This window comes from Labeo rohita, chromosome 16 (genome assembly GCF_022985175.1).
Source record: "Labeo rohita strain BAU-BD-2019 chromosome 16, IGBB_LRoh.1.0, whole genome shotgun sequence".
NCBI classification, from domain to species: domain Eukaryota; kingdom Metazoa; phylum Chordata; class Actinopteri; order Cypriniformes; family Cyprinidae; genus Labeo; species Labeo rohita.
In genome coordinates, this window is record NC_066884.1 from 12,985,894 (window position 1) to 13,130,072 (window position 144,179).

Consider the following 144,179-nt stretch of genomic DNA (forward strand, 5'->3'; position numbering starts at 1 on the left):
GTATGAGAACAAGAATTCTTTTCATTGAGAAGGGGGGCACTGATGCAGGTTATCACTGGACTAGCTCAAGCAGTGTTACGTTGCACGGGATTAGGGTCGGTAATGAGTCACACTCAGTGTAGTTTTCGTGAGAACGTCCAAGTCATTAACAAGTCTCTTAAATTTGCCAAGCGCACAGTTTTCTGTATCTGCCTGAGGGCCAAAGGCTAAGAATGTTTTGCTTATCCTTGGGGGGGTTGAGACATTACACCAATAGTTGGTCGTCCAGTGACAGCTCCCAAATTAAAAAAGTAAATCAAATTTCAGAGCTAATTTTAACATTTACTCCTTAAAATTAACTAGTATATACTTTTATCTCAGCTTTTTAGCTCATGACAACTCTGTCTTTTCTAGTAAACCAATCACTAGTACTTTTTCATATCAAATATTCAAACTATTGCAAGAGTTACTCATATCTATTCCACTGCACATTTTTGCCACTGAATTCTGTAAGCATTTGTGATTCTGATATTAATTATTCACTTCTGACTAGTATGTGCATTTCATATTTTTCACTAGAAACACTTCATTTACTAGTATGCATGAGAAACTAGTATCAATTCCAGTTATTACTAGTTAGATCTAATTTTTTACTTCATAGTTCAGATTTAAGTGTTATAGTACACAGTAAACTGAAATGCACAACAGTGTTTGGTATTAATGTAGATTTATTTAGTACTGGGACATATGTAATAGATACTAGTTACTATTTTAATAGATACAAGGAAGTATGAAATAAATGCTATTAGCAACTGAACAGTTAGTAGTAAAATTAGACTAGGTACTGGTTACAACTGGAATACATAATCGTCTCAAGTGCTGATAGTGACTTGTCTTGGGACTCGTAGCAAGGGTCTGAATATTTCTGAAAAGATATTAGTCACTAATAGAATACTAAATACTAACTACTAACGAAAAATAACTAGTGAAGTGGAAGTGCAGATCACTTTTGGATTATTTACTAGTAATTACCTCAATAAGTAAAAGTAACATGAATGATGTTAGTTTTAAGGAATGCATTTTAAATAATCTAGCGACATGCAAAAAAAAACAAACAAAGATCAAATACTGTACATATAATAGTTGATAACTATCTGTTGTGATGCATAAAGCGTATTGAGAGATGTGCTTTGATAATAACCTGAACAATCTGTCGCGGCTGAACCGAAAGCGTCGGGAAGTTTCCACGTCCGTGAACTGGAACCGTCTCGCCAAGAATAGAGTCCAAACGTTGCACCTGCTCCCAAGATAACACGCAGAATCGCCGACACTGCTCTGACACATCACCGGAGGACATGGCGATGGAAAGAACAACCAGCTTAAAAAAGGCAAAAACTTCTGGTCTACTCCTGCAGAGAATGATCGCTGTCTTTCCAAGCCGATTAAGTTCCTACGCAAACTCGTTTGTGAAAAACTCAGTTATTTCACAACTGCACTTGTTATCGGCTATATATAAATGTACAGGGTTTGCGAGGTCATCCAGCTGCGCTTGTGATTCACTATTCCCAATCCACGCACGACCAAGACAAGCGACAAGTACTACAGTTTCGCTAGAAACGAAACATCCCAATGGTCTTTATACCCAAGAAATTTGCATACGCGCGTCTTATTGGTTGAATGTCGGCTCATTTCACAGCACTCTTTGATTGGATTGGCGGAGGCGTGCAGCTCTAACACACTCACCCGGCTTGAGACCTCGTTTATGAAGCAGCAAAGACATTGTAATTGTAAATGTCTCCCTTTTTAAGAGGAACCAGAAACAAAACATAAGAAAAATTTTACTGTAAAGTTGGAATTTATTTCTAAATAAATAAATTAAAAAAGTAGATTTTGGATACAAAAAAATATATTTTATGGTAAAAAGTATATATATATACTAAAAAAAAAAAAAAAAAAAAAAATATATATATATATATATATATATATATATATATATATATATATATATATATATTTTAGTATATATACTTTTTACCATAAAAATATTTTTTGTATCCAAAATCTACTTTTTTAATTTAATAATGTGTGTGTGTGTGTGTGTGTGTGTATATATATATATATATATATATATATATTTTTTTTTTTTTTTTTTTAGTATATATACTTTTTACCATAAAAATATTTTTTGTATCCAAAATCTACTTTTTTAATTTAATGTGTGTGTGTGTGTGTGTGTGTGTGTGTGTGTGTGTATATATATATATATATGTATACACACACACATACATACATGCATTTCGCACTTTTAGATTTGCAAATAAAATATTATTGTTAATATTATTAATTTGTAATGACATAATGTGCAGAAACTTATTTGTATAAGTTACCTGAATTTTTACCTGTAAAAAAAAAAAAATGTAGGCTACCTGTATCTTAATTAATAAATATCAATAAATAAATAATTATTTTATAATTATTCATTAAATATAAATGTTTTAAATGTTATTTTTCTTTCTTTTTTTCTTTTACATATAGACATTTATATTTTTTTATATTATTTTTATACTACATGAGCCCTGAACTGAATGGGCTTTTTGCAAATAAATGTGAGCTGTTACTGTGGCATCTGAAAAGGGAAAATAACTAGGCCCATTTAATTCTGTACAAAACACAACAGGCTTTTTCTTCACTAGTCCTAAATGAACAAAAATAAATAGAGAAAACCATAAACCTCATAAACTTGAACGTAGGGATGTTTATAGGAAACCAAATCAGAACCATCAACTCCTACAATGATATTAAAACTGAACTGAAATTACTTTGTGACTACCAGGAAATAGCTTATTACCACCGGGACTGCCCTAAATATGAAGTTACATCTCATATCTATTGGGAAATGAGGAATACATTATTAAACATGTCTTAATTCTCAGCTGTATAATGTTAACAGCATGTTTGTGTGGGTCGCCTAAGAAAACATCCAAACATCTGGTCTGACTGGATTTATTTTGGTTACACAGTGGATGAAAAGAATGGCTGCTACACACGATTTTCTGCAGCGTGGCATTTGTGGATGACTCACAGCTCGCAAGCTGTTGATCAGTCTTGGGGGCAACAGCAGCGGGGGGTTAGTCATAATAGATCAGCGTGTGTGTGATCAGAGAGCCGAACTACATACCCGTTTCAATAAGGGAGGTCCTGACGGTGTGTGATGTCAACCAATTTCAGTTCCCCTGGCAACAGCATCCCCCGTCGCCAGGCAGCACGGAAGAGGGAGCCCTCATCGGTGTTCTGAGCAGGTGGTGATATGAGACACCTGCGTCATAGGCCTAAAAATAGCTTGCCTTTGGGTAGGAGAGCATTGTTGGTGACAATCCAGGCCTGAAGTGATTTAGAAGGGTCGCGGAACATTCAAAAAGAGTGAAATACTTGATATTTACCTTGTCAGCACTAAAGGACCTGCTGGGTGGACATGCACACTGTAATAGCACCTCTCCTGGGTGTATCCATCCAACCTAATCTTTTTGCAAACAGTTAGAAAGGCTGTTACCATTTTCACACCCTAATAAGGTACATTTAAATCTCGAAACTGTTTATTAAAGGAGAAGTTCACTTTCAGAACAAAAACTTACGGATAATTTACTCACTCCCTTGTCATCCAAGATGTTTGTGTCTTTCTTTCCTCAATCGATAAGAAATATAATAGAATATAATAATATATTAAAATATAATAGAAATATAATGGACTTCAATGGTGCCCCCAAGGTTGATCTTCCAAAATGCAGTTAAAATGCAGCTTTAAAGGGCTCTAAACGATCCCAGCGGAGGAAGAAGGGTCTTATCTAGCAAAACAATCAGTCATTTTTCGAAACAAATTGACAATTTCTATACTTTCTTAACCTCAAACGCTCGTCTGCATGAATTGTTTTTTTTTTTTTTTTTTTGTTAGGTATGTCGAAAAACCCAACTTCAAAAACTTCAAAATCATCCTACATCGCTGCACAAGTTCCGACCCAGTGTTTACAAAGTGAACATGCAAAGAAGATTAAACGCCCTTTACAAAAAAAGGTAAAACAGCAGTGTAAGACAATTTTGACGTTGAAGAAGAAAACGAGACACAAGTTTTTCGACATACCCTAACTGTATTGACCCGGATTACACAGACTACGCATGCACATCGCAGAGACGAAACAAGACGAGCATTTGAGGTTAAAAAGTATATGTGATGCAATCTAGGAAACCCCAACACATGGTGAACCCAATACCATAAACTGGGTTCAAACCTTTTCCAAAACTGTTTTTATTTTGTCCACAGCCTAGCGTAACAAAAGATATAGCTATCTTAATTTGGCTTATAGCTATTCCAGGAATGGAATTTTGGAAAACGGGTTTAAAGTGAGACGGCTTTCACTTAAGGGTTTAACGAGAGCTGTCTGTCAAGTCATAAACCACGTAACATAGTTAGTAAGGGTGTATCAATGCACATTCTCTGCCAGTCCTCAGTAAACTACGGCACGCAAAGTTTTTATGTATTTATTTTTTAATATCATGAGATATTAAAAATCTATATTAAATCATTACACAAACAGACTAACGTTTGTTCTGCGTTGTTTATCATGGGCATAGTCTCCGAACTTTTGATCACCCCTTGTATGAGATAGCACAAATAATGCAGCCTACCTTGTAGTTCCATTTACAAAAGTCTGCACAGCGCAACTGTTCCCGCACGGTGCATAAAACAGACTGTCATAGGACTCCTCTTTAGTAACTTCATCATCCGATCCTTCATCTCTGGATGTGAAACCCTGGTGAAAAAAACAGCATATGCTGGTTAGGCAGGTTTTGATGCTGGTTTAAGCTGGTCCTTTGCTGGTTTATGCTGGTCCTTTGCTGGTTCATGCTGGTCCTTGACCAGCAACATGACCAGCAAAAACCAGGGAATAGTCCATTATAACATCGTTTAGGGCACTGACATCACCAAGATTGTTCAGATTGAGACGAGTAAGATCGTTTGAGTAGCTACAGTACTTCAGACTGCATTGTTGCGCTCTGCCATCTCACGATATTAAAAAATAAATAAATGAAAACGTTGCGTGCCGTAGTTTACTCAGGACTGGCGAAGAATGTGCATTGATACACCGTTACTTAATATGTTACGTGGTTTATTTTGATAGGTTAACTGTTTTTCTGGTGTTAAGGGAAAGCACCTCAGCAGCGCATTCGTCCTTGGTGAAAAAACCAGCATATGCTGGTAGCTATGTTTTGATGCTGGGATGCTGGTTAGGTATGTTTTGATGCTGGTTTAAGCTGGTCCTTTGCTGGTCTATGCTGGTCCTTAGCTGGTTTATGCTGGTCCTTGACCAGCAACATGACCAGCATAAACCAGCAAAGGACCAGCATAAACCAGCTAAGGACCAGCTTAAACCAGCATCAAAACATACCTAACCAGCATCCCAGCATCAAAACATACCTACCAGCATATGCTGTTTTTTTCACCAGGGGTAATATAAGAGAAAGACAGTCATTTCTGCTTGCTGCAATAAAGCACTATTTTTCTGCACTAAACAATTGTATTTTGCCAAGATATTTTAGAGATTATAGACAATATGTTACTGAATAATACTTTAATTAAAACCTAATTAAAACATTCGACATTCAAATTTCCTGAAAACGTCCCAACTAGACATCCGATGGTTTTCCCAGATCGCATCACATATAAATTGTCCATTTGTTTCGAAAATGACCGATAGTTTCGCTAAATAAGACCCTTCTTCCTCGGCTGGGATTGTTTAGAGCCACTTGAAGCTGCATTTAAACTGCATCTTGTAAGTTCAAACTTGGGGGAACCTTTGAAGTCCATTATATGGAGAACATTCCTAAAATGTTTTCCTTAAGAAACATAAATTCTTATCAACTGAAGAAAGAAAGACATGAACATCTTGGATGACAAGGGGGTGAGTAAGTTATCTGTAAATTTTTGTTCTGGAAATGAACTTCTCCTTTAACTATTATACAAAACTGTTTGTACTGCAATTAAGCTGCCCTTGAATCTTTAAACACTGAGACCATTGGATGTGGATTTATTTTTATTATTTGATTACACTGAATGCATAATCGCTGACTAAAGCTGTCACGGCCATAACCTTGGGTTTAGGACTGCATTAAAATGAGTTTAGAGCTCATCGACCATCAACAGATTCAGGTTGAATTTTACAACTCACATTCTAGTGTTATTGGGCTTTTCTTGGTAGGTTCTGACAATGACTTACTCAAATCATCAAAAGAATAAACACAAAGGGCGCCATAAAATGTCTTATACCATAACTAGATTGCAGTATGGAATGCAACAGCCCACATCAATGGATTTATTGTCAAAACAAGCTGTTTACAATTAAGAAAATCAAGGGAAATTTCAACCAAGTGCATTGAAGGCAGAACGCCTATAAAAGAACATAGTATGACACAAATCCTGGAGAATGTCACAAGACTGACATCTCAATGTGACTAAGCAGGGTTTGACAGGATGATCATGAGTACATATTATCCATACTTCATTAGCGCTCGGGTGAGGCTTTGTGAATAGAACAGAAACACAGACTGGTAAGTATTATGACGTATATTACATAACACAACAAGCTATAGTTGTCTGTTCATCAGTTCACTTCTGATAAAGAACAATTTCCTCATTCTTTTGTTGTGTCTGAGTTAACTGGAGGTCAAAACCATATTTAACGACTGCAAAGTTGAAAAACACGGCTTGTATGTTCTAATCCCCCACCCCACCTACTTGTCTTTAAATTTTCTATGATCTACAGAACATATTAATCACTAGACACACTAGACAAGATATTTTTGATGAAATCCGAGAGCTTTTTGACCCTGCTTAAACAGAAATGAAACTGATACACTGAAGGCTCAGAAAGGTAGTAAGGACATCATTAAAATAGTCCATGTGACATCAGTAGTTCAACTGTACTGTTATGAAGCTACGAGAATACTTATTGTGTGCAAAGAAAACAAAAATAATGACTTTATTCAATGTCTTAAACTCCAACTATTCAACTTCAACACGCGTTCATGATAATACCATGATGCACAATGCATTACTTGATGAATAGAAAGTTCAAAAGAACAGCATTTATTTAAAATTGTCTTGCTGAATAAAATTATTAATGATTACTTAAACAGTAGTGAACGGTGGTGTACTTTTTTGCAGATAATTATTGGTGCAGATAGTATTATCAGAGAGATTACCTATGACAACGGAGTTTGTCTTTTAGTTTTGATGTTACTAGGCCATTCAGCTGTTGTAGGCCTTGCTTCGGTTAATGTTTGATATTATCGACAGGTTCTTATCTTGAAGTCCGAGACAACTTCTAGAATCGTGTTATGTAAGCTTATCTGTGATGCGTAAAACGAACAGCTTCTCGCTGAGCGAGGGACTTTTACGGAACTTAACAATGTTTAGGTTTAATTAAACACAACATCATTTTTACACAGTAGCTGCAGTAGCTTAAAATGATCAGCTTGAATGTATATCTTGTCTCAGGTTTAGGTTTTGTTACATTACGGTCAGAAGTAGACAGCCTGTTGTTACATTAGTACGGTACACACAGGCCTCTTGTCTACCTGGTCACAGCGTACAAAGCGCTAATTCTCCATGAAACCACACAGACAATGGAAGAGCCAAACCCTTGATAATCTCTCTTCAGGCCCTGTAATGCTTAACCCTTAAAGCAGCCTCTCATTGTGATTAATAACTTATTTTTTTGTCATGTTTGCCTTACATTTGCGTCACAGACAACAAGGTGTGTCACATATTTTCTATTAACTAATCTTGCTTATTTATTTACATAACCAAGATTTGTTTCCTCTATTAACTGATTGCATAAAGAATCATATGGGAAAACAAGTTTAGCACTGGTTTTATGACAGATTATGGCTTGTAGTTCAGCCCTATATCATGTTCAGTGATGGTGGGGGTTGGATGCCTTGTAACAGTTGCTCTTTTTAGCACAAGGGTCAAATTTACTGCCAGGCCTCTTGTTGCGTAAGGACATCTGCATTTGTATGTCGCAGGAGAAATTAAAAGTGTGGGTGGATGTTCACAGATGAAAAAATGACTTGTGCAGACAATAGCCATTCTTGGAAGATTCATAAGCTTTTTTCTGTCTCACAGCAAACCATATGTACAAAGACTGTTTATTTAATACACTGTAGGAATGTGACTGGTTATATAGCATTCATAAACAGTGAGAATGCAAATCTCAAGTGTGACATGAATTGATTCTGCCCCCATATTGCTTCCTAAGAGAAACAGCAGAGTGAAGCTAAGAATATATTCAGGGCCTCCCCCGAATGGAACATCCCAGATCAGTGAGAGAACCCCAGCCTTAAAAGGAACCGTATCAGAAGTTGCGCAACAAGCGCCCATCTGTCTTCATTTATTTCAGCTGGTTCCCTGGAGCCAGGCCTGCCTCACCAGTCACACAGCAGCAGTGAAGCAGGAGAAGCAATGATGGATACTAAAGACCAGAGCTGCCCCCCTTCACCGCAGAGGAATCCTCTAGCAGGCAAAAACTCTGCCAACTGTCACTGCTAGTGCAGATGCCATGTAAGGTCCTATGTCAGCAAAATTATTATATAAAAAAAAAAAAAAGTGAATATTTGGTGCTTTTAGTTAGAGCGATAGACAGAGTGACAGACAGACCTACAGTTAGATAGATACACAGACAGACATATGTTAATTTTTAGCAATATATTATAACAATATTATAATATTAACAATATATTAAAATTTACATATACTGTAGATAGATGGACTGATAGTGTAACAATATATATTTTACAATAAATACAAATCGATAGACTGACAGATAGATGAAATGATACATTGATAGAACAACATATTGAATGACAGAACAACAATAGATAGAACAATAGAACAATAAACAGCCAGCCAGACAGATAGACAGATAGATAGATAGATACACAGACAGACAGACAGATAGATAGATAGATAGATAGATAGATAGATAGATAGATAGATAGATAGATAGATTGGTAGATAGATAAAAAAGACAGACAGACAGACAGACAGACAGATAGATAGATCAACAGAACAACAGACAGATAGAACAACAGAACGACTGACAGACAGACAGTTAGTTAGATAGATACACAGATAGATAAATAGATAGATAAACAGAACAACAGACAGAACAACGGAACGACAGACAGACAGATAGATAGATAGATAGATAAACAGACAGAGAGATAGATAGATAGATAGATAGATAGATAGATAGACAGACAGACAGACAGACAGACAGACAGACAGACAGACAGACAGACAGACAGACAGACAGACAGACAGACAGACAGACAGACAGACAGACAGACAGACAGACAGACAGATAGATAGATAGATAGATAGACAGACAGACAGACAGACAGACAGACAGATAGATAGATAGATAGATAGAACAACAGACAGACAGAACGACAGACAGATAGACATAGATAGATAGATAGATAAACAGACAGACAAATAGATAGATAGACAGACAGACAGATAGATAGAACAGACAGACAGATAGATAGAACAGACAGATAGATAGATAGACAGACAGACAGACAGACAGACAGACAGACAGACAGATAGATAGATAGGCAGGCAGACAGACAGACAGACGGATAGGCGGACAGATGGATAGACAGATAAACAGACAGACAGACAGACAGACAGATAGATAGATAGACAGACAGACAGATAGATAGATAGATAGATAGACAGACGGACAGATAGAACAACAGAACGACAGAGATGATAGATAGATAGATAGATAGATAGATAGATAGATAGATAGATAGATAGATAGATAGATAGATAGATGGGCATTAAGTTGTGCAGTAGAGCGTGCAGTCATAAAGTCATCACCACAGCCTATTGCTGCTTCCATTATATCCATGTAAATCCCATTACAGACATGAATTTGCATGAAGACATGCAAGAGTGATGCTGCACTGAATATTTAAAAGTTCTGTGAGTAGCATAAACTCAACGACCCCTGCAGTGGGAAGCTTCCCAAGAATCATCTGCCAGACTGGAAATCTGCCACACGAATGTGAAATAGCATTTCCTTTGACTGTCAGAAATACTATCCGTCTGGAAACAGTGTTAAAATAACAAATGAATTAATTAAAAAATAGTTTATCAGCTTCGGATAATTTAATAGTTTTAATAATATTTTGCAAAATAGCAGGAAAAGCACAGAGACAGTTTTTTTTAATTAATTCTGTCTGTTTCAAACCTTGGCAAATCCTGATGCTGAGTCTAAGCGTAGAGTAGAAAAAAGGAAATCAGTAGAAGAGAAAGAAGATGAGAACATGATGGCAGAGATATTTAAATACAATAATGTTCTACTTCCTTTTTTCTCAGATTGCTAATGATTTTCAGACTGTAGGGTTTCTCCTCAGATGCTAAATCAGAGGGCACATCCATTTTTGTACAGTTTCCACTTTCCACTACTGCCAAAGTCCATAATGACAATGCATTGTCATCCAATAAAAACAGGGAGACACTATGATTAGAGATCTGAGTTCCATCTTTAGTGCTCACAAGTAAAGAGCAGGGACAACAGATCCAAGAAAAACCACGATGATCTACAGCAGTTGCATGGCCAACTGAACGCTTAGTAAATCTTCAGAGGGCTTCCATTTGTGTAGCCCTGTGCTATCTATTCCTGTTCAATCATCATGAATTGAATAAATTAGATAATATATACCTTCATAACTTCTGCTGAACTCATGAGCATCTTTGGGAGTTCTAGAAACAAAGACAAAACTTGACAAAGGTTTAGGTTAAATGAACTTACAGTAATTTAGCACGAAGAATCTAATTTAATCATAAAGATATGATTAATACGTGAGTGAATCTGTTTGCTATGCTATGAGGTCACTTTATGAGTCCTGGTAGACATGTACACTATTTAGATTAATTTACCACCATCTTTGCTGCCATATTAACATCTGTTTTGAATGATACTGTGTGCACATACGCAGATGAGCTAAATACACTCACCCTTAGCTTGTTAGTGTGTAGTTGTTTGTTTGACGGGATGTTTGTTCACTTAGTGTACACATGGATTCAGCAACCACTTTACTGGAAGTTAGCTTTACTTAGCTTGTATTAGCTAGCTAAACACAATTAGGTTTACGAAAACACTTATCAGGCCTTTCTTTATTGCTGTTGCACCTGTTACGACTTGTTGAGCATTTAGAGAGTCTGTTACATAAGCTATAAAATAACGCACAAACAGATGTGCTGTTAGAAAGATTTTATCCAGATAACCAGATAAGCAGATAAATAAAAACGTCATAACACACGCTGGGGAATTTGCTCTCACGTACACAAGCGTTGTGGAAGCTGACCTTTTAACTGTGATTTTATGAGGATTTTGCAGGGTGTTATGATGGTAAGCAGATTGTTTTGGATATCAAATAGAGCTTGTTTAATGTGTCACTAAACACTCAGATTTATGGGCTGTCATCCTGGACTTTTCTGTGTTCTCCATGAATGCCTTGAGAGAAAAATTCAGGAGGAGTTTAATATCCTGCTCCTTGTCTGGCAACAAAAAATGAATATTCTATCATTCATAACTGACTCACATTCATAGACAGAGCATGTGTAAGGCTGCTTCCCCTGGACTTTTGGCAAAAATGCCACTGCACAATTAAATTAAATCTATTACGTCTGTTACTAAGTGAAAATAAAAAGTGTTGATTGCCAAGTACCATACTTCTTTTTGCGTTTTTACAGCGTTGCCCATTATAACCAATCATACACAATTCTGTTGAGCTTAGGAATGCAATGGCCAATCAGAGGCGTTCAGATGAGTCATCGCTGAGACGCCAGTTTTGTTCAGTGCACGCTTTCGTGAATTCCTTCAGCATAAACAAAGCGCAGATATACATTACGTACAATGTAAGTAAAATATTTATTTCACAGTGTAAACAGTTTAGGTGATTATAACGATAGTTTTTTTTTTTTTTTTTTTTTTTTTTAGAGTACTTATAAACTTGCGATAGATGTTGTAATGTGATCATGTTCTTCACTCCCTTTCTGTATATAATGTATTCGCTGTTTGAATAACCGTGGAAATGAAAACGTTATAATTATCAGCTTTTTAAAATTAAATTGGTATCATGTTAAATACAAATTAATTCATATTAAACATAGTTCATTAGCTTACACTACACCCATATCCTGTATCCCTGGTGAAAAAACCAGCATATGCTGGTAGGTATGTTTTGATGCTGGAATGCTGGTTAGGTAGGTTTTGATGCTGGTTTATGCTGGTCCTTTGCTGGTTTAAGCTGGTCCTTAGCTGGTTTATGCTGGTTCATGCTGGTCCTTGACCAGCAAAAACCAGCAAAGGACCAGCTTAAACCAGCATCAAAACCTACCTAACCAGCATTCCAGCATCAAAACATACCTACCAGAATATGCTGGTTTTTTCACCAGGGTTAGCCTTAACCTGGGCTTGGTTTACCCTCCGCCTATGCTCATATTGTTCCAAACCGGTATGACTTTCTTCTGTGAAACACAAAAATATACATTTTTAATAACGTGCCCGTTACCATTTTTCAAATAAAGAGGTCAAGCTCCAAACATGAAAGACAAAAAAGTCTCATAAAAGTATCATAAAAGTGGTCTGGACTCGTGCACTTATTAAGTCATATGATTAGATAGCTTTGTGTGAGGAAAAGCCTGTAAACGGTAATTCAAACAGGTTGGGAACAAAAAGTTGTTGAGTAAAGTATGACAGAATATTCAGTTTTTATGTTCAAAGACCCTAACACATTGGAACAGTTGTATTTACAGTTACCTGACTGAGAAATAAGTTCAAATGAATGTTTAGGTTTGCTATCCAGCACTGAGCCCATCAGAGATGGAGGGAAAGCATATCAGCATGTCATGTGGTTATAGGATCCTGATAAGATATGACCTGCTAACAAACCAAAGGTACATATTCATGATTCCTTAGAACTTTCCACTCCTCTCTAATGTACCACGACAACCCTTTGTTTGATGTTACTTTGCCAAAGTATTTATTTTATTCATTTCAATTAAATTTCATAATCCTTATGTAACACTATCTCACATAAGCCCTAGAGAAATTTCTGTTTCACAGAGGTACTTTGCAATTTTAATCCTGTGCGAATCTGCCAAGTCTGTGTTTTTCTCACACAGCCTCTGTAAAAATTCCAGAGTAAATCACCTATTGTTTTTCAACTAACTCAGTGATCCTATGAGAAAGTGCAATGTGGAAGCCGAACAGTAGCGCGCTCACTGCACGACAGATGGAGACGCCAGTGCAGTCACTTGTTCTTAAAATACTCCTTCATATACTCACAATACTCATTTACTCACAATAACAACAAACCATTGCGCTTTTGTAAAATAATGACAGCAAATAGGATGCACTTTCTGCCATCTTGGTCTTTGTGACCTTGAGCGTGAAAATCCGAAAGTCCGTGTATACTATCTATAGAATATGAAATGTCTACTTTTAATTGAACCAATTCAAATAGAAAACAAATATTCTCAGATTATGTAATCCATATGAAACATGCATACAGGCATATCACTACAGCGGTGATGACGAGTCAGTGTCGCTGACTTCATCTCTTAAACCGAAAACAAAGAAAGCACTAGTTAAAAAATAAATTAATTCATTATTTTAATAAATTAAAACGTTAACTGAGCCTCCTTACTGTTTTTCCTTGACACGTTTATAATTATTATATCTGCCGGTGCGCTGTGGCAAGCTTTTTTTGTGTGGCTATGTAGGCAATTAAAGGCTTATTATTATGATTTATATGATTTATTCATAAACAAACAACTAATAGTCGACTAATGCCTAAAATGAACGACTACTAGTCGACCAGAAAAATCTTTAGTCGAGGGCAGCCCTAAAAATGAATAAGGAGAGCCAAATCATGGACACTAAGACTGACCATTTTAAAATCAGCATCAGACAGTTACCAAGTCTGTGGTTTTCCCATGGAATTGGGCAGGTAGTTTTTGATGTACACAGGTTGAAGCCCCTAAAATGCAAATTTACCAGGGGAACCCCAACAAAAAATGTGCATTTAATCCCCCAGAATGCAATTTTTAATGGGGGACCCCCCTCATAACATGATTGGGCTAGTTTTGAGTAGCAATTCGCCGGGTTTTGGTGTGAAAACCTGGCAACCCTGGCATCAGGTAAGGTACTTGTCTGGATTTGCTCTGCTCACTTACATGGGTTTATTACAAGCAGCCACTTCTATAAACTCCTGTGAAGTTTCTTTAGATAATGTTTTCATAATAATTTGAAACAATATTAACATATTTTATTAGACATATACACAAAATGTGACACACATCCACCTGTGTAAACAAACAGATGTTACTCCTCTTTGAATTGGTAGATGAAAATGTTTAGAAAACTAGTCCTGTCAGAATAGGACTAATAAAAGGCAAATGTCATAGCTGTTTCATCTGTTATATATATATATATATATATATATATATATATATATATAATTGCTTCAGTTTTAGCTGCATTACAACAGCTTCATGTTCAAATCACGTGTGGACCACTGAGTCCAACCTGTAATTATTTGACTTAAAACAAGGCTGAAACCTTCACCCTTGAACAGTACATCACAGCAGCGTGGTGTGTGGGTGGTCTACAGCACTTCAAGGAGGAAAAGGTTCACATTATTTGGGAAATTTTGCAGTGATTTATCTGCTCACTTTTAGTAGTCACTGCAACACTGGAAGGCAAATGAGAACTAATTGTGAGTAAATGCAACTCACTGCCTATTAGCAGGCTTTTTCTAATCCTTTACCTGTCAGGCTACTGATCCAATTACAATTGAAGGGTGATTTGCAGAGGCTCTCAGACGAAGCCATTAACAAATCTGTTACATGTATTGCCCTAAACACCATGGCTTACCTTTGTCCCATATCTTGTCCCATTCATAAGCACAGCCACCTGATTGACTAGAGGCTAAATGACTTGCCACGGAGGGCACAGAAAATGAGAAGGAAATAAAAACTGCTAAAACGGTATTTGCTTTCACTGCGATTAGGACAATATAGCACTAGGATCTGTTTCGGTGAATGATTTAATAAGCGGTGCAGTGACTGTGACTGAGGAAATACCATAAACGTACATTCCCTTTTAATATTCTCCATGTGCTTGAAGTAGGTCCCCTCCAAGTGCTTTTGACACATGAACTCACAATGATGTGATATTCACCCATCTGTGATTTATTGTATTTCCCTTCAGGCTCTCTCACATGGAAACCAGAAAAAACATGCCTGAAAGCAACAAGTTATCAGTGTCTTGCTACAGTGAATGAGATGGTTGTAATAGTTTTTGAGGTTTTGGCAAGTCCAATGCTTTCATAAAGTGTTTTAGAGTTTATAAGGAAATCAGTTCTGATTGTTGTTAATGTGGTTGTATATTGTGAGAAATACAACTTATTTTCAAAGAGATGAGTTTTTCATTTAAAAAAAAATGCAACACGAACATTTTTCATTCTTCTTTTGTGTTCTACAAAAGTTATTCATATAGGTTTGAAATGATATTAGGGTGAGTAAATGACAGAATTTTAATTTTTGTTGCAATTTTGCAATGCTTTACACCCTGGCATTTATATAAGCTCATAATTTATGTAAGTGTCAACTTTGGCCGTCCTTTACGTCACAGTAACTGATTGCTGTTCGGAATTGTTTTTACCTCTTTTTTGCTGGCATATCTCAGGATTAGAAAGATTTCTGAAGGATTATGTAGCACTGAGAACCAAAGTAATGGTTACTGAAAATTGTGATTATTCAATCACAGGAATAAATTGTATTTTAAAATATATTAATGTAGAAAACTGTCCATTTTAAAATGTAAAAAAAATATTTCACAATATTAGAGTTTTAATATTTTTAAAATCAAATAACATGATTTGTTATTTGCCCTGGTGAGCACGGCAGACTTTTTTTGCAAAACCTAAAAAATCTTACTGACCACAAACTTTTGATTGGTAGTGTATACATAAAATTTTGTCATTATTTACTAGAGGTCGACTGATGTGTCGGTTTTGCCGATTATACATCGGTCGACTTCTAGTTGATTGGCGGAACTATCGGTTATCGGCAAAAATCCATGCCGATAGTTTTTCCCGGGTTGGGTCCCTTGCTGGAGCGGGTGAGAAGGTCTCATTTTACAGCAAAGTCCCTATAGTATTTATTATACATCACGAGAGCGGCCTTTAGTGGCGGAAATCACTGACAGCAGGTGCCGTTTGCTTAGACACGTGACACTGCGCGCTGCACAGAGCGGGACACTTCAAAGGCCGATTTAAAACATCGACAAAGAAACGGTGTGTACAGTATACTGTAGTGCATGTTTTCATGTCATTACTAAGGGATGAATTTGTTGACTAGATGCTGCATTAGTGGAGAAAGGACAGCAGTATACTCTTGCCCTTGAATTGAACGCGACGTGTCCAGTGTGTGTGATACCGGATAGCTGCGAGTTCTTCTAGACGAAGGCACTGCACTTTTGCCCGTTGTGTGACTAACATATTTTTTATATTTTGATTAGATAACCACAAATATTTTAGAATAGAAGCAATTAAATTGTGAAAGTACACAATATCCATATGTATGCAATTTCAATACTGTGGCCTTTGTGTAGATATTTAAAGATGGCCATCTTTAGCTTGATTGTTGATGCAGTGGTAACGAAAGTCAACGAAACGGTGAACAAAGTATGGTTCTTCTTTTTTAAATAGTAGAGCACTACTTATTTTCCGTTCAGCATCCATTTTAAAAGCTATCGGTCGATTAATCGGTATCGGCCAGTGTGGTCCAACCTAGTTATTGGTATCGGTATCCAATATCGGTTGACCTCTATTATTTAGTCACCTTCATGTTGTTTCAAACATTCTTCGATGGAAAAAAAAAAAAGAGGAACTTTGAAGAACGTTCACATTGCCTTTTTTAAAAGGCAAGGGAAGGAAGTATTAAGTATTAACTTTATGTTGTTTACAGTAAGTTTTTGAAATTGTCATGAAAAACTAAATTATGACTTGATTTGGCACAATAAAACTGCCTCTTTAAATCGCATAATTTAATAATACAATTTCAGCCTGGAATAGATGTGCTCCCACTACCTTAGTAGTTAAGCAAACGTGACCAGACTGTAAAAAAAGCTTGAATCTTCTTGAAGATCTTCAGACACATAAGCCATGCCTAAATCAATGCAGTCCTGCTATCTTGGCTCAAAACGAATCAGAGACAGAGGAGGGCATGAACTTAGATCTTTGAAGAGCCCCAACCCTCATATAGGACAAGATGTCCATCTGAAGAGCATTATGGATTTGCCTTATCAATCACTGCCCTTGACATCTGTAATAAAATACTGCTCTCTACATCTGACCTGTGCCAGCGAACCCTTTGCAGCACTCAAAAGACTATGGAACACCATCACAAGATAAAGCATAAAAGTACTGGCATATGATTTCTTGACTGTTGATTAACCGTAACTCACTATTACATAAAATCCAGTGTATAAAAACAAAAGAAGCATTTGATAAACTTTCATAAATGAACAACTCAGACATGACTGCAGACGTTTTTGAAAGAGGAACCCTAACCCTTCCTAGCACAATTAAGCAAAACTGTTTATTATGAAAAAAATATAAATTAGCCAGAAACAGGAATAACGTGAAAATAAACAGAAAAGATTAATGCAAAAAAAATAGCTCTTCGTCAAATCACTCTGACATGTGGTACTTTTAATATTGGACACAGATGCTGGGAAACCTTGGCTTCATCTTTGCTAGACTAATAAATCTAAGACTGTAAACCTGCTTTCAGAGCTAAGGTAAAATCATGGGGTAAGCTTTAAAGTCAGAGTACAAATCAAAATGCAAGAAATTATGTGACACAGATACAAAAACTTTTAATTTAAAAAAAGAGAGAGAGAGAGGGATATCGACATGCTAAAAAGATGAGTAATTAAAGGGACAGTTCATCAAAAAATTAAAAATCTGTCATTAATTACTCACCCTCATGTCATTCCAAACCCTTTGTTTATCTTTGGAACACAAATTAAGATATTTTTGATGAAATCCGACAGCAATGCAATTACCACCTTCAAGGCCTAGAAAGGTAGTAAGAACATTGTTAAAATAGTCCATGGGACATGAGTAGTTCAACCGTAATTTTATGAAGCATCGAGAATACTTTTTGTGCACAAAGAAAACAAAAATTATGACTTTATTAAACAATTTCTTCTCTTTCATGTCATGAGAGTACTATGACGCATGCGTGTGGTGTTGTTGAATGTCCATCTCTCTTCGTCTGCAAAAAAATTGCAAAACATCGACATTTTCAGACTTTATGAAGACTGTTTTCTGTACAGCATTTTATCATCTGTACAGTGATAAATGAAACAGCAGAAATGGTGCGTGCTGAAACTTATAATGGTTAGAGGTTTGTTCAAGTCCTAACACTGAGCATAAGCAATAGTAACAGCCTTAGCAAGCACCACTAATGTGTTATGAAGTTGTTTCTCTTTGTCTAGGCTCTACAATGAAGATAAACACCTGTAATTTTCATGATATTAAAGTGGCTGAGGAGGAATGTTTTGCATCTGAGATGCATAAGAAAGTACAAATTACTACATGCTGACAGTGTTCATTTTTGCTTAATTGAGATCGGCGTAGGTGGAAAAACAGCAACTTGTAATATCTTCTTGCCAGTGTGAAGCGGCCCAGACAAAAGTCTTTGTGGAGAGAGCGGTGAAGCTGTCGTCTACATCGTGATCCATAACCATTACAAGCTTTTGACTCTTCTGAATCTAGTAGTTGGATAAGAGGATGTGGTTTAAACCGAACAACCTTATTTCATGGCTTTGCAGTGACAGACACTTTTTCTTTGCTATAACCACATTTGAAGTTGTTTTCAAAATTGTCAGTCAAAACCGAAACAGCATTTAGAGTGGATGTTTCCTTAAATTTAAATGACTTGGATTGTTTAACTCAAGTTGCCAACATTCAGTTCTGCACTAAAAACTTTGCTAGTATATTTCACAAACAATTAGAAAGGAAAGGCAAAAAAATGTTAAAAATTGTCATCCAAAAAGTTCATGTCTTTCTTTATTTGTAAAGAATTTTTTTTTTTGAGGAAAACATTTCAGGAATGTTCTCTATATACTGGACTTCTATGGTGCCTGCGAGTTTGAACTTCCAAAATGCAGTTTAAAGGGATAGTTCACCCAAAAACGAAAATTTGATGTGTATCTGCTTACCCCCATCCAAGATGTAAGTGACTTTGTTTCTTCAGTAGAACACAAACGAAGATTTTTAACTCAAAGCGTTGCAGTCTGTCAGTCATAAATGGCAGTCAATGGCCTGACAGACTGCAACGCTTTGAGTTAAAAATCTTTGTTTGTGTTCTACTGAAGAAACAAAGTCACCTACATCTTGGATGCCCTGGGGGTAAACAGATAAGCATCAAATTTTAATTTTTGGATTAACTATCCCTTTAAGTGCAGCTTCAGAGGACTCTAAACAATCCCAACTGAGGAAGAAGGGTCTTATTTAGCAAAACAATCGGATATTTTCTAAAAAAAAACTAACAAAAAAAAACAAAAAAACAATATAAACACTACAATTTATATATTTTTTAACCTCAAATGTTCATCTTGTTCAGCTCTGTGTGAACTCTGCATTTCCAGTTCATGACAGTTAGGGTATGTCGAAAAACTCCCATCTCATTTTTTCCTCCAACTTTAAAATCGTCCTACATCGCTGTATTTACCTTTTTTTTTTGTAAAGGGTGTTTGACCCTTCTTGCGTGTTTACTTTGTAAACACTGGGTCTGTACTTCTGCAGCGATGTAGGACGATTTTGAAGTTAGAGGAGAAAATGAGATAGGAGTTTTTCAACATACCCTAACCGTATTGAACCGGAATGCACAAAGTTCATGCAGAGCTAGACAAGATAAGCATTTGAAGTCAAAAAGTATTTAAATTGTACTTTTTTTTTTTTTTTTTTTTTAAAAAAACAACCGATTGTTTCACTAGATTAGACACTTCTTCCTCAGCTGGGATCATTTAGAGCCCTTTGAAGCTGCATTTAAACTGCATTTTGGAACTTCAATCTCACGGGCACCATTGAAATCCACTATATGGAGAAAAATCCTGAAATGTTTGCCTCAAAAGACAAAATGTCTTTACGGCTGAAAAAAGAAAGACGTGAACATCTTGAATAACAAGGGGGTGAGTAAATTATCTGTAATTTTTATTCTGGAAGCAAACTTCTCCTGACTTAAATTGACTTAAAATAACTGTTACAGTGTATGTATTAGAAAAGCAAGTTTACTGAGTACATAGGAAGAGCTTACGCCACCCATAGTTGCTCTGAATGACATGCAACAACAAAGCAAACCTCAAATCTGCTTCTGTGGTAATTTCACCTATTCATCACAATTGCCAGTTCCTCAGAGCTGTGGTATTCTGTCAGCAAATCAATTCCTTTTTTTTCACCCAGATACAGGTTTTTCATCTCGAGTCCCCGGAGGTTGGTTGAATGATGGGTTGCAATACTTTTAATGACAGAATCTAAAAGGCAAGAGATGCATGGGGATAATTGAGGTTAGTTCTGGGCTAAATGAAAAACACTTTGAAATTTATGACTACGCCTTGGCGCTTTCTATTTAAAGAAATCTAGATGTCGAGTACCAACAGAAAGGTAAGAAGCTCCTTGTAATGGTTGCTGATTGTTCTTCTCTACTGTTCCCATATTTTTTGTGAGACTAGCTTACACTGAGAAAATACAGCAAACCTACAATTAAACATTTTAGCACTTCCCATATCCAATCATGTTCATCAAACCAGATAAATGTCAGCTTGATGGCATTGTGGCAAAGCCAAATATCACATTCAAAATAGCTCAAGTACTGTGAATGCAAATGCTTAAATCAATCAAGCAAACAAGCAATCAACGATGCCTCCAGGAAATACATTGTCCTCGTCTGACGCACACAAACAAGAAGTGGAAAACTGTGCCATCTACTGTTTAAATGAATGCGCCCAGTCTGGCATGCATCAGATCAAGATATTATGTGAGATTGGGTCCTTCAAAATTAAATGAAAACATTCAGGCAACTAAACCACAAGTGGAAAGAACATTTGTTTATTACTTTTTGTCTTTAAGTCTTCAGGTGAAAAAGAATAATAACACAAAACACAAGTCATTCATTCTTTGACTTTCCCTCCAACACTGCTGGCAGTGATCAACTTCTATAAATCTAAGTTTTTAGATGAGCAAAACATTTTGAAACATATACTGTCAACTTTATTACTGTGCCAGACTCCTATTTATTAAAAAAACTTAATGTAATCATCTTAATGATGATGTAAATAACAGTAATCCATCAATCTCAAGGCAAAAGGTTTCAGTTAGGTTCTTCTCTCATGCTTAGAAAAAAAACTTTAATAACAAATCAGAAAATAATCTTTGACCCACCAAACTCAGAAATACTACAAGGTTTTTCCTAGATTAAAAATGATTTTCGGTGGTAGCTTATATACACGTACACAAATTTGACACACTTACAATTTATATTAAAAACGATTCATTAATTACTTTAAGTAATCTTTGTTCATAATACATTGATGTTTGTTGATATGACTTGAAATGTTAAAAAGTATTACATGTAGAATTTAACATTGGATTAATCAATGCTGTAAAAATATTTTTATTGTTAGTTCATGACACCTGCATTAGTTAAAACTGAAATGTACAATAGCGTTACCAAAGTGCTAAGGGAAGTCTAACAAAAGTCTGAACGTCCACATTTGCATTCCCAAGATTACTGATTGTTGTTAAAAAGGTTTGACTTCCTCAGCAGTACTTTAAAGTAGAAAACCCCTTAATAGAATTTAAATGGGTCAAACAGGTTTTGTGGTCTGTGGTTCACACTGTGTTCTTTCACTTTCCATCTAAAAATGCAGAACTCAAGATGAAGACAAATGACCTTAGGGGGGAAAAAAAACATTGCATCAAAAACTATTACATTTACTTTAGGATGCCCAAATATCACTTGGGCTGCCACTGAAAATTTTTCAATGAAGGAAAAACCCTGTATCAAAAGGACACAAAACAAACATAAATATGAAAGCTGTTAATTCACCAGTAGCCGCAACATTATACAGGAGGAAATAACCCCTGGACCAACAGTAACAATGTATCACATATACAGATAACTCATTAACCCTTGAAGCTCTTTGATACCCATTCATAACTGCCGTTTATATACTTGGTTGTTGGTGTGAATACTTTTTAACCAATGACTTTATTGTAGGTCACACAAAATGAACAGAAGCGACTCCGAAGTAAGGCTTTTTTTTTAGACCCAAGTGACCTTTCAAAGCATATAATTATTGCAATAGGTCTAAGCAGATGGCAAAAGGCTGAAAACAATGGCTTGAGGTTCCGTAAAACACTGATCATCTGCTGATACGTTTGTGCAAAAGGACTAAAAACCAAAAGCATCTTATGAAGACGTTTTGCGTTTCTCTCCACTAAGTATGTTGATGGTAACGGAACAAAACAATTTTTAAATCTTGAAATCCCTCTGTTATTTAAAAAGTCAATGCAGGCTTATTCCCATTTGTTGAAAGATGGCATGTTTCCTGAGAAGATCCTGAGTATAGTACGTCACAGTTTGTTAAAAAGTGTGATGCTGTTCTCAAAGTGAATATTTGCACAAGGCTGCTGGTGGCAGAGTTACTGCGCTCAGTTCAGTGGGATAAAGCCCATGTCGGGAGCGTCACTAAGAATGAGCGGACTGTGGCCGACGGAGTAGGGAGGGCTGGGTACATGCAACATGGGTTTATGGTTGTGAAGAGCGGCCCGTTTGTTCTCCCTCTGGGAGCAGGGAACATCTATGGGGCGCCGGGCCTGGCGGCCTGAGCAGCCGGTAGAAGGAGGTCTGTTAGGGGGAGAGACAGTGCTAGAGATGGTACTTAGTAGGCTCTCTTGGGTGACCGGGGCGGTTTTGGGTGTGCCCGGAGCACAGGTGCTCTGGATCACTGTGGAGTGTGCCATTGATTCTAAGAGCTCCTTTGTGCTCTGCGTGCACTGTGGAAAAAAATGGTAACAAAAAAACAAGGTTAGGAGTAGGGCTGCACGATATTGGAAAAATAAGCCATATGGCTATATGGGATTTTCTACAGAATTGGTCCAAACTGCTGTCCCACAACCAAAAAACACATCAGGTGGCTGTCCCAGTTTCAACTAATGAAAATTATAGTGAAATAATTGTTGGATTTTTCCATTGTTGTTTTTAAAAGGATCATTTTGATTCTTTTAAAAACTGAAGTTAAAAAAATTATTTTATATTTTCTTCGTAAATTATGAAATGAGTGTACAACTGTGTGCAATGTGCATGTACAACTGTTCAGAACTGTGCCAGCTAATCATGTGCTGATTAGCATCTTTGAGATAGTTTCAAAAGTATAAAAAAAAAAATTGTCACTACCATAACAGTCACGACCGGAATGTGTCATTGTTTCGGTAGTGACAAAAGGGAACACATAATCCTTAAATTTGGGGGAAATAAACAAAATTTTATTACATTATGCACATTTTTTTGTATTTTTTTTAAATTATGTTGTAGTAGTGTTTTAGTATGCAAGTTAAAATTCTGTAATGTGATGCGGTTGCTACCAAAGTATTACTGTCACTACAGAAAATGTGCAGGATCAACCGAAACATGGGATGTTTTGTCAAAAATAAAGTATACCGATAAAAATAAATAAAAATAAAGTATATCAACTAAGATGATGTATACTGAACCAAATATATATTTAATCTAATGCATTCTTAAGTTTGAAATCAATATGATCAACTTTTTGCCTTTTACAAAAGCCCTATTCGGACCGGACTAGTTTTCTAAGCTACGTCTGAGTTTTTATTCTTATCATGAATCAATTCTGACAGGACTAACATCTCCATGTTTATTACAGAGGTGGGAGGGTCCTTTTCGTACATCTGGGCATTGCAGAGATCACGCACTCATGCGTCAGATTGATTACCATAGTATAAATACAGTTTTACTACAAATACCACGGTGAAGCTGTATGGCTAGTATAGCAAAACAATGGTTAATGTGTGGTTACTTTAGTTTAACTATTTTATTTATTTCTTGTAAAACAATGTTTAATTTATAATATTCATTAATGTACGTAAATATGAAATTAAACATTACGTAACATTAATGAGTGCAGAAATGAACGTGAGTAATCTGACCTGACCCTCATATTACAGCAGTTAACGTGATCTGGCTCTTGATTTTATTATTGTTATTTTTTATTTCTTTGCCGGGAGGAAAACATTAAAAATGCACACAGTACAGAATCATCTACGGTGATTCGGGTTGGCCAAAACACACAAGGAAACGCGTTGTGAAAAACATACCGTCAACAATCACAGACATTCGCATTTGGACGGGATTATTTTTCTCAGAGGATCACTGAGTTTGCTGAAAAACAGTAGGTAATTTCCTCTGGAATTACTACAGAGGTAAGTCTGTGAAACACAAACTTCTCTAGCGACCCCCTGTAAAACTAGTCCTGTCCGAATAGGGCTGAAGAAAAATGGGATACAAAATACAACAAATCTCATAAATTACATGAAATATTGTTAAAAATGTAATTGTTGTTATTTACCTCTGGAAAGATTTTAATAAAATATGCTATTTTATTAAAATCTTTCCAGAGGTAATATACATACATATACAATGCAATTTACAATGCAGATGTAAGCAAAATCCTAATAGGTCAATATAGTCCTTCTAATTAAAGTTTTGGAATATTTGTCCTCTCCCCAAATTTGCACAGTAATATATGTGACCCTGAACCACAAAACCAGTCGTAAGGGTGAATAAATAAGCTTTCCATTGACAATGGGAAAAAAAAAAAAAAAAAAAAATCTAAATATTGAGAAAATCACCTTGAAAGTTGTCCAAATGAAGTTCTTAGCAATGCATATGACTAATCAATTTCCTAATTATGCCTGGCATAAAAAAAAATAATTAAGATAATAATAATAATAATAATAATTTTGACCCATACAATGTATTTTTGGATATTGCTACAAATATACCCGTGCTACTTAAGTCTGGTTTTGTGGTCCAGGGTCACATATATTACTGTGTTTCAGTAGTGGCAAATTTGGGGAGAGGACAAAAATTCCAACACTTTCTGAAAATACAATCTGAACTGCACATTTATCAGAAATGTGTGCCTTGGATATTATACAATTTGCAAGTTTTTGGAAACAGAGATTTTTTTCCCCAAGACGTTTCCAACTGTGGAAACTCTGGACCAATTCCGTTGAATAGAGATATAAAATATAGATTTTATTTCAATATATTGTGCAGCCCTATTTAAGAGGCAAAAAACAAAGATCACAAGCATATTTTTGGGGGGGGGGGTAAGAAAGTGTCAACTGATGTTAGACAGCAGAGCAAGTATGAGTAAGAGAAATTGGTCAGATTAGAATAAACATGAAAGCAGGTTAGTATTGCCAAGGAACTACAGTAATAAGATGAAAATGTAGCTGCAAATGGAAACAAAGCATTTTGCTTCAAAGTTTCCGATGAGCTCAAGCAGTGCAGCTGATGTTACAAGGGGATCTCCAGAGGTCACGAGGATTTAAACACCTCCTTAACATCAGAATGAACATCCATCATGAGAGAAGCTGGAAAAGAACATGTGTGCATGATAACTAGCGCCGAGCATTACCATGACCTCAGTCAAGAGAATCCCCAGAGTAGATGAGAATGAGATAAGCACAGATGAATCGTGAAGATGATGATACATTAATTAGGAAACAATGACATCATGGAGGAAAAACAAAACAACTGCAGACCTCTGGCCAATGCTAATATGAACGCGGCCATTATAAAATGGAGTAAAAACAGATGTCAGCTAAAACACTCTTCCAGGAGCAAAGGAGGAACAGTGAATAGTCAACAAAGCCCAATGATTTCCTCTCACATGATGGACATGTCTCATGATAGTGGTTTTAAAGCAAAGAAATGGCAGCCAAGCAGACAGTTCAAATAAAAGGCAAAGTAAAGGCCAAAGAGTCATGAGAAGGCGGCCACGGAATGGCATGCAAGCAGACCCGTAACACATACCCTTACCATCGAATGTCACAGAGCTGCAGGAGCCTTCAGGCAGTGCAGGAGTTAGCAAACTCCTGACAGTTCTCCTCCTGTGTGAAGTTCAAACTTCATACATCAGGGCTTGATGCAGGTCAATATCAAATTAATGCATTTGTAGACTTCAACATTTACAATGAAAACATCTATTTTTACAAATCTATCCTTCTTGGCATTATTTCACTCCAATCAGAATTTGTCAACTGAAACATGACTCCATAGTCATCTGTAAGATTGATTGAAGATTGCCATTTCGTTCGTCATCAGTCTAAATGTTTCCATGTGCATATCGTCACACATCAAACAGAACAGGTGCAGCCTCATTAACTGTAAATATGAGCTCTTTCCCAGGAAGCCAGTGTTTACAATAAACATGATTAAACCAGGACAACCTCATTTATTTTCACATGCTTTTCTGTAACAAAGTTTATGGTATCAGATCTGTTAAAGTCATGGTTTCTGTTCATATTTACACTACCGCTCAAAGCATGGATTTATTTGATCAAAAATACAGTAATACTGTGAAATATCATTGCAATTTACAACCCCAATTCCAATAAAGTTGGGGCGTTTTGTGAAATGCCATAAAATCAAGAATATGTTATTTGTTCATTCTCTTTAACCTTTATTTAATTGACTAAAGTACCAGGAAAAATTTCCAATGTTTTCCATGGCCAGCTTTTTATTTTATTTTGCAAGTATAACCAAATTTTGATTTTCATGGCTGCAGCACACTCCAAACAAGTTGGGACAAATGCAAAATAAAAGTGAAAAGGTTATAGAATATCCAAATTAAACTGTTTTGAAACAGTAAGCAGGTGAAATGGAAATCATGTTTGGGTATGATGAAAGGAGCCTTTCAGCCGTTGCAAGCAAAGTTGGATCATGTTTTATCACTTTGAGCCAAACTTCATGGGGAAAAAAAAATAAAAAATAAAAAAATTCACATTTCTTAATAGAAAATCACAAAGAATTTAGATCTTTCACTAACTACCACACATAATATTGTGAAAAGATTCAGTTGGCCACGGAAAACACAAAAAAAATTCTCTTTGTACCTCAGTAAATTAAATCAAGGTTAAAAAGAATGAACAGATAACATATTTGTAATTTTATTGCATTTCACGAAACATGCCAACTTTTCTGAAATTGGGGTTGTAAAATTAGAGTTTTCTCTTTTAATATAAAATGTAGTTTATTCCTATGATGCCAAAGCTGATTTTTCAGCATCATTACTCCAGTGTCACGTGATTTTTCAGAAATCATTCTAATATGCTGATTTGCTGCTTAAGAAACATTTATAAACATATTTATTATGAATGTTACATTATTTTCAGAAGGCTTTGATGAATAGAAAGTTAAACAGAACAGCATTTATTCGAAAAAATTGGCAAACAATGCAAGTCTTTACTTTCACTTTTAATCAACTTAATGCATTCATGCTGAATAAAATAATTAATTTCTTACAAATAGATCTTACTCATCCTCATGTCGTTCCAAACCCATAAGACCTTCATTCATCTTCAAAACACAAATTAAGATATTTTTGATGAAATCAGAGTTTTCTGATCCTGCACAGACAACAACGCAAGGTTGCTACATTCAAGGTTTGATTAATTTGTGTTCCGAAGATGAATGTAGGTCTTACGAGTTTGAAACGACACGAGGATCAGTAATTAATGACATTTTCTTGAGAATTTTCTTTTTTGGGTGAACTATCCTTTAACATGATTTTGGAACTTTGAAGTTATCACATGATGAGGCACTCTTACCATATTTGTGTCATTCTTAGCCATGAAAGGAGGGAGCTCAGTGTCAGAGGTCACTGTTTGAGGTGCGTCATCTGGAGGTAAAAAGCCTCTTCTGTCAATCAAGCTGCAAAAGATGAAAAGATGAGTATGTGAGCTATTGTGACTTGACTTTCAAAACACAGCACAGACTTAACGGCATGACTGGCCTTTTATGTAAAAGAACTGTACAATTAACATGTCAGATCTAATAAAATGTGTTCTTGTTTGTAACATTATGTACTGAGGACAGGATGTACATCAGCCTGAAGCTAAATGACATCCTTCATTTCTCACAAACAAACACTGCTATTTGCAACTTTCGCAAAATCTTAGGAGGTAAATGAATACTAAAATAAGCATCTTTTTCTGCTATGATGTTGGCATGAGCATGCGGTACATACCTGGGTGGCATCGGCGCACAAAGCACCACACAGCAGTTTGAGAAGATGTTGTTATAGGTGTATGGATTTCCTGATTCTTCTCCTCTTTTACTGGACCAAGAGCCTTTGATCTGCAATCATTAAACACAAAGAAGCCATTCTTCAATCTGACTGTAAATTAAATTATTTGTATTAATTATATTCTAATATAACGAATGATAGTTTTTGAGTGATATTTACATCTTCGTTGGTTGTGAGGTTGGAGGCCACAAGATAAGTATGGAAACCTGACAGACCAAGAATGGACCAGATGGAGAAGAAGCAAATGACCAGCTCGACAACAGTACAGAAAGATTAAAAGTTAAGGATGCAAATCTTCTGTAAATGTGTGCTAATGTTTAAGAACAATTATGCAACATCAATCCCATGTACTTGAACATTCTGCCCAAATACATCAACCATAAGGTCAGCCAGCTAGGTTGATTAACTGACAGGTTGTGGTGGAAAACTGTGACCTCAAACCACAAACTTAAAAAGTGGGCTGGACACAAGCAGAATCTGTATCTAGGGGCAACTGCTGCCATCCTGACAGGAAAGCAGGGCGTGGTGGAATCCTTGAGCCGATTAGGGTTGAATGGGATTAGGAAAAAAGGCGGAACCAACAGCAGTGGGCTTGTAAACAAATAGTGAACTCAGTCAGCCTTGCTATTGTTGTTTCTGGGAAAAGGGGTGGTGCAGACACCAAGCATGCCGGTGATGGAGACAACACCTTAAAAAGGATATCTGGCTGGGCTCTGCTGTATTGCCTGGATGATACCGCTCCCAGTTTGTGATCCTGTTGATGAGAGTAACTGATATTAAAACAAACTGGTTTCAAACCTGACTTACAAAAAGTCAGTCAAAACACACACACAAAAAAAAACTGCTTCATCATATGCATCTACAGTACCGTTCAAAGGTTTGGGCTACATTTATTTGTTAAAAAACACATTAAAAACAACATTGTGAAATGTTACCACAATTTATAATAAATGGCATAATAAATTTTAAACTGTAATTTAATCCAGTGATGACAAAGCTGAATTTTCAGCAGTCATTACTGTAAATTGTGATCAATTTAAAGCATCCTTGCAGAATGAAAGTATTAATTTCTTTAAAAATAATAACAGTAAAATCTTATGACCTCAAACATTTGAACATGTCTATATTGAAAGTGTTTAAAGGTTTCTTGGTTTTGAATAATCACCATTTCAACATGGACGCATGTATTTACAGCTCTCCCACTGACAAATATCATAGACAATTATTACTATTTTTTTGTGATGTAGAAAGAGACCGTGGTGCAGAAAAAGTTGTGAAACTTACTTAAAGTGAGGTGAGTGATCACGCAGCCAAAGATAAAGGAGGTCAGAAAGGATAGTGACACTATGAATGCGTAAAAAAAACGATAGTTTCGCTTCCCAACACAGTTTCCCACCCAAGGACAATGGTGGTCGAACCGCTCTACAAAGGGAACAGAGAGAAGACGTTCTCAGACACGACGACACTTACAAATAACCTCTGTGCATTCGCATGCAATGATTTTAAGGAAGTGATTTGTGTTAAACTATTACACGTCCATTATCAAAGCAACGCATTTTGTAGCTTTAAAAAAAAACACTTCTGTCATTGCTTACTCAACCTGGTTTTAAACAAAAATGACTTCCTTCCACTGAATTACACTAAATAGATACATGAGCATTTACGGTGAAAAATAAAAAGCAAAAGCATAAAAATGGACCATATAACTTGTGCGCTGCATTCCAAGGCATCTGAAGCCAATCAATGGCTGTGAATGATAAACAGATACAATTTTAAGATGAAATTAAGTTTAATTTACAGAGTTTGACTGAAAATCTTAACATCTGCCCTAATCCCATGATGTTAGATTACAGAAGTTACATTGAAAGATTTGTGAAAGATCCATTCTTTCTAAATTAATTGATCGATCCGGGTCTGAACGTTTTGTTAATGAATCAGATTGCTCCAATTTGTGAGTTCAACTCCTTTATTCTGGTTCTAGAGATAAACAGCTCACTAAAGGAAAAGATAACCAGTGAATAATGACTGAAATTTCAATCTGTACACAAAGTGTATGGCTTCAGAAGACTAGAATACAGTACTAAAGTTGCATGGACTGCTTTTACAGTTCTTGTTGTAGCTGTCAAGAGATAGTTTACCCCACAATACAGCTTCTGTTATCATTTAGGCCTACTCGCCCTCATGTCATTCTAAACCTGTATGTTTTTCTTTCGTCTGCAAAACACACCCACAAAAAAAATCTTAAGAATACTGGCAACCAATCTATTATGGTAACCAATCTATTATGGTAACCATTGACTCGTTTTGTATGGACAAAAAAGGTATATTTGTAGCAAAAGTCAACAATGTATGGGTCAAAATTAGGATATTAAGCAAAGATCATGTTCCATAAAGATATTTTGTAAATTTCCTACTGTAAATATATAAAAACTTCATTTTTGATTAGTAATATGCATTGCTAAGAACTTCATTTGGACAATTTCAAAGGCAATTGATTGACTGAGATATGACTTGGTATTCTCAGCCAAATACTGTCCTATCCTATTTATTCAGCTTTCAGATGATGAATAAATATCAATTTCAAAAAACTGACCCTTATGACTGGTTTTGTGGTCCAGGGTCAAATTTCTTAAAATATCTTTATTTATGTTTCACAGAAGAATAAAAGTGATACAGGTTTTGAATGACACAAGAGCAAGTAAATGTTAAAAAATTTCATTTTTGAGTCAACTATCCCTTTAAAGCTTTACATATAAAGCAACCAAAGCAATTCAAAATTTCACCTTATAGTTTGAGATTTAAACTGACATAAAGGATAGTGATATAATATTTACATTTTTAGATTAACTATTTTTAAATGCTAGAAATTTGTATGCTGAAAAACAGACATCCAGCCTTACCGACACAGTTGTCGCACAGGCTGCAATGGGACGTCCGGGGCGGACGGAACATCTTGCAGGTGAAACAGTATTTAAGCTTGACCACCTGGTCATTTATAAGGATCTCTTTAGTGCGAGGAGGTGGACGGTATGTTGAGGATCCAGAATTATCTATAAAGAAACCCACAACTTCAATATCAACCTACGCAACACAAATACTAATATGCAAAATAATGAAAAATAAACACCACAACTGATGTCTCACCAATCTGTCTCTCAATGTCCGCAGCCTCATCCGGCAAAGCCCTGGGTAATATCCCCGGGTCTGTAAAACTGGTTTGAAGGAGGGTGAAGATGACAAATACAAATAACACCCCACCAATTACTGGAATGAAGACAGTGAGGTGATGCACCAGAAAGGGGCAACTGTTATAAATCAAACACAAAAGCAAGAGTAAAGTTAGCACAATATTGTAAGAGTGCTTTTTTTCTGATAATAACCATATGAAAGCAGCTGTTTCAGAATGGTATGATGTCAAGAAGGACTACATCAGCTGGTGGAGATGTCTCTATTGTCAAAAGTACTAGTAATAGTAGTATTGTCTATCAGTGTGGACACTGGTGTCTCTGTGTGTGAAACATACTACTTACTCAAATGTGAAAAATAAGCCACTGGTGATGAAAATAAGGCCGATGGTCAGCGGGAGCACGCCGCATTGCCTGGCCAACATAATACGCCCATCACAGTAGAAGCGATTGTTTCCAGGGAAAACTTCCCATTTCCTCCGTAGTCGCTGGGAGTTTTTCCTTCCACAGGGTAAGGTTGTGGAGGTCCGGGTGTTTGATGTTACGAGCGCTCGTGGGTCTATTTGTTGATACTCACAATTTTTCATTTTCAAAAAATGAATATAGAGGTAGGAGAGTGTAACTGTAACCTCAAGAAGACGTCAAGCCCTAACAAAGAGGAAGCTAGAGCGACACTAATTTAAATATTTCAGCTGTGAAGCCCTGTCACATATTATTTAAAGTACTATCACAGATGTACTGACAAATCACTTGTTTACTAAAAATGATTTCAGCTATCGAACTAAGCTAGCTAAACTCGAAAGTCCACAAAACACATAATATGTTGGTCAACGCATACGTTTGCAACTAAGCATCCCCTAAAGGGAATTATATTGCCTAATAATTGCTATATTATCATGCCATGTTGTTGCTTTCGATAAATTAGGGGTGTGTTAGCTAAGCTAATTACGTTAGCTTGTTGACTAGCTGTCAACAAGCTAACATTTCTCAGCGGACGACATTACTCCTCACTCGCTGCTCAACCGTCATTTGAACGACACTCGGCTCCTCGCGTTACCCAGCCGTCTGATCGCTGTCGATATTAAGTTCTCCAACCCTAATGAATCTGTTAGGAATTGAAAATTAGATCATACTATGTTGTGTACAATTAACAAAGCGTTAATAAACCGCAGCTTTTAGCCACGGATGAGATACAACAATATTTACCTTAGTGCGATCACTTCCCTAGCCGAGGATTACCTGAAGAAAGGAACCAATGACTCGCAAGGGGTACGTCATCTCAGGCTGACCAATCACAGATCACTTCCGAGACTCTAAGCTCTGCCTTCTGTGTAGGTTTTTTTTTTTTTTTTTTTTTTTTAAAGAAGTCCTTTCTGCTCAACAAGCCTGCATTTATTTGATCCAAAGTACAGCAAAAACAGTACAAATTTTAAATATTTTCACTAATTAAAACAAGTGTTTTCTATTTGAACATATTTAAAAATGTAATGTATTCCTGTGATTTCAAAGCTGAATTTTTAGCATAATTATTCCGGTCACATGATCCTTCAGAAGTCATTCTGATATTCTGATATGCTTCTCAAAAACGTCTATTATTATTATTACTATATTGTTGAAAACAGCTGAGTAGTGTTTTTTCAGGTTTATTTGATGAATATAAAGTTCAGAAGCGTAAAAAGCATTTATCTGAAATAGAAATGTTGTGCAACATTATACATATCTTTATCATCCCTTTTGATCAATTTAAGCATTAAGAATTATTTCTGAAGGATCATGTGACAGAATGAAGACTGGAGTAATGATGTCGAAAATGCAGCTTTGATCATAGGAACAAATTACATTGTAAAATGTGTTAGAATAAAAAGCAGGTATTTAAAATAGTAAAAATATTTCACAATATTGCTGCTTTTGCTGTATTTTGGATCAAATAAATGCAGGCTTGGTGAGCAGAAGAGAATTCTTTAAAAAAAACATTAAAAAGCTTACTGTTCAAAAACTGTTGACTGGTAGTATATATAACTGGACATCTATTTCTAAAGGAGCTGAATATTTACCTTAGCAACTGACGTTTATGCTAAAGTAACAGTTCCTAAAATAATAATATTCTAAAATAATTTATAATATTATAAAATCTGTTTACACTTTTTAAATCCAGTATTCATTTATTGTAGCTTTACAGTAACAACAATGTATTTTTGAACTGTTTTTTTTATTTTTTTATTTTTTTTCATGTTTGTTTGTTTTAACTATAACGAAAAATGTTTTTGGTAATTGAAATAAAGCTGAAAGTAAATAAAATAAATATTTGATGAAAAGCTTAAACTTACAAAAAATGTGAAATCCTGGCAACTAACTTAAGTAAGTTTAAGCACTAAAATTCTAAAGCTAATGAAAATAAAGCTAAATGGACTTTAAAAAAAAAAAAAAGAAAAAAGATGATAATAAAAATGACAAAAGCATATAATAGTTACTAAAACGTAACATGAAATTTTAAAAAAGCTAATTCAATATGTTAATAGGTATTATAATACCATACAAATACTACTAAAATAACACTGAACCTATCACAGGCCCAATCATGATGTCAACAGACCGTTTATGACACCTTGGACCCACTAGATGGTGATATAACACAATATAACAAGAGTTCTGGGACAAGACCATGTGCAACCAAAATTATGCTAATTTATATATGTATATGTAAATATATACAAATTTTTTTATGATTTGTTGATAGATCAAAAGATCACAATAACAGAATTTATTTGAAATAATCTTTTGAAACATTACAATATCTTTTTGATTAACTGAACATCCTTTCCGAATAAATGTAATTTATTTCTATTATTTTTATTATTATTAGGAATATTTTTGTTATTTCTAGTATTATTATTATTGTTTTTAAAAAAAGGAACTCCAAATGTTTGAATGGTAGTGTGCTTGCCGGTTTCTTTTGATAAGAGATCAAAAATACAGATATAATTTAAAAATGTTTCAATATTTATTCAATACAAAAAAATACCAAAAATCATCTTATAATGAAATAAAAAAAAAATTACAACAATATTTGTCAAACAGCACAATATTATGCAACAGGAATGTTATGAAGACTCAAGTTATTCCCACAAATCTATTAAGTCCAAGGAAGGAAATTACAGTGCAGAGCCAGACCTAAAAACCAATATGATATGAAATACCCTAGTATGCATTGTGTATAAATGGTGCAAGTCTTCCAGTGTATTAAAAGGTAAACAACTTGATTATTTCTCCACATCCCTGCTAAACTTAAGCCACGTTTGTGATCCTTTTGCCATTTTATTTGGTCTGGTCTAAACCGCTTTTCATCTTGCATCAAAGGTTCATACTGAGAAAGCAGGTGGGCACTGATCCAGAAGAGAACAGGCGATGAGGAAGCAAGAAAGCGTGTCAACACCTGAGAGAACATAACATAAAAGTGTCATATTAAGCAAGTATACTACATACGTCACATGATAATGTTTCATTTTAAGAGTCTTACCTGCACATGCATGCAGAATATTCCAAAGAGAAGCAGGACAGAGCTGTGTACGATGTAAACAAAGACTCTAGGGTTACAAAAACCATGCGTTTTTCTGTCTTTTCCTCCGCCTCCTAATCCCAAATACATACTAAACACTGGGTTAGCCTTTACAAATGTAAACAAGGCTACGAATCCTAGAGTTGCAACAGGCAGCGCCAAGAGAAAGTTAGGTATCTGTTTCCATTGAAAGTATCGAAGAAAGCCCACATCCCAATAAACATCCTGTATGTATGAATACAAAACTGGAATCTGCCATTGGCACCAACTTGGTGTTGGAGACGCTGCATCAGCCACACGGTATCCTTTGTCCCGGGCCAATTTCAGCAGCACAGGAGGAATTTGAGTAGCAGTTGGATGACAAAATGTTTGGTAGCCATAAAACTGAAACAAACAAAAAGGCAACGCAACGAAAGCTGCATAAAACACTCCTGTGAGAACAAAACGAATAAGTTCCCAGACATAGTGATGATACCGAATGCCCCCTGCTCCTTTGCCAAGAGCCTGTGCACGGGCAAGACCCCGTTGCAAACTGACATACAGCAAAAATCCAACATTCACAACTCCATTGGCACGAGCGCCAGTAGCAAACCCAAACAGAAGACAAGCTCCAAGTGTGAATCTTGTCTCTAGTAGCCAAAGGCCTGCAAAGGTAAGTGCTGCAAAGAGAGTCTCTGAATAGCCTGCTACCATAAAAACATTAGCTGGTGTCAGACAGTACATTGAGACCGACACAAAGGCGAGTTTTCTGTCTTGCAGCACCAAACGACTCAGTTTGTATAGTGCCACTGCACTTAGAACAAAAAGAATGCTATTCCCCACAGCCACAGCTAAAAGTAAACGGCCACGCATTGTGAGAAATCCACACAAGGGCCACAAAACTGTGGCTGCAAGGAATCGCAGGATGAGAGGAAAGAGAGGAAAGAACGCAAAGTTGTGTTCATACAAATAGCCACGCTCTGCAATGAAGAGGAAATGCTCTGCATCCCAGTGACAAAGGCCAGCAAATAGTGCTTCGATGATGGGGTCGAGCAGGAGAGGGGTCTCTGATCGTGGAGGGCTGAAGGCATCTGCAACATGGTCAGGAATCACTGCATTCAGCACAGCCTTAAGAAGTGAACAAAAAGTGACTTGTCACATGCTTTGTTTTCAATTTGTGCGGTAGGTGTCACTCTAAGCTCAACTGCACAAATACGGTCAGTACTGATTTTATGGAGTTTCTACATGTCTGTGGTAAGTATTTTAGGCAGATGTCTAAATACAAAATACAAAGTGCAAATGCATAATTTTAGGCTATTTTAGTCGTTTGTGTATGCCAGTTGCTTACCTGTAATAAAAGGGAAAGCAGTCGCGTAAATGTCGCAAACCGTACAACTGTCCACACGTCTTCATTTATACAAGTGTTTGAAGACGACATTTTTGACTGAAACTTTAATTAACGAAAATAATAGTAGAACATTTCCTTTGGAAACAATAATTAAAAAAAACAAACAAACAGTTATCTTATTAGTCGTAGTACTTTAGCAGACATGATTGGGGAGGCATCATTAAAACAAAAACAAGTCAAAAGGCAATATGCTTTCTTGGAGTTTGTAACAACTGCAGAAACCCACGTACACATGCGAATAATAAATAAAGTAAATCATATTCACGTTTATCTAATTCATCGCATAAAACCACTGAAAGGAACGACCGCGCTAACAATATGCACTTACTTCCGGCATGCAGTCTCACAAATGTCAAAATAAAAGTCCCGAAGTCTCAACTGGCATTACGAAGCTCCTTTATCTAACCCCACTTGTGTTATATTATGACCTGGACAGAGAACACCACTCAAAACAATTATGTAATCAATTATTTCAAATTTATAAAATGCTTAAAATATTTCAAACAAATTGGTTTTCACTGTCTTTTAGACAGATTTTTTAAATATAGATCTTTTTAGCGGACAAATATCTTTGAGCACTAAGTATAAAAGTGATATTAAATCTTACAAATTGAGATAATTTGTAACACGCAGACATCATTTAAAAATGTAAACATTTTGATTTAACCTTCTATTCATAATTACAGAATTCTAAAAAGAGGCCTATCATTTTTTTTTTTTTTTTTTTTAAAATAATCTAAATGAAAATAATCACAAACATCTTACCAAGATTTAATGTACATTTATTCTTACCACGTGGAACATATAGTATAAAGATTTCATAGTGAATAAATGATATTCATTGAGCCAAAAAGGAAAAAAAAAAAAAACAAGGAATTTACATTAAGCTACATAGTCTGAAATACAAATATGCAGAATTCATATCACTGGAGAAAAAAATATCTCGACTGTGTTTCTTCATCTAGAGTTATTTTGTTGTACCAGGAGATGAAATTAAAATATTTCAGTTGTTTGCTGCACTATGGAGGAACCGTGGAGGCCAAAAGATGGTTCAGTTTATATACCTAGGTCTTTTAAGATGCAATTAACCCAACTTGAGTGTCCGCTCTCATTCTCGATAGATAAAAAGGGATAAGAAGCAAGAGAGTGTGTGAAAGAGAGGGAGAGATAGAGAGAGAAAAGGAGGTGAAAATGTACAACATCTTATATACAGTACAGCCTCGGCTGCATCGTAAGTTGAAAACCAGTCCTAGGAGGTGATTTCTTTATAGGGGTCAATTCATACAATCAAGGGTTAAAGAGAAGAGGTCAGGGTGTTGTACGTCCTTGATATTTTGGGGGGGAAGGGGGGGTTCTCTTCACCAGCAAACCTATGTTTAAAAACGGTTTAAAAACGAAGCCGACTGAGCCAACATTTTCCCCATGTGGAACAGTGCAGTACGTTTGCAGTATGTTTACAGTTGTGGAGTACTGTACAGAAAATGACAACTCATTTCTGCTGTACACGCATCCAGAAAGGTTGACCGTGTAGCATCAAAATACAACCACCAAACAACGAAGAGTCCACCTGTTAATGTGAACAAGAGCTGTGAATTATTTGCACCCTCTTGGGGAAGGACAAAGGAACAATTAACCCCAAAACTCACTGTAAACAAGACAGCAACTTTGGTAAATAGTTTGTTTTTTCAAGCTATTTATTTTATTCATTTATTTATTTTATTATAAAAAGTACTTTCCCCTCAGACAAGGACACAAAAGTTGGGGGGGTCCCTGTCCATGTCATCTAGTTGGCATCAGTGTTACAGTTTGTGTCAGTGTGTTGAGGCTCTGGTTCATGATCCACAGCAAATTCGTGACAACCTTCCCAAAGTGAGACGCAGAGAAAACGGGGGGGACCAGTGGGTGTAATATGAAAGGGCTTGCATAAATTAAAAAAACAAAACAAAAAAAAACAAAAAAACAAAACAAGAAACAGTCAATTTTCTCTGCTTTCAATCCCCACTCGCCAATGGGGAGGACGGGCAAGGGGGAAGTACGAAAACCAGAGAAGGTGGAGCCACAGCTCCGCACAGCTGTCATGACTGGCCTATCAAAAAGAGTACATCACAGATGACATGGGACACCAATGAGTTCATGAGCGGGGAGACAGAAAGGTCCAGTAGCCGCGATTCATAGAGCGTAAACTCAGAGTGGTTCTCCTCCACCTTAGCGAGTGCGAGCAGAGCCCGAGCAGCCCGCCGCATCATGTCCACACTCGTTGGCTCAAAGTGTGACCCCTGCATGTGCAGTAGGGAACCTTGGCTCTGCTGGAACTGCGTAGCCGCTAAGCTGTCCTCCAAGAAGCCCAGCAGATTCCCTACACTGGCCTTCTGTACCGCAATGGCACGGGCCGCCAGGCTGTCACCCTGTGCAAGATTGGCCAGCAGCACAACTGCCATCTCCCGACAAACAGGCACCTTTCGCTCCCCAACTAGACGCACGAGGTTACCAAACAGCTTCTCTAATCTACTAAAAGGTGGCGTCGCCAGAATGAGGTCCACATTGTTGTCCTGAATGCTGAGCTTACAGAGGGTCTCCAGGACTAGTCTCTGGGGGGACAAGGCGCCGTTAAGCCCGAGACTTGGGAAGGGGTCTTGGGCTTCCGCCGAAGGACAAACAGCCCAGTGGAGCAAGCCGTCCAGCAGAGGCAGGCAGATGCTCTCAGTGTAGACAGAGAAGTCAAGCTGGCCTGAGATGTTGGCAAGAGTGACCAAGCAATTTTCCCGCAGTACCTCCAAACAGTCCCACCACCACTCGTCTTTCTTGCTACCGAGACTCTCGTCCACCTCCTCTTCTTTCTCGTAGGTTAAAGGCGCCTGCTTGCGCTCTGGATGACGATGGTGGAGAAGCAACAGGCGGCCCAGCAGTAGCAACAGCCCTGGATGCTTCGACATCTCAGAGTCGTTGCCCGGGACGAACGAGAGGCTGCGGACAATGTTGGAGACACAGATGCAGCGACGGGCAAGGGAATCTTGCCAGTCTGAGAGCGTGACGAGAGGAGCTTCATCCTTGCTGTGTGGCTCATCTTCTAAAACGGCGATGGAGCGCTGACCCTGTAACGACGGGCTTGGAGGTGCTGGCCTGATGCTTTCCAAAGTCGTCGTCTCTGTGACTTGTTTCTCTTGATCCTTCTCTATGTGTGAAGTCCCCTCCGAGGGATTTTCTAAGCAGTCAGCAGGTCTGTCGTCCCTCAGATCTGAAACTCTGTTGGTCACTTTCTCAGTGGATGACTCTGGAGAAGGCTGCCGGTCCACTTCTCTCCCTTGCTCTTCGCTGGATGAGGGCAGTGAGGGTGCCTGGCTGTCCTTCTGAGCTCCTCTCTTCCTGTCAGGGACTTGCGCAGGAAGACGCTTCCGTTGGTGCAACAGATCCATCTTGCTTTCAAAGTGCGTCTGAATGTGTTCTGTTGTATCACCTCCACCGATACTCCAGTGCAGGAGGCCGCTGTCAAATTCCTGCAACCTGCCAAGCTTACTTGAGCAGTCCACCACAAAGGGATCCTTTTTTCGGACAATCTTCAAGGGAAGCTTATCAAACTTGCTAGCCTGTTTGGGCTTCTCTTGAGTAACAGCTAGCTCGAGACATGGTGGCTCTGAAGTCTTGGGTTCTACAGATGACTCTCCTTCAGTCCCTTGGCAATCTTCTTTCTTCACAAAATCTTCAAGTGTCCTTGGCTTTTCTTCCTGCTTTATCTGGAGAAGTCCTTGTGCCATGTGTTGTTCCTGATGTTTTGACCTGTGCATTTCCTCTCCTTCATCTTCCTCCTCTGTTTCTCCATCTTCCTCCATGCCATCAACCAATGCCTCATCATCCACAGTGTTTTCATCTTTTTTGAGCACGCTGGGATCTAACAGAGCTCTTTGTCCTGGATCTCCAACTTCATATTCCCTCAAAATCCCAAAGATCTCAATGAGGCAACGTCGGAAATACTCAACGATTAGTTCCAGGAAACCAGGGAGCTTCAAATGAAAACATTTTTTTATGTTATTTAAAATGAAACTTGAGTAATGGCAATAAACATTTTAGTCATTTTCCCAAAATGACTCACCTGTATAAGGTTGAAATTTGAAATACTGTTGTCGTCATATAACAAGATGTTGATGGTGTCTAAAGCCCATGTACTCTCCGCCAACAATCCTGATTTGAGGGACATCATGACTCTCCATGCTTCTGGAGTGCCTACAAAAGTAATATACAGTTATCTTTCCATATCTCACAGGCCTGAGCTTGATACGTAACCAAAACTCACTCCAAAAAATTATTAACTCTTACCAATTTCTTTCATTGTAAGACGCCTTCGTGACTTGAGAACTGGTGACGATGCCTCTATGGAACCTGGAGGAAAGGGTAGATCTCTTCTCATCATTGGAGGCTGTACTGAAGAAGGTACAATGTGAGATGCAGGAACTGGAGGTCCCGCCTTCTGCATTTTGATATTGCTGGGTATGTAGGTTGATTTGCTGGGGGAAGTCCTGCTTTCCATAGGCCGAGGCATGGGCGTAGGGCTTGACACTTGTGGAATGTGGTTTTGCATGGTTTGGGGAGACTGGTAGTTTGACTGCAACGGTCTGCTCATTGGTGGACCGGCGCCACTAGGGCCATATGGGGGTTGCCGTGGCCCAGGCCACTGACCCTCATGATTCATGCGTGGCTCAGATGGCATCATGTCTTCAGATCGATTCATTGCATGGTAGCCAGGGCCCTGACCGGGACCAGTAGGAGGTCCCTGGCGGTTGGGGTAACTGGGGTAGCCCATTTCACCTCGACCCTGCCACATGCCACCTTGAGGACCGTCGGGACCAGACTGCATTGGACTGCCCATCATTTGAGGCGGCATGGAAGCCTGGGAGCTTGGGCCCGTGCCTGCTTGAATCCGATCTCTTCCAAAGGGGAAAGGGAACTGATTTTGAGGACCAGGTGGGCGACGGTCCGAGCCAGGGTAGGAACTGTTATACTGGTTGTACATTTCCTGACCACTTGAGGGACCACTAGGGGGAGCCTGCGGCGGTGGCTGTGGCTGTTGAGCATTGTAAGGCCCACTGAACATCTCACCGTCGTGATGCCGTTTAGCTGGTGGGTAACTACCATCGCCTGGTCTTTTGTAGTTCTAAAGACAACAAATGACATTTAAAATACGCGACACGTCTTTCAATAACATTTAATATCAAATCAATCATTAACTGCTTTCCTACCGATTGTTGTTGCGGATACATTCCAGGCTGCTGATTCGGATAGGAGCCACCAGGAGGCGCACCCTGACCAGGATACTGATTACTATAGGACTCATGCCTGCACAGAGCACCACATGCAAGAGAAATGAGAACGAGATATAGCAGATATACAAATACAACCTCCATATAAAATGAACCAGATAGTGGACTGACCGCTGTTGCTGTGGAGGGTAACGATTTGGTGAGTACATCCCAGATTCAGCATTGGATGTCATCATATTTGGCTGTGGCACTCCAGGCCCCATGCTGCCTTCTGGGCCCATCCCCGACTCAGGTCTACGCAATGCAGAAGAGGTTAGAGTTCACTGCATCATGAAATGAACGCAAAAGAATTAGTTTCTTCCCAAAGTAAAGTTTCAGTGTACCTCCTCTCATAGCCGGGGCCATATGGATATTGGTGCCGCTGGCCCATGGGCATGTTTCCCATTGGGCCTGGTGGTCCCCTGTTGTACTGATCACCGAGACTGCTGTTGGGACCCTGCCCACCGGGCATGAACTGTTCTCCAACTAAGATCACAAGCACACAGCTCATTACATCAGGTAGCTGCTTACCATGAACTATAATGGCTCATAATTACATGATTACAATACAAACCTTTCCGCATACCACTAAAGTGGTCTTTATTGGGTTCAAAGGGTCCCATGCGACCAGGCATCTCCGGGGTGCTCATCCCTGACTGGTAGCCAGAGTTGGGGGTCATAGTGTTTCTCCGAGAGAAGTCGCTATCAGAAAATGGATCTTGCAGGTTCACACTGCTCCTAAGAAACAGGACAGGTAAGGAGTGGTTCGCAGTCAAATAATGCATGGAGTGCCACAAGACAAGTCAGCAAAACTCACCTTCCACTTGGCATTGGGGGCATCTGGCTGTGTGGGGTGGATGCAGGAGTAGGGGGCTTCAAGTCTCCGCTTTCCGCCATGGAGCTGCTGGTGGACTGTGGCGTCTGGGGCCCCTGGAGAGAGCCGGATCCAGCTGTGCCATGCAAACAAAATTAATTTAAATAGGGGGTTTTGTTGCAAGAGCTATATTGTTAAGATTCACCTGTATTTGCTTCCATACAAAGTATGATACAAATTCAAGATGGCAGAACTCACCTGGAGAGGGAGGCTGAATCTTGGCCTGGTTCTTTTTGTTATCTCCAGACATGATATCAGGTGGCGGGTCTTCTCCACGCTCAATCTTACATTCAAAAGCATACAGACACTGAATGTACTGCTTTTTCAAAGAGCTGGCAGCACTGCTGGAGGTCCCCACGTTCAGATTTGTGGCCAGCTCCCTCCATTTTTTGTTCTTATTAACCTGCAATTACAAGGACGCCAGAGGATATAAGCAAACACCCTTCAAGAAAATGAGTTGAGACCTTCAACATTATCTTAATGTGTATGGGCAGCTTGAATATACCTGTGTAAGACCTCCAATCTCCTTGACGGACACGTAGAGGCGGAAGAGATCAAGGGGCTTGCGTCCCACAGCCGGCAGGTTACTCATGCCCATGGCTTTTTCTTCTATGAAAGCCAAGTATCGGTCTACCCACATCTTTCTTTCCGGCTCTGGGCCTAGCTCATACAACCGAGTGATCTTCTCATTGGTTGTGGTGGAGGAACTTGACTTCTAGACAGAAGCAATTTACATAGAAGGAATTACACAGGAAGTGCAACAAAGGATGACTGATTTCTGCTGTGAAGACATTACACTTCTATCTAAAGGTGAAGCAAACCTTCGATTTTGATTCTGTCTTGGGCGTCCCCTCAACTTTGTTGTTCATTTTCGGGGCTTGGTTAAGTTTCCCATCCATACCAAAGTCCGGACCAGGTGACATGCCTAAGATAAAAAGATACATTAAATGTGATTTTGATCTGGCATGTGAAAAGCACTTCAACTAGGTTCTGTACCAAACAAAAAAAGATTTTTATGATCTTACCACTAGTGTTGTTAGCCATGTTAGCACCCATAGGATAGGGTGAACCTTGGGTATTCATCATACCAGGCATGTTGTTCATGGAAGGGCCAAATGGAGGTCCTGAGCCCATCATACCAGGACCAGGAGACATATTGGGGTAACCTGGTAGCCTGTGAGGCAAAACACAACATTCAACCTCAAACTACCTGATTTTAAACAAGCTGAACATTTGTATTTGTAACAGGTCAATGCAAACGTGTAAGTTTAGTTCTTGTGTACCTGTTGTGTATTGAGTTGGAGGGTCCGTGCTGCATTGATACGGCATCCTGCGGCTTTCTGTTGAGGCCTGGAGGTGGGCACATCCCGGTTCCCACTTGAGGGGGCATGTTGCCCACGTTAGGACCCATATTGGGACTCATGTTGGGACCCATGTTGGGACCCATGTTGGGGCCATAGGGACGTGCACCCATCTGTCCATGAGGCATCCTTCCAGAAGGCATTCCAGCAAACATTGGCCCTCCTCCTCCTTGTCCAGACATAGGGTTCATGGATCCACCCATGCCAGGGCCTGGGTAATTGGCATTAGGCATGCCACTGTAACCAGGTTGCCTAGGGTAACCTGAAGAGGAAGACAGGAAGCTGTAATTTGATACAAAGTTTCCAGGATTGTGTAAACAGTACTTATTCCGTTTTAAAATATGTGACCCTGGAACACAAAACCAGTCTTAAGTAGCATAGGTATACTCGCAGCAATAGCCAAAAATATATTGTATGGGTCAAAATTATAGATTTTTCTATATAATAATGATTCAAAAATAATTAGGATATTAAGAAAAGATCATGTTCCATGAAGATATTTTGTAAATTTCCTACCGTAAATATATCAAAACCTAATTTTTGATTAGTAATATGCATTGCTAAGAACTTCATTTGGTCAACTTTAAAGGCAATTTTCTCAATATTTAGATTTTTTTGCACCCTCAGACTCCAGATTTTCCACTGGTTGTATCTTGGCCAAAAATTGTCCTAACAAACCATACATCAATGGAAAGCTTATTTAGTCAGCTTTCAAATTATGTATACATTTAAAAAAAAAAAAAAAAAATGACCCTTATGACCCGTTTTGTGGTCCAGGGTCACATATATGAATGCACAAAAGGCAAAACAAACCTATATAATAGTTATACAATGACGTTAAAAGCAGTTTAGTTATTTCTGTAGAGAGAAATTAACTAATTTAATAAGATATCTTATCTTATATTTTAGGAATGAAACAAAAAGACTGAACACCACAACAGTAGAAGCAGTTTGGTCAATTAGCAGTTAGCATTGGCCAAATGTGGTGGGATAAGGATGCCTCATTGGTGGGCTTGTTAAAAGACTTCCAGGCCCTTGAGTGTTTTAGCAGCATGTAGCGCTGCTGTAACCCACAGTCACTGTAGCTGCTCAACTGACGTGAGCCATGCTACGTCAACTTCCTTTTTTTCACTGACGCTAAAAATAACCACACTGTGATCCACTGGTCGCACAGAGAGAAAAAGAGAGAGAGCAAGAAGGATTTGGAGGGACAGCGAAAAGAGAAAGATAAAAGTCCAACACCTACAGTAACTTCTCTCAACATGGGACCTATTTTTAATTTTAAATACATTTTTCCTAATTGTTCTAAAATTATAAAATGTTGCCACATACCCTGTGGGCCATATTGGCCACCTTGAGGCCCATAGTTTGCCATCGAGTTGTTCTGCTGATAAGGGACCATTCCAGCATGCACCTGGCCTCCAGAAGACTGACGAGGAGAAAGTGCAGAGCTAGACTGTGGAGACCCATAGGGTGCCATCTGAGGGTTTCTCTGCATATATCCTGTCCAGACAACAAGATTAATGTGTTGATACAATAAACAAACAAACAAAAAAAAGCATCAGGATGGAAAAAAGTCAGTAAGTAGAAGAATTACCTCTTTCTTGGCCGATGCCAGGTTGATTCATCGAAGGGTGCATCATCCCATCAGACTGTCCACTTGAAGGGCGGGGAGGCATCTGGTTCCCTAATAATGAGAAATTCAAATATTGTGGTGAAAAAACCCTAAATGAATAAAAATGTAAATAAAGAATCATATTCTACAAATTAAAGAACAATTTTTTATATACATTTTAAAATTAAAATAGTTTAAATGTAAATGTTTCAAGCACTTCAACCATCTTTCATTAATGAGGATAAACTGGTATTCGAATCACAAACCCATACTCAAAAAAAACAATAAAAAAAACAATAAAAAAAAAAAAAATAAAAAAAAAAAAAAATATATATATATATATATAGTCCAAATAAAATTCTTAGCAATGAATATTACTAATAAAAAAATAATTTTAGATTTTTTTACAGTAGGAATTTTACAAAATATCTTCATGGAACATAATCTTTACTTAATATTCTAATGATATTTGGCATAAAAGAAAAATCAGTGATTTTGACCCATACAATGTATTTTTGGCCATTGCTACAAATATACCAGTGCTCCCTAGACTGGTTTTGTGGTCCAGGGTCACATTTAAGGTGCACTAGCCCTACCTGGCATCGTGGCAGGGGACAGCGGCCCAGAACGAGATGCCGAGGCGCTGGCAGGCGAGCCCACCGGGGGAGAAGTGTGGGGGGAAAAGGGTGACTGTGCTGGATTGCTCTGTTCTCCTTGACTGCTGGATACTCCAGATGTGCTGACTCCAGGGCTCAGAGCACCCTCTGTACCAGTAGGTAGGTCATCGATAGAACCGGATAAGTCCTAAGCAAAGAGAACCGTAAAGAGAAAGTCAGAAAGATCTACGATTAAAGTCACACAGAAATAGTGACAGATTTTTTCCTCCGCATTTTTGGAAAAGAAGGAAAAGTAGGGTGGGGACTTCTATATGCTAGCTCGGGTTTAAAGGGTAAGTTCCCAAAAATGAAAATTCTGTCATTAATTACTCACCCTCGTGTCATTACAAACCCGTAAGATCTTTGTTTATCTTCAGAACACAAATTAAGATATTTTTGATGAAATCCGAGAGCTCTCTGACCCTGCATAGACAGCAAGGGTCCCACATTCAATGCCAAGAAAGGTACTAAGAATATCAACAAAATAGTCCATGTGACATCTGTGGTTCAACCGTAATTTTATAAAGCTATTAATATACTACTACACTTATAAAGCTAATACTCTTTGTCCGCAAAAAAATAAATAAATAAAAATACTAATGACTTTATTCAACAATTTCTCTCCCCTGAATTACTGTCTTCAGCCATTATCGAAAGTACCACGATGTATGCGTGGGGTGCTGCTGACATAGAACTCTCAATAATGGCAGAAGAATTAAATAAAGTCATTATTTTAGTTTTTTTGGTGCTCAGAAAAAAAAAAATTCTCGTAACTTCATAAAATTACCATTGAACTACTAATGTCACACAGACCATTTTGTTGATGTTCTTGGTACCTTTCTCTTGAACATGGTAGGACTCTTGCAGTCTACGCAGGGTCAGAAAACTGATTATATCAATTATATCAAATATCTTGATTTGTGTTCCAAAGATGAACAAAGGTCTTATGGGTATGAAATGACATGAGGGTGAGTAAATAATGACAGAATTTTCATTTTTGAGTGAACTATCCCTTTAAGCAGACTAAATGATTGGAGTCCGGCAAGTGTCACCAGAGAAGTCTTTCATCTCACTGAAAGGTTGAGTTATGATGTTGATTAAGAATTCAAAAAATACATTTTGAAAAATGAATCTGTCACAGTAAGACCAACAACTTTCATTTAGAAAATGCATATTATTTCCATTTCATGCACTGCAAATATGAGCTTACTTGGAAAAATAATCTGTGTTCCCATAGAAAGACAGAAACACAAATAGAAGGGAAAACGAAAAGAAAAAAAAAGGAAAAAAAAAAAAGAAGAACAGGCTCAGCTGGTGTTATCATTTGGTATTCCAGCATTTCTGCTAGGGCTTTAAAAATGAAGCTGTCAGCTGTCTCAAAGAACTCTTCATGGCATTATCTTTATTTTACTCACGTTTTCCTATCCAAATCAACAACATTCAGCTTTCACAGATTTTGAAAAATAAACCTGTTTGTTGCTTAATTGTTAACCCAAGGCAAGATGCATATTCTGTACTAAAAAAACAAAAAAAAAAACAAAAAAACAAAAAAACAAACAAGGTCTGTAAAAACTAGCATCAGCAGCACAATATCAAAATTTAATTATACCACAAAAACTTTTCTTCTTTAAAATAAATCTCAGCTTCTTCCACTTGACAACAATGAACTCTGGCACAGTTTTTTTCGTCTTTGGGACACACACACACGCTCAAGTGCTCTCGTACACATACAATCACACAGCTAGAGGCTGCTGGCCTTATTTATCTCATCTAGGAGGGGAAAAAAAAAGTGAGATCACAGCGTCCCTGAGGTTGCCATGGCTACGGCAGTCGGCTGCACGTGTGCTGAGTCAGCGCAGCTGGTTGTCTCTTCGTGTGTCCTTTTCAGACACAGTCTCACAGGTCATAACACTCAAATGCAATTAAATCTCGGAGACAGAGAAGCAGAATTCACATGGAGAGTACAAAAAAAGGTTCAGAGAGAACAGACGGCATATATTTCCGTGACAGACCATGAAGTTCTTCATTTAGCAACAACCCCAAAGGTCCTACATAATCACTCCTGAGATAAAGGTGCAGCTGAGGCTGAATTATGCTCACATCTTTAAGCTAATTACCTCGATCTAGAAGTCAACATAAAATAGAGCGTCTGACTGAAACGACTTGATTGCGCATTTGCGAATCTGTCAAATTCACAATGCATCTTTAAATCTGGTCAGACGCGGTCAACAGCTTGTGTGAAAATGAAAGTGTCAGACTCACTGGTAGACTGGAGGGTCTGCCCTGCATGTCCTCTGTGCTGCTCTTCGATGCCAGAGGCGGACCGGAGGGGGGAGCGCTGGACTGGGAGCTAAAAGACTCCTGGGAAATCTCCTGTAGGGGGTAAAAGGCAGCCCAGGTCATTCAATGCAAGCATTTAGGACAGCGGGTGCATCTATAGCTGCTTTGCTTACAGATGGGTTTCGATGAGTCTCACTGTTAGTAATACAAGTTTCTGTTTTTGTACTTGAGAATAAGTACAATAGTGCTTTTATTACTGTGCGAGTCTGTAAATGTGGTGGCACTGTGAAATGAAATGCATTCCAGACTTCAAATAAATGCAAAAGCAGCCCTCCAATTTAGTTCAAACACACAAAGTGAATATTAAACATGCTATTAACATCCCACCTTTTAATTTGCATATGCTCAGAAATAAACATGGTAAATAGAATTAAAAACACCATCCAGTGTAGAAAACGTATGCATTTACAGTACTTGGCAGATGCTTTTGATAATTTGGCAGGTTACATTAGGTAACATTAAAGCATTAGATTTAAACTAACAATGAACAACCATTTAATTTTTTTTTTACCTACATTAATAAATGCTGTAAAAGTAACTCAATGTACTATTGTTCACTGTTAATTATTGCTCAGTAACACATTATTATTAGAAAATAAGACACTACTGTTCAAATACTTGGAGTCAGGTAGATTTAGTCTTTTTTAAATGAAATTTCTTCTGCTCACTGAGACTGCATTTATCTTATTAAAAATACAGTTGAAACGTTACGTTGTGAAATATTTTTACAGTTTACAAGAACTGCTTTCTATTGTCTATATTTTAAAATGTAATTTATTCTTATGACAGAAAAGCTGAATTTTCATCAGCCATTATTCCAGTTTATTCCATTATTCCATTATTCCAGTCACATGATCCTTGAAAAATGATTCTAATATGCTGATTTTGTGCTCAGGAAACATGATCAATGATAAAAACAGCAATGTGGCATTACATTTTTTTCATGTTTTTTTTTTTGATGAATAGTTCACAAGAACGGCATTTATTTTAAATAGAAATAAAATAATGTTTATAACATTTTTTGTAACACTTTTATGAATTTAATGCATCTTTACTGAAAGTATTGACCCCTTTCAAAAAAAAAAAATAAATAAATAAATATCTTACTGACCCCAAACCTTTTGAACACTACTGTATGAAAAAAAAAAAAAAAAAAAAAAAAAAAAAAAAAAAAAAAGCAATAACCAAATGATAATAAATGCCGTATAAGTGTTGATCATTGTAAATTTGTGATACTTAAAGCATTAGCCAACTCCCGAATTAAAATTTTGTGATAATTCAAAGATGTTCATGTCTTTCCTTCTTCAGTCGAAAAGAAATTAAGGTTTTAGAGGAAAACATTACAGATTTTTTTCTCCATATAGTGGACTTCAATGGAGATCAGCCAGTTGAAAGTCCAAAATGCAATTTCAATGTAGCTTCAAAGGGCTCTACACGATCCCAGCCGAGGAATAAGGGTCTTGTCTAGCAAAACGATTGGTCATTTTCTTAAAAAAAAAAAAAAAATTCCATACTTTTTAACCACAAGTTCTCGTTTTGCACTAGCTCTGCGATGCGCGTCTACAACTTCATGCATTAAGGTAGGTTAGAGCAAAAAATAATAATAATAATAATAATAATAATAATAATAATAATTCCATCTCATTTTCTCCCCCAAGTTCAAATTTGTCCGACATTGCTGTTTTACCTTTTATAAAGGGCTTTTTTTTACTTCAGTACTTCAGTCTACGTCACACGTGACCTTTCCGACGTGACTACGTAATGCGTGAGGTTGTCGACGCAGAGCTAGTGTAAGATGAGCATTTGTGGTTAAAAAAAATATATAAATTATTATTTTTTTAATTCGTTATGCTAGATAAGACCCTTATTCCTCGGCTGAGATCATACAGAGCCCTTTGAAGCTGCACTGAAACTGCAATTTGGACTTTTAACACGCTGATCACCATTGAAGACTACATATCCTGGAATGTATTCCTCAGAAACCTTTATTTCTTTTCGACTGAAGAAAGACAGACATGAACATCTTGGATGACATGGGGGTGAGTACATTATCAGAAAATTTTAATTCTGGAGTGAACTAAAGCATTACTTATACTTTGTCACCACGAGCAACAGTTATAGTCAATCTCAGTAACTGCAACTTTCATTTTCGTATTTTCATCCACAATGAACCACCACTTTAATATGAAAGCAAAAAGCTTAAGTTACCTGAGGAGGAGGAGGAAAACGCTGATACGGCGATTGCTGCTGCTGCTGTTGTTGTTGTGGGGGATTCTGGGAGTACGACGTGGGCTGTCCCTGCGGCATCTGTCCGTGTCCCGCGGGCGGCTGAGAAGCAGGTGTGGGTGTCTGCGGTGGCTGCTGTGATGTCGGCGGCGTCTGCTGTTGTTGTTGTGGTGGGCCTTGGCTAGGCGGGTAACTGGGTTGGGATGCAGGAGGAGCCTGGGAGCTCCCCTGCTGCGAGGGCTGGGACTGAGGCACCTGTTGCTGTGGATAGGGAGACTGGCTAGCCTGGGGTGCTGCCGAGGACTGCGAGTACGGGGACTGCGATGGGGCCGGCGAAGGGCCGGTCATCTGCCCCTGTGGCTGTTGGGGCATGTGGGGTTGTTGGTAAGGAGGGCCAGTCTGTCCGTGTGGGCCAGATGACTGGGGGCCGTGAGGTTGCTGTGAATAAGGTCCCTGACCTCCTGGTTGCCCAGGGGAAGGCTGGGGGTATGGCGACTGCTGCTGGCCCGAATGAGGCCCCTGACCATGCTGGCCGTAATAGGACTGCTGCCCCTGCTGCACGTAACCCCCTGGTCCCTGCTGCCCATATGATGGCATCTGTGCAAACAAGTAGGATGGCACTGAAGATCATTACACTCATGGTATTTCCAACACTAATTTATATCATGTGGGTAAAAAAAAAAAAAAAAAAAAAAAAAAAAAAACACACACAACAACAACAACAACTTTTAAACACACATCCAAGACTGACACAGATGAGAAGAAATTGTTAAATAAAGTCAGTATTGTTTTTTTCCTTGTACATAAAAAGTATTCTCGTAGCTTCATAACATTATGGTTGAACCACTGATGACACATGGACTATTTTAATGACATCCTTACAACTGTTACAACGTGTCAGTTGCATTGCTGTCTATGGACGATCAGAAATTCCCTTTTATTGTTAATATGAGTTTGCATAAATAATAACTAGTAAAACAAAGTTTAATGCTAAAAGAGATCAGATGGGCTTTATTTAAAACCTGCACGCAATATACATTGCCCAATAACTTTTTATAAAGTTAATAACCTTCCTATTCCCTAAATAATAAGACAAGGATAAAATGTAGTTATTGTACCATAAAGTATGACCTTGTCCAGCATCACGTCTGTAATTATTTATTAAGGCTAGGAATGGCTAAAGATCCCATGATACCTGGGACACAATATGCTACATATTGCTATTTTTGTCAAGCTTTGTATCAACAAACACTATGATACACTGTGATTTAACCCAAAAATTAAAGCCAAAAAATCTTTTGACTTCAAATGAATGTAATAATTCTTATTCTTTCCTTTTTTCACAAGATGGTGCATTCTGAAATTTAAACAGAAGATATTCAGGCAATGTTTGGTAAATAACCATATGTGACCCTGGACCACAAAACCAGAAAACCAATAGCTTTCAAAAAAACATCTGAAAGCTAAATAAATAAGCTTTCCATTGATGTATGGTTTGTTAGGATAGGAGAATATTTGGCCGAGATACAACTATTTGAAAATCTGGAATCTGAGGGTGCAAAAGTAAATAAACAAACAAATCACCTTTAAAGTTGTCCAAATGAACTTTTTAGCAATGCATGTTACTGATCAAAAATTAAGTTGCGATACATTTACGACAGGAAATTTAAAAAATATCTTCATGGAACATGATCTTTACTAAATAGCCTAATGATTTATTGGCATAAACGAAAACAATAATATACGTATTCTTGGCTATTGCTACAAATATACCAGTGCTACTTACAACTGGTTTTGTGGTCCAGGGTCACATATTTAAAAACAATGTTGAATTTATAGGTTAAGGTCAAAGATAATAATGATTTGATTGTAATATCACATCTTGAATTGTTAATAAACTATTACTACTATCGAGTTTTCTACATGTAGTAGTTAATATTCCTTTTTCATTCGACTGCAATTTCATGTTACACTATGATCAAACTGATGAAGTCTTTTTGTACATTGAACCTTCCTTGAGTGTCTGTGTCTATGTTGCTAAACTAACTTTAAAATTAAAAAGCTAGCTAAAGTATATACAAGAAAGACATATCCATGTCAGCGCTCCACAAAACGCAATAAAAGAATACTGCAAAACAACTCTGTATTTTCCTCCACAACTAATCAAATGAGAAAACACATTGCAATATATTACAAAATATGCATTAGTTTCACACCTAATAATTACCAAAAGTGCAGCATATTTAAAGTCTTAAAACACTGAGAAAGAGCACTGACCTGCTGGCCGTACTGCATACGTCCTTGCATGCCCATAGGGTATCTCTGAGGGCCAGGGGGCCCGTAGCCCTGGCCTGGGTAAGCAGGCCCCTGCTGGGGCCCTGGAGGAGGCCCTTGATGGGGTTGCTGTGAGTAAGGGCCGCCTGACCCGTAAGGCTGACCGCGCATTTTCCCTATCTGATCCATGGAGCCTGGAGTCTGTGGAACGAGAGTGACAAAGTGGTTTGTGCAAAGGTATCTCAACGATATTGACAGAAAAGCATAAACTGAGTTTTACACAAAGACATTTACAAAAGCTTTTTAAAAACTCAAGGACGCGTTTTCCAAAACCATTAAATCAAACCATTATTCTGTACTACTGCACTCCCACACTTGAGAATTTGATTTTAAAAAGCTAGGGTGGAAATGAAAGAATAGCAAGGACAGAATAAAAATGCAAGAAACCACAAGAGAAGAAGAGAGAGAACAGCCAGAGGGGGAAACGATAGTGGAAAAAGGAGAAGGAAAAAGAGAGACAGCAAATAACCCTCTGCTACCGATTCCCACGGTTATTAACCTGACCGTTACCTTGCTCAGCCTTAGTTAAGGAAGTCAACAGTGCTATATATAACTCATTTCAAATGGAGGGCAGTCTGCCGAATATTTAACACATCCCAGCTGTAGCTCTGCTTGAGCCTCGGCCAAGCCAGCTTTTCCTTTTTTCGGAAAAAGACGGCAATCTTGGCACCGAATGAATGACACGGGGCTTAATGACATGAGAGGAGAGGTCCAGCTTGACTTCCAATCAGATGAGTGCTAGTGCATAAAAGTCCAAGATGAGGGGGTCACATAAATATTGGAGTTGGAAGAGGAGTCATTTAGTTGTGAACTAACAAACAGCAACAGCACAAACAAAACACAAAAAGTTTCCAATATTCAATTCTGGTACATGCAGAACATGTGTATGTTAAAACTTTTTAAATATTAATAATTGAATGCTAATTAAACAAACATCCTTATAATGGCTGTACAGCAACGAGTCTATATCCTGTTCTCCTCCAGGTTAAAAATGAATGCAAATTAAATACTTGCATTGCATTCAAATACAATATTTCATACTAGTAACATACTCACATTTGAACAACTACTTAATGTACGTGAGGAAACAAAACTCAATCACACAGAGAAATGAAAAGTAGTATGCTGTCTTTCTATCATAATTCCCCTTCCTGTACATTAAAAAAAAAAAGAGAAAAGAAAACTCAAAAGCATGAAATATTAAGCATACTTTCATCCACAGTCCACATCTATCAAACACAAAGAAAATGAAATCCTGAAGGTCAGCTTAATATTTGTTTACTATGTAGCCAAATCAACTTCTCTCCAGCGTTCACCTACACAAAATATAAGATATCTGAATGCTAAGGATTTTTCTACGGGTTAAAATTTTTACTTGCCTGGTCAAAAAATAAAAAAAATAAATAAATAGTTGCTGTTGTTATTGTTTTTGACTCATGTAATTTTTTATTTTAATAAATAAGCTTATATGACACCAAAATTTTATATACGAAGTAAACAGCAATTCTTGATTCCAATTTCGATACCACATCAAAACCTACTAGCCTGACAAGTATAAAGTTCAAACATTATTTGTCTCTGCAAAAATGATTTTATTATCATTAATATTTTATTATAAATGAAAAGATGCTGTAGGGAAAAACAGCACAGACTGAAAAAACGCAAACTCGGTCTCTGCCAGCAGGTGGCGCTTATGGAACAACAGTGATATTACGTTTCTTTGGTTACAACTGTAAACAAAGCAGTGTCATGCTTACCAATGCTAGTTTAAATGCATTATACAGAGGCAAATGAAGAGAAAACGCCATGTAAACTTTTCTTAAAACAGTCAGTATTTTAATATTTAGGATAATATTTCGCGCATTGTGAACCGTGATCTTCCTCTGCCTGCTACGGTATTTTTTCCTATTTGCGTCTCTGACCTCCGTTAACGGAGGTTTAAAGAGTTCATAATTTTCCACACACGACATTTTGAAAAATGATTGCATGGAGTTTGTGTGCAAGCCCCGAATAGATTGGTTGAAATATGTCTGGTCGATCAGTGCATGTGTATTCCACTGTATAGCCTAAATTAAACATAGATAAATCATTGTTAAAGCAACAAATTTATCGTCAAGACGGGTAATTTGACATACTTTTGTAGGCTATTTGTCCTTCAGAGACACGTCTCTCTGTGATCGCATGAAATTTTAAATAAACAAGGCTTAAAAACATGTGCAAATGATAAACTTTCAAAATTCGTCAAAGGTCCCGAGCGTCTTTCACGCTGGCCCCGGGCTATCGGCACTGCTTATTGCCGAGCCCTGTAAAATATAGCAAATTTGTGAATATGGTGATAACTTTTGCCTTTTTGAACTGGCCAGTATTCTAAAGAATACATCATTGAAAGAGTTTCATAATCCTTGTTGCAACTCCAAGTATACCAGTTAAAAAAAGGGGTTTTAAAGAAGTCTTTGATGTTTTATAAATGGATAACACCATGTATAAAACATCATCAAAAGGCTGAAAAAGCAAGAAATGTTTAGCGATATTGCCCAGATACTGTTACACTCTACCTGTCCATAAAATTTCAATATTTATCCTGAATATCATTCTGCTGCTAAAATTATGACGTCAAGTTTCAGGTGATAATTGTTACTTTAATAAAATATTTTTAAGTTCATTAAGCAATGGATGAATCATTGTTACATTAAAGAGATCTTCTGACGTATTATATTGTAAATTCTGTTCAAAAGATAGATAAGCAACATAACTTCTAATCAAACACAGTTTGATTGGAAAGTGCACACATATTCATATCATATTGATATCTCACGTTAATATCACAAAGTCCTTCTTTCCATCTGATGACCCAGAACATAAAAACATCATTGATTTTGGTTTCACAACATGAAATGACGCATTCATGCTGGACAATGAAGTTTAACAATGACAAATATGAAATCCATGTTGATATAAAGTGTTAAACTGATGGGAGGCAAAACTAGGAACCAAACTGACTACTCAAATGTCAGTCAACGCTTTTAAATGACCTGTTGTTTAGTCTATTTTTATGTATCATTTTGTCATTTTGTGAATGTAAGTCAGATTGTGTGAAAGCGGACGGCACAATCATTCGTTCTTCACAGATGGGCACTGACTCAAAGATGACCGAAGCTTAAACAGCATTACCGAATGACACAACATTGAAAAAAAATAACAAAACAAGAAAGCACACCGTGTCATCCTATCCAATTTGGACCAGTGAAACCTCACCTAGGATGTCTGTCTAATATCTAGGAGGCTCGTTTTGAATCTGGCTTGAGTTCAAACCTTGAAAGGAGGTCTACGGCTGTAAACGCTCCAAAGTGTGAAATGACTGAGGGCAAGCTGCTCTTGACATTTCCCAGTGTCCGAATGGAAAAATAAAATAAATAAAAGCAGCACATGGCTAATCTGCATAAGATAAAGTGAGGGCTCCCTTGGCAGGAGAGGCTGCTGGACGGGCGCTGTGATTGGCCATGGGGGATGGGGTGGACACCACAAGACTTACAGATCGACTGAAGGCAGGACGGCATTCAGACGCTGCAGTGAGCATAACTCAGTCTGAGATTAAAACATAATTAGAGGAGAAAGTTCAAAGCTACATCAAAATGAATCTATTAAGCAAATATAATTAATAACCAAGAAGCTCTGTGTAAAAACTAAAAAACCTACAGTGCTGTTTGGTGTCAGTATGTTTTTTTAATTAATACTTTTATTCAGCAAGAACGCATTAAATTGATCTAAAGTGACAGCAAGTACTTTTACAGTGTTATGAAAAAAATCTAAATGCTGCTCTTTTGAACTTTTTATTCATAATTCTGAAAAAAACAGTAGCAGTTTCCACAAAAAAAAAAAAAAAGTGAAGCTACACAATTGTTTTCAACAATGATAAAAATAAATGTTTCTAGAGCACCAAATCAGCGTATTATAATGATTTCTGAAGGATCATGTGACACTGAAGACTGGCGTAATTCAGCTGTGCAGTCACAGGAATAAATCATATTTTAAAAATAGAAAAGAGCTAAGAGTATTTCACAAATATTGCTGTTTCTACTAAATTTGATCAAATAAATGCAGCCTTTGTGAATGAAACATTAAAACAATATTCCAAACTTTTGAACAGTAGTGTTTTAATTATAGGTTGCTTACGTCACGTGGTTTGGTTTGAACACTAATCAACATTTTTTAATGATGATACCTGACATATTTGGGCACATGTAAAGATGATGTGGAAATTCTGAAGACCAAATATCGCAGATACTCACTGTCTGTAACTTAAACTCTCAGATCATACTTCCTTTCGACAAGAACTTTACTAATAAATAGCTACTTCAAAAAAAAAAAAAAAAAAAAAATCCCATAGAGATCCTAATCTCGTTAACAAAAAGGAACAAAGCTCATATTTTAAGAAAGAGGCAAAAAAACAGATTGAGATTCTGGTATAAAAACTAATTTTTCACACATCCTCATTTCACAAAGTCAAAACAAGGATAATTAAGAACAAACTAAATCTAAATAAGAAATTCTATGCAAAAAGAAAACCTTGCAAACCAGCAAGTTTCAATCCCCTTATCAGATGCACAGCTTGCACAGCGACACAAAACTGAAGCACATGCTGCCTCAACCTAGTACGAGAAACTAAGTTAACTGAGTTAAACAGATGTTGTTCAACCCTGAAATTGCACTTAAGTGTTTGGACATATCCAAGACAAACAATCATGATAAGCACCACATAAACAAGCATTTAGCATGCAGAGGATGACCAGACAGGAAACGGTGCACAACATCATACTGTAAACAACTGGCATGAATTAAGGAGAATTCAAAAAGATTTTCTCGTCCCATATCCAACAGGCCAGAGAAATAAGACACAGATTTTTCAAGTGTCTTCAATAACCAAAACTTGAAAAACGGACTAAAGATTCCTAGTCGATGAGTGACGTGAAACCACAAAGTTTCCAATCACAACTTTTGCTGATATTGACATTCTTGGAATAAAATCTGCAAATAAAACGTATTTTTAGGCACATTTGTATTTTATTCTCCTGTGTAATAAAAATGTAGGACTTGCGTGGATCATTTTATTATATATGCGTTTATATACATGCAAGTTAAGTTTAGAAATCATTAACATTCTGTTAATACAACCCTCAATTATTGAATTAATAAACTATCATTTCCCCAATATGCATAATTCATTTTAAAAGCATTGCCAAATGTTTACTTCATATATACAGTACACTACTGAAAGAGTGAGGGAGGTGAGCAACATGAACTAATCAGCAAGTGTTTCAGTGTTACATCATATGCAATTATAAATGGCCAAGAGCACAGGATGCGGAGCCAATCAGATCTCAGCGAGCATGTCAACCCAAGACCAACTGTCTCCTGCCTTTGACAGGAGGATTTTACCTCCACAATTCAAATCCCACTGCAAACCAATCTGCACTTACTCAAATCACTAGGCTTGTGTTTACAAGCTGCGCGCATACAGACCGACACTCAACCGAGTCCACGTTTTAAAAACGAAGCTTTTCATCATCAAATGCACTAGCAGCGTCGTTTTAAAGTGCGTTTAAGTACACTTTTAGATTAAAATGACGATAATTGTCGTATGTTTCTCTACTGTGGAAGTGTGACACTCACGTATCGGTTTACACAAGACGGGTTTTTCCACACGAAAAAATCCGCTGATATTATGTTAATCACCCCCTTAATTAATATCAGAACTTACAAACAACACACCAACCGGCTAATATTGCATATTAGACAAATGTACACAAGAGTAAAGCATATAAAAGACAGAAAGGCCTATGAGGAAAAAGCTAAACGCGTTTAAGCCTTCTTGGTGGAGAAGCAGCCTGAGCTAAATACGCATTTTCAATCGGAGATCTACCTTCAACTCGAGCAATAATAGGCAACAGTTTTCACCTCACAACACAAGTCCAGCTACGAAGCGTGTGGCTTTACGAAAGTTTTGTTATTTTAGCTAAATATAAGCAGGAAAAAGAAGAGCAGCTATGGAAAACCAAGGAGGCAGCCATTTTATAGAGTCTCTTGCTCAGACAATAGCAAGCACAGTGCGTTTCAACCACTCATATGACTTGAGCAAAGCGAGAGAGAGGCAGTTTTTGGGGTTGGAATTTTACCTGGTTTCTTCCCAGGGGCTGCCCGGTGCTTCCAGGACTCATGGGTGGCGGGTGATGGGTCCTTTGTTGCCAACCCGGATGGCCCCCACCGTACTGCCCGCCGCTGCTGCCCATATCTGCTGGTCCCTTAGCACCGTCCTGGCTGTTGTATTCGCTCGGTGGGTAATTCGGGTAGCCCCGGGCACCGCTCGGTGAGGTGAGGAGCTGGTTGAGAGTCGGGGTGGATGTTGGCTGCGGGTTTCCCATGTTATACCGCTGATTGGTGTAGGATGCAGCCGCTGCTGGCTGCTGCTGCTTGGCTGACTGCCCCCCTACCGCCTGAGCTTGAGGAGCGCTGCGCGGAGAGTTCATGCCGTAGCCCTGGCCCGGGTACGGGCTTCGGTTCCCGAACGGACTGTAGCTGTTGTACTGGTGGTTCGGGAAGCCGTGATCATGGGAGTTGGGCTGATAGGGGTCCATCATGCTGCTCGACAGCGCGCCTGGCCCCGCTGCAGCTGCCATGCCAGGGCTTTGTTGTCCGCCATGTTGATGAAAAGGGGCCCGGCCGTAGTGCTGCGCGTAGCTATAGGAAGCGGGCTGAAACCCGGGCGCGTGATGGTGTACCATCCCAGGGTGGTTGTTCCCCTCCGGTCCGGTGGCCTCATTTTGATTATTGTTCACCCTCGACGGATTCCCGTTGCCGTTCTTCATCTCCGACTCCCCTCCTCCCCCAGCATTTCCCACATCGGCCCGGTCCTGCAGTTCCCCGCGAGCCGGAGATCCGCTCTCGAGTCCCGGCTCCTTATTTTCCTGCTGCTTCTCCCCCGGTACCGACTCCTCCTTTGGGTCTCGATCCGGTTTTTTCAGCTCGGAAGGCGGGCTGGTGTTGAGAGAGGTAGCGCTGGCGACCTGAGCGGCCATGATCCCCCCCCTCTCCCTCTCGGCGAGTCGGTCACAATCAAACGCGAAACATTGAATGTAAATACAATAGTTTTACAACAATTTACCCGTGTCCCGACTCATCCCCACCCCTTACGCCGGACCGAATCCGGACTCCACCGTCGGCGCCGTTTTTTAGACTCTCTCGTACCGAGTTCCCGGGAAATGAAATTTAACCGACACGGAATTTGTGGGGGGTTCTGTTGCAGAAGTAGACTACAGCCGAGGAACGGATCACACCAGCACGAGGCTCACTTAGATACAGCCATTTTACCGAGGTGCGCTGAGACCAGTAAAACATGGCTCGGACTCCGCTCGGAGTGCGGAATGGATTCGGGGAAGGGGGGCTGGCTCGAGGGGGGTGTTAAATTGACGTTGCATAACGGCAGGCTTGAAAACTGCTCCTCGAACAGATTTTGGTGGGAAAACTGTGGCTGGAGTGAACTGAATGAAACCATATAGCCAGATATTACCATTGCATTAGTTGCATGCAGGCTCACCATGAAGTAAGCTCGTCTTACTGGTTTTGCAGTTGCACTGCCTATAAAATACCAAAGTCTGCGCGCACACACACAAACACACCTAATTTACTTTTAACCCTAAAGTGGACTGGAAAATGGAAAGCCGAAATATTGTGCATACATTTTTGTGTTTTGTGCGTTATGTAAATTGCATGTAGGCCTAAGCCTGGTGTTGAAAATGTTAATTTTTTTACTTGTCTGGATAAACAAATGTATCTAACACCCCACGTTTTAGTAAAAAAAAAAAAAATTCTATCATAACATGCATTTGACCATATGCATGTGAAAGTAAAATACATTTCTTATGATATCTTATAGCTTTTTATATGTTAAACTTTAAAAACGAAGGATAAAATGTTTCTCAAATGCTGTATGTTTGGTATTTTGGTACAAATTCATCTGCTGGCCTAAACAGGCATATACCAACATCATCAAAAAACTATAAAATGAAATACACTACAGGCGATGTTAAATACAGATTATGTGTAGCTGTAGTCAAATTTTCCCTTTTAGCTGAAGTTACGTTCATAATTTTAACAAAGTGTGGCCTACACATGCATTTATCAGTACATTTCATTATCATTTCCTATGAAAAACAATTTTGGCGCGGTGTTGGGTCAGTCAAACCGGTTGAGAAACACTGTTTTAGGGGGTTGTGCTGATTGAAATGCGTTAGGAAAGTAAGAGAAGGGAGGGTTGGTGGTGGGTTGAGCTAGTCTGCAAGCAGGAAGTGAAAATGAAAAACGAGAGGGAGGGAGAGCGCACGAGTAAAGAAGAAAATCAGATAAACCACACAAAGTGGTTGAAAGGCAGAATACATTATCATCACAAAATAAGCCCATCTATTTATACTGTGGTTCAGTTTGGAATCTAAAAAGAGATAGAGAAAGGATCTCTGGGGAAAAATATCTTTTTAGGAGAATAACACACCGTCTCTCGTTCTCTGCTCTCCCCACCCCCTCTCTCCCTGCCTGCCTCTCACTCGAGCTGAAGCTTTGCTGCTTGCAAAAGCAGCACAACTCTGCTTTGGTATCTCAGTATGGGGGATGGGCAGAGCAGAGCAGAGCAGAGCAGCACAGCGCACAACCTTAATGCAATGCAGAGCCGCTAGCATTGCTGGCCAACTCTGGCCGTGTCCTGTGAAGTAGGAAGATCCTCTCTGTCACTTTTTAACAGCATATTTAATCTGGGTTTATACATTTCATCTTAAAGCAAAGAATAGAGAATTAAACTAAAGCATTGATGGGAGCTGTTATGTAGTGTTTTATATCTTTGAATTGGAGATGTATCATTTCTTTGTTAAATAAATAGTTTTATTTAACAAATATTAAATAACATCTCTTTGTTAAATAAATATCAAATAATCTTAGATAAATTATGATTTATCTTCGTTAAATAAATATTTGAAACCTTTGCCAGTCCAAATGAGATTATCTATATTTTATAGATGTAGAGTATAATGCAAATAATATAATATAAATTATGATGTTATTTTATACGTCAAATAAGCAGAGAAAAAGAGATGTATTGTAAAGAGTAACTCATAAGCGATCTTCTCGTGTATAGGCCCAAAATGAATTTAAGATACTATATTAGACAAAATTAATAATGATAATATTTAATATCTAATGTCAATCTATCATTTTGTTCCACTTCATATTATATTAGCAAATGATTTTCATTTTATGCTTTCAGCAAATGCATTCATCAAGTAGTATTTTACCTTAACTTAGATTTTATTTTAATATTTTCTGTTTTCATGTTAATTTACTTGTAGTATTATGTTTTAGTATTAGTGTTTTCTGTCAATGTTATTAGTTGTTGTCTGTATGTCTACATATACACATATATATATATATATAGATTTAGATTTTATATTTTCTGTTTTCATTTTAATTTTAGTGTAACTTTTACTAATTTTGTTATGAGTTTTTCAAAGTTATTTCAGTTTTTGTCTGGATTTTTGTCTGTGTGTGTGTGTATATATATATATATATATATATAACATTTTATTTTTATATTTTCTGTTTTTATTTACATTTTAGTGTAACTTTTAGTAATTTTGTTATGCATTTTTGTCAAAGTTATTACAGTTTTTGTCTATATTTTTATCTGTATGTCTATGTCTGTGTGTGTGTATATATATATATATATATATATATATATATTACATTTGATTTTTTTATTATTTATTTTTTAATAATACTCTTATAGTTATAGTTTATTTAGTTTTATTTAAATTTGTACTTAAGGTTAAACTAACTAGGTAGATAGAAAGATAGACAGAAAGATAGACAAATAGACGGATAGATAGATAGAACTTTATTGTCAAACTATTTAAGTCTAAAGTTTATCTTGTGTGACAGTATGTTTACACTCTACACACTCTTTACAAACACAACTCACATACATAAACACAATAAATACAATATAATACAACAAAAAAACTGTAATAAGAAACATGGCCAGCAACTAGCTGAAATAAAATGTTTTTTTGGGTTTTTTTTTTTTTTTTTTTTGTCTTGTTTTAAGATAACATTTATTCTAAATAATTAAAATCTTTTATAGTTGACAACAATAACCCTGATTAATACATTTTGGCAGTATTCATATTCCATGGTAACTATTATAGATATAGTTACCAGTTGCAGAGTCTAATATAATGATCTACCAGTTGAGTTTCAAGAAAGCAAATCAATACAAAACACACAAATCAGTCTTGAACTGTTGAGGACGTCCTTCTCTAAATGGCATGAAATGCTATCATTTTAAACACTTTGCGCCTTGCAGAAAATCACTGAGAGAGAACGAAATCTGGAAGACATAGAATGATTTTGCTGAGATTTGCAAGCGAAAAAATGAAAGCCAGAAAAGCACGGCTTTCATCTGTCCTTGTTTGTCAACAGTTTTAATGAGGCAGAGTACAAAGTATGGCACATTTTCAGTGTAAACAAAACCATGTGTATTCAAAACCCTTTCATGACCCTCAGTGCGCCAATAAGCCACATGTATACACTGCTGGTAAAGGGAGGAAACTGCTCAGCAGAGCCCTTCATTCAATCAGAGTTTCATTCAATCCCTTGTTCTCAGACACACCCCCACATGGGAATCCATAAAGTAGCAAGAGCAGACACAAGGAAGTTGGTCCTCGGCCAGCAGGTTGCTGGGCAGCCGTCACACACACAAAATTACTCTCTGAAGTGTGCTAGGGAAGGAAGTACCACTCCAGAGAGCCATAGGAAACCATAACTGGGGCATAATCGTGTGTTCGGCACACACTCATGACAATCATATCTGCAAAAAATATACGTTCTCATGGTGACTTAATTTGCCTGAGAAAAACTCCAGCAGCTTAAAGTTCAATTTCAAACTAAGTTTTGAAAAAACATACACTACCGTTCAAAAGTTTGTGGTCAGTACATTTTTATTGTTTCTTTTTTTTTCTTTTTTTTTTAAGAAATTAATACTTTTATTCACCAAGGATGTATTAAGTTAATAATTAAAAGTTTATTAAAAGTTAATAATAAATATTATTATTATTTTATTTTGAATAAACACTGTACTTTTTAAACTTGTTATTCATGAAAGAATCCTGAAAAAAAAAAAAATCACAGGTTCCAAAAAATATTTGGCAGCACAACTGTTGATATTATCCAACATTGATCATTCTAATAATAAATCCGCATATTAGAATGATTTCTGAAGGATCATGTGACACTTAAGACTGGAGTAACAGCTGATAAAAATTCAGCTTTTCATCACAGGAATAAATTCTATTTTAAAGTATGTTAAAATAAAAAACATTATTTTATATTGTAAAAACATTTTGCAATATTACTGTTTTTTTTCTGTATTTTTAATCAAATAAATGCAGCCTTGATGAGCATAAGAGACTTCTTTAAAGACTATTACAAGTCTTACTGACCCCAAACTTTTGAACGGTAGTGTATATACCACATATATATTGTGTGTGTATATAAATACATATATATAGCTTAAAGTTAAATTTCAAACTATGTTTTGAAAAAAACATATATACCACATATATATATATATATATATATATATATATATGTATGTATGTATGTATATACACACACATATATAGTCATATGCTGTATGCCATACTCTACAGAGCATATGACTATTGCCTACTTTTTCTACATTTTGAGGGAAACTTCCAAGGATTTCATGCGGCCTACAATGTATATATAATTTCTGAGGCTAATTCATTTTATTTGTTTATTTTTTTAAAGATTGCACGTTTCTTCTAAAACTTACAACCGTCAACTTTGTTGTAATTGAATTTCTTTTGTTCACAGAATTCAAAGATCATAAAATCATAGCCCTGAATAGAAGGAAAATAACTATATAATAATAATAATATATATATAATAATATTTTCTATACAGCAAAACTATTGCTTTGAGTTTAATAGGCAACAACAAACTAGTTCCTCTCACACTGAAAATATCTAAACTTCTTTTATCACCCTAAATGATGCCTAGAGCAAATATAGTGTCAAGCTTGCACATACTCAGACCCTGTAAAGCAGAAACAGATTTCACATTGCCAACTCCATTCCCTGTCTGCCTCCTGTTTTTACCCTGCGGATTCGACTAAAGTGTGAACTGGATTCTGAACTGACATGGATAACGCTTAGGTTCTCAGTAATGAATAGCGCAGTCCTGTTTGTACACTAACTACAAGAATATTATTATATTCACATTCTTTTTCAGCTATCTATAAAAGTACAAAGCCGCAAATATAGTTATATTTAAATAAATCTGAAACTGAAACTGGCGTTTTTAGAGCGCAATTTAATGTTCCTAATCCATCCCGCGTTTTCTACGATTCTCAACCCGAGTGCGCTAAGAGGCGAAGCACTTCTTTCTGGTTCCCGGAATACTTCCGTGGCTCGCACAAGTATGTGTTAAGGTGACTGTTGTGGAGATTTATTCCTGAGGGATGCTGTGGCACTTTCATACATAAGCTTAAATGACTAAATCATATTTAACTCATATTAGGAAGAAAAACATGACCAAAAAGACAAGTTCAACAAACACCGAGCACTATCTAACATAGTTGTCATGTCTCCCTTTCGTGTACAATGCATTCCTGTGTTCCTCCGCGAGTGAGAAGGCCTTTTCAAGGTCCAGACTGCACATGATGGGAAAGGTGTTCCGGCTCGATAAAGGTTCTCTGCCACAAGTTAGCAAAATACGCGCCATGTATCGAGAGCGGGAAAGAAAAAAAAATGTACAAACGAATAAACAAAACCAGAACCGTACGTACTGTTTCACAAGGGTGTACCAAATAAAAAAAACAGGGGCGTTAATTGATTTCTGAACAAATGGTCTCCAGTTTCTCACATTTAAGCACCCCAGTAATTTGTTAGTTAGTTTAGTGTCTCATCCGCCTTAAACTGCCTCTAATTCGGCCACAGTATTAAAATTCAGCCGACTGCAGTTGTTCAAAATTCAATGAACGAGGAAACGCTGACTAGTATAGTATGTGAACAAGTAGCTGTTGTGACAGTGACCTCTAGTGGTGATACTCTCCTCTGCGCTCAAACACTAACCAATAACTTGCTCATGATGAATCTATTAAATCTTTTAAGCTCAAACACTAAGACATAAGACTACGAAACCCAAAACAATCATTCTCAATTCTGAATGCAACTCAAGTTGAAATAATAGGGTTTAGTTTTTCTGTCCACACTTTGCTTAGATACATATGCATGTTGTTTCTTAGAACAGAACAAAATAAGTTTTTACTATAATTATAGTGTATTATTTACCTTGTGTCACATCTGATAAAACAAATTGTCTAATTATTGCTTATGTAGAAAACATTTAGCAATGAATGCATCTAAAACCAACATTTTAAGTGTTCAAAACAAAGATTTTATTCTTGTTACTGTAAAACTTCATTGTGGGGAACAAAAAAACCCCAACATTATTTCTTTTATTTGCTCATTTGTGGCATTTTAACGTGTCTGCAATATGTTTGAATGTGTGAAATAAGACTTCTGCACATAGCTTTTTGTTTTTCTTTTTTTTTAATCAGTATAAAAATGGTTACAAGTCCATAACTTCATCCTCCACAGTTTTCCCAGTGGCCTCCATGTATTTCTCCTGTACACTAAGAGTTCTGAGACAAATTGTTAAGGACAATCAAAATTCAGCATTGTGATTGCACAAATGAATGGAAGTGTGTTAACGTAACAAAAACAGGAAACTAAACAGCAGCTATGTTTCCATCACCCTTTTTAAGTATTGCTTTAGAAATGATGGAAATGCCAAATTAAAGGAGAAGTCCACTTTCAGAACAAAGATTCACATATAATGTACTCACCCCCTTGTCATCCAAGATGTTCATGTCTTTTTCTCATTTCAGCATTTTTCTCCATATAATGGACTGATATGGTGCCCCAATTTTGAACTTCCCAAATTAAGTTTAAATGCCCCTCAAACGATCCCAGCCAAGAAAGAAGGGTCTTATGTAGTGTAACGATCGGTTATTTTCATAAAAATAATACAATTTATATATTTTTTAATGCCAAACGCTCATCTTTGTCTTACTCTGCCTGGACTGTTTTTTTCTGGTTCATGACAGTTAGAGTATGTCGAAAAACTCCCATCTCATGTTCTCCCTCAACTTCAAAATTGTCCTATATTGTTGTTTTACCTTTTTTGTTGAAGGTGTTTGATCTTCTTTGCATGTTCACTTTGCAAAGACTGGGTCGGTACTTCTGCAGCGATGTAGGATGATTTTGAAATGATTTTTGAAGTTGAGGGAGTTTTTTCGACATACCCTAACTGTCTTGAGGCAGAATACACAGAGTTCAGGGAGAGCAAGGCAAGATGAGCATTTGAGAATAAAAAGTATTTAAATTGTATTATTTTTTTGAAAATATCCAATCGTTTCGCTAGATAAGACCCTTCTTTCTCGGCTGGGATCGTTTACAACCGCATTTTGGAAGTTCAAAATCGGGGCACCATATCAGTCCATTATATGAAGAAAAATCCTGAAATGTTTTCCTCAAAAATTTTCTTTATGACTGAAGAAAGAAAAACATGAACATCTTGGATGACAAGGGGGGTGAGTACATTATATGTGAATCTTTGTTTTGTAAGCGGACTTCTTAAAAAAAAAAAAATCCATAAATTCACAAAAATGCTTTTACGCTTCCTTGAGGTGGGTTTTGTCTTGTGTGAAAAAAGGGTTAATGTGAATAATACGAGATGAAAATGCATTTGCCAAATAAATTCCTTCATGCACATGAAAAAAATAATAAGACTTTGCACTATTGGACTGAATAACCTGACTAACCAGCGGGCCAATCTTGTTGCACAGCATCTGAAATGTTGTTTTGGTCATTCTGAAATGCCCCAAAAAAGTCTTACGTTCAAGTATTTCTGTATAATTTTCTCACAGAACCATCTTATATGATTGAGTTCTGAAGCAGCAGGCATCCACCTCTGAAAGCAATGACTGAATTTATTGTGTTTCATCTGCTCACTCTGAGGTCCAAGTAATTTATTATACAACTGAGGTCAAAAGTTTACAATCTGCAAAATGTTAATTATTTGACTGTATGATTTTGAGATCCATCTTGAGGACACACTGAGAGACTCATATGCAACTATTACAGAAGGTTTGAACACTGGTGGGAAAATGGGGGTAAAAACTTTTTGAATTTGAAGATCAGGGTCAATTTAACTTCTTTTGTCTTCTGGAAAACATATAAGTATCTTCTGTAGCTTCTGAAGGGCAGTAGTGAATGAAAAAACACCAACAAAAAAACATGATAATAAAAATTTACACATCTTCTTTCTGTTCAAAAGTTTACACCCCCTGGCTCTTAATGCATCTTTTTTCCTTCTGGAGTATTAATGAGGTTTTGAATCTTCTGTGATAGTTGCATATGAGTCCCTCAGTTGTCCACAGTGTGAAAAGATGGATCTCAAAATCATACAGTTATTGTTGGAAAGGGTTCAAATACACAAGAATGCTGAAAAAACATTTTTCAGATTTTGTGGGACCTGAAGGTTTTTTCTGAAGAACAGCGGGCAGTTTAACAGTTCAGGACAAACAAGGGACTTATGAACAACTATTAATAAACAAAAAAACACAGCTGTGGATCATTCAGGTAACAACACAGTATTAGGAATCAAGTGTGTGTAAACTTTTGAACAGGGTCATTTTTATAAATTCAACAATTATTTTCTCTTGTGGACTATATGTAAACATCTTTTGTGTATCAGTACTAAATAAAAAAATAACATACATTTGCAACTTTGGATGGAAACCCAGCTAATATGATAAGGATACGTGCTGAACTGGAAGTCCGCTCCAACAGCAGCAGACATCATGGCCTGCAGGTTCCTCTCCTCCAGGTCTCCAAAGCAGTAGCCATTAGCTTTGTCCACAGTTCTCAGAACTTGTGTCATGCTTTCCTTGTCCTGTAAAGAAATAACAACAGTCAAAAATCATGCCACAAATTCACATGCATCTCATTACAGTTATAAAAGTGAGCAGTAACCTGCACATTCAGAGGTACAAAAGACACCAAGCTGTAGTCCTGGATCACTTCAGCCAACTTCACATTCAGATGGTGAAACTTTTTGAAGAAAGGGTCTAAGGAGAGATGCTCCACCAAATATGACAAGTCCAGAACCTCAGTGTAGTAGTCTAGATTGAATGCTTATTAAAAAAAGTTGGTATTAAATTAAAGTACATCCACAAATCAGATTTTCTGCATTAGTCTGGATTATTTTATCTTACCAAGTTTGCCATACTGCTCAATGAGATCCATTTTTGAGAGCACATTGACATGTGGCAATTCAACATGCAACATGGTAGACAGGGACGTACACAGCACAGAGATGAACTTGGCCGGATCAGCACAGTAATGGGAATCTACCAGATGTACTGCAGTCAGCTGCAAATATCAAAAGAAATCAGACATCTTAATAAATCACAGAGGAGTTCGAATAAAGTTTCCACTATCTACTTACCCTGAAATTCCACTTTGACAGCTGTGCAAATATATTCTTCACCGAATTATGGTGAGTGTATAGTTCCACCTGACCCGGGCAGTCAAAAAGGAAATAGCTGCTTTGGTCGTGCTTCAGCTTGCTCTCTAACCAGTCCAAATTTGCCTCTAAATATTCCATAGAGTAAATGAGGCCGCCATTAGGGCCAAGTTTTAGACCGTCCATCACATCATCCAGAGTGACAAGCTCAGAAATGTCCACGGCACATGGATAGGGCAGCCCTTCGTTGGCAGGATCCAGGTTTACAATGACCACTTTGCGCCCGAGGCGGCTGAGGAACTCTTGCATCCCCCGGCAATAAGTGGTTTTACCTGAGCCAGGTGGACCAATCACAACCTGGCCAAAATGTAGAGCTGGTTTTGGAGGATTTGATGACGTCATGATGAAGCAGGTTCACCACTATGCGAACAAAGAAACTAATCTACATCTAAAAGAGAAAAGGACATTTTAAAAGAAAAATATAGCATCTTTCAAGCTAAAACAAGACTTGAGCATGTTCTTATTTGTATCACGTGTTTCAGAGACAAGCATTGAACAACATAAAGGTGAACAGAATTTTCATTTCGTGAACTGTTTAAGAATAAAAAGGAGCTTAAATAAGTGATGGTCACAATTAATGTAATATTCAAATACTAGTAATCAGTTTTTATTATTACTCCTAAATGTAAATACACAGAACAAATAACGTTACTGTAAATTTGAACGGTCTGTAAATAAGTCTGTACTGGCACCCATAAACAAACTAATATTAATATTAACAAACTAAGAATTAATGTACATGGATAACGAAATACAGCTAGTATTGTAAAACAAACATACATATAACAAAACAGACAAACACGAACCTTTAAAACCAGTGAATTATTTCGATGCAAGGCAACATGACGCTATGGACGTGACGGAAGCCGGATGTTGAAGATTTCAAACTAAAAGTCTCTCGAACTGATTTTTGCGCCTTTTCTTAGCGAGTACAGAAACGTTGCAAAACTGTACTTATAAATCAGACGAAACTTCGTGAAACTTACGTCAGTTTTTACGAAGAAATGTTATTATTTAAAACATCTTCGAGCACTGTGTATATTGTAATAGCGTAACTAATTCAAATAACAGATTACTGACTTAAACTAATGTAGACTTAATTATTACTATATAACACCTTCAGTGTTGTTTGGGGGTTAACGCATTACAAGTAACGCGAGTTACGTAATCAGATTACTTTCCAAGTAACTAGTAAAGTTAAGCATTACTTTGTAATACAATGTCTGAGTTACTCTTTTCCCCATTTGTAGATTGAAAGCTGTCCCCATGTTGAGAGAAATTGTGAAGAAGATGTTACTTCGGTTCTAGAATAAATGTGAACATGCATTAATTCATCTCACTCACTCAAAAACGAATAAAAACAGTGAGATGCAACTCAGAATCTGATGCAAACCTGCAATAATTAAAGATGTTAAATAATATAAATATCCTTTATGTATTTAATCGCATTTTATTGACCAGTATCTTTGCTGCTGACCTTCGATGATCCAGTTCAACCTAATAAACAAAAATTACTCAAGATAAACTAAATTTTGTTCTTTTCTTTCACTGCTGAAGCGTTGAACTTTCTTCTTTTGTATTCTACTGTTCAAACGTAAATTTACTTTTCCTTCAGCCTGAGGCTTTTTGGCTTTTAAATTTGCCAAAATTTTTATATGAAAAAAAAAAATTTATATTAAATAATTTTTTATATTAAAAACAAACAAGCAAGCCATGCCCAGATTTAAAAAGTAATGCAAAAGTAACAACGCATAAAAAGTAAGTAACGTAATATTATGCATTATTACAATGCATAATTATTTGTCAAAGGAATAATGCTAGAAAAGCTTGTTCACGCATTCACGACCTCTAGACTGGACTATTGTAATGCACTACTAGGTGGTTGTCCTGCATCTTCAATAAACGAGCAACAGATAGTCCAAAATGCAGCTGCTAGAGTCCTTACCAGGTCAAGAAAATATGATCATATTACTCCAATTTTAAAGTCTCTGCACTGGCTACCTATTAGGTTCCGCATCAGCTACAAAATAGCACTTCTTACCTATAAGGCACTTAACGGTTTAGCTCCTGCGTACCTAACTAGTCTTCTACCACGCTACAATCCATCACGCTCCCTAAGGTCACAAAACTCTGGACTGTTGGTAGTACCTAGGATAGCAAAGTCCACTAAAGGAGGTAGAGCTTTTTCACATTTGGCACCCAAACTCTGGAACAGCCTTTTTGATAACGTTCGGGGTTCAGACACACTCTCTCTGTTTAAATCTAGATTAAAGACACATCTTTTTAGCCAAGCATTCAAATAATGCATCTCATAAACTTTTCCTGCAGTTGTGTCTGATCAAATGTTCATTATTAATCTTTTAGCTCTGGTTTAACAAATCTTTCTTTTCTTAGTTTGAACAGCAGCTACGCTAATTATGTTCCTATTTGTTCTCTGTTTTTGCCATGGGATTGACATCCCGTGGTAACTAGGAATTCACAAGCTCCAGTCTGGATCCAGAACACTTAAGAAGAGATGATACTAATTTATAGTGTTCTTTGTCTGTTTGATTACATCATTAATTGATCTTTACCACAAATCTCTGCCATATGTACATAAAGCTACTACTACATATATTGTAAAAATGTCTGTTGGTGTAAAGTTGCTTTGCAACGATATGTATCGTAAAAAAAAAAGCTCTATATAAATAAATTTGAACTGAATTGAACTGAATAATGTTTGGTTCACCACTTTTCTCATGTACTCTTACAATGTGTGCAGTCAATCAAAAAAGCCAACATTTATTATTATCCATCTTTATTTTACAATACAAAACATCTAAAAATCAAATATAAATGTACTGTGAGAGAACAGAAATATCTGAAGTAAGATGCCATCGTTTGTACAGCAATATTCAAATGAGTCAGTATTTTCTGTGATACCACTGGGATGATAATCTGTTGGCGCAAAAGGACTGGTTCAGCAAACCAGGACACAGTATGTATCTAATCACATAGACTACAAACTAAAACACATGAAACATTACTCACATCAAATACATCCAGTATATTTACAGTAACCAAATCTGGACATTATATTCACTACTTCAAGAGTATCCAAAATATATGTTTTTTTTTTTTTGAAGATTAATTAGTTCTGGCATTCAGCACTTGCTTTTAAGGACAACACTGTACACAGTTTGATGGGATACAAAAGCTATCCACCTGAGAATAGAGTTATACAGACAACTTGGGCAGGCTGAAGCGAGATTCTGTCATTGTCCAAAAGGAAATGATGAATGAATCAATTCATGCTGGTTCTGTTCCTACAGATGAAACTCTTTCAAAGAGTCCAGCACAAAACAGGTGACTTTGGTAAACGTTGAGGCGAGAACTACTCATCCAGGCCTTCATCATCTTCTTCTTCTCCCTCCTTCTTTTCGTCAACCTCGGCTGTGTCGGAGAACTCATGAAGGAGCACATACTCTCTGCTGCTGAAGCCAAACTTCAGCACATCCTTCTCTTTGAGCTCGTAGTAACGCTGAGGTTCTATACGCTGATTGTTTAGGTAGGTCCCGTTGCCAGAACCCAGATCGATGATGTACGGCTTCACTCTCCTGCCCATAGTGCCATCCGCCCGTGTAAACTCCACTAATCTGGAGATGATAAACATTAGAGACAAATGTTTAATCATTATGCAAAGAAATTAACACCAGAATTCATTAAATTTCTTTACTTTTTTTTTTGCGACAGTTTTCCATTGAAAAAAATACTATGGAAGTCAATTGCATCATACAAAATGCATGTTATTTTTTATGTAGTACTGACCTGAATAAGCTTTTTCACATTAAAAAACGTTTACATAGTGAACAAGAGAAAATATTAGTTGAATTTATAAAAATGACCCTGTTCAAAAGTTTACATACACTTGATTCTTAATACTGTGTTGTTACCTGAATCATCCACAGTTTTTTTTGAGTCCCTTGTTTATCCTGAATAGTTAAACTACCTGCTGTTCTTCAGAAAAATCCTTCAGGTCCCACAAATTCTTAGGTTTTTCAGCATTTTTGTGTATTTGAACCTTTTCCAACAAAGACTATGAACCTGAGATTCATCTTTTCACACTAAGGACAACTGAGGTACTCTTTGCAACTATTACAGAAGGTTTAAATGCTTACTGATGGTCCAGATGGAAAAAATACGCATTAAGAGCCAGGGGTGTAAACTTTTGAACACAATGAAGATGTTTACATTTTTATTTTGCCTAAATATCCCATTTTTTTCATTTAGCCTTTCAGAAGCTACAGAAAATACATGTTTTCCAGGAGTCTAAATAAGTTTAAATTTACCCTGATATTCAAATACAGTAAGTTTTCATTGGGTTTCTTTCTGAAGCATCAGTGAGCGTTTAAACCTTCTATCATAGTTGCATATGAGTCCCTCAGTTGTCCTCAGTGTGAAAAGATGGATCTTAAAATTATACAGTCATTGTTGGAAAGGGTTTAAATACACAAAAATGCTGGAAACCAAAGCATATGCAGGGCCTGAAGGATTTTTCTGAAGAACAGCGAGCAGTTTAATTGTTCAGGACAAACAAGGGACTCATGAACAACTATCACTAAACAAACAAACAAAAAAAAACACAGATGTGGATCATTCAGGTAGCAACACAGTATTAAGAATCAAGTGTATGTAAACTTTTGAACAGGGTCATTTTTAAAAATTCAACTATTATTTGCTCTTGTGGACTATGCATTTTGTATGATTCTCTTATTTTGGTAAACATTTTCCATATTCAGGTGTGCTCAACAGAAGAAAGAAATTCATATGAGAGAATAAATAATGACAGAATTATTATTTTTGGGTGAACTATCTCTTTAGCCATTTACAAAATATCTTTTATTCTCATTCTGACCTGTACTGAAAAACAGCATGCTGTTTGGAACAAGAAGGGTGGTCGATAGGAATGTCTGCAATCTTCCTCTGTCGCCCAAGTAGATACGCACTCTGCCTGTGGATGTACATGACTGGAAGCGGCTCGTCATTCTTAAAGGGGTACAAACGCCATCTCCGTTTAGGGATCCTGGCCTCAGGAGGCTCATTATACTTGATTACCACGCCCCTGAATGTATTGGTGTCTTCCACCAAGGCACCTGATAGTTCAAAGTTGGGCTTTTCCTTCTCCACTCCAGGTGCAGAATCATCATCATTTGTACCGCCGAATTCTTGTGCCTCATTGCCACTGCCACTGCCACTGCCACTCTGAACCTCCTGTCTGAGGCGATTCTCCCGCCGCCGTTCATTATGCCGCTCCCTCTCAGCCTGCTGCTGCTGTTGTAAGTGGGTATCCCGTTCTCTTCCCCTATGTCTGTCCTGTTCTCTGTCTCGCTCTCTTTGGCGGGGCCGCTCTCCTTCTCTTTTCATCCTGCGATCGTTTGAATCATCTCTTCTCTCACGATGCCGATGACTTTCAGATCCTCTGTGATCATCTTGCTCCTGTAATGAAAACAAAATCTTGTTAGGTAAAAACTTCACTTAGTATGCATTTTTAATTGCTTTCAATAATAATAATATAATTTCAACAATTATTATGAAAGCAATTATTATAAAACTTTTGCATCTTATAAAATTATATATTCTAAAATATTTTAAAATATTTTAATGTATACATATCAAAATAAAAATATTTCTGTTTATTAAGTTTAAAAAGAACAGCATGTATTTAAAATCTTTTTCTATTAAAATAGAAATCTTCACTATCACTTTACATCAATTTAACAAATCTTTGCTGAATAAAAGTATTAATTTCTTTCAAAGAAAAAAAAATTACTGACCCCAAACTTTGAACCGCAGTGTATATTGTTACAAAATACTTTTTCAAAAATATGTTATTTTTAACATTTTATTCATCAAAGAATCCTGAATAAAAAAGCATCACAGGTTCCAAAAAAATATGAAGCAGCACAGCAACTGTTTCCAACATTTATAATAAATCAGTATATTAGAATGATTTCTGAAGGATCATGTGACACTGAAGACTGGAGTAATGATGCTGAAAATGTAGCTTTGCGTCACAGGAATAAATTACATTTTAAAGTATATTAAAATATAAAACCACAATTTTAAATTGCAATAATATTTCACAACATTACTGTTTTTCTGGTATTCTTAAATCAAATAAACACAGCCTTGATGAGCAGAAAAGACTTATTTAACATTAAAAACTGTAAAAATTGTACTGAAAATTGTACTGATCCCAAAGCCCTATGTGCTCTGTGCCCTCTGTGCTTTTTCACCATTTAAAAAACAGCTTTCTTGTCAGTTTATTACATTGTCTAGATTGTTAGCTTAAGACAAGCGTATATGTACCAATTTAACTCACCCGCTTTATCCTAACGTCTGTGCTCCGGTGCGGGCTTCTGCTTCTCCGGGGTCGAGGTGACCTCTCCTGCTGTCTGCCCGATGAACGGTCTCTCCTCGCCGGCGACCTGTCCTTTCTTCTGACAGGTGATCTACAAGTAAAGTTCAAAAAGCATCTAAGATAAAACTACTGAGTACAAATAACTACTTGTTGATCATCCCCCCCACACTACAATATTTGAATGAAATGTCCAGATTAAAAATTAGCAGCAATCTCTTTATTCGACTGAGCTGTCAGGAAGATAAACAGGCTGTGAGGTATGAGGCGCTCACCTGCTGTCTCGTCGTCTCGGTGGAGGGCTGTTGCTTCCTCGGCTGGAGTCTGAACTAGATCGGCGAACCCGCGGAGGCCGCGCGGGACTCACTTTTTCTTGCTTTATTTTTGTCTTTACATCTCGGACAGGAGATTCTCTGTGTCGTCTCCTGTTATCCATTATGAAATAAGATTGCCAATTAGCTTCGTAAAAAGTAAGAGTCGTTCATATCAAAAGGCAGCTTGAGAACACATTCAAACCGCATTTACGAAACTTCCATCAACACTTCCGGTTCGGAGCTTGTACGCTAAAGAAATGTGTCCCTCCTTCTATGAAAAGCAATTTAGTTCCGCTTTCTCCAGCGCTTAAATGTACATTATTAAAATAGTTTTGAAATAAATGAAACAAGATACACTACCAGTCAAAAGTTTTTGAACAGTAAGATTTTTAATGTTTTTAAAGAAGTCTCTTCTGCTCACCAAGCCTGCGTGTATTTGATCCAAAGTACAGGAAAACAGCGAAATTTTTAAATGTTTTAAAATTCTATTTAAAATAACTGTTTTCTGTTTGAATATGTTTAAAATGCAGTTTACTCCTGTGATTTCAAAGCTGAATTTTTAGCATCTTTAACTTAGTTTTCAGTGTCACATGATCGTTCAGAAATCAGTCTAATATTCTGATTTGCTGTTCAAAAAAATTATATTGAAAACAGCTGAGCAGATTTTTTTCAGGGTTCTTTGATGAATAGAAAGTTCATAAGAACAGCATTTATCTAAAAATATAAATAATTTGCAACATTATAAATGTCTTTATCATCACTTTTGATCAATTTAAAGCATCCTTGCTAAATAAAAGTATTAATTTCTGTAATTTTTTATCAAAAAAAAAAAAAACAAAACAAAACAAAAAACTGACTCTAATCTTTTGAATGATATGGTGTATAATGTTACAAGAGCTTTTTATTTTAGATAAATGCTGATCTTTGGATTAATCAAAGAATATACATATGTTTTTTATTTTAACATACTTCCTGTGATGAAAAGCTGAATTTTTATCAGCTGTTACTCCAGTCTTAAGTGTCATATGATCCTTCAGAAATCGTTCTAATATGCGGATTTATTATTAGAATGATCAGTGTTGGATAATATCAACAAATATTTTTTGGAACCTGTAATTTTTTTTTTCAGGATTCTTTCATGAATAACAAGTTTAAAAAGTACAGTGTTTATTCAAAATATAAATATTTTATAACAATGTAAATTATTTATTATTAACTTTTAATAAACTTTTAATTATTAACTTAATACATCCTTGGTGAATAAAAGTATTAATTTCTTAAAAAAAAAAAAAAAAAGAAGAAGAAAAAGAAACAATAAAAATGTACTGACCCCAAACTTTTGAACGGTAGTATATATATATATATATATATATATATATATATATATATATATATATATATATTCAAATATAAAGCAATTTTTTAAATAGTAAAAATATTTCACAATATTACCGGTTTTACCGTTTTTTGGATCAAATAAATGGAGGCTTGGTGAGCAAAATCTTTTGACGTAGTGTAAATGTTATTAATATACAATGAACATTGTATAACATGCTACAGATTTTATACAATTATGTAAATAACAAAATAAAAACAGAAAAAGAAAATTAAAATGAATAAAACGTGTCAAAGCATAATAAATATATATATAAAAGACAAGAATAAGTCAAAAACAAGTAAACTAAATGCACATTCGCTTCAAAATAATATTACATGAATAGCGTTAATAGCTTCTTGCTTTAACATTTAGTGCCACCCAGCGGCGAGTTCTGTCTCGTGTTATAGAACATAAACATTAGGGAAAAAAAATACAATATGTGTATGTAAGTTATTTTAAAATACTTAATACATAAAAATAATTATTTTCCCCTTTACTATTATGACTGATTCACTTCTGTGGACTGAAGGCATTCAGACCTTCTCTGCCTGATGGGAACGCGCGGTTGTTATAGCAACGGGAAACAACAAAACGAAACTTTTTCAGCGCTACCGAAGGTACTCGAAGTCTTCCAAAGCTTTATAATAAAACACCGACTTTGAAACATTCCTCTACATCTTCTTGACACTTCCACATTACAGTCATGATTCTTCCGACTGACTCCTTGTTGAAGTATGATTATCCGGTGTTGGTGAGCAAGAATACAGAGAGAAAGTCTCCAAGGGTAAGCACGGTTCTTGGATGTAAGTTAACGTTATATAAACAAAAACAAACCTGCAACCTCCGTAAAGTATACCTCGTTGTTGTAATGAATTTTGAACATTAGTTTTTCATATCTTCTCTCACATTTTACTCAGAGTCGCCCTTTAAAGGTGAGTGCCCAGCAGATGGTAGAGAGCGGGCCAGTCCCACCTCCACCCAAACCCAAGAGCCCCTCAGCGGATGCCAGTAAACAGCAAACCGAAGAGATCCTAAATGCCATTCTACCACCAAGGTAAAATAAACTGAGAGGTTTATTAGTATATTTATTAAACATTTTCTTTAACTAGGTGCTTATACAGTCATGTGAAAAAGTTAGGACACCCTTTTGAATTCCATGGTTTTCCGTATCAGGACATCATTAAAAAAAAAAAGGTCTTTGGCTGGTCTTAAAATTTTGAAAATAAAACCTCAGATGAGCAACAAAACATGACAAATTGCACTGTGTCATTATTTACTCAACAAAAATAAAGCCAAAATGGAAAAGCCATGTGTGACAAAGTTAGGACACCCTTACTGTTAACATTGAAATTAAGAGGGTAAATAACAGTCAAGCACTGCTAATCAAATACCTTTGATTAACTGATCATCAGCAAGTCTGATTGCCTCTATAAAAGCATAAGCTTTGGCAGTTTGCTGGTCTGGAGCCTTCAGGTGTGTGTTAACACAATGCCAAAGGAGGTAAGACATCAGCAATCATCTTAGAGAAGCAATTGTTGCTGCCATCAATCTGAGAAGAGTAATAGGGCCATTTCCAAACAATTTGAAGTTTATTCACAAGTGGAAGACATTGAAAACAGACACCTCTCCTTCCAGGAGTGGACGTCCCAAAAAATTCACCCCAAGATCAGACCATGCAACGCTCAGAGAAATGGCAGACAACCCAAGAACTACACCTCAGACTCTACAGGCCTCAGTTAACATGTTAAATGATAAAGTTCATGACAATACCATTATAAAAATATGGGACAAAAATGGCATGTTTGGAAGGCTTGGCAGAAGAAAGCCTTTTCTATCTAAAAAAAACATTGCAACACAGTTTAGGTCTGCAAAGTTACATCTGAACAAAACACAAGTTTTTTAGAATAATGTCCTTTGAACAGACGAGACCGAAGTGGAGATGTTTGGCCATAATGCACAGCGCCAAGTTTGGTGAAAACCTAAAGAGCATATCAGCACAAACACCTCATACCAAAAGACAAGCATGCTGGAGGAGAGCTGATAATTTTGGGCTTGTTTTGTAGCCACATGACCTGGGCACCTCTCAGTCATTGAGTTGGCCATGAACTCCTCTGTATATCAAAGTATTCTAGAGTCAAATACAAGGGCATCTGTCTGACATCTAAAGTTGGGCCAAAATTGGGTCATGCAACAGGACAATGATCCCAAGCAAACCAGCAAATCTACAACAGAATGGCTGAAAAGAAAAGAATCAAGGTGTTGCAATAGCCCAGTCCAAGTCCAGAGCTCATCCTGACTCAAATGCTGTGGTGAGAGCTGTGCATAAGCAAATGCCCACAAACCTCAATAAACTGGAGCAACGTTGAAAAGAAGAGTGGTCCAAATTCCTCCAGAACGATGTGAGAGACTGATAAAGTCACACAGAAAATGAATGCTTCAAGTTATTGCTGCTAAAAGTGGATCTACAAGCAATTGACTCATAGGGTGTCCTAAGTTTGTCACACACGGCCTTTCCCTCTTGGCTGTATTTTTCTTAAATAAATAATGACACTGTGTGATATGTCATGTGATGATGTTTATCTGAGGATCTATTTTCCAAATTTTAAGACCTGCCAAGGACCAGATATTTTTTTATTATGTCCTGATACAGAAAACCATGAAATTCAATAGGGTGTCCTAACTTTTTCACATGACTGTACTACCATAACACAGTTGTTTAGTTGCAAAGTTGTTTAATCACATCACACGTTTCAAAAGTTTGGGGTCGGAAATTTTTGACAGAAATTTATTTTCTGAATGCTGATGTATCACAGCTTCCACACAAATATCAAACAATGCTAAAAATGTTGTATTGAGCATCAAATTGGCCTATTAGAATTGTTTCTGAAGGACACTTAAAGGGATAGTTCACCCAAAAATGAAAATTCTGTAATTACTCATCCTCACGTCTCCGAGATAGACAGCAATGCAGCTGACACATTCAAGGCCCAGAAAGGTAGTAGAATTTTCATTTTTTTGAGTGAACTATCCCTTTAAGACTGAAGTAAAAATAGAAAGCAGTTGTTTTAAAGTGAAATAATATTTCACAATATTGTTTATATTGCAATTTAATCAAATAAACACTGCCTTGGTGGGCATGACTGACCTCAAACATTTGAAATGTAGTATATAAATCATACAAATGGTTGTGTTGCAGGGAATGGATGGAGGACAACCAGTTGTGGGTACAGCCGGTGTCCAGTGCTCCGTGCACTCGCACGGACGTTATTAATTTGCAAGAACAGCTGGACAGAAGCCTGCAGGCGAGGCAGGCCAGAGAGACGGGCATCTGCCCCGTGCGCAGAGAGCTCTACTCTCAGTGCTTTGGTAAATATGCACATATTGCAGATGAAGTGTCATATTAATAGCTCTTGAGATTAACATGGCATTCCCTCTTTCAAATCTCTCAGATGAGTTAATCAGACAGGTCACCATTAATTGTGCCGAGCGGGGCCTCTTGCTGCTGCAAGTAAGAGACGAGATTCGCATGACCATCGCTGCCTATCAAACACTGTACGAGAGCAGCGTGGCCTTTGGCATGAGGAAAGCACTTCAAGCAGAGCATGGAATGACTGACATGGAGAACAAGGTAGATTACTGAAACAATTATTCAAACTTTTTTGGTCTTTCATTTTTTCTGCTTATATTCTAAAATATTTGTAAAATGTTTTATATATACACTACCAGTCAAAAGTTTTTGAACATTAAGGTTTTTAATGTTTTTTTAAAGAAGTCTTTTCTGCTCACCAAGCCTGCTTTTATTTGATCCAAAATAAAGCAAAAACAGTAACATTTTGAAATATTTGTACTATTTAAAATAACTGTTTTCTATTTGAATAGAGGTTAAAATGTAATTTATTCCTGTGATTTCAAAGCTGAACATTATAAATGTCTTTATTATCACTTTTGATCAATTTAAATACCTTTAAAAAAAAATACTGACTCCAAGCTTTTGAAAAGTATAGTGTATGTTACAAAAGATTTTTATTTCAGATAAATGCTGATCTTTGGATATTTCTATTTATTAAAGAAACCTGAAAATCTACTTAACTGTTTTGAAATATTGATGATAATAGTAATAATAATAATAAATGTTTCATGTGACACTGAAGACTGGAGTAATGATGCTGAAAACATAACTTTGATCACAGGAATAAATTACATTTTAAAATATATTCAAATAGAAACGTTATTTTAAATCCTAAAAAAGACATTCAAAATCTTTCCATTGCAGTACTTAGGATCAAATAAATGCAGGCTTGGTGAGGCTTGGTGAGCAGAAGAGACTTCTTTACTTTACTTAAGAAAACATTAAAAGTCTTACTGTTCAAAAACGTTTGACTGGTACTGTGCATATATAAATATAAATATGCATATATCATATATAATAATAATAATGTAACTGTAAAGAATAGCTTTTAACTATAGATCAAGCTATAAAACTAAATTAATAGTGAAAAAAAACACCTATTTTCTATTAATTAAAACTAATACATATAAGCCATGCAACATCAACTATGTTTGTATGTGGTGATCTTGCTCTTGTAAAAGAAAACAAAAACTATTACATATTTTGAACTTATAGTGAAAGTTAGTGGTGTCCAGCATAACATCAGACCCCACTGACTTTGACTGTATGGACAAAAAAAGAGAAAATATCTTCTTCTGTGTACTGCAGAAGAAAGCAACCCATTATCTTTAAAGTAAGAACTGATAAGCACCTTAAATTACCATTTTCTGCTTGCTGAAATAAAAACTCTTGGTAGATTTTACAGTTAGAGAGCGAAAAGCGAGATTTGGAGAGGCTGTTGAACGAACAAAAGGCTAAATGTGAGGCCATCAAAAGACAGGAAGCAGAACAGCGGGAAATTGAGGAAAAGAAGCATGGAGAAGAGGTCCAGTTCCTCAAACGAACTAATCAGCAACTCAAGGTAAAGTAGAGATCTTCATCATCATGATTTCTGAGATTATTTTTCAGATTCTCATGCTTCCATTTATTTTTTTAGGCACAGCTGGAGGGCATAATTACCCTGAGGAATAAGGCCTAAATATTATTAGAATAACAATACACTCACTCTCTCTCATACCATTTCAATGATTAAAACATTTATTAAAGCATCTGTTCTGATTATTTATTATTTTTTTTCTCAAAACAAAAGAAAAAGAACATATGTAGATACACAGGTACATGATTTACATTTCAACACTGCAGAATCAAGACATTGTCTTAAGTTAAAGGTTTGAAAATGCACAGTACTGAAATGAATTAGCTGTCAGACTGTAGTCATAGGACGATTCAGGACGATGGCTGGTGCCACAGTATGAATAAAGTGCATTGGAACGATTGCATCACAGATTAACCGAACCTTCACTTTTTCACAAATCACCGTGATTCCACACCAGATGTTCCGAACTAGCCACTGACATGACCTTGGAAACAGGGACTGATGTGACTGGGACTGGGTATCTGGCCAGGTCTTATCGCTTAGCTCGTTTGGCTTTCTTGTCATCCAAGGGCATTTTTCTATTCTTATTCTTGTTCTTGACATTGTGCGTCTCGTAATAGCGGACACCCACTTTCTTCACTTTCTGGGCACGCTCCAGTCTTCTTTTCTGTTAAGGTGAAGAAGTTCAACAGAGAGAAGAAGATAAGCTTGGTCTCAAATTTATGTGCGATGTCTGGACTGAGGAATCAAGATGATTGAGCTGGGAGAACAGTGCATACCTCTTTAGATGTGAGTTTGGTAGGCGGCGCAGGCTCCTCGTCTTCCAGAGCTTTCCTCTTTTTACCCAAATTCACGGCTGAAAACCCAAAAAAAGTGTCATTACTCACTTATTTGAATCACTGACAAATCTCTGAAAAGATTCTATCTATTGCTGTCAACACCAATACTTAATATTATTGTCATTATTGTGAATATTTAAGTACTGTGAATGTACTGTTTGGGGTGAGTAAGATTTTTATTTATTTTTTTTACACTACCAGTCAAAAGTTTTTAAAAAGTAAGATTTTTAATGCTTTTAAAGAGTTGTCTTCTGCTCACCAAGCCTGCATTTATTTAATACAATACAGCAGTAACACTGTGAAATATTTTGACTATTTAAAATAACTGCTTTCTGTTTGAATATATTTTAAAATGTAATTTATTCCTGTGATCAAAGCTAATTTTTCAGCATCATTACTCCAGTCTTCAGTGTCACATGATCCTTCTGAAACCATTCTAATATGCTGATTTGTTCAAGGAACATTTATTATATTACTATTATTACCAATATTTAAAACAGTTGAATACATTTTTTTCAGGATTCTTTGATAAATAGAAAGATCCAAAGATCAGCATTTATCTGAAATAAAAAGCTTTTGTAACATTATACACTATACCATTCAAAAGCTTGGAGTTAATATTATTTTGTTTTTATTATTATTTAGCAAGGATGCTTTAAATTGATCAAAAGTGATGATAAAGACATTTATGTTACAAAAGATTTCTATTTCAGATAGACGCTATTCTTCTGAACTTTCTATTTATCAAAGAAACCTGAAAAAATTCTTCTCAACTATTTTCAACATAATCGTAAACCTTTTTTTGAGCAGCAAACCAGAATATTAGAATGATTTCTGAAGGATCATGTGACCGGAGAAATGATGCTCAAAATTCAGCTTTGAAACCACAGAAATAAATTACATTTTAAAATATATTCAAATTGAAAACAGTTATTTCAAATAGTAAATATATTTCAAAATTTTACTGTTTTTGTTGTATTTTGGATCAAATAAATGCAAGCTTGGGGAGCAGAAGAGACTTCTTTAAAATATTAAAAATCTTACTGTTCAAAAACTTTTGACTGGTACTGTATATAAATTAACACGCACTCAGCAACGATTCATTAAATTAGTCAAAAGTAAAAGTAAAAATATTTATGACCTTACAAAGATTTCTAATCCAAATAAATACTGATTCATTAATAATTTAAAAAATGCATTGTTTTCTACAAAAATATTCAGCACAAATGTTTTTTCAGCAAGAAATGTTTCTTGAGCACCAAATCAGCATATTAAAATGATTTCTGAACGATCAAGTGACACTGAGGACAATAATGGGTGCTGAAAATCCAGCTTTGCCATCACATCAATTAAATCCTTAAATATATTAAAAAAAGACAGTTATTTTAAATTGTAATTATATTTCAGAGTATTACTCTATTTTTAATCAAACAAAGGCAGCCTTTATTTAAGAGATTTCTTAAAATTTAAAAATTGAAACATTAAAAAATCTTTTTGACCCCTAACTTTTAAAGAGTAATGTATATAAATATTTTCTTCAAAAATTACTAAAATATAATAAAAATATTCATTTACACATTAAATACAGTTCTTTGTTGTACATTAATGGAGAAGTCCACTTCCAGAACAACAATTTACAAATAATGTACTCACCCACTTGTCATCCAAGATGTTCATGTCTTTCTTTCTTCAGTCGTAAAGAAATTATGTTTTTTGAGTACATTTTTCAGAATTTTTCTTCATATAATGGACTGGTGTGGTGCCCTGATTATAAACTTCCAAAATGCAGTTTAAATGCGACTTCAAACGATCCCAAATGAGGTTGTAAACAATCATAACCGAGGAAAAAGGGTCTTATCTAGCAAAATGATCGTTCTTTTTTTTTTTTTTAAATAATACAATTTATATACTTTTTAATGTCAAACGCTCATCTTGTCTTGCTCTTGAACTCTGTGTATTCTAGCTCATGACAGTTAGGGTATGTTGAAAAACTCTGACCGTATTTTCTCCCTCAACTTCAAAATCGTCCTATATCGCTGTTTCACCTTTTTTGTTAAGTGTGTTTGATCTTCTTTGCATGTTCACTTTGCAAAGACTGGGTCTTTAAGTATATAAATTGTATAATTTTTATGAAAATAACTGATCGTTTCGATCCTTTTTTCCTCGGCTGGGATCATTTACAACTGCATATGGGATCGTTTGAAGCCGCATTTAAACTGCATTTTGGAAGGTCAAAATCGGGGCACCATATCAGTCCATTATATGGAGAAAAATCCTGAAATGTTTTTCTCAAAAAACACAATTTTTTTACGACTGAAGAAAGAAAGACATGAACATCTTGGATGACAAGGGGGTGAGTACATTATCTGTAAATTGTTGTTCTGGAAGTGGACTTCTCCTTTAAATACACAGCAGCCAAGTTTTTTGATACACAAACATTTGGCATTAACTTAGGTTAGCTGGTTGTACCTTTCTGTTGCTGATTCTTTGCACCCTTCTGCTTTGCTGTGGTTTCACTAAACACCTTTAAAGAAAGGCCTTTGGGAATTCTGTAAAAACATCAAGACAGCATTATAATATAACAGATAAGAGCAAAAACAGTGGAAAAAATCTGCCTAAATCAGTTAAACAAGGTACTGCAATATGGTAAGAGTTAAAGAACAGTTTCTTAACCTTATCTTAACATTAAATCATAACCTTACTAATTATATTTTGAAGTAATTCTATGCTTGTAGTTTATTTTTTATAAAATATATTAGTATTATCAATATGAGCTTAAACAAACCGTATGGCGGAGAAGTGCTTTGATTTAGCACGATCGAGAAAATGTTTTAATTTGTTAATCTTCTCATCCATCTCTTCATTTACTTCACGCATGCTCTTTTTCTCTGCTTTGGTTGGGGAGCTGGAAACAGTGGATTCTTCTTCCTCTTGTTCTTCAATCTGTTCTTCCACTTGTTCCTCATCCTCCTCATCCTCCTCATTGTCCTCATCTTCTGACCAGGAGGGATCCAGTATGTCAGGTATCTCAACAGGCACAAGGTCCTCCTCGCTGAACTCCGGAGCGACGTTTATTTTGCCGAAGTTCTGCTTGACGTTGCTGAAGATTTTCTGCATCTCCTCCTTATTGTGTTTCAGCAGCTTTTGATCTTCCTGCTGGCTAGATGAGGCCCCATCCATATCCTGAGCTTCAAGTCTGTTTTCCAACTCTTCTTTTTTGGTTTCCATCTCAGGCATTTCCAGCATCGGTTGCGCCTGGTTCTGAGCAGAAAGATCAGGTGTCAGTTTAAGACTATAAAAGTTTAAAAGCGCATTAGGGTCTGCCAGTATAAAGACTGGCAAAATTAAAAAATAATTTTGTTGGCCACAGTGACTTAAAATAAGATTTGTACCAAGTAATTCAATATGCATTAAAGGAGAAGTTCACTTCCAGAACAAAAAATTACAGATAATTTACTAACCCCCTTGTCATCCAAGATGTTCATGTTTTTCTTTCTTCAGTCGTAAAGAAGTTATGTTTTCTGAGGAAAACATTTCAGAAATGTTCTCCGTATAGTGGACTTCCAAAATGCAGATTAAATGCAGGTTCAAAGGGCTCTAAATAATCCCAGCCGAGAAAGAAGGGTCGTAACATAATGTCTACAAAAATGACAATTTATATACTTTTTAACCTCAAACACTTACCTTGTCTAGCTCTGTGTGAATGTTGTGCATCCCGGTTCATGATAGACCCATGACACTGGGTCGGTAAGTTGGAGGAGAAAATGAGATGGGAGTTTTTTTTCCCCCCACATACCCTAACTGTATTGACCCGGAATGCACAGTATTCACGCAAAGCTAGACAAGTCGAACATTTAAGGTTAAAAAGTATATAAATTGTAATTTGTTTTAGAAAATAACTGATCGTTTCATTAGATGAGACCCTTCTTCCTCGGCTGGGATCATTTAGAGCCCTTTGAAGCTGCATTTAAACTACATTTTTGAAGACCACTATATGGAAAACATTCCTGAAATTTTTTCCTCAAAAAACAATTTCTTTATGATTGAAGAAAGAAAGACAATGGATGACAAGGGGGTGAGTAAATTATCTGTAAATTTTTGTAAATTTTGGAAGTTTAAACTCGCGAGCACCACTGAAGTCCACTATATGGAGAGAAATCCTGAAATGTTTGCCTCAAAAATGGCCGAAGAAAGACATGAACATCTTGGATGACAAGGGGGTGAGTAAATTGTCTATAGAAAAAATATGATTTAAACACTTTTTAATCTCAAACGCTCATCTTGTCTTGCTCTCCCTGAAATCTGTGTATTCTGACTCAAGACAGTTAGGGTATGTCGAAAAACTCCAATCATATTTTCTCCCTCAACTTCAAAAATCATTTTAAAATCATCCTACATCGCTGTAGAAGTACCGACCCAGTCTTTGCAAAGTGAACATGCAAAGAAGATCAAACACCCTTAACAAAAAAGGTAAAACAGCGATATAGGGTGATTTTGAAGTCGAGGGAGAACATGAGATGGGAGTTTTTCAACATACCCTAACTGTCATGAACCGGAACAAAAAGAGTTCAGGCAGAGTAAGACAAGATGAGCGTTTGACATTAAAAAGTATATTAATTGTATTATTTTTATGAAAATAACAAATCGTTTCGCTAGATAAGACCCTTCTTTCTCTGCTGGGATCATTTACAACAGCATTTGGGATCGTTTGAAGCCGCATTTAAACTGCCTTTTGGAAGTTCAAAATCGGGGCACAATAGCAGTCCATTATACAGAGAAAAAAGCTGAAATGTTTTCTTTATGACTGAAGAAAGAAAGACATGAACATCTTGGATGACAAGGGTGTGAGTACATTATATATGAATCTTTGTTTTGGAAGTGGACTTCTCGTTTAAGGAAGTTACATATAAACATTGTCTTCTAAAGTCTTTTAAAACAACATAAAGCTCTAATTTTAGCAAAACATGCAACAGTGATGATCTTGAAAGCCATTTTTGAATATTAAAGTGAATTTTCCAAAGACTGACCCAATGTTTTGGCTAAAAGCAACTATATTTTGTGGGACATGTCCATTTACCTCTTCATACATCTCGCATCCTGGGGGCTTCACAAAAAAAGGGATACGTCCCCTCTGCCAATCATTCAAAACCATTTTAGACACAGTAGGCAGATCTGGCTCTCCACCCTGTGTAAGTAGACCAAAACAACATACCAAACATTACAGCACCACCATGTACAGTTTTTGGACAAAGATGTGAACTAAAGAAAAAAAAAAACAAACAAAAAAAAACCTTTTTTAAAAATCTGATTCTGTACTAAATTTGAGTGGTTTTGGCATCAGAGTATTGTAAATTGGCTACCCGAACTTAAAATTAAATGTTTTCCACTGGCTTAAAGTAAGCAAACTGTCACATCTCAATCGGACAGTCTAGAGGAAAGAATAAACAAATGTGCCGTGAGGACCGAGCTGACAGTTCGTTTTATCAGATACTCCACAATCAGGCCAGACCTTGAGCAGTTTTCCGGTGCGAAAGGCGAGCTTTTCCAGGAAATCCTCGGCAGAGCTCCAGGACGGAATGCGGTATGTCTTCTGGATGTACTCCGCTTTGGCCCTCTCCAGCACCGCTCCGATATGATCCTCTGGATTTCGGATCTTCTCCACTTGAACCTAAATGCAACAGATGCAAAGTGAGTGGATGAAGCCGCTGGGATTGCCAAAAGCGAATGGCTGACTTTGCGGAGGTCATCGTACCACTCCTTTCAGCACGATGTCAGTCTCGCTGTCGTCGGAGGGATAGACGACGCCAGGACAGTCGATGAGGAATATGCGTCTCATTAGTGTGATGTACTGCCAGACCTGTCAGGAAGAAAGAAAGAAAACTGCTAATTATGCCATAAAGGTTGAGACTGAGCCACAGACAATCCATAGATTCATCCATTTAGGAAACCACAAGACTGAAAACATTTCAGTATAACAAACTGCATTTAAATATACGCCATTTAGAATAACTTTTGACAAGTTAGCAAGCAGTCAATTAACTTTTAAGTTTATAAAACTAAATAGACTGTTTATGAATGTTGCTGCCTGGCCAAAGGCCTGAACAGTGATTCTGGCAAACTTAATGTTTCAACATAGCAAAAGCAAAACAATTTTTTAAGCTATTAAAATCGAATTAAACCTATCTATCGATCTCATAATCGAACTAGAAAGACTGTTATAAAAAGAAAGGAAAATAGGACACAGAAAATCTCCACTAATTGAAGAATTACTCAAATCAGGGCACACAGGGGAAATTTTAAATGATACAATTTATCATTTAAAATATAAACAGAAGAGCGTGGAAGTCCAGATTTGTTTAGAACCTGATTTCAATCTGGCCTCCGTCAGTAATGTTTTTCTCTTGCCTTGCACTTTTGCTCGCTCTCTAAAAACCATTTCTCAGTTCCATGTTTGTCAAATAAGAGGAAAAATTTGACAACATAAAAAAGTAATTTCACACAAAAACATGAATACACAAAAGTTGCAGCCAAAACCAAAACGCTGGAAACTTAAGCCGTTCAAAATGTTACCACATGTTAGGAGCTGGCAGGTAACCTTACACTCGCTAAAAAAAAATCTGAATCATTTAATGTCACGTACAAGAAAAATCACTCAATCGTCTGATGTTCGTGATCAGTACATGACAAACACATGTATGCTATAGGAAGAGCTCATTAAAAATGAAAACTCTTGAAGAGAAGACGACTTAAAAATACAATATAACAGGTTATTAATAATAAATTTCTTCTTTTGTGTCAATAGAGGAGTTTGGAACGGCATTAGAGTAAGCAAACTGATCACAGTCTTTTCATTTTTCAGTAAACTATACCTTTAAGAACATAGCACTTTCAAGATTAGCACCAAACATAGATAAAGGCATGTGATCAGCTAAAGGCAAAAATTAAAGAAAAACCTGCCTTTTCTCCTCATTCAATATGACTGTACAACAATGATGATAATTATAACAATTACATCTAATTTATTTTAAAAACTGATACACTACCAGTCAAAAGTTTTTGAACAGTAAGAGTTTTAATGTTTTTTAAAAGTCTCTTTTGCTTACCAAGCCTGCATTTATTTGATCCATAGTACAGCAAATAATAACATTTATTATTAACTATTCCTATTTGAAAATATTTTAAAATGTAATTTATTCCTGTGATTTCAAAGCTGAAGTTTTACCATCATTACTCCAGTCACTTGATCCTTTAGAAATCATTCTAAAAAAAATATTATTTTTATGCTGAAAACAGCTGAGTAGAATTTTTTCAGGTTTCTTTGATGAATAGAAAGTTCAGAAGAACAGCATCTGAAACAGAAATCTTTTGTATCTTTATCATCACTTTTGATCAATTTAAAGCATCCTTGCTTTTATTAAAGTATTTATTTCTATTTCTTTCCAAAAAAGAAAAATACCAACTCCAAGCTTTTGAATGGTATAGTGTATAATGTTACAAAAGCTTTTTATTTCAGATAAATGTTGATCTTTGGATCTTTCTATTCAAAGTGTACTCAACCATTAAATATTGATGTTAAATGTTTCTTGAACAGCAAATCAGCATGTTAGAATGATTTCTGAAGGATCATGTGACACTGAAGACTGGAGTAATGATGCTGAAAATTTAGCTTTGATCACAGGAATAAATTACATTAAAAAAAAAAAAAAATCAAATAGAAAGCAGTTATTTTAAATAGTAAAAATCATTTTGCTGCATTACGGATAAAAAAAAAAAATGCAGGCTTGGTGAGCAGAAGAGCCGTCTTTAATAAACATTAAAAATCTTACTGTTCAAAAACTTTTGACTTGGACTGCATATTATATAAAATATAATAAAATTATATAAACCAAAAAAACATTTTTGTATTATTATATAAATATGAGCATTAAACAAATCAATAAAGAAATATATTACTATTACACTAACACTATTGTCCTGTAAAATAATTTTATTTTATAGAACAAGTATAATCAGTTATAAAACACATAATTTTTTTTCCCAGAATTTCCAGAATTTACGCAATTCATGTGGGTCAAGTAGGAAAATACAGAAATCTAACATAAATATGGAAAAATCACATCCCTGAGATGGAAACAAAGCAGCTTCTGAGGTCTTACCTTTGTCTCACCGGCAAGGGGTGCCACGTTACAGACTTTTTTGGAGCGCAGGGTATTGATAACAGAGCTCTTTCCAACATTGGGGTAACCAATGAAGCCAACACTGATCTGCTTTTTGTCTGAGTGGAGCTGAGCAAAAATCAATACGGACATGTTAATACTAGGCAAATGTCATTTTGAAAAGCAGCAATTAAATAGAAGAAATACACACATACTGTCAAGTCCTCTGATGTATTGTCGGTTTCATAGTATCGAGGTCAGGAAAATAAGACGAACTTGGATCAACCCTTCCCCCAATATTTCCCGCTCACATTATACGCTTTTAAAAAGGGGGCCCAAGAAATAAAGACTTGATACACAACCTACAAAGGCCTCTTAAATGTCATTACACCTGCAGATTTATACTGCCCGCATGGCAACCGTGATGTTTTTGCGCTGCTGTTTTCTAACTCCTAAAAAAGCGTCTTGTCATATAACTCTCAACAAAATTTATGTTACGTAAGCCCGTTCTCCTTTTTAGTATTTCCAATTTTTTGTTTACGGCTGTGCTCCCAAAAATAGCTCTGAGGCAGATGTGAAGACAGGACAGGAGCCCAATCGCATGGGAGGGTGCGGGATGCATCTGTTACCAAACCAAACCACTGCGTTCTACATCTGTTGCCATTACGGACCAAAAAACAGTCTGACCTTGTCCTAAAACTGCAGCTTGAGAAGATAAATGATGTGAATCAAAACTGTTGTGTGTTTAAAACCTGTTGTCTCCTGGTTTCCAAGGCACGAAGACGTGCATGGGCATAAAAATACGCTGTGAATGTTTAAAGCCTCACCTTGCCAAATTGCCGCAGGAGCTGGATGAGGGAGCCCTTGCCGAAGGAGTTGGTAAGGCTGGCGTGAAAGGCCAAAGTAGGGTATTCCTGAGAAAGAATTGCAACCCAGCGTTTCTACAACACAGACATAAGAATAAGCAAGAATCAAAATAAAATAAGAGCCACATATATGAAAAAAATATTGATTTCTCGTTTTTAATTGGTTCTAATTTTTACAAAATGATATTGATTTTTAAATCCCTAACATTAGAATTAATTAGCCTTAGCCTGTTTTCAACTAATGAAAAGAACATTGTTGCACACCTCCCATTCAATTAATCACAATAAGCTTGGTGCTTTGTTACTTTTGATATGAAACTATCTCAGATTTCAAATTCTGTTTATTTTATTACAATATTCAAACAATACAGGTGCATCTCAATAAATTAGAATGTTGTGGAAAAGTTCATTTATTTCAGTTACTCAACTCAAATTGTGAAACTTGTGTATTAAATAAATTCAGTGCACACAGGCTGAAGTAGTTTAAGCCTTTGGTTCTTTTAATTGTGATGACTTTGGCTCACATTTAACAAAAACCCACCAATTCACTATCTCTGCAAATTAGAATACTTCATAAGACCAATAAAAACAACATTTTTAGAGAATTGTTGGCCTTCTGGAAAGTATGTTCATTTACTGTATATGTACTCAATACTTGGTAGGGGCTCCTTTTGCTTTAATTACTGCCTCAATTCGGCGTGGCATGGAGATGATCAGTCTGTGGCACTGCTGAGGTCATATGGAAGCCCAGGTTTCTTTGACAGTGGCCTTCAGCTCATCTGCATTTTTTGGTCTCTTGTTTCTCATTTTCCTCTTGGCAATACCTAATAGATTCTCTATGGGGTTCAGGTCTGGTGAGTTTGCTGGCCAGTCAAGCACACCAACACCAACACCATGGTCATTTAACCAACTTTCGGTGCTTTTGGCAGAGTGGGCAGATGCCACATCCTGCTGGAAAATAAAATCAGCATCTTTAAAAAGCTGGTCAGCAGAAAGAAGCATGAAGTGCTCTAAACTTTATTGGTAAACGGGTGCAGTGACTTTGGTTTTCAAAAAACACAGTGGACCAACACCAGCAGATAACATTGCACCCCAAATCATCACATACTGTGGAAACTTAACACTGGACTTTAAGCAACTTGGGCTATGAGCTTCTCCACCCTTCCTCCGGACTCTAGGACCTTGGTTTCCAAGTGAAATACAAAACTTGCTCTCATCTGAAAACAGGACTTTGGACCACTGGGCAACAGTCCATTTCTTCTTCTTTTTAGCCCAGGTAAGACGCCTCTGATGATTTCTGTGGTTCAGGAGTGGCTTAACAAGAGAAACACGACAACTGTAGCCAAATTCCTTGACACGTCTGTGTGTGGTGGCTTTTGACCCCAGCCTCAGTCCATTCCTTGTGAAGTTCACCCAAATTCTTGAATCGATTTTGCTTGACAAACCTCTCAAGGCTGCGGTTCTCTCGGTTGGTTGTGCATCTTTTTCTTCCACTCAACTTTCTGTTAACATGCTTGGATACAGCACTCTGTGAACAGCCAAAGTTTGTGGTTTACCCTCCTTGTGAAGGGTGTCAGTGATCGTCTTTTGGACAACTGTCAGATCAGCAGTCTTCCCCATGATTGTGTAGCCTAGTGAACCAAACTGAGAGACCATTTTGAAGGCTCAGGAAACCTTTGCAGGTGTTTTGAGTTGATTAGCTGAATGGCATGTCACCATATTGTAATTTGTTGAGATACTGAATTGGTGGGTTTTTGTTAAATGTATATTTATAACATATTCCTTTTCTTTTTACTGTTATGTTCTTCAATATTAAATTTCTGTTTGTATAAATCTGTCAAGTTCATATTTCAAAAAACTAACTGTAGTAGAAATATAATTATGTAATTGCAAGTTTATTATTATAAAAACTTACCGTAATTTGTATACAAATCAGTTAATTTTAGCTTTTAATATTATAAAAATGTAGTACCAACTGACTCTCATGTATATTTTACAGCATTAGTTGGGAGATTTTTTTTTTTTTCCTTGAAAAATTTGACATGTGCTAAACCTGATATATATCCAAAATAAACAATATTGAATTGCAAGCTTGGGAATCAGTATTGAATCGAATCGTGAAATTTGTGTCAAAACCCAGCCCTAGTATTCATAAAAGTTCTTATGAATGATTTATAAAATGCCCGGATGCACAAAAAAAAGTTTGTAAAAAATGTCCTCTTTATAATTTGCACTTCATCGTAAATTTAAGAGTAACGTGAATATATACACATATAAATAATATATAATACCTATCACTATATGGACAAAAATGTTTTGGGACACATCTCTTAATTATTAAATTCCAACATTTCTATTACCACAGGTGTATAACAGTATTGCAGTCTGCAATTAAAAACATTTGTGGTAATGGTGATGTACCACCATTGCAGGAAGTCATTGCCTATGACTTCCATAGTATGAAAAATAAATACTATGGAAGTTAATGTTTGTTTACCAGCATTCTGGAACGAAATTCATGCAAGTTTGGAACATTATGAGGGTGAGCGTAATGTGCCTGTTTATCTTTCATACTTTTCATATAACATTATCTTAATCAGTGTTGGATTATTTTAATTACTGGCTACTTGACTACATTACCAGTCAAAAGTTTTTTTTTTTTTTTTTTTTTTTTTTTTAAGTCTCTTCTGCTCAACAAGCCTGTATTTATTTGATCCAAAGTACAGCAAAAACAGTAAAATTTTGAAATATATTTTTACTATTTAAAACAACTGTTTTCTATTTGAATATATTTTAAAACATAATTTATTCCTGTGATTTCAAAGCTGAATTTTAGCATCATTACTCCAGTCACATGATCCTTCAGAAATCATTCTACTATTCTGACTGGCTGCTCAAAAAACATTTATAATGTTGAAAACAGCTGAGTAGAAATTTTTCAGGTTTTTTTGATGAGTAAAAAGTTCAGAAGAACAGCATTTATCTGAAATAGAAATCTTTTGTAACATTATAAATGTCTTTATCATCACTTTTGATGAATTTAAAGCATCCTTGCTAAATAAAAGTACACATTTCTATAATTTATTTCCCCTAAAAAAGAAAAATCATACTAACTCTGAACTTTTAAATGATATAGTGTATAATGTTACAAAAGCTTTTTTATTTCATTTAAGTGCTGATCTTCGGATATTTCCAATCAAAAAATCCAAAAAAAAAAAATAAAAAAAAAAAAAGTACTCAACTCTTTTAAATACACATCATAATAACAATAAAAATTAAGCAAATCAGCATATTAGAATGATTTCTGAAGGATCATGAGACTACTGGAGTAATGATGCTAAAAATTCAGCTTTGAAATCACATGAATAAATTACATTTTAAAATATATTCAAATAGAAAGCAGTTATTTTAAACAGTAGAAATATTTCACTATATTACTGCTTTTGCTGTATTTTGAATTAAATAAAATGCAGGCTTGGTGAGAAAAAGAGTTTTTTTTTTTAAAAATATATAAAAATCCTGTAGTGTATGTGAGCACAAATAATTTGCACATGTGTCCTTCAATTGGCGTACACATGATGACACTTTCATGTCAGTTTCTGTCTTTAGAAATCCAATTTGATCCTCACTTTTGACGTAGGATGAAATCCATGGAATTTCAAATCAAATCCAGTCGTACGTGCAGTTTATAAATTTCTAACTAGGTCTAGACACTAGAAGTGATCTATGAAATTGTTTTTGAAAAGAGAGAACAGATTAAAAAAAAAAAAAAACACAAGTGCACAAGCTGGCCAACAAGCATCACCGCAGAATGATAAGTGATTCCTTTTCAACAACAAAACAAATGGGTTTCCCAATCATTTGCCTGTTCGGTTTACAAAAGATCTCAGTCATAAATCTGGAGGAGGTAGTCAAATGATTTTTTGGCTTGATTGCAAAGGCCTGCAGCTCATAAACAGCTGGTGGACCTTCCTCATACCTTGTTGCATTTGAGAATCACCAATAACACAAATTACAAACAAGAATTATAGATGTGAGAGGCAGGGAAGGAGCCTTTAACTGGTTAACTATTACAAATGTTGGCCAAGCCAAGATAAACATGCCTGTCTGTCAGTGAAACAAACTCCAGAGACGGTAGAATTGAATCCATGACAGGACACATTGCAGACAGTGGCCTTGCTCCAGAAACCTGATGAGCTGCCTTGCTGTCTACTGCCTACATAGGTGGTTCCATACATCCTAACTGTTCTGAAACAACAACAGTTATTGACAGGAACTTGCTAAGCTTACAACATGATGCTCAGGGTTTTTTTTTTTTTATTAGACTGAACTACTGTGGTGCTCATGCCATGTCGTAATTCTTGTAATTTAAAGATGACAACGTGTCGTTCTACTCAGAGCAATTTACGACTCAGAATTATGCATTTATGATAACTGACTTTTCTTGAACGGATTTCAACAGAGGCTGGTGTTATTATGATGCTGAGCTTATGACACATGAATACAACTACACAGCACTAACTAGATTTCTAACTTTTTCCCACCAACATAAATGGATTAACAGAGGCTGGTGTTACCATGTTGCAAAGCTAACTTTACAATAATAATAGTATAGTTATGTCAGTTTTGTAATGGTTACATTTCTAAAATGAGAGCAAAGGTACACTACCAGTCATATTTTTTAAACAAGTCTCTTTTGCTTACAAAACCTGCATTTATTTGATCCAACATACAGCAAAAACAGCACAATTTTGAAATGTTTTTCTATTTAAAAAAACTGTTTTCTATTCAAATATATTTTAAAATATAATTTATTCCTGTGATTTCAAAGCTGAATTTTTAGCATCATTACTCCAGTCACATGATCCTTCAGAAATCATTATAATATTCTGCTTTAATGTTGCTGCTTAAAAACATTATTACTATTATATTGAAAACAGCTGAGCAGAATTTAGAAAGTTCAGAAGAACAGCATTTATCTGAAATAGAAATTATACACTACTAATTATACATTACTAATTTCTACTACAGAAATTAATACTTTTATTTAGAAAGGATGCTTTAAATCGATCAAAAGTGATAATAAAGACATTTATAATGTTACAAAAAAATTCTATTTTAGATAAATGCAGTTTTTCTGAACTTTCTATTCATTAAAGGAACCTGAAAAAAATTCTACTCAGCTGTTTTCAAAATAATAGTAATAGATGTTTTTAAGCAGCAAATCAGAATAATAACATTATTTCTGAAGGATCATGTGACTGGAGTATTGATGGTAAAACTTAAGATAAGAAATTACAGAAATAGATTACATTTTAAAATATATTAAAATAGAAAACAGTTATTTTAAATAGTACAAACATTTCAGAACATCACTGTTTTTGCTGTACTTTGGATCAAATAAAAGCAGGCTTGGTGAGGGAAAAAAAAAAAACATTAAAAATCTTACTGTTCAAAAACTTTTGACTGAACAGTGTTCACATCAGTAGCATTTCTATGTCGCCTTAAAATACTGCCTACATAGGCAGCTCAACAGATTCTGAAACTGGTATTGGAGTATTCCACTTTAATTTCTCACCGTAACCCATGTGGGAATGAGATCACACTTATTGAGCACAAAGATAAGGTGTTTCCAAGGTTTCTCCTTCTTCAGGTAGGACTCAATGCTCTGGGAACGAGTGCCCATAGGGTCCCGAGCATCTAACACCTGGATAATGACGTCTGAAGAGTCGATCACCTGCGCAAAACATGGTTCATTTTAGAATGAGGCATCATTTGGCAGTACCACGCTTTGTGTACAAATTTAAATGAGTAAGGTGTTAGGAGATGATAATAGCTACCTTATAAAGCTCGCCCCAGATTCTCTTTGACTGCCCCTTCTTGAAGATATCATCCCGAGCCTCGTCTCTGCAGTGACGGGGAAACGAAACGGCTTTAAGTCATTTATCGAGTCACGTCAAACAAGGTTAAAGTTTGTTCCTGTAGTAAGTACAGAACCACATATTTTCAGAATCTCTAAAAGTCACTCGCTCACTTGACTCCGCTGTCCTCAGACACCAAATCACGGTCTTTCTCAGCATTGTAGCTCTGAGCAGAGACCTCTGCCTGTTCAGCTAGGTCCTTCAGCTCTCCCACAGACAAGCTGGGCCTCTTTCTTTGTGCCTTTGGCCCAAACGTTGTTTCGAACGTCTCCGTGTCCAGAATGTGCACCTTGGAGTTCTACAAGAACCAACAGAATTGACAAACAGATTTCATGAGAACCGTTTATCCTCTTCATCATAATCTTCATAACTTTAGGAATGTCTTTGATGAAGCATCTGGTATTTCAGCTCATGCAAGCATTTTGACAGCTATGTACCATTCTTAAGCAGAAAGAAGCCTCACTGATTTAAGAGAGAGCAGAGTGTACTCATCCGCACAAGCGTGTCATAAAACTTCATGGCACGGAAAACAACATGATTTCTTCTGTAAAGCGCATATTAATTTAGCTGTTCACGTTGCACATAAATCTATTTTGTTTCCCTATCTCCTCTTGAGGATTGAGCACGCTTTCTGTGTGATGAAGTGGTGAAATCATTTTGTTTAGACAGTATAGTCTGCACTTTATCTACTATAGCAAAGATTTAAGCCCGAACACGATGCTAAGTGACATAATTTACTAAATGAGGGTAACCTTGTGTATTTGGCCACAGCGCCAGAAAGCACTGCACACTGTCAAATCCCGAACATGGAAAACTTTAAATCCGATCTGACTGTTTAGACACATTCCAAAAAAAATCAGATGGTAATCTGCAGTTCTCAAACTAAATGCAGATGTGGTTTACATTAGGTTTGTAAACACCAGCTTTCATGTATTCTTTTACATATATAGCATGGTATATACAATACTGTTCCCAAGCTTGTGCTCAGTATGCTTTTTTTTTTTTTTAAAGAAATTAATACTTCTCATTAGGGGTGCATTAAATTGATCATTAATGAAATTAATAAATTAAGGATGCATTAAATTGCTCAAAAGTGACAGTAAACATTTAAAATAAATGCCCTTTTTTACATTCTACTCAAAGAAACATGAAAAAAACAACATATTTTGGTTTCCACAAAAAATATTAAGCAGCACAAGTTTTCAACATTTGATTATAATCAGGAAAATTTCTTCAGCAGCAAATAAGCATATTAGTATTAGAGCTGTCACTAACGATTATTTTGGTAATCGAGTAATTGGATAATTATTATTATTTTTGTGGTAATAAATCTAGACCTAAGCGAGCAATAGCCTTTAAAAGTACTTAAAATAGATACATAATAGCCAATAATAATAATAATTAGCAATAATAATAGCAATAATAATAATTAGCTCAAATGAAGTATCAAAAGCAAGTATTTATATGGTTTTATTGAACAAACCTGTTAAAATACATAATGTATTACAAACTAAATTACATTGCGCATTATAACAAATGATTACAAAGGGCGCTGTCGATTGTTTTTACACTTTACTGCACAATCTAATTCTTGTTTAATATTTAACATACAATTCAAAGGTCCACTCAATTACTAATAATTGGACATTTTTTATGACAGAAATGCTGCAGCCACTGTAATTTCTTGAATATGTTGACATCAAAACGTGTAAAATTGCGAAAACAGCATATTGAGAAACACACTGATGTATTCTCCTGTGATTGCGTAGTTTTATAAATGATTTACCTTACAAATCTGATGAAATGGCGTTCCCAGATGACCAAATGAACCGCATAATAAACCAAAACTCACAACAATATGCAGAGAGGGAGTTTGAGCTTGAAGTAATGACTGCCGAAAAATCAGCTTTGCCATCACAGAAATAAATTATAACTTTAAATATTGAAATGAAAGAAGTTATTTGAAACTGTATAGTGCATCAATACTGAAGAACATGCCTTAAGATAAAACCATACGAAAGCCAAAGAATAATTTATAAAACTTGTGACAGTTAAAGTCTATAACTGAACCAGGCCAAACTGCAATCTGTAATGACCTAAAAACAAAAAGGAAGCCATACCACTGTTGCAACAGAGGATGGAATAAAACAAGCAATTTACAGATCTTGTCAAAGCCAGTAACATTTCTCGTAAGAAATTGTACTTCTGGTAAGATTGCATTTCTTTGGAACAATTGACACGGATGATAAAAAACAACCTGATTTGAGGCTAACCGCCACATCACAACATGTTCAAAATATTTCTGAGAAAATGAAAAAAAAAAAAAAGTGTCCAAACAATGGGCATTATGGCATATGTTGGAGGAGCAGCTCAAACACCACAAATCAAAAAGAGAGGATAAAAATCAATAACTGAGACCGTTTTGCCAGTTCCCTGGAAAAAAAACACACACATAAGGAGTGTGTCACAGTCCTGAGACAGAGAAAACAAAAGTAGATTGGGACGTTCATTGGGACACAGTCCTAAAAGGTTTTGCTCACACATGGAACAGTTTAGATGTTGAAGCAAATCAACAACATTTGCAGAAGGAACATGAAGAACAGAGCGAAGCCTTACATTTTATTCTGAGCACATATTTTTTGTTCTTTTCTTCATTACTGGCAGACGGTAGGCCCTTGGGTGCCAAAGAGCAAGTTCTGTTGCAGGTCAGGCAATGCCCTCACTAGACCATCAGATTAACAAAATCACTGTACTGTTACCATAGCACAACAATCACGTTTTTGTTGTAGTACTGCATGTGTTACGTGAGTTACAGAAGTTACAAGACGTTTAGCCAAAAGGGTGTTATGCAAAACTGTTTTCTCATTTAAATACAAACGAGTAAAGGCCAGTTGCTCACTGGAATTTGCCAAAAATAAGCAGCTGACCATTAAAGTCAGAAAAGGCAATTTTCCTTTTGGAGTCTAAAGTCAAAAACACATTTTTTTTGCTTTAATGAGGCTATATATTTTTTTAATCAAATGACAAAACACAGTATCATGCTTTGACTATTTTAAATTTGGAATGATCTACGTAGACAAAAACTGTATCATAAAATAGCACATTTAATGCCCCATTAACTAAAAGTATTACGAATCGTTTCGGAAACTGAAATTAAATGAGGTGAAATAAAAAAATACAAACCTTAGTAGATGAAAACCTTAAATGTGTTGCCTGAAAAAGTTTAAGCTGAAATGCCAAAATGACTCAAACTGAAATAAAAATAAATTAAAGCTAAAGAGAAATAAAAACTTAATTTTTTCAATTTGAAACCAAAAATGTTAAAATTAAAAATGTTAAAAATGTTAAAATTATTAACAACACTATAATAGTATAGAAATATTACATACTCATGTAAAGCACGGACTTAAACAAAAGCATGTTACTAAAATTACATTATGATGTTTGAATAGGCATAAAATTAAATACAATTTTTTTTATTGATATTTCCTGGTTTTTAATTAATTATAAATAAAGAATTCATGTTACTTGGAAATAATTATTGGTAACACTTTACAATAAGGTGTCATTTGTTAATATAGTAAATGTATTAACTAACATGAATGAAAAATGAATACATTTATTACACTATTTATTAATCTTTGTTAATGGTAGTTAAAAATACAGTTGTTAATTTTTAGTTAACAAGGCATTAACTAATGTTAACAAACACAACTTTTGAGCTTAATAATGCATTAGTAAATTATGAAATTAACTAAGATTAATAAATGCTTGCTTATTCTTAGTTCATGTAAACTAATGAACCTTATTGTAAAGTGTTTACGATTTATTTTACTGAGCTCATCACAATGTACTACTGGATTGCCTGTAATGAAAAACCCCCAAACCAAACTGCATGCAAACAGTTAGCCCACTTGTGTTGTCTCATCAGTTTGCATGGTGCATAAAACAAGATTTTAGTATAAAAACAGCATGTTTGTGTAACTTGAGTGCATACTCACGTGTGCTTTTATTCGGTCATGAAGTAAGGACATTGGTAGCTTGCTCTGTTTCATCACAACCCGGTATGGATCTTTTTTTACCGCATTCATCTCTTCCTGGAATTTCTGTAACGATGACTGCTTGATAACACGTGTATTGGCTGCACAAGGAGCGTGTGGGGAAAACCAAACAAATATTCACATAATCAGACATATTTAAATGCAATAAGGATTTGGAACAGTATGACCTCAGAATAAGTGGCCTTTAATATTACTTAGAAAAGTTCCTTTCAATCAAGCACACACAATAAGATTGATTAGAATAATAAAAATGCACTGCTCTTACCAAACCACTTGATGTTGGGTTCAACTCTGGCCACAGTTCCAGAAGCAACTGAGTTCTGGTACTGCAAGGGCTTGATCACCTTACCTCTATTGTTACTGTGGGCATATAAATTAAGAAAAATATGTTAATTAAATTTTTTTTTTTTCTTAAGATTAGGACTTTTTTTTTTTTTAAATAAATAAATACGTACATAAAAGCTCTTTTATTTTACTCCATCTAGATGTTTTATTTTTTTCATTTGTGTTGCGTACAAATGTATGTAAGTGCCCAAAAGTATTAGAAACATCAAATTCCTTGTGTGTTTGTGTTTACTTGGTGAATAAAGCTCATTCTATTCTGAATTTTGCAAATGACAGGTCAGATTGTTACCATCTCTGCTTCTGCCTGTACATATTCAGGCGTCTGATGGTGGCGCGGTCCCTCATGTTGTTTCCTCCAGCTCCCTTCACCCGGTCTGTGGGATAGAGAATGTTAAAAGTGACAAACATTGTCATACACAGGGACATATAGTGCAATATACAGCCATTTTATATACACTGTGTAACTGTGGCAGATCATTAAATCAAAACACAAGGGCCACACGATTAACAGAAGGGTCCCTTTTGTCATTTCCAAAATCCACCAAAGTCTTTTTCATGTTTTTTTCAAAAATGTTTTTAAATATGCTCACCATGACTGCATTTACTTGATCAAAATACAACAAAAACTGCACTATTTCACAATATTACTATTTAAACTAACTTTTCTATTAGAATATATTTTAAAATGTCATTTATTCATGTGATGGCAAAGCTGAATTTCACTTTTGATCAATTTATTGTGTCCTTGCTGAACAAAATAAAATAATTCTGTCCCAAACTGGAAAAATAGTGTACAATTTGTAGCACTGACCCTTGAATAATTATTGATTACATTCAATACATACATTAACTTTAAATCACGTTTATTGGTCATGTGATCACACAACACAATATGCAAAATATTTTAACAAAGAGGAAGACTACCTTTTTTTGGGAAATAGTATATTATGAGCATTGTAAGAAATGAATTAGTATTTGGAGCAAAATGGTACTAAAAGACAACACGAAAAATTTTAAATGTGACAGGTACTGTAAGTCAACCATACTTGCTCAGACTGACAATTTATATAGTTTCAACGTAAACATTTAACAAAAACGAACATGTTTTGTCTAGAACGAGTTTGTAATTAATTTATTCTTGAACACCTCTAAACGTCATATAAAAACACAGCATTTTGGTACACAGACATCATTAGTGTTAACAATACAAGTGCCAGCAACCTCTGAAGTGACACTTGAAAGCTTGACAGATGTCATGGTTACACACAATGAACAAATAACCCTATAATGTTGGAAGAAAGCTGCTCTATCAACATGTAACGGTGAAAAATAACTGCAGAACGTCTTGTACATTCCTCAACAAGAGTTGGCTAATGCTTTAGCTGGCTAACATTAGCAGTTCACAGCCAGACCAGCGGTTAATTTAATCTTACCAGGGTTACTGCTGGAGTTTGAGGTATTTATGGAGCTTTTCCCCTTAAATCTTGGCTTGACCATTGTGAACGATTACTCCGGGACAGTCCTAATACTGTAAAAAAATAAATATAACTGCGTTTTAGTCCAGTGAAGATTTCCACGTGTTACAACAAACTACACAAACCCGGAAATGCGTCATCATTCCAGCGACGATTTTTTTTTTCGTGTTCGTTTTTTTCTCCACGCTGAGAGCAAAACTGTCAGCTCCTCAGACTGAAATCTGCGATAGCTGAGGATCTAAAAAGCTATAATTAAATTTTTGCTTATACATATGCCAATGTACACAAGCTAATAAACCGGTCTATGGGTGGTTACATGTAGGCAACCGAAGTCACGTTAAACTCTGGGTTAAACTATTTTTAAACAACATTAATAATAGTATTTCCCCCAACTGCCCCTTTTGTCTTCAATTTGAAAAAATCATTTATTTTGAGACTGTGCTTATTGTAAAGTATTCTGGGTTAACTTCGTTTAAAATTTGACCAAAAAAATAAAAAATAAAAAATCTATATGTGACCCTGTACCACAAAACCAGTCATAACATCTTTGAAATTGAGATTTAGATATCATATGAAAGCGAAATAAAAATAAGCTTTTAATTGATGTATGTTTTGTTAGGTTAGGACAATATTTGGCTAAGATACAAATATTTGAAAATCTGGAATCTGAGGGTGCAAAAAAATCCAAATATTGAGAAAATCACCTTAAAGTTTGTCCAGTTGAAGTTCTTAGCAATGCATATTACTAATCAAAAATTACGTTTTGATAAATTCACGGTAGGAAATTTACAAAATACCTTCATGGAACACGATCTTTACTTAACACCCTAATGATTTTTGGCATAAAATCGATCATTTTGACCCATGCAATGTATTTTTTTGCTATTGCTACAAACATACCCGTGCTACTTAAGACTGGTTTTGTGGTCCAGGGTCACATACTCTAACTTCTGTAAACCCCAAAATTGTGTTTTTTGGTTACTCTTTGAAGAGACCCTTCTCACTTTAAATGTATTATTAATCTGTTGCTATTTCTTGCCAGATTTTACATTCATAAATGTGAATTTTCAATTCAGCATTTCATAAGTGTGAAAGGCTTTTAGTGACAATTACATTAAGTTTATGAAAAGACTTAATATTTGCAGTGTCCTTCTTTTTCAAGACCTCTGCGATTCACCCTAGCATGCTGTTAATCAACTTCTGAGCCACATCCTGACTGATGGCAGCCCATTCTTGCATAATCAGTGGTTGGAGTTTGTGAGAATTTGTGAGTCTTTGTTTGTCCACCCGTCTCTTGAGGACTGACCACAAGTTCTCAATAGTATTAAGGTCTGAGGAGTTTCTTGACCACGGACAGTTCCCCAAGCCACTTAGTTATCATTTTTGCCTTATGGCAAGATGCTCCATCATAATGGAAAAGGCACTGTTCATCACCAAACTGATCTTGAATGTTTGGGAGAAGTAAAAAAAAAAAAAAAAAAAAAGACATATTGTTTGACCAAGCATTAAAATTTGCTTTAACAATGTTCTTACACCAACACAGCATCAATACAGTTATCGCTCCCGTAATTAACAGGGAAGCATATTTAATTGGAAAAACTCATAATTGTATTTTATTTTAGAATAACTTGATAATGCACACAATAAATTCATGCAGGACTCTGCATACCCAGAAGAGGGCATGCCGGGATAGTCGTTGCTTCAGTTGCATTACCCTGTCCCACGTCTTTGAGCTTCAACTAGCACTGTTCACTACATTTAATCAAGACTTTGTCTTGTGCTTTTAGACTGATTACAGAGAGCTGTTTGAACTCCAAAATTAGACGTTACAGCAAGATGCATGACTTACCTGTTTTCTTTCAGCACATGTTCTACTTCTACAAGATTACATTCCACCCAAGTTAAAGGAAACAAATTGGAAAAAGGAACTATAAACTTAGCATATTGTCAAAATAGAATTAGAGCAAACATTACACAGATGCATTTAAACAGTTTTCAGCTTGGACCAACAATTCACGTTGTGTTGCCAACCGGTGTATCGTGTAAACTTAAAACCTGCGCAGAGCCTGTGTGGAATGCGTAGATAATGGCTTCTGGGGCGGCCCGCACAGTCAATGAGAACCAGGCATACCTTGTATAATACTAGTATTCTATAGACATATCACAGGAATTTTGGACAATATCAGACATCGCCTTTAATAGTTTGACGTCTCTTCTTAGCTAAGATTGTATTTAGAAATAAAAACTTGTCCTTCTTTACTTTTCCTGCATTTTCTTTTATTCCAACATCATGAAATAAACATTTCCTACACTTCTTAGGTGCTCGGGAATGAAAGTTAGTATAAGGAATAACGTTAGTTTCGCAGTCTTCTGAGAGAAATGGAAACTTGTGCACCGATTTGCACTAATATTGTAGAAACGGTCTCTGTTTTTTTTCTCCAGTTTTTCGCTTTCACTCAGTTAAAATCAAAAGTGACAACATCAGAAATGCCCTGCAAATAGAGGTCAACCAAGACAGAAAACAAAACAACACATAAATTATTTTCAGATTTAATTTTCCCTTTTAAGACCCACATTTCTCTGACATCCAGCTTGCTTAAACAAGAAGCTGACTTCATGAAAGAAAATGAGAGGCAAATCATCATGATTTCCTGAGACATTTTCTCAGAGGACTTCTCTGAAAGGCTATTAAAATTGAATGGAGTTGCGGTTGCCTGAAATTCTATATTTTGTTTCAAATCCTTTTATGACAGCTACAGACTTTTGCTTATTTCTGTGATTGCTTAGTATACGGTAAAAACGGATTGGACTGGATTCAACCAGTATTTTGTCATCTATGAAAAACTGTCATCAAGGATATTTGAAAATTACTCATGTATAGAATATTAATCACAGCAATAAATGATTTGGCTGCACTGGATATTTGAATAGTGAGACACTAGATATTTAAAGCATCTCTGGAGAAAGATTTGTAGAGACAAATTTTTATTCCAGAAACTTGTTGAGCTACTTTTGATGTGCATTTGTACATTTTAAAATTTGCCAGATTGCATCGGAATAGTAAATCTCTTTCCCGACACTAAAAGTCAAGTGAGGACACCACAGTTTCATGCTAAACACTAAATAACAGACCAGGCTGCATTAACTCTTCTTAGATAATAGAAAATATTGAGCAATGCTAGCATAAAATAAAGGATTCAGTATGTATTATATTTTATTGAGCAATTCAGCTGCAGTTGCAAACAGGTGTGCTCCAAAGGCGGATGCCAGAGTGAGAGGTATTTTTAAGATGGCTTGCTGATAGGTCTACTTTGTTTCAGTCAGGGAGGGAGAATTTGCTTGTTTGATTTTTCCGTCAAGATTAGGTAAAGTTGCAGGGTCATGATATCCCTTTAGGTATTCACTTAATCTGTTTTCAGCGCTGCCAGTAAACTGCCCGGCAGCCACACGGGGGAAAGTAATGATGGATCGAGACCATAGCCTTTGCTGGATTTGGATGCGTCTGGCCCGTGGTGGGAAATGCACTAAGCAGGCTATTTGTTCAGGGCCTGCATCGTCTTTATCATTCAAGTGTACGCTTGACTGAATTTAATAACTCATACTTTCTACGTCAATGAAAAAATTCTTCGCATTTCCTATTTCAGAAGAAGAGCGAACGTTTAAACAAGTTGTAGCATCGCACATATATTTGTACAAAGAAGACGACTTATTTATTCATTCGTGAGATTCCTAAAATCAAATCAATATGAATATTCCCTTCAAGAGAATAGATGAAAAATTGTGCAAGATGTTTATATATGATTGATACGAATTTTAATGTTACTTAAGTTACTTTATTTTGATTACAAGATTATTTACATTATAGTATACAATATTAATATTTAATATAATGTTTAAAATATATTACATAATATATAGGTTATAATATAAGTGTGAATGCGTACAATTCTGTTATTATAATTTATATTATAGAAGCAGATTTATTACCAAGTGTGCTTGCTCAAGGATTTTTTATGGTAATGAAGCTTTCATTGCACACATATAAATACAAGAACAAAACTAAATACAATTAAATTATGAAAATGTATAAAGACACTGGTTAAGTCGGAATATACAATAGATAAAACAGTGACAAAATATAATATTGAATATTAATGTTTCTATTATTTATATAATAATAATATTATTATAACATTTACATTCGTATTATTTCTATCACATATGTTTAATATTACTGTATTCATAATATTAATATTATGAATACATTTTGTTCTTAATTAATATCTTTTAAATATGATTCAAAACATATATATGATTTTTAATGTTTGTCAAAGAGTTCTCTTCTGCTCACCAAGCTTGTATTTGATCCAAAATACAGCAAAAGCTGTAATATTGTGAAATATTTTTATTTTAAAATAACTACTTTTTATTTGAATTAATTTTAAAACGTATTGTTTTTTTCTTGTGATCAAAGCTACATTTTCAGCATCATTACTCCAGTCCTCAGTGTCACATGATCCTTTAGAAATCATTCTAATATGCATTTTTTACATTTATATTCAATATTTAAAACAGTTGAGTACATTTTTTCAGGATCCTTTGATGAATAGAAAGATCCAAAGATCAGCATTTACCTGAAATAAAAAGTAACATTATACACTACAGTAGTAAACATTTAAACTGGATCAAAAAAAGTTCATCAAAGTTGTCCTAAGACAAGAATGGGTATTGTTTTGGTTGTTTTGGACAACTTTGATGAAAGGTTTTGATCCACTTCAAATGCTGACTACTGTATACCATTCAAAAGCTTGGAGTCAGTATAATTTTTTTGTTGTTGTTGTTGGGAAAGAAATTACAGAAATTAATACTTTTATTTAGCAAGCATGCTTTGATCGAAAGTGATGATAAAGACAATTATAATGTTACAAAAGATTCAGACAAATGCTGTTCTTCTGAACTTTCAGTTCATCAAAGAAACCTGAAAAAAATCTACTCAGCTGTTTTTAACATAATAATAATAATAACCAGAATATTAGAACTATTTCTGAAGGATCAGAAAGTAATGGAGTAATGATGCTAAAAATTTCAGCTTTGAAATCACAGGAATAAATTACATTTTAAAATATATTCAAATAGAAAGCAGTTATTTTAAATAGTAAAAATATTTCAACATTTTGCTGTACAAATAAATGCAGGCTTGGAGAGCAGAAGAGACTTCTTTAAAAACATTAAAAAACCTCTGACGAGTAGTGTGTACCAAATAATATTTAGTGTTTGTGTAAAACTGACGTTCAAAGTCAACTTTAAAAATGCGCTGAAGATGAAACAATTGAAGCGCAAATTTGTCATATTATCATCTGTAGGGCAGCTCCAGCGTTACCTTTCAACAGTCATTCATCATGGCCTACGGCCTCATCGGCCTTTCTGCACCGAGCAAATTACAGCTGAGTCACTGGTAAATGATACAAGATTAAAGCTTGAAAAAAAAGAAAGAATTGAAAGCAGACAGTTTGTCCTTTTAAAAGTACAAATGCTATCAATTATTCTCATCAGCAAAGGGAAGTACAGATAAAGCTATACTTAAACTAGGATTTAGGCTAAACAGGTCATTTAACCATCAAGTTAAATACCCTGTTGGCAACACTTGACTACTGGCAAAACACTAACAGACTAAAGACAAAAACAGTTGCTCTTTTATGCGAAAGCAAAAAGATATAGACAAATTAACATAGTTTGACCTTACATTTACTATTTACGTTTTATTCATTTGCTTTAAGAACGTGGGAATGGAATGTTTGCACGCTTCGTGACTTTGGATCTTGATACAGGAAGTCATTTGCACACTATCCACGGTTCTCACACTAGTGACAGGCAGTTACCACAACTGAAGGCACTACAAAAGCCAAAATCTTTGTTTATAAAATCATTGTTTTCCTGACATTCAAAGACTTTCGCTGGTTTGATTGAAACAGCTTTCGAAGGACAAGGCCAGAGGCTGATTTTTTGTATCAGAGCGGTGAATGTTATTGGCAAACATGTGGAAATGCAATATGACAATCATCTGTATCTGAACAAGTGACCTCACAGTTCATTCCTGACAATCAAGGAGGCTTTCTAGAGACTTCTAATTCACATTACGTGTAACATTGTTAGCAACAGTGAACTTTTTGCAGGATAGTAGTTATATTAACAGCTTTATAAGAAAAAAATCTAAACATTACTCTGGTAAACATGACTTCTACACTAAACATCATGTTTCTGTATATGACAAACAAACAGAAACATAAGTGGTGAGGCGAGACAGAACAGGAAGTGTGTTTTCTTGAGTTTACGAATGTAAACACTTAAATCTTGCATCTGTTTGTAAGCGTAGCGTATCATTTTTAACCAAAATAAGAGCTTCTGGTTAAACAAAAAGTATCCCAAATTCACAATGATCTTTTATAAACAGTGCAATTAGGCTGTTTCCCCCTCAACGTTCTTTGGTCAGACCGTAATATGCTGTGGCAGAAATCATAAACATTTTTTGGACTAAAAACATTTGAGCTCCTCTTTGTCACTAGACAAATTCCAGATGGAGAAGATGCTACAGGCTAAAAGGTACATGCTTCTTTCAAATCGAAACCTTGCCGCAGGATAATCAAAACATGCCTCGTGACGGATATTCCATTACACTGCACAGTCAAGTCGAGTTGATTTCATATGTGCATCCCTGGATAATATTTCAGCAGGACGCATTAGTCATCTTTATCGGGCAGCAATGTATAGTCAGCGTGAAACACTGCAGGCTTCAAATGAAATAAAATATTTATAGTTTATGTAGTTAACACTTAAATAATTTGATTTAGTGTAATGACAGTAACAAGGCCACAACTATTTAATTTATACCGGTAATATCACACGGGGATCATCATATCCGGGAGTTCTGGGCATCAACAATTCAAAGAATTTATGGAACAAGTGAATAGTCAATGCAGACAGGCACATCCGAGCCAGGACTGTGGCTTGTGTGTGGCTACATTCCTCTAATGTGTTTATCCTCTGTTAAGTTACTCCTTGAAGCTTCCACTTGTTTAGCTCTCTGCTCCCTGTAGCCGCAGTTTTCGCACCACATAAATCACAGTGCAGCATTATCTGCTGGCAGCCGGTGATGGAGACAGTGCCAGGAGCACGCTTCTCAAACCACCAGTGTTTATGAGGACCCCTCTGCTATATGTAATTCCCCATTTAGCTGAAGATAAGGAAATAATACGCTTAATTTTTTGATCCATAAAACTGGAATAGCATATGACGAACCCGATGAACTTTGCCGTACTCCTTTTTGGCCCTTTCGGTGGGCCTCTTCATACTGTGTGTCAGCGCTGTGTCTGTTTTGAGAAGATCAGCCAGAAGCTCTTCTACTTGTTTCATAGCAAGAGACAGGAAAACATCTATCTGTAAATCTGCTAGCCAGGAGCTTAAGAGCGATCTGAAAAGTGTGTGGGGGGCGGTGGGAACGCACATTATAAACTTGGCTTTATAGTTAAGCCAAGTTATTATAGGCTTAGCAGGAATTATCAAGCTTTGCTCATGAATATTATTTAAAGTTACTTTTTCTTGTCTAAACATGTACATGTAACTGTTCACATGATTAAATTACACTCAAAAGCAAAGCTTGTTCAATTTAATTAAAATAAAGCTTTTTTTTATCAGGAACATGTTACAAATTAATTTCATCACCTTTAATTTGTAAAATGCAATTAATAGAATCATTAATGCATATCTTTTTGTTGCCCATGAGCTTGTGCTAATTAACCCCAAGGTACCCTACTTCTCTTGTTTGCTGTCCGACAGTCCCTGTGACATAAATTTCTGCTGATGTCTACGCACACCGTCCACTTGTCCACGTGGACAACAGCACACGTGAGTGATTTGACTATTACTTATTTTTTAATCTGAAAGTAAGCTATTTATTGTGACTGTGCAAGAATTCCAATCTATTAGTCGCTATAGGTAAATAACTACACTGTAAAAAACAATTTGTTGAGTCAACTTAAAATAATTTGTAACCTGGCTGCCTTAAAATTTTAAGTTCAGTCAACTCAAAAAAAGTTTATTCAACTTAAAATGTTAAATTATACTAAGTGACAACTTAGATTTTTGATTTGAATCAAGTTAAAATTTTAAGGCAGCTGGGTTACTTACCCATTTGTTAAGTTTAGCAAACACAAATATCTAAGCTGTTACTTAGTACAACTTAACATTTCAAGTTGACTAAACTTATGTTAGTTGACTGAACTTAAATTTTTAAGGCAGCGGGGTAACAAATTATTTTAAGCTGACTCAACAAATTGTGTTTTTTATTTTTTACAGTGTAGAAGAATAACAATGTGCAGTACAACAGTTCCCAAGTGGAATACACCATTTTGCAATATAAAACAAAATAATAAGCTGTTTTGTGCAGCTAAAAATAACTGGAAACACCAGAAGCCTCACACCTTCAAATTACAAATGGCCATACTTATGATAAATTTAAGGTGGATAGCGCTGCGGTAAAAAATATAGATTTCTCCATTTTAGTCGATTCTCATTTTTACGAAACAATATCGATTCTTAAATCCCAAGAATTGATTAGTCCAGCCTGTTTTAAAAGATAAGTTAATTTCCAAAACATAAATTTACAGATAATTTACTCACCCACTTGTCATCCAAGATGTTCGTGTCTTATTCAGTCAATAAGAAATTATGTTTCTTGAGGAAAAACATTCAGGAATTATCTCCATATAATGGACCTCAATGGTGCCCCCAAGTTTGAACTTACAAAATGCAGTTTAAATGCAGCTTCAAATGGCTCTAAATGACGTCAGCCATCATTTTTTAAACAAATTGACAATTTATATCATTTTTAACCTCAAATGCTCGTCTTGTCTGTGTGAACTTGTTTTTTTCCGGTTCAGTCATAGACTGTAAAAAAAAACATTGTACCTCACTGCAGAAGTACCGACCCAGTATTTACAAAGTAAACATGCAAAGAAGATCAAACGCCCTTTACAAAAAAAGATAAAACAGCTACGTAGAATGATTCTGACATTGAAGAATCAAAGGAGACGGAAATTTTTTTCTACATACCCTAACTGTACTGACCCGGATTACACAGACTACACATGCACATCGCAGAGATGAGAAAAGATGAGCACTTGAGGTTAAAAAGTATATAAATTGTCAATTTGTTTTTCGAAAATGACCTATTGTTTAGGATTGTTTGGGATCGTTTAGAGCCATTTGAAGCTGCATTTAAACTGCATTTTGTAAGTTAAACTTGGGGGTACTATTGAGGTAAGCTATATGGAGAACATTCCTATAGTGTTTTCCTCAAGAAACATAATTTGAAGAAAGAAAGACATGGACATCTTGGGTGACAAGGGGGTGAGTAAATTATCTGTAAATTTTGGTTCTGGAAGTGAACTTCTCATTTAATGATCAGAAAACAGGATTTGTTACTTCTGATATCAAACAAAGGCTCACATTTCAAATTCTGTCCTTTTTATTACAGTATTCAAACAATAAATACCGTTTTGGCGCTGTTTAATGTAGAGTGACAGATCATTGAGAGAATGTGGGCAGCCACACCATCGTTTTTAAAAGTCTTTTAAAACTAAAACGATGTCTGCAGCTTTTTCAAAAGTCTCCGTTTTCGAGGGTCGAAAACGCCAGACGTAACCGTAGCAAAGGTTATGCGTTTTAAAATGAAAACACACTGGTGTAAACGCAGCCTCAGTTAGAGAGAAGCGGCGGCGTGAACTGATCGTCTCTTCCGCGTTGATACCAGTTTCAGCACGAATTAAACATGACTAAACATCCTAAGGTAGGTAAAAGAAAGAGCATACCTTACCGAAATCCGTATTATGTCTCATGTAATCGCTCAATTAGTGTTTCAACCGTGGAAAGACGTCAATTTAACGGCTCGTAAACAACAGAATGTCACCTAACGTCACATTTAACGTTACCTTAGAAAAAAACATATTCAGTGACTATAAACTCGTTAGTTAGCTAGAAAAAATAACTTTAGAGATTCGCATTTTGCTAAATATATGCACAATATTAAATGTTCATTGTCATTTTTACTGTTCTTCAGTGTTTAATATGTGTTTGAATAAATCCGTCAAGTTATGACAGCCATTTAAACGTGTATATTTAAAGAAATATTTATGTAATTGTAAAATTATTATTTTTAAAAATGTAATTGAATGTAATTTAAGCGTTTGTATACAAATCAGTTAATTTTAACCTTCAATATTACAGTAATGTTGTACCAACCAATCTCACGTATACTTGACAGCATTAGTTAAAGGGGTCATCCCATGCTAAGTTCACTTTTTCATGTTGTTTGAACATTAATGTGTGTTGGCAGTGTATGTACAAATCTACCCTATAATGCTAAAAATCCATGCAGTGGTTTTTAATTAATCTGTAAAAATAATATTCCCTTCTCATCTGAGAATCGAGCCATTCTCAGATGAGGCCACTCCCACCATAGTTGATTGACATGAGCATTTTACCTCAGATCAGCTGTAACAGTCCAACCTCTTTGTTTTGATGCCGGAGCAGGGATGTAAGTTAGACAAGAATATCTCCGATTGAGCGATTGAGGTGTTCTGTTGCTGGATGTAATAATGAACATAGTGGTCGTCATTTACTCCCGACATCTGAGCTGCTGAAGATGCAGTAGATTACGTTTGTTGTTTGTATTATGTTTGTGAAGGGAATGCACCTCCCGATCTACATATAACTGTCTATGTTCATGCGAATCATTCATGATCCAGCGTCACTTACAGCAGAAGTGAGTATAAGGGTTTTTTTGTGAATCTCTGCGATCGCCTTTCCTAATAATGTGCTAGGTAGCAAGTTCAGTGGCTAAACGTGTTAAATGCGGCTAAAGTTAACAATCTCTCAGAGCAGCTCGTCACTCCACAGAGAAAAGAGAGGGGCGGGGTGAGTAGAGCTCATTTGGATTTAAAGCAGCTTCGACCAGAATGAGATGATTTTTGCAGAGCTGATTTTGACAAGGTAAAAAGGTTTTACACAACCATTGAGAATTTTTAACCAAAGTACATTATAGACTTTTCATTAAGACCCTAAAGAATCATATCAACTTGTGGAAAATGGGCATCCAATGACCCCTTTAAGAGATTGTTTTCCCTTGAGAAAATTTGGCATGTACTGTACCTGATATATCTCCAAAATAATCAATATCGAATCAAAGCAAATTGAATCAGAAATCAAATCAATTTGCAGGCTTCGGAATCGAAGCGAACTGTGAAATTTCTGTCAAAGTCCAATCCTAATACTGGGCCTGAAAGCAAAAAAAGGACCAATTTGGTTTCATAACAAAACATATCTATTTTATGAGGAGGCTCTGTAAAACACACAGTTGAGGACACAACACATTGTATTGTCCATGAACAAGGATGGATGTGTTTGGGTGTATGTGCAGTGATTTCAGGTTAATCTTCCCTTCTTTCTCAGTTTCTGTGTTTGTCTAAAACCAGTATATGTGCTAAAACATATATTGTATAACTGTTATTGGCACAGAAGGCAAGTAAATTAGCGATCCCATGCTATTTCAACTTCATTATAAATAGAAATGTACTGTGGCACTGTTGGTTATGCCTTGCGCCTGGGGTCAAATCAGATTGATTTTGCTCTGGATTTCACTATAATATTGTATTACATTTGTGTGTTAACGTGTTTGAGCAACATAGTCTCAACAGTGTAGTGTCAGTTTACATATTATAGTCTGTTCATAAAGTGTGACTTTGCAGTGCCTTGGCACAGCTAATGATCATCTGGTGAGAAATATCTCCGCAAGATGTTTTTTCACCAAAACCCGCGTTAATCTGAAGTGTAGTGCAAAAATGGCGCTCCACCCACAATCTCAGTTTTTTGTACCTCTAGTGCTGCCAGACTAAGTCTGTTTTAACTCTAGCCAAAACAAACAAGCTCTTCCATCTCGTAAAGTCAGACAAGCTGTCATGAAGTTCTAGTCTCTCTTTGCATCACGTTAGTGCATCTGGTTTGCCGATGGTCCTCAGGTATTTGAACGGGGGTTGAGTGTATTTGGATGTTCAGGCAACAATTCTGAATTGTTGTGACGATAAAAGATAGCTAATTCGATTAGGCTTCTCTAGCCAAAAGAAATCAGGAAGATAATCATTTCATGAGACTTTGGATCTAGTATTCATGATGACTCAGCAACATTTTGATTCAATAAAAAACTATCAGCTGTAGAAATTTCTTATTTCGGCCTGCTCATAAAAAGAGCTCACATTACAAGGCAACCTGGGAGCCTCTGAGTCCAGTGGTTATCTTTTGCCCTTTAACATAGATAGGGACAACAGTGCAGGCCATTTAGCTCTCAGTCATGTTCTTTCTGACTTAGGCTTCTGTTCTTTGTTCGCTACCTAGATGGTAAAAGTGTGACGCAGGCCCATCTCTCCAGAGGAAGTTACTCAGTAAGGATCAAAAGAGGGCACACTACTATAATCCATTTTATCTCCTTGAAGACATTCAGTTTCCACCCTTTCACTTAGTGTCTAGAGGGGAAAAAAATCAGCTCGCATAAGAGCTTGAGAAGAAATACTTTGTTGGATGTTGATTGAGTGCATAATGTTCAAAATGTCCGAACTCTGTGAATTATAAACCGATGCTTTAAAGATTTCCAAAGGAACACATCTGTGCTCAGTTCTGATCACTGACTCTGCCTGTCTGGCCGAGGAAGAACAGGTTGAAAAGAAGCACTAAATCATGGAAAAGTTATATAATCGCATTCAATTGTAAGAAATAAACGTTAGCTGTGTAATTGGGTTACGGAAGCACCATAGAAATAGATTAAATTTGTTATGGAAGGATTGTTGGCTTTGCTGTGGAAATAGTTTGAAATATTAAGATTTTTCTTAAATGAAACTAAAACAAAACCACAAAATTACATTTACAATATAATTCCTATTCACATAACTCCAAGAGGCCAGAAGACCCAGTTGTCTGGATGTTACAAAAGGTTTTTAGTGTTCTTTCAAATCTTTTTGGATTTTTTGGCCTGCCTGTTTATCGAGTTTGACCTCATTTCTGTGAGCCAAAGGTATCTTGGTTCACATTCAACGTCTACATATGATAGGTGAATACTGTATGTTTTCATGTATATTATAAAAGACTGCAGTCCATCAAAGATTTGAGTGTATCATGTAACGACGCGGGCCAAAAAGCTTGTTGTTTTTTAAATATTGAATTTGAGTGTCAGGAAATAGTTTTTTTTAATAGGACAACAGGGAAATTTGTTCAAAAAAGTTACTCAGAGCAGTCAGCCAAATATCCGCAGATTCCTCGCCGCCTTTGACTGTGAAATCAAATGACTTTTCCCGTCTCTCTTCTCTACTCTTTACTCAGGCCCATGTCTGTTTGATATCAAACTGACCAGAGATGATTAGTGTTTGGGTCTGATGATGTTTATTCAGAAAACGGCCTTGACCTTTCAGCAGCTGTTTCCAAGAGAATCATATGTGGTTTGAGTAAATATGGGTCTATGACTCGTCATATGCCAGCCTCAATCCCACCTTTAAATTCCTTCATGGCTAAAAAAACCATGGTGGATTTTTTAAAAACCAGCCAAACTGGTTTCATTGTTGTTACAGGGTGGGCAAGTTGCTGGTATGCCCTTCAAATTTAACATAATTAGGCTTCTCTGATCCTTGGCTTCCGCTTAAGAGTCTTCTGATGCGGCATGGTTCATCGATCCATCACACTTGATGTTTTCCTGGGATGTAAATTTACTTGAGTTATGGATGCACTTTAGATACAACGTGTTGATACCCAGGTTTACCCAGGGCATGGGCCCTTCGTAACCACATAACAGACCATCTCCAAGGTGCGCCTGCTGCCTTCTAAGGTTACATATTCGCTCTCTGTTGTGTGTTTTCACACTACCTCTCCAGACAGTGGTCATAACATCTAACCTGCATCAACCACAGTCAAAACAAGAGGCCAGAGATTTGTTTTAACATTTAGCACAAATGACATGTTTACCCAGCACAGTCCGACAAAACAACGTTATGTACTGCTGCTCTCAATTCAGCTAATGATCTCGGCCAACGTGGTCATAAAAAGAGGAATTTAACTGGCTTATCATGTAAATCGGACAATATTTCTTATTCACATTACATCTGAATGTTGTTTAAAATTTTGCTAAATGCTGAAACTTTCTGTTTAACTTCAGGAAATAAATTAGATTTCAAATCTAAGATTTTCAGTGTGGATCTGTGTTGTTTCTTTTACCAACAGTGATGAGTAATCTCTCTTGATCAGCTCTAATGTTCAAAGTTAAACACAAATGAATCACTGATGTTTATTTTATGCTAAATAAAGGCGCCAAAAAAATTATCTCAAGGTTTATTGACTTTGATCAAATAAAGAATAATGGAATTAGTGAGAATTTCCCAGAATATGGAAAGGGGATAGGTTTCCTAAAAATGTAAAAATATGATTTACTCGTTTGTGAAACATAAAGATGAGCTGTAAAGCTCCAGCAATGACAAAGTACCACCATAAAACTAGTCCAAATTAAATTAGTGACCTATATTCCAACTCTTCTGAAGTCATATGATATGCTTTTTTTAACACTCAAAATTTTTCTCTTTGTAGTAGCTCTAAAGTATAATTCACGTTTTATTTCGCATATCCCTAGTGAAAAAATGCATTTAAAATACATTTATATTATGCTAAGTATACTACAAATACATTTACATATTATGTACTTAATAAAAATATCCCGCAATTGTACTTTTAGTAAACTAAACTGGTTTATTTAAAGTCTGCTAAATTGGTAAACAACTAATTTTGTACTTAAAGCACTTTAATTGTGGAGAAGTAGTGCTGAAGTCCAACTAAAGATATACTTAAATACATTTGATTGTGCTAAATTGGAACTATTGCAAGCATACTTAAGGTACACTGTAAATATTTTGCATTTAAAGACCGATATTATTTAAAGATCATACAGTCCTCATCAGTAGTGACATTAAAACATATTTTAGGCTTAATATTAAGTCTTTAGCCATATGTCAGTAAATATGTTAATAGATTTGAACTATACTTAGTAGAAAATAAATGCATTTTTTACATTTAAATACATTTTACATTTAGGTCTGTTCCTCATACAACATCTCATTTTATGTTCCACAGAAGAAAGAACAGCATGAGGGTAAATAAATGATGACAGAATTAATTTTTCAGATCTTAAACTTTCAGATGGGTCAAGATGACCTGCAGTATTAATGTAGGGTTAACAGATATTCAGCAGTATGAGAAAATGTTCTTAATTCGCAGCCAGCTCTCAGTAGAGATGACATTTTCGCCAAATATAACATTCAATCTGTTGCATGCTCCAGGACCTGTAAATTAGAGTAAGGTCCCCCATGCTCCTTTGATGAATGGGCCTTGCCAGATAATGGTGTTCACTAGCCGGGCAGGCATCTGCACAGGCACTTGCACTGCCAAAACTGTCTCGCTGCACTTCCTACCATAAATTTAGCCTCTCATTTAGTTGAAACCGAGGTCACACCATTTGTGTCTGTCCATGCTTTGTGTCAAACGGAAGAAAATACGTTCATTTTAATGTAAAGGCAAAATGTGGAAGATCAGTTGCATCACCACTGGAAAAGTCATCCCTGATTAATAGACAGTGTTGGGGAAAGTTATTTTTTGCGTTACTCCCTGAAAAAGTAACTAATTACGGTATTTAGTTACTTTTTATGAAAAGTAATGCGTTACGTTACTTTTGCGTTACCTTTTATATCTGGGCAAGGCTTGCTTCTTTGTTTTTAATATAAAATAATTCTAATGTAAAAGCCTTTCACCTCAGGCTGAAAGAAAAGTGCATTTATGCAAGAGGTCACTCTTCAGGTATAAAAAAAAAGAAGCACAAATGTTAGTTTATCTAAAGTCATTTTTGCTTATTAGTATGGTTGAATTGCATCATCAAAGGTCAGCAGCAAGACACTGATTAATAAAATGGGATTAAATACGTAAAGGATATTTGTTTTATTTAACATATTTACATATTGCAGGGTTGCATCATAATCTGAGTTTGCATTTCACTGTTTTTATTCATTTTGAGGAATACTGAATCTGTTTTTTGAGTGAGATGAATTAATGCATGTTCACATTTAGTCTAGAATACAGTAACATAATGTTTACTCACAATTTCCCGACAGGAGACTTGTCAATCAATAAATGAGGAAAAAGTAACTCAGATATTTTCTTAGAAATTCAAAAGTAATGCGTTACTTTACTAGTTACTAGTTACTTGAAAAAAGTAATATTACTACGTAACTTCTAATGCGTTACCCACAACACTGTTAATACTTGTGTCCATGTTCTTTATTTCAGTGCTTCCAGTGTGATATGAATGTTAACTGCTGAGTTCTGACAGAAAGTCATGCCTTGCACCTCATTACTGAGTACATACTCTTTTGTGTGTTGAGTGAATGGGGCTTTTACCAGGACATCACCAACAGCCTAAGGAGATCATTTGGAACACAGCTCCAAATGTTCTCTGGTATGAATTAGTCTTGTATGTACTTCCCTATGACTTGTCTTTATTCCAAATGCATACCAATATCTGTACCAACAACTGCCTTAGTAGAATGTGGTCAATTGCATGGGTTTTATAACATTTTTTTCCCTTGTTTAATTTTTATCTACAAATCTCCATGAAATTGTAGAGAAAACATATGACATCAACAAAGTGATGTGCCCACAACAAAGCAACATCTCCACTGCATTTTTTCTTGTTCACATTCCTACTAAATGTTTTCCTTCTTTTTTAGCTCTGCACTTCTAAAAATCCATTCAGAGAAAAGTAAAATGAATCAGCCCTTGGCTGACACCCAGCACCCATGACTTTAAAGTACCTGTTAATTTCATTTGAACAGTGTGGCGTTTGGGTAAACAATGCCTCAGATCACACGGCATGATAAAACCAGTGACTTACTTGAAAAATAATGTCAGTTTCTTGCTTAAAGGAAAAGTCCACTTCTAGAAAAACAATTTATAGATAATGTACTCACCCCCTTGTCATCCAAGATGTTCATGTCTTTCTTTCTTTAGTTGTAAAGAAATTGTGTTTTTTGAGGAAAAAATTTCAGGATTTTTATTCATATAATGGACTGATATGGTGCCCCGAGTTTGAAGTTCCACAATGCAGTTTAAATGCGGCTTCAAACGATTCCAAATGCGGTTGTAAACAATCCCTGCCGAGGAAGAATTGTCTTATCTAGCAAAACGATAGATTATTTTCATTACAAAAATACAATTTAAGTACTTTTTAATTTCAGACGCTTGTCTTGTCTCGTTCTCCCAGAACTCTGTGTATTCTGGCTCAAGACAGTTAGAGTATGTTGAAAAACTCTGATTGTATTTTCTCCCTCAACTTCAAAAATCATTTCAAAACCATCCTACATCGCTGCAGAAGTACCGACCCAGTCTTTGCAAAGTTAACATGCAAAGAAGATCAAACACACCCTTAACAAAAAAGGTAAAACAGCGATGATTTTGAAGTTGAGGGAGAAGTTGATGAGTTGGGAGTTTTCCAACATACCCTAACTGTCATGAACTTGGAAAAAACAGAGGTCGAGAAGAGCAAGACAAGATGAGAGTTTGACATTAAAAAGTATACAAACTGTATTATTTTTATGAACATAACCGATCATTTCTCTAGATAAGACCCTTCTTCCTCGGCTGGGATCGTTTACAATCACATTTGGGATCGTTTGAAGCCACATTTAAACTGCATTTTGGAAGCTCAAATTGGGGGCACCGTAACAGTCCATTATATGGAGAAAAATCCTGAAATGTTTTCCTCAAAAAACATATTTTCTGTATGACTGAAGACATGAACATTATTTGTAAATTGTTGTTCTGGATGTGGACTTCTCCTTTAATATTTGGTTAAATCAACATCAGGTGACCAAAATTCAATGTCAGTTCAACATCTAATGTCAATGTTAATGTCCAAAACCATCACCTGACGTTGATATTTGTTGTTTTTAGGCTATTATAACAAACAAAAAGTAGACAGGGTGTAAATAAGAGATTCATTATATAGTGTAGAGCTTAGCTGATTAGGGAGCTTTGTGAGATCGTTATTAAGTAAAGAGAGTGACAGCTTTTAATGATTATTAAGGGAGTTTGCTATGATATTGATTTAATACAGCAGTTCATTAAACAAGAAGTTAATATTAAGTGACTTACATTGTCTGATTATAACACTAGTGCCTAAATATGCTGTATTTCTTCAACGAAAATAGTTTCAAGCTGAGCCACTGCATCTCCAAGCAAACACAGTGGTGTTTTGTTTATAAATGAATGTGTGGTTTTGAATGAATCTAGTGAGTCAGTGATTCGTTCCTGAATGAATCAGCTGTTTGAACAAATCAACTGACTGAATGATTCAATGATAAAATCTGTGACTTGCTGCCACCTACTGGGAGTTTTAGTTTCATTTTTAAAGTTCACTTCCATAACAAAAATGTACAGATAATTTATTCACTCCCTTGTCATCCAAGATCTTCATGTCTTTCTTTCTTAAGTCGTAAAGAAATTATGTTTTTTGAGGAAAACAGTTCAGGATTTCTCTCCATATAGTGGACTTCTACAGTGCCTGCGAGTTTGAACTTCCTAAATACAGTTTAAATGCAGCTTCAAAGGGCTCTACATGATCCCAGCCAAGGAAGAAGGGTCGTATCTAGCAAAACAATCAGTTATTTTCTAAAAAAAAGACAATTTATATACTTTTTAACCTCAAATGCTGGTCTTGTCCAGCTCTGTGTGTATTCCGGTTCAAGACAGTTAGGGCAGGTTGAAAAACTCTGAAAATCTTATTTTCTCCTTCAAATTCAAAATCGTCCTATGTCGCTGCAGAAGTACCAACCCAGTGTTTACAAAGTGAACGTACAAAGAAGATCAAACAGTAAAACATTAATGCAGGATGATTTTGAAGTTGGAGAAGAAAATAAGATGGGAGTTTTTTGACATACCCAACTGTCTTGAACCAGAATACACAGAGTACACGCAGAGCTAGGCAAGACGAGCATTTGAGGTTAAAAAGTCTAAAAATTGTAATTTTTTGTTTAAGAAAATAACTGATCGTTTCGCTAGATGAGACCCTTCGTCCTCGGCTGGGATTGTTAAGAGCCCTTTGAAGCTGCATTTAAACTGCATTTTGGAAATTCAAACTCACAAGCATCATAGAAGTCCACTATACGGAGAGAAATCCTGAAATGTTTTCCTCAAAAAACATAATTTCTTTACGACTGAAGAAAGAACGACATGAGCATCTTCCATGACATGGGGGTGAGTAAATTATCTGTAAACTTTTGTTCTGGAAGTGAACCTCTTTAAACTTCTTTATACTTTCCGCATCTCTCATTTATAAACGCTCCTGATGGGGATCCTGAAAAGCATCAGTTTTGTTCACTGAATGTTTACACAGCAGTATTTAAAAAAAAACGCAGTTGAACACAAAACACGTTCTGTTTGAATTGACGTTCGGCTTCAAAGTGGAATATAACGCATAGTCATAGTCAGTTTTCACAACACCATTACAGTATTTTTGTTTCAAATCTCAATCCAGAGAACATAGCGACCACCTTTATTCTTCAACAATATCATTGTGTTCATCTACCAAGTGAAAAGTGTTTGGAATGACAAGGTGAGTAAACAATGACAGAATCTTCATTTTACAGTGAACTATTCCTTAAAGGATGAAGGGAATTTTGAGGTTCGTCCATGTTTCTGTCTCTCAGGGTGGGGCTGAACGAAATAAGAGGTGTTTGGTGCCATAACTTCAGTACTTGTGTTGAATATCACGTACAACTGTTTGACGTCTGATGTAGTTGGGAGGGCAGAGCCAGTCTGGCACAGCAATATTATGACATTTCCATAGAATAACGTGTATTTGTCATATGATAAACACTAGTGTAGGCATGTACAGTACTGTGCGCTCACACACAGCCTGTGTGTGATGAGAACATAAGTGCGCAATTTACTGCCACCTCACTTAGCCTGTGGCTCACACATCTGGAATGGATCAGGTGAGAAGGTTGAAGAAAAATTAAGAAGCACAGCAAAATATTTAAATTGAGCCGGCTGATAGGATGTGTGAACTATGCACGCTTCTGCTGCAGGAATGCAGGTTGTGAGAGCATCTGGTGCAGAGCCTTGATTTCAAGCATGCACAAAGAACAGCCATGCTCACAGGCCGTCATTCAATCTTCATATCATAAAGCTTTTCCACCAAGAGGCCTTTTCATCATATGGAGTGTTTGTCGTTGCAGTGTTTTTAATTTTGTATTTGTATTCATGCTCATTGGAACTGGCACTGACGTGTGTGCAGAAAGCACAAGGTCTTTGGTGTGTTTTAGTAGAACAATTAGGAGAACAAAAACATACAGTTCGTTTAGTTTACAGGTTCATAGGAGAAGTGTATTTGATGTAATAATGAGACAGTGGGTCCATATGGGTGCCTGCAAACCTCACCTTGTCACTTCATCACACAGCATGTAAATGGAAAACATCAGAAATTCCTTGAGGCGTTCAAGATGTATAGCTTGTGTGTGGAAATTTCCCAATTAAAATGTAATGCGTATGTACAGCATGGACTTTTTTTGGTTTATAGTACATGACTGTATAGCTTGAATCCCATCTATATGCTATAGTGCACACAGTTAAAAGTTAAAGGGGTCATAGCAAATTAAATTTGCTTTGATCTTTTGGCATATAGGAGGTCTTTGTATCATTTAAACATCCTGCAAGTTTCATAGCTTAGTCCTCCTCATTATAAACAAAGCATTTATTTAATCAAGCTCCAAAAACTGTTCGTTTGGATCTGAGGTGCAAGGTGACATTTCCCGGGCACAAACATTTACATAAACACCGCCTCCGGAGCAAGACATTGACGAATAGTCATCTTCTTACCATAGGCCCCGCCCCGAAATTACAATCACTGCCGCTATCTTGTCTAAACTGAATAGAGTATATAGATCCAAGTTCGGTTTCTTAAGTCTGTTGTCAAAAGGACAAATGAAGTGAAAGAACGTTCGTTTTGACACGTTTGGTTTAAACAGCTTGTTTGCGTCTTTGTACAGATATCAGAAGGATCCCAGTGTAAGAAGCAAGTGGATAGTTTATTTTTAATGGCATCCTGGATCATGTCTAAGGATTGTTCAGACTTCAGAGCATGTTGTTTTGTAAATGAGACACAGTGTAGAAACATTTGTTGAAAGATGAAGCAGTACTAGATCTGACTGCAGCTGCATCACAAACTGTAAGTAAATGGTTTCATAATGCTTTGTTTGGAAATGATCATTTTTTTGATCATGTTGTCAAAACACATGTAACAATAGTAAGGGGCACTGATACTGTTTCCTATGCAATGACAATGGCTAATTACAGAAATGCCTTAAAGAACACACCCCTTAAACACAGGTCCTTTCAGACAGGGTGTCAGAATGAGGGTGGTACAAAAAAACTTTATTAACATTAAAAGTAAACCTCAAGGAACATATTAAAATAATAATAATAATAAAAAATCCATGTTATGGCCCCTTTAAGACTAAGAGACATTCATAAGACTAAGACATTCTGTATTAAGGAGCATATGCAAATCAAATGTAGATATCATATCAGAATGTCAGACCATCAATTTTTTATTAAAGGGGTCATCGGATGCCCATTTTCCACAAGTTGATATGATTAATTAGGGTCTTAATGAAATATACTTTGATTAAAAATTCTCAATGGTTTTGTAAAACAACACCCTTTTTACCTTGTCAAAATGAGCTCTGCAAAAATCATCTCATTCTAAGGGGTTGTTCCTTTAAATGCAAATAAGTTCTGCTCACCCCGCTCCTCTCTTCTCTCTGTGGAATGATCTTGTTTACTTTAGCCGCATTTAGCCGCTAAACTTCTATATATATGTAGATCGGGAGGTGCATTCCATTCACAAACAAATGTAATCCACTGCATCTTCAGCTGCTCAGATGTCAGGAGTAAATGACGACCACTACATTTATTATTACATCCAGCAACACAACACCTCAATCGCTCAATCGGAGATATTCTTGTCTAATTTACATCCCTGCTTCGGCATCGAAACAAGGAAAGTTACTGGACTGTGACAGCTGGTCTGAGGTAAGAGCTCATGTCAATCAACCGTCTTGGGAGCGGCCTCTCTGGGTGTGACGGCACACCGACAGGCATCTGAGAATGGCTCGATTTGAAAAAGGGGATATTATTTTTACAGATTAATTAAAAACCACTGCTTGGATTTGTATCATTATAGGGTAGATTTGTACATACACTGCCAACACACATTAATGTTCAAACAACATGAAAAAGTGAACTTTGCATCCGATGACCCCTTTAAAAAGATAATAAAAATGTTGTGAAATATTGTTACAATTTAAATTTCAAAAGTGTCATTTCAGTGTTTTGAAATGTAATTTATTCAGCTATTATAGCAGCCATTACTCTAGTCTTCAGTGCCACATGATTCTCCAGAAATAATTCTAATATGCCGATTTGGTCCTCAAGAAACAGCATTTTTTAGTATATTTTTCTTAACTGTCACTTTTGATCAATTTAATTGGTCCTTGCTAAATAAAAGTATTATTTCCTTTAATATAAAAAGAAAAAATCTTACTGACCCAAAGTTTTGAAGGGTAGTCTGGGTAAATAAAATATTAAACCAAACATTTTAAAATTCAAATTCAAAAGTTTAACCAAATCAAACCAAAGTTGCACTGTATATACAAATCCAGTGATTAAGTCAAAGCTATTGTGACAATATTTCAAATTATATTATAGTCATGAAAATGACAGTTTTTGTTAAGAGAAGATTGCAGTGGACCAATCAGAGTTGACCTCAGCTACTTGCCAAGAGATGAACTCATCTGTACTCCCAGAGGTTAGAAATTTATTTGCTTTGTTTCAAGCAAATAAAACCACCTTTAAAACCTCTTTAAACAATAAAGATTTACTTCAGACAAGGAGATTTAGTAAGAATTAAGATGGAAAAACAAGCTACAAACCTATGTCAGATCTAAAGTTAAAGATTAATGTGACATAGGAAACATGTGTTCACTAATTTATGACCTGAATTTTACTATTTCTCCATAAAAGCGATCATATTTCTTGGCTGGTTTTGCTGATAAAGATAACACAACTTAACTAACATCATTCATTACTTTATGATGTAGTACGACTGTTTTACAGTGCACGCAAATGCAATTATTATTTCAGCATCCATATGAACAAGTTACAACATTTGCACTGTCTGTTTAAGTATATAGCGTGATTGCACATAGTGTGGATAATTATAAGGGGCTTTGCTTTTCTAAAGTGCTTGTTTGTCTGGAAACTTAACAGATGTGCACGGAACAGCATTACAATGACAGGCCTATGAAGTAGTGAACTATATATTCCCCATATATCTTGATAAAGAGAGACACTTTGTACATTCATACATCAGCTGATTTGAGGGCTGTGCACTTGTAACTGCCATTGTGCAATATGTTACTGCCACGCTACTGGGGCAGATTTGAACCTGAGAAAGGGGATGAGGAGGAAAAGAAAGCTTATCAAAACTCTTGTTAATTTATGAACTTTTCTTTGTGCTACTTTGATAACGATGCTTTTGGGAATTGTGGCATGGAGATTAAGTACTACTACATGCAACTAATATTCTGCCGCTTTGCCTCATCTAAAAAGAAATTCGATATTTGATTCATGGTGTTTACTGCATAGCGACAGACTAATTACAAGCATATTGACATTTCCAGTACACAGGGTGTGTTTAAGGTCACAGATGAACACTGTTCACAGCTCTGGTTTCTATTGAGTGACTCCACCATTTTGACATCAGCAGGTTGAAAGGCTTTGTGCAAAGGAGAGACATTACCTCAGCATTTCCACTTCCTTTTAAATGTCTGACACAAAAAAGAGACTGAGGTGCTAAAAGAAGAAGGTCTAAACTCTTCTGGTATTTTCCTTTCTTTTGATTGGCACAAATAAACTATTAAAGTGACTATCCAACATCACTGACTAGAAGGTGGCACAATAGATACACCTTTCAAATTAGATCTTTACACTATTAATCAGCACTGCTCTTTGCAAGTGAACTTATTTACTACTTATTTACCTAGTCTGAAAGAATCCAGACATTTTGACATTTTGTATATGAAAAATAGCTTTTTGCAGTTTGTAATGTAGCTATCCTTCAATGTGCAAAGTTGTTAATCAAAAAAAGTGCATTATACCTCAAGATATTGTCTCTTAAAAGAAAGCACTGACTCAGAATCGCCTTAACGAGTTGTTATATTTTCGAATCCTTTACCTGTTACCGATCTACGTCACTTGGCAACACATTTGCTTAATCCCCGCCTGCCCATGAAATACGAACTGTCTGACCAAAGCCACTAGAAGGCAAGCCTGCAACCATTAGCCGAAAAAGCGTAACGGCTAAAGCTAACGCTTCCGGTCTGGCAATACATGGGAAAGGAGACCAGAAGCCGTTTTCTTTGAATGGCTCAATGGAAGAGAGGCTTCACTATGCTGAATAAACAGCTTTTTAGAGGAAACAGCTTATCATTTAATGAATCCACAAACCATACTTTTGGATTGAACTATTTTTAGAGTTTACTATGCAAAAAAATGCCAAGTCACTGACTTTTTGCGACAGGTGGGATTCAGCTTATGGCACTTTTCATTCATGCCTATGGTATCTGTAAAACTCTGACCGAAATTCAATGACGTCAAGACTGTAACGTGATTGGTTATTAAGGAACACGTGATCCAAGTTAGCCGTTACGCTTTCTGCAGCAGTAAGTAATACAGACCCTCTCATGTCTCTATAGTAGGACAATCTCTGATCTGACCTCCCCATAAACATTTCCTCTAGTTATTGTGTTTATATCATGTCGAGAAGACGCTGTGAAAGCAAGTTTGTTTTGTTTTCATTGCTGAAAGAGGATGATGTGAAGAACCAGTGAATTAAAATTAAAATTAAAATTAATTTTTTCCATGAAACCACAGCAATACAGTGTGAACCTTTTGTTGTGTGCTCGTGATTTTACAGAGGAATGCTTCGATTGATACGTTATGTGTACATTTTTAAGTGAGTGCTCAAAAAATCTGTATTTTTTTGTGATATGTAATGTATATCTAGTGCAGCTTTAGGTTTTCAGGTAAACCACAATATTACTCTTACTGAAATAGTCTTGATAATTCGCTGTGAACCCACTGTTTCCTAAGAATGTGTCTAATTACTTCGTTTAATAATAAAGAATGTAACTTAGACATATTTTGGTTTACAAACTGTGTTGTCCCTTACGAAAAAGAAGTTTATTCAAGTGTGCTATTAGTATACTTCTTTTAAACTAAAAATAGGAAAGTATACTTTCAGTCTACTTTTTATGTACTTCTCAGAAATGTGCTTTATATACTTATCAGAAATATACTTAAAATGGCATTTAAGTATACTTGATTTATACTTAGAAAAAGTATTTGAGCTGTACTTGTGCTCTGAGAATCCGTGTTTTCATTGTAAGTTCCCAGCATGCATTGCAGCATGAATAAATTATCCAGTTACTGTTATAGGATTATTGTTTTGCTGTTTGCTGACTTCATTTAAAAATTTTTGTTGTTGTTTTGTCATTATTGTTAGTTATTTGTTGTACTGTGACGTACAGATCTAATCTTTTTAATATTTGCTGATTGCCACCATTCTTGAGGTTTGTGTATCTAGTGTTGAGGCCTACATACTTTAATCCTTTTATATCTGTTTCCGGGATATCTCAATCTTGTGAAGTGCTTTACAAAGAGAAATAATGTTGTCTACATACACAACTAAATTACTTATGATGTTTTGTATATTCAGATATTCACATAACAAAATATACAAATTAATACCTAAGTAGAGACATAGTAGTATATTTAAAGTATGAAATGAAGTTTACTTAAAGAAAACTTACGAGTATACTTACAGTATAAAACTACTAATCTTGTAGTTTAGTGAGACTATACTTCAAAGTGTACAAAGTATTTAATTAGTAAACTATCAGTATACCTATTAGTTCACCTTTAGTATACTTGCAGTACAAACTAAAAATATAGATGTAAACTAATTGTGTACTCAAAGTTTACTACTGTTACACTTAAAGTATACTTAAAAGTATACTTTTATATACTAGAAAGTGGGCCAATTTAGTCCCAAGGAGTATTAAAGTAGTACACTGAAAAGTATACTACTAGTATGCTGATATTTGTATACTTACTGCATAAAGTATACTTAACAAATATACTTGAACTTTACTTAAGTATACTTAATAAAATAAACTTGAAGTATACTTCTTTTTGGTAAGGGGTTTCATCAGTTAGTCACTCGGCTAACGTATCCACCATTATTGTTTTGTTATGTGTTTACAGTTTAGCAGCTAAACTTTAGCTGTGGGCATGATTTGCTTGCATAAGTGTTAAACAAAATGTTTGATTATTTTAAGAACAGATTCAAGCACTTATTATTGTTTTATGAAAAGGTGCATGCTTAGGGTTGCCAGGTTTTCACAAAAAAACCCACCCAATTGTGACCATGGACCACAAAACCAGTCAATTTTTTGAAACTGAGATTTATATATCTTTCCATTGATGTATGGTTTGTTAGGATACAGTACAATATTTGGCCGAGATACAACTATTTGAACATTGGAATCTGAGGGTGCAAAAAAATCTAAATATTGAGAAAATCGCCTTTAAAGTTGTCCAAATGAAGTTCTTAGTAATGCATATTACTATTCAAAAATTAAGTTTTGATATATTTACAGTAGGAAATTTACAAAATATCTTAATGGAACATGATCCTTACTTAATATCCTAATGATTTTTGGCAAGGGTTCACAGACATTTTGCTCAGAACTGCTTGAATGAACCATTTTGAAATCATTGACAAATGACTTTTTGTATGAATATATATTCTAGGACTGTTTTCTGTTTGAACTGGTTCATTTAAAAGTAGACATTTCCCTATTTATAGATATATTTTTTATGTCTGTAAGCAGTATACATGGAGTTTCGAAGTTTCACGCTCAAGTTCACAGAGACTAAGGCTATGTCTACATTAATCCAGATACATTTCAAAAAATTTTGTTTTAAAATGCTCTCTGTCCACACTAGCGTTTTCAAGCGTTTTCCAAATGTTTCTCATCCACACTGAAATGTAGGAAAACGTTAAATTTGCCATACTGCGCATGCGTAAAAACTCACTTAGATGATACAGATGGAACAGACATAATAAGTTTTAACGCAATTCTTGGCAGGATCATTTTATTTACGGAAATATCTCATCATTCACTGATGCGTCCATGTTGCGCTCTCTCATGTTTGATCTAAAAAGCAGCTGCCCACATGTTTAGCTGCAGGAGTAAATTTTCTGTCATCTTTTTTAGGACTGTAATATGAAAAGTGTACAAATATATCTTTAGCAGCAGTGTGAAAGTGATTTGCACATAATAGCCACAATTACCGGTATAAACATAGATATCTATTGGTACAATATGCGTCACATGACTAAACATGCGTCATCATTTTCAAAAGCCTCCGTTTTCACAGTCCACACGGCAACGCAAAAACAGCGTTTGCAAATTTATCCACTTTGGAGAACGTTTTCAAAAAGCTCTGTTTTCCTTGATCAAAAACGCTGTTTCAGTGTGGACGGAAGTCCAAAACGGAGAGAAAAAGATGCGTTTTCAAATGAAAACGTATTAGTGTGGACATGGCCTAAGGTGGCAGAAAGTGCATCCTGTTTGCGTTCATTATTTAACAAAGACGCAATGTTTTGTTGTTAGTGTGAGTGCACACAAATAAACATTTTTACAGATTCGAAAAATATATTTCTTTTATCTGTATGACCAAAAATTATGTATTTTAAGAGCAAGTGACCGCGCCGCCGCCTCCATCTGTCATGCAGTGAGCGCGCTACTGTTCAGCTTCCACACTCCGCACAGACACTTCAATAGCACACATTTTTCTAGGTTAACATTAGATTAAGCAGCCATGTGAAGTTGCTACTACATACATCTTTCAGATGAAAAGCCATATTTGAGGTCGATGAATGATAGGTGAGCACTGGATGTCTTGCCCCATGTACTATATTACCACATAGACCAGCTGTTAAAGGAAATGCTTAATTTAATTATATATTTATTTGGTAAAGATGTGCATTTTGGCTATGGTCACTGTAGTTGAGATCAGTTTATTCCTTAAGCAATTTAAACAAAAGGCTGTGGAAAATCAGTGTGAGTGCATTTGATGAAGTTCTAATATTGCGTCATAATTTTTCAGATGTGTCTGGTTAAAGTTTTTTAATTATTCAAAAAGCTGGACTTTGTTGAATTTCACAGAAATGAGCTGTGGAAACAGCAAGAATTTGGTTGGATTTAATTGACCTAGGTGACCTGAATCTTCAAATTTTTTTCCAGTTGGCAAAAACAACTGAAACTATGGAAATGTTTATTTGAGAGTGCTGAGTGTTTGTTTGAAAAGCGTGAAAGTGTTTATTTGAAAGTTTGAGACTGTTTATTTGAACAGTGAGAAAGTGTTGAACTCGGCCTTTCCATTTCTAAATTGTTTTATTGGTTGTATTTTATTTGTCCCGTTTCTTTGCTAATGCAATGTTAATTTCATTTATTGAACTTTAGGGGATTACTGTCTTTACTGACTGTACTGTTTAACGAATGTTAACCATTAGTAAATTATCAATTTATTTGAGATAAAATCATTCCACTTGAAGTTTATTGATTCCATCTGTAATTTGGTATGGAGCGGATATTGACAGAATAAACAATATGCTGATATCAGTAAATCCCTACTCTGTTTACTAAGATCTAAACAGACAATGTTTCCCCACACTGAAAGAATATGATCTAACTTGGTGTACATTAAAAAGGTGTTAGTTTTTAAACACTATTAGAGGATAAATCTGGTGCCATGACCCGGAGGGCTTGGATTCAAACGCATTTTAATTCTGTCGAATTAAAATTAAATCATGCAATCATTCAGATTGTTTTGTCTATACATACTTTAAAGCTCGTAAGAAAGTATTTTAGATTTATTTATACAATAAACAAACAAAACTGGTATAATAAGACTGTCAGGTGCAGCACTTGCTCACCATCTGCCTCAGTGAAACCAGGAGACAAGGCTGACAAACACGTTGCTGCTTCTTCTTCTTATTGCCTCTTTTTTCTCTTGATCTTACACTAAACATGTTGAAAGGTATATTTATGGAGCAAGATTGTAAGAGTTGTTTCAGATGGTTTCAATTCAGCTGGATCATACATCTGTTCCTGCTTCAGACAGTAAAAAAAAATGCTTAACTTACAAAAAATGTTTATTTTGGATTATGTTTGCAACAGCCTCTCCAGTCCTAACAAGTTGTCAGATATGTCCAATAACCAGATGTATTTGTGTATTTGCAGATGCTGAAATCTTCAATGCAAGCAAAGGACTTCATCTGCTGTTGACTGGCATCAACTGTACGCTGATCAAGCTTATGCCTTCGGTTTATTGTTGTCACATGCCACTAAAGGCATTCATGGTTAGTAAGTTAAGCACACAGGTAGAGTTCAGTGTTAAATCTATACTATTTTTTAGTAACAACAGAATTTGAACAAATACCAATAACCTAAAGTAACACTTTGTAAGAACATAATGCAGCAAGCATGAAATGAAGGCAAATAAAGACATATCGAGCAGCATGATCTATCTACAGGTATTTCTATCAGTATTTGTTCAGCATTGCTGGCACACAATGAAACGCTGTCTGAGCTATTTTTTCTGTATCAACAGTGTGATCTTCTAACTCGATTTGATCTATATTTTATGCACACCAAGAGCTCCAAAAACAACCAGAGCCGTCTAAAACATCTCAAAAAAACAACAGCAGATGAAAGACTCCGAGTTGCCAGTCAAAGGTCATAATGTTAATGAAACTTGTAAGGTAAAATCCATTGTTTTTACATTTTCTATTGAATTTGTAAGTTTACAGTGCTGAATTCTGGACTCAAAGTAAAGTTAATAAGAGCTGAGGAGCAAAACTAGACAAATTCATGAGCTAAAGCAGAATGTTTCTCACAATCACTTCCATTTTATGTCAGTGAACTCATTAGCCTTGTAATGTAAAAAGCACAAGAGTTGATACTGGCAGGACACAGACGGGACAGAGTGAAAAAGAGGACATTTCCATTGATTAACACCTTTAACGGTTCCAAAACATCTGTGGAGAGGTATTAAGTAAAAATAATAGCAATAAATTCATAATAATATTAAAAAAATATATGATTAGTCAGATTTTTATTGGGTAATACATGGAGCTTGTAGATGCTGGACAGGGACAAGAAAACTTTGCACTGGTTGTGATGTGAATTCTTGAGATTTGAAATTTAATGTATCTCCTTGGGCCAATAAATAATGCTTTGGAGAGCAATTCTTGCATAATGTTCTGTAATAAGAGAACAGTGTTTATCAGGAACAAAAAATGATTTGAGAAAGAGCAATTGGCCATACACAAGACGACCGTGTGGTTTCCAATTTACAGTAGTGACCAAAATGGCTTGATGACAAAAAACTAACACAGCATGTTCTAATACCCTGACCACAAAATACTGAAGCTCTCATTTCCCTTTCACAGAAAGTCCTCATCCGCCGCTCCACCAGACGCCAGGACACTTGATGTACTACCCAGCAAGATAAGATGTCCCGCTTTCTCCTTTCCATTATCACTTATATCATTTTAAATGATCAAAGCCTTGTACGTTGTTCCACTTTTCAAAGGGCTTGAGACGGGAGATTTTATTCTGTTAATAACTACACATTTGGAAGCATTAAATATAACTCAAGGATTGCACCGCAGTCGGTTCCAAGCAAAACACATTTAGGAAATATTAGCCTGCTTTCTTTGATTTTGTCCAAAGCAGTGGAAACATGATATACAGTACAAAGAACTAAATTAGGGAGCATTAGAGAAGTGCTTATTTAGTGAAATATTAGTATTAGAAATATAGTATTTGTTATGTTGTCTATATTTCACTAAAATAAAATGTATATAAAAAAGCAACAACAAGACAGCTGAACTATAATAGTGGTATAAGACATGTAAGAGCTTTCCTACATTTTATGTCTAGCCTAAGCTGTCCCAAGTAATAGATCAACCAAAAAATGAAAATTTACTCACTCTGAAGTAGGGCTGCCCTCGACTACAGATTTTTCCGGTCGACGTAGTTGTTCATTTTAAGCATTAGTCGACTATTAGTTGCACGTTTATTAATAAACCATATAAATCATAATAATGAGACTTTAAAGGAAAAGTCCACTTCCAGAACGAAGATTGACATATAATGTACTCACCCCCTTGTCATCCAAAGTGCCCCGATTTTGAACTTCCAAAATGCAGTTTAAATGCGGCTTCAAACGATCCCAAATGCGGTTGTACACAATCCCAGCTGAGGAAGAAGGGTCTTATCTAGCGAAACGATCGGTTATTTTCATAAAAATAATACAATTTATATACTTTTTAATGTCAAACACTCGTGGTGGTTTCGTGGCTTGAACAAGAGTTGTGAAGCATGTTCCGAAAGAAAGGGCGTGATCTTTCGATGCTGAATAAAGCTAATCTGCAGGACCAGGCAGTTTTAGCAATGTGGTCTGAGAAAGTCAGCTGATCACTGATCACAACTCCAAGGTTTCTGGCTGTTTTTGAAGGAGTTACGGTTGATGTGCGTAACTGGATGGTGAAATTGTAACAAAATGATGGGTTTGATGGAACCACAAGCAGTTCTGTCTTGGGAAGGTTGAGTTGTAGATGATGGTCCTTCATCCAGCAAGAAATATCTGTTAGACAAGCTGAGATGCGAGAGGTAAAGTTGAGTGTCATCAGCATAGCAGTGATATGAAAAGCTATGTTTCTGAATGACAGAACCTAGTGATGCCATGTAGACAGAGAAGAGAGGTGGTCCAAGAACTGAGCCCTGAGGTACCCCAGTAGCTAGATGTTGCGACTTGGATACCTCACTTCTCCAAGTTACCTTGAATGACCTCTCTGAGAGGTAAGACTCGAACAACTGGAGTGTGGTTCCTGAGATGCCCTTTGCCAAAACATTACAATAATCCACAAGTAACCAACAATTCCAGTGCACTAATTAATGTTGTACAAAGTGAAAAGCTGTTCAGTCTGTAATGAAAAAAAATCATCTGTTCAACTGTTGCTTCCAGCTAATATACAAGTCCTCAGTCCATAGTATTGATTTCTCCAGTGAAAAAGTTGGCGTCAGCTGAGAAATGGACAGATCAAGCACTGTTTATAAGTTTTAAATAAATTAAATTATTATAAAAAAAATTATTATAAAAAAAAATCATTGATGGACTGGAGTCTGTGGATTTCTTGTGGATTATTGTGATGTTTTTGTCAGCTGTTTGGACAGCCATTCACTGCAGAGGATCCAATGGTGAGCAAGTGATATAAAGCTAAATTTTCCCAAATCTTTTCCGATGAAGAACAAACTCACCCACATCAGATGGCCTAAGGGTTAGTAAATTTTCATTTTTTGGTGAACTATTCCTATAACTATAATTCACTGCCCTTTCAGTCACTGATTATAACCCCATAGTTCAGATTTTTAAAGGTCAAATTTCATGTGCAAGTCATTTTGAAATATCCTCGTTTGAACTCTACAAACCTTGCACATGGCTCAGCTGATACCAGAAGCGTCTCTTAAATCTGTCTGGGACAAGTGAAACCCATTTGAGGCTACGTATCGCCTACATTAGCTTGGCCGGCCATCATCGCGCAGAGCCAAGAACATTAAGGTCTGACCATGAATCAACTCAATATAATTGCTGTGATACACTTTTGACAGTGAAAGGCAAGGTTTCCTTTCCTAAGCACCCAGGTCTCAAAGAAAAGTGCATAATAACAAACCGCTTTCAGACTGAATGTGGGCTAACAGTCAAGACATTGATTTGAAAATTCATGCTTGCACCACAGGAGCTTTTCTTTCTGGCTTTGATGCTATATTTACTTTACTCTATAAATATCAATCCAGAGCTGTCTTCCGGTACAATTGACAAGCATAAAGATTCTCAACCTGATCCCAGAAAAGAAACCCTCTGAGGTATTTTACTGGGAATTGCATTATAAAAGCGTTTATAATTGTCTGAAAGGGTTTAGACGAATAAACATAAAATACACCGGTTCAATATTGCAACACTGGCACTGAAATGCGCTTTTTAAAGACACTAAATTGTTTTTAACAATTTTATTTTTTACCTTGGAAGGTTGACATGGTTGAACATGTGGCAAGATAAATAAACCCATAAAACATGGCCTTGGACAGGAGCCTTTTCCTCCTCCTTCAGGTAGGTTGAAAAATCTTGACCTGGAGAAACAAAGAATCTTTAGAAGAATTTTGGTGGTGTCCAACTTGTTAGTTCACCACCTCTTCGCGTGTCTCATTTTATGATCAATGGAGTCTCGCTGATACTGGATTGTTGTCTACGCCTACATCAGGTTGGCAAACAGTAACCTTAGCTATTGTTTTATGCTCCACCAACCAGTATAGATCATCCTTTTGCACAAAAGCCAGGCAGTTCCTCAGCTTTATGGCTTCGATCTTCAGGGCCTTACCTTCACCTCAGGTTGCCTTTGACTCCCGGAGATGAGTAGTGTCGGTAAAATAAGGGCACAGCCTTTGAGTTCAGTCCCAAAGAGCTCATACCATAGAACATAAATTGTTTTGCTTGTTAGGGCTCTGTAAAAAATGCCTGTGTATCTGACTGAAGACAGGAATGGAGAGAGCAAAGGCTAATGATTGAACTACAGTCAGTGTCTGGGAGTGATGAAGATGGCCTGGAGATTTTTCAAAGATGTGTTTTCTATGCTAGAAAGCCTAAATATTAAATCCAGTTATTCAAGTTCCACTAATTCAGATATTCAAATATTGTTTGTACGTGAATTCCAAAGTTTGGGGTTGGTAAGATTTTGGTTTTTCTTTTAAACTTAATGAAATAAATGCTCACTCATGCTGCTTTAATTTGATTGAAAATAGGGTAAAACAGTTATATTGTAAATACAGTTATATGTAAAATAAATGTTTTACATTTTAATAAATTATAAAGTGTAAATTATTCCTGTGATGCAAAGCTGAGATCTTAGCATCCATTACTTCAGTCTTTTGTGTCACATGATGCTTCAGAAATCATTCTAATCTATGTTCATCTGATCCTCAAGAAACATTTCGTCTTACTATCAGTATTAAAAAATGTCTTGTTAATATTTTTAATGGAAACCATTGTACTTTTTTTCAGGATTCTTTAATGAATTAATTTAATTTAATTGACATTAAAATAGTATATAAATTGTATTTTTATGAAAATAACCAATCGTTTCGCTAGATAAGACCCTCTTCCTGGGCTGGGATCGTTTACAACCGCATTTGGGATCATTTGAAGCCGTATTTAAACTGCATTTTGGAAGTTCAAATCGGGGCGCCATATCAGTCCATTATATGTAGAAAAATCCTGAAACATTTTCCTCAAAAAACACAGTTTCTTTACGACTGAAGAAAGAAAGACATGAACGTCTTGGATGACAAGGGGGTGAGTACATTATCTGTAAATTGTTGTTCTGGAAGTGGACTTCTCCTTTAAATAAAACAAAAATCTTACAGATCTCAAACTTTTCAGGATCTTGGAGAAGTCTTACACGTCACCACAGAGATGCCTTGTTGTTTTTATTTAAAAACTACATTTAAAAAGCAGATACATTTCCATTTTATGCCGTACTGTTTTATTTATTTTAAAATAGTTCACCAAATGAGGCTGAAAATGATCGTACTGGGTTTAACTAAAGCTTGAGGATCCAAACGTGTGCAAACACTTTTCATGCTGGAACACCTTTGATACATAATTTCTTTGAGCTGTTATTTGGCCCCAGAACCAGCAAAATAAAATGTAGCGTAATTCAATTTAAATCTTTTAGATTACAGTCTAAAAGATGCATTTGCGCTGATATAAGATTAAACACAAGAATATTTCATGTTCTTCTGAAACCTAAGAGCACATCACTCGCACCTGTTTTAAATCGTTGTAGTACATGCAGTGTTTCTAGTGTCTCGTGAGTGTCGAGACCATCATAGATTGGGTTGCACAATTACAGAAAGGCCTGTTCTTTATTAGACATCAGACAGAAAGGTGTTTTTGGTACATGTTTCTAAAAGGAAACTTAAATTATATCCCTAATCATCTCTAGTCATACTCAAGTGAATTGTGTTTGCGCTAGCCAATAGAACAGGGGTGTCCAAAATCGGTCCTGGAAGGCCACTGTCCTGCAACGCTAATTAAACACACCTGAACCATCAAATCCAGGTCTTACTAAGCATGCAAGTTGGAGCTAAACACCACAGGACACCGGCCCTCCAGGACCGAGTTTGGACACCCCTGCAATAGAACAAACCACCATGGGCACAACTCAACAGAACAGCACCTGATCTTTGGATGACAACCATTCATCTTAAGGTGACACCACCTGCTGAGGTGAGCCAGCTAAGTGCTACTTGTAGCCAGTGCTATTCTTGCCTGGTCATATGAGTCATAATATGGCCAGCACATGTTGGCAGTTGTGATGTTCTGGGCACATTGTTTCCAGCATGATCAATCCTCATCTTGAAGCAGTGGGAAGGGTTTCAAAGAAAATACTTCCCATAACATTCTTGAGTTCCACATTTACTCGCATGGAAAGGCAAGATTTTATTTGAATGTTCTCAGTAGATTTTGGATGACTTTGAGGAGTAAGACAAATTGTAGCATAAGGATAATTTGCAGTAAAAAAAGGTCACTGTCTTCTTTACTTGCTGAACTTGCTAAAACCTTAATCCACTGCAGAAATAATTTTATGACAAAGAAGATGATTTATTTATTTTTTGTTAGTACACTGACACATGCCATTTGGTTTTATTACACCATTTTTTATTTTATTAAACCATTGGATCCTCTGCAGTGAATGGGTGCCATCAAAATGAGAGTTCAAACAGCTGAAAAAAACATCACATTAATCCACAAGAAATCCACATGACTCCAGTCCATTAATGGGTATATGTCAAATGCTACCTGAACAAACCGGAAAACGGCTCTCATGTTTTTGTTTAGGCTTTTTAGTATTTTTGGCACTTGTCAAAAATACTTTGTCTTCCAGAAGAATAATTTACAGATAATTTACTCATTATGTCCATTATGTGGAGAGAAATCCTGATACGCTTTCCTTAAAAAAAACAATTTCTTTACGACTGAAGAAAGACAGACATGAACATCTTGGATGACAAGGGGATTTTTGTTCTGGCAGTAAACTACTCATTTAACACACTGCATTACACCAAATACTCAAAATAATGTTCTTTTTAGCAAGGGGTAGCATGATCCCTTTAAATGGTCCTGAAAAAAAAATGGAAATGTGTTGGAAATTTTTTTAGATTTTAAAAAAGATTTATAGCTTTTCTTTCAGTTTTAGAATAAAACATGTTTTGAAAAATTTCAATTTCATATAAAAATTGAAAATAGTATTTATGTGCATTTTTCATAACAATAAACTTTAACTTCTGTAATTTTTTTACTTTCTGTTTTTTTCTACTTGATCAATAACCTGCCAAAAAAAAAAAAAGAGACAAAGTTAAAGGGTTAGTTCACCCAAAAATGAAAATTCAGTAATTATTTACTCACCCTCATGTTGTTCCAAACCTGTAAGACCTTTCGAGAGCTTTCTGACCCTGCATAGACAGCAAGGGTCCTTCCACGGTCAAGGTCCAAAAAAGTTGTAAGGACATCTTTAAATAGTCCATGTGACATCAGTGGTTCAACCGTAATATTGTGAAACTACAAGAATGCTTTTTGTGTGCGAAGAAAACAAAAGGACCCTTGCTGTCTATGGAGGGTCAGAGAGATTTCATCAAAAATATCTTAATCTGTGTCTAGAAGATAAATGAAGGTTTTACGGGTTTGGAACCTCATTAATGACTGCTTTTTTTATTTTTGGGTGAAATAACCCTTTAAGTCTGTGCTTCAAAGCATTCAAGATTTATGACAAGTTAAGTTGTTGCCAAAGAGTGGTTAAAAGATGATAAATGGATTACTGCATACATATCATTTTCACCATAAAAAATTAGTACTATATTAAATAAAAACAGTCATGGAACTAAAATATAGTTCATTCATTCAACAGCCAGGAGAGGAGCACCAGAGGGTTAATTGTTAATGTACTTAATTATTAACATTAAAGAAATAGTTCACCCAAAAATGAAAATTCTGTCATTAATTACTCACCCTCATGTCGTTCCAAACACATAAGACCTTTGTTCATCTTCAGAACACAAATTAAGATATTTTTGATGAAATCCTGCATAGACAGCAATGCAACTGACACATTCAAGGCCCAGAAAGGTAGTAAGGACATTGTTAAAATAGTCCATGTGACATCAGCCGTTCAACCTTAATGTCATGATGCTACAAGAATATTTTTGTGCGCAAAGAAAACAAAAATATCTTTATTCAGCAAATTCTTCTCTTCTGTGTCAGTCTTCGAAGCACGTTCACAACGGTACCACAACGGTACCACAACGCATACATTTGCATTCCTCTGCTTGTAAACAAAGTGCAAATGGGTTCTACGTCTGAACAACAGTTCCTGTATCGTGGTAGTGTAGTGAACACATGTCAAAGACTGACACGATAGAGAAGAAACTGCTGAATAAAGTTGTTGTTTTTTTTGCACACAAAAATAGCTCGTAGCTTCATAAAATTATGGTTGAACCACTGATGTCACATAGACATGGTAGTTGCGTTGCTGTCTATGCAGGGTCAAAAAGCTCTTGGATTTCATCAAAAATATCTTAAATTGTGTTCTGAAGATGAATAAAGGTCTTGGAACAACATGAAGGTGAGTAATTAATGACAGAATTTCCATTTTTGGGTGAACTATCTCTTTAAACATGCATAGCAAAAATAAATAGTGTCGCTTGCCAAACCTAACACAAAAAAACAAGCGGCTGCTTTGAAAGAGAGAAAAAGAGATTTTATCTACATCCCTAGCATTACTAAGCAGTTCCCTTGGATTCCCACACTTCAGCATTAGATGATGGCCATGTTCCTTTTGGGAGAGGATTAACATTTCTGCAAATGCTGCAGACCCCCAGTGAGCGACTAACCCGATGGCAGACAATGTATGAGCTGTGGAGGGATTAGGGTGTCTGCATCGCACCCTGTTTATACCACCCTGCCTTTCAGACTAAGTGTGCAGAAATGTCGAATCAGTCAAGATGGAATGTTGCCCAGCCATAAGAGAGCTGTAGGATCAGGTCAAACTCCTGGTGCCAGGCTGTATCGCGTTCTGCAGCCTTAAAAGGCCACTTTGGTTTGATTTCAGAGCCGATTTGATTTGACTTTCAGACGCCACGTCTCTCACATACACTTCACGCTGTTGCCATTATTGGTTTCTTGGTTTGAAAGGAGAGGAGGATGGATGGGCTCTTATTTCCTTTATATATTTCAGTGATACTGTTGCAATGCAGCAAGTCGATGGACGCAACGTATACATATAAACCAGATTTCTTGCTAAATGTAAACGGATAAATGTAAGAAAACTGAGTTCAGGAATTCCTAAGTTTATTGCATTTTTTTGTCATCATCATAGTGGTTTGTTTGCTCTGATGTATTGCAATGATGAAAAGATCTCATATGGAGATGACGAGAAAACGAAAACCAAACAAATTAATGCCTGCTTATAATATAAATGATTCCGTCTTTCATCAGTAACACATGTACAAAGAGTGTGTGTCAATGACTACCATATGAAGAAAACCATACAGGCACAACTTCAGAAAGCACATCGCCGATGCACTGAGGAGCCCGAAGAACAGAAGTGTCACTTCACAGTTGGTGGGAGATCTGCAGTGAAACATAAGAGACTGATGAGACGAGCTTTTACAAATACAAACGAAGAGTTTACTTGTGAACACAGAAAGCAATCATGCACATTACTAAATGTCCTTGTGAAAGGACAGAAAGGTTTGGACATTAAAGGCAACATAACGCACACAGCTTCTGCCAACCTCATGATAATCTTGAGTACCTATAGAGTAGTATTGCATCCTTCATATTGCCGAAGAGTCTTTAGTTTGAGCAGATTTATAAGAGACAGTTACAGCTGTACCGCTTCTTCGAAAATAGTTGCGTTCCTAAGGCGTGCCATGGGCGGAG

At 36.1% G+C, this 144,179-nt stretch overlaps 8 protein-coding genes across 12 annotated transcripts in view; 1 reads left to right on the forward strand and 7 right to left on the reverse strand.

Moving 5' to 3' along the window:
• Nucleotides 1–1,577, reverse strand: part of tent5ba (terminal nucleotidyltransferase 5ba) — a 7,141-nt gene extending 5,564 nt beyond the window's left edge. The window contains exon 1 of the mRNA XM_051132056.1: nt 1,181–1,577. Coding sequence (XP_050988013.1) covers nt 1,181–1,336 — 156 coding nt within the window. The 5' untranslated portion in view covers nt 1,337–1,577. The remainder of the gene's footprint in view (nt 1–1,180) is intronic.
• Nucleotides 1,578–21,218: 19,641 nt separating this feature from the next.
• On the reverse strand, nt 21,219–32,982 carry zdhhc18a (zinc finger DHHC-type palmitoyltransferase 18a). 3 transcript variants are annotated; one of them, XM_051131613.1, is made up of 11 exons: nt 32,915–32,982; nt 32,054–32,813; nt 31,668–31,828; nt 31,424–31,573; nt 29,808–29,945; nt 29,226–29,277; nt 28,683–28,785; nt 28,464–28,573; nt 28,045–28,147; nt 26,255–26,325; nt 23,038–23,184 (listed from the first exon to the last, which is right to left on the reverse strand). In XM_051131613.1, exons 2-10 carry the CDS (start codon nt 32,293–32,295, stop codon nt 26,284–26,286), a joined length of 1,101 nt encoding a protein of 366 aa, XP_050987570.1. In that variant the 5' UTR covers nt 32,296–32,813; nt 32,915–32,982; the 3' UTR covers nt 23,038–23,184; nt 26,255–26,283. The 3 variants fall into 3 exon arrangements, with proteins under 3 accessions (XP_050987572.1, XP_050987570.1, XP_050987571.1); XM_051131615.1 differs by lacking the exon at nt 26,255–26,325 and having other exon boundaries at nt 21,219–23,184; XM_051131614.1 differs by lacking the exon at nt 32,915–32,982 and having other exon boundaries at nt 23,064–23,184; nt 26,249–26,325; nt 32,054–32,908.
• Nucleotides 32,983–34,740: 1,758 nt separating this feature from the next.
• On the reverse strand, nt 34,741–37,318 carry pigv (phosphatidylinositol glycan anchor biosynthesis, class V). The gene is made up of 4 exons (XM_051130551.1): nt 36,980–37,318; nt 36,592–36,726; nt 35,226–36,371; nt 34,741–35,141 (listed from the first exon to the last, which is right to left on the reverse strand). The coding sequence occupies exons 2-4, from the start codon at nt 36,679–36,681 to the stop codon at nt 34,842–34,844; spliced, it is 1,536 nt and encodes a 511-aa protein (XP_050986508.1). The 5' UTR covers nt 36,682–36,726; nt 36,980–37,318; the 3' UTR covers nt 34,741–34,841.
• A 98-nt stretch (nt 37,319–37,416) lies between these two features.
• Nucleotides 37,417–60,741, reverse strand: arid1aa (AT rich interactive domain 1Aa (SWI-like)). 2 transcript variants are annotated; one of them, XM_051131155.1, is made up of 20 exons: nt 59,522–60,741; nt 53,292–53,489; nt 50,997–51,611; nt 48,711–48,821; nt 46,389–46,596; nt 45,775–45,864; nt 45,510–45,680; nt 44,100–44,439; nt 43,842–43,990; nt 43,638–43,741; nt 43,322–43,531; nt 43,015–43,219; nt 42,760–42,892; nt 42,517–42,674; nt 42,287–42,428; nt 42,075–42,197; nt 41,883–41,979; nt 40,963–41,797; nt 40,739–40,869; nt 37,417–40,649 (listed from the first exon to the last, which is right to left on the reverse strand). In XM_051131155.1, exons 1-20 carry the CDS (start codon nt 60,419–60,421, stop codon nt 38,727–38,729), a joined length of 6,843 nt encoding a protein of 2,280 aa, XP_050987112.1. In that variant the 5' UTR covers nt 60,422–60,741; the 3' UTR covers nt 37,417–38,726. The 2 variants fall into 2 exon arrangements, with proteins under 2 accessions (XP_050987112.1, XP_050987110.1); XM_051131153.1 differs by having other exon boundaries at nt 42,517–42,680.
• A 6,256-nt stretch (nt 60,742–66,997) lies between these two features.
• On the reverse strand, nt 66,998–70,970 carry gpn2 (GPN-loop GTPase 2). The gene is made up of 6 exons (XM_051130476.1): nt 70,868–70,970; nt 69,984–70,449; nt 69,751–69,907; nt 69,509–69,669; nt 69,298–69,428; nt 66,998–67,113 (listed from the first exon to the last, which is right to left on the reverse strand). The coding sequence occupies exons 2-6, from the start codon at nt 70,401–70,403 to the stop codon at nt 67,041–67,043; spliced, it is 942 nt and encodes a 313-aa protein (XP_050986433.1). The 5' UTR covers nt 70,404–70,449; nt 70,868–70,970; the 3' UTR covers nt 66,998–67,040.
• A 1,984-nt stretch (nt 70,971–72,954) lies between these two features.
• Nucleotides 72,955–77,025, reverse strand: snip1 (Smad nuclear interacting protein). The gene is made up of 4 exons (XM_051130340.1): nt 76,734–77,025; nt 76,423–76,552; nt 74,956–75,536; nt 72,955–73,696 (listed from the first exon to the last, which is right to left on the reverse strand). The coding sequence occupies exons 1-4, from the start codon at nt 76,892–76,894 to the stop codon at nt 73,435–73,437; spliced, it is 1,134 nt and encodes a 377-aa protein (XP_050986297.1). The 5' UTR covers nt 76,895–77,025; the 3' UTR covers nt 72,955–73,434.
• A 1,700-nt stretch (nt 77,026–78,725) lies between these two features.
• On the forward strand, nt 78,726–83,470 carry dnali1 (dynein, axonemal, light intermediate chain 1). Of its 2 annotated transcripts, none has more exons than XM_051130469.1 (6): nt 78,726–78,934; nt 79,068–79,204; nt 81,347–81,516; nt 81,600–81,778; nt 82,956–83,120; nt 83,196–83,470. In XM_051130469.1, exons 1-6 carry the CDS (start codon nt 78,854–78,856, stop codon nt 83,235–83,237), a joined length of 774 nt encoding a protein of 257 aa, XP_050986426.1. In that variant the 5' UTR covers nt 78,726–78,853; the 3' UTR covers nt 83,238–83,470. The 2 variants fall into 2 exon arrangements, with proteins under 2 accessions (XP_050986426.1, XP_050986427.1); XM_051130470.1 differs by having other exon boundaries at nt 78,875–78,953.
• gnl2 (guanine nucleotide binding protein-like 2 (nucleolar)) lies at nt 83,296–104,933 on the reverse strand. Its single transcript, XM_051130464.1, has 16 exons — nt 104,757–104,933; nt 103,613–103,697; nt 103,244–103,338; nt 102,919–103,058; nt 99,031–99,215; nt 98,837–98,903; nt 98,575–98,733; nt 92,958–93,071; nt 92,131–92,259; nt 89,727–89,831; nt 89,484–89,642; nt 89,052–89,159; nt 86,760–87,235; nt 86,444–86,523; nt 83,915–83,991; nt 83,296–83,802 (listed from the first exon to the last, which is right to left on the reverse strand). The coding sequence occupies exons 1-16, from the start codon at nt 104,818–104,820 to the stop codon at nt 83,668–83,670; spliced, it is 2,178 nt and encodes a 725-aa protein (XP_050986421.1). The 5' UTR covers nt 104,821–104,933; the 3' UTR covers nt 83,296–83,667.
• Between the last annotated feature and the right edge of the window lie 39,246 nt (nt 104,934–144,179).

What these genes read in the sequence shown, in the direction of transcription:
- zdhhc18a (XM_051131615.1), bottom strand. Translation starts at nt 32,295, where the DNA reads ATGAAAAATTGTGAGTATCAACAAATAGACCCACGAGCGCTCGTAACA. An exon ending in GGCTTATTTTTCACATTTGA is followed by an intron (nt 31,829 to 32,053) that starts GTAAGTAGTATG and finishes GATTTATAACAG; the next exon opens with TTGCCCCTTTCTGGTGCATC. An exon ending in ACCTCACAACCAACGAAGAT is followed by an intron (nt 28,574 to 28,682) that starts GTAAATATCACT and finishes TAATGATTGCAG; the next exon opens with ATCAAAGGCTCTTGGTCCAG.
- pigv (XM_051130551.1), bottom strand. Translation starts at nt 36,681, where the DNA reads ATGTCGTCTTCAAACACTTGTATAAATGAAGACGTGTGGACAGTTGTA. An exon ending in TGCTTTCCCTTTTATTACAG is followed by an intron (nt 36,372 to 36,591) that starts GTAAGCAACTGG and finishes TCACTTCTTAAG; the next exon opens with GCTGTGCTGAATGCAGTGAT. An exon ending in TATTCTGCATGCATGTGCAG is followed by an intron (nt 35,142 to 35,225) that starts GTAAGACTCTTA and finishes ATGTTCTCTCAG; the next exon opens with GTGTTGACACGCTTTCTTGC.
- arid1aa (XM_051131153.1), bottom strand. Translation starts at nt 60,421, where the DNA reads ATGGCCGCTCAGGTCGCCAGCGCTACCTCTCTCAACACCAGCCCGCCT. An exon ending in GTCCCCTGCCACGATGCCAG is followed by an intron (nt 45,865 to 46,388) that starts GTAGGGCTAGTG and finishes TCTCATTATTAG; the next exon opens with GGAACCAGATGCCTCCCCGC. An exon ending in TACCCTCCACAGCAACAGCG is followed by an intron (nt 41,980 to 42,074) that starts GTCAGTCCACTA and finishes TGCTCTGTGCAG; the next exon opens with GCATGAGTCCTATAGTAATC.
- gpn2 (XM_051130476.1), bottom strand. Translation starts at nt 70,403, where the DNA reads ATGACGTCATCAAATCCTCCAAAACCAGCTCTACATTTTGGCCAGGTT. An exon ending in TGTCAAAGTGGAATTTCAGG is followed by an intron (nt 69,908 to 69,983) that starts GTAAGTAGATAG and finishes TGATATTTGCAG; the next exon opens with CTGACTGCAGTACATCTGGT. An exon ending in TGAGCAGTATGGCAAACTTG is followed by an intron (nt 69,670 to 69,750) that starts GTAAGATAAAAT and finishes TTTTTTAATAAG; the next exon opens with CATTCAATCTAGACTACTAC.
- snip1 (XM_051130340.1), bottom strand. Translation starts at nt 76,894, where the DNA reads ATGGATAACAGGAGACGACACAGAGAATCTCCTGTCCGAGATGTAAAG. An exon ending in CCGAGACGACGAGACAGCAG is followed by an intron (nt 76,553 to 76,733) that starts GTGAGCGCCTCA and finishes CTTTACTTGTAG; the next exon opens with ATCACCTGTCAGAAGAAAGG. An exon ending in CAGACGTTAGGATAAAGCGG is followed by an intron (nt 75,537 to 76,422) that starts GTGAGTTAAATT and finishes TTTTCATTACAG; the next exon opens with GAGCAAGATGATCACAGAGG.
- dnali1 (XM_051130469.1), top strand. Translation starts at nt 78,854, where the DNA reads ATGATTCTTCCGACTGACTCCTTGTTGAAGTATGATTATCCGGTGTTG. An exon ending in CAGAGAGAAAGTCTCCAAGG is followed by an intron (nt 78,935 to 79,067) that starts GTAAGCACGGTT and finishes CATTTTACTCAG; the next exon opens with AGTCGCCCTTTAAAGGTGAG. An exon ending in TGACTGACATGGAGAACAAG is followed by an intron (nt 81,779 to 82,955) that starts GTAGATTACTGA and finishes AACTCTTGGTAG; the next exon opens with ATTTTACAGTTAGAGAGCGA.
- gnl2 (XM_051130464.1), bottom strand. Translation starts at nt 104,820, where the DNA reads ATGGTCAAGCCAAGATTTAAGGGGAAAAGCTCCATAAATACCTCAAAC. An exon ending in ACCCAACATCAAGTGGTTTG is followed by an intron (nt 103,059 to 103,243) that starts GTAAGAGCAGTG and finishes CTCCTTGTGCAG; the next exon opens with CCAATACACGTGTTATCAAG. An exon ending in AAAGAATCAGCAACAGAAAG is followed by an intron (nt 83,992 to 86,443) that starts GTACAACCAGCT and finishes TTGGGTTTTCAG; the next exon opens with CCGTGAATTTGGGTAAAAAG.